The sequence below is a fragment of the Eublepharis macularius genome, chromosome 13 (assembly GCF_028583425.1).
Source record: "Eublepharis macularius isolate TG4126 chromosome 13, MPM_Emac_v1.0, whole genome shotgun sequence".
NCBI lineage: Eukaryota > Metazoa > Chordata > Lepidosauria > Squamata > Eublepharidae > Eublepharis > Eublepharis macularius.
This window is the reverse complement of record NC_072802.1, coordinates 58,558,097-58,699,098: the sequence shown is the minus strand read 5'-3', so window position 1 is coordinate 58,699,098 and position 141,002 is coordinate 58,558,097. Positions and strand designations below refer to the sequence as shown.

At 43.7% G+C, this 141,002-nt stretch overlaps 1 protein-coding gene across 3 annotated transcripts; it reads right to left on the bottom strand.

Annotated features, from left to right (window-relative positions):
- Window positions 1-62,398: 62,398 nt before the first annotated feature.
- On the bottom strand, window positions 62,399-128,633 carry LOC129341251 (septin-2). Of its 3 annotated transcripts, XM_054996358.1 has the most exons (14): window positions 128,556-128,601; window positions 121,483-121,591; window positions 119,420-119,471; window positions 117,960-118,059; window positions 114,419-114,505; window positions 112,655-112,778; window positions 104,177-104,311; window positions 103,580-103,697; window positions 97,282-97,383; window positions 94,093-94,238; window positions 92,086-92,169; window positions 88,832-88,889; window positions 79,915-80,005; window positions 62,399-63,326 (listed from the first exon to the last, which is right to left on the bottom strand). In XM_054996358.1, the coding sequence occupies exons 3-13, from the start codon at window positions 119,444-119,446 to the stop codon at window positions 79,937-79,939; spliced, it is 1,050 nt and encodes a 349-aa protein (XP_054852333.1). In that variant the 5' UTR covers window positions 119,447-119,471; window positions 121,483-121,591; window positions 128,556-128,601; the 3' UTR covers window positions 62,399-63,326; window positions 79,915-79,936. The 3 variants fall into 3 exon arrangements, with proteins under 3 accessions (XP_054852333.1, XP_054852332.1, XP_054852334.1); XM_054996357.1 differs by lacking the exon at window positions 121,483-121,591 and having other exon boundaries at window positions 128,556-128,633; XM_054996359.1 differs by lacking the exon at window positions 121,483-121,591 and having other exon boundaries at window positions 62,399-63,323; window positions 128,556-128,633.
- Window positions 128,634-141,002: the final 12,369 nt, after the last annotated feature.

Sequence of the window (141,002 nt, the reverse complement as noted above, 5' to 3'; positions counted from 1 at the left end):
GGAGTTCAGTTGTAATTTTGGGAGATCTCCAGGCTTCACCGGGATGTTGGCAACCTCGCTGGGCCAGGCGGCTGTATCCCGAAGTGACCCTGGAATACAGAGAAAGCTGCCTTGTGCGGTAGATCACTTTGTACCAAGCTGATTCCATCTCGTCCATCAGATATCCTTGGTAAAGAAGTTCCTTTGTCCAACGAGCCAACAGCTGCATCAAAAGGAACCAAAACAATAGGCATTCTGTGCCCACCATCTTGGCAAAGTGACCTCTCACCCCGAGTCAAACAATCAGATGTTTTTCCACCCAACCTTTGGTGGCAGAAGTTCCACCAGACCCCTAGTTCCCCACCCAAAGTTTCATCTCAGCATCCTTGAGCACTCCCCATAGGCTGGGGTGGCTAAAAAGCAGACTGTAAGTTATTCAAGAGCAACTCATTTCCTCACTCTCAAACCACATGATACAGGTAGAAAAGGAAATGGCAGCGATAATCACAGTCACAGCTGTATCGCAAAGGATTCTGGGGCAGAGAAGGAATGAACAGCCAGGACTGAGACAAGAGAGATGCAACAGTCATGGAAATAGAGGAAGAAAAGCAGCAGCAAGAAGTTTGATATCAGTTCTTTCCACCCATTTAAAAGGTCAGTGCAAGTGAGAAAAAAGAGAGGACAGAGATGGAAGAAGTACATACATACGCTCTGAGTGACTGGGCATATATACTCTGTACAACACTAGGCAGTGTGTAAAAAGTCAACCCTGTAGAGGCTGGGGCAGGGGAATTAGCAGGTGCAACCTGACTCCCATCACCCACGTTCAAATTTTTATTGCACACACTTTCAAATATGGGAGAAGAGAACTATTTAGGCAGCTATGCCTGAAAGTGTTATTATTTCTTATTACTGAGGTTTAGGCCTCCATATTTTAAGCTTCTACAATTTGCTAACTTTGGGAGAGAGAAGGGCTGTCCTACTTGGAAAAAAGGAACTCAGGATTTTTAAATGGATCCGTTTCTGCTGGTGAAAATCGTATGGACGGGTTCAAAAACAAGCTGAGCGTCATGCAAAAGCTTATATGCTTCATAATACACATAGCATGTATATTCGGTGTATGAAATTACATTCTGTACAAAATTACATCATCAATGAAGCAGGAAATTGGGTAAGACAGGGGAAGTGAGATAGTTACACACTTGTGGGTTGCAAATGACTGACTGCAGACTGACAAGTCTTGGTGTCTCCAAAATGGGAGTTTTCATTCTTTGACGCGGCAGCAGGGAGGCCCCAGTTTTGACCATCACAAGCACCACTGACCAAGGAGTTACTTTGCTTGACCTGCAGCGTAGATTAATGGGGTCTGTTTTTGCAGAATGTGGTTCTTCCACTAGAGGGACGCACTAGACTACAGTACAAACAGCTCCTGCCGTCTGTTGGCAGTCAATAGGCTGCTAGATCATTTAGACAATGGCTTTTGCAGCTTGCTTGAAATTAATGCCTTCCCGGAAGAGCAAGAGGAGCAGGACAGGATGCCTGCTACTTTGGAATTGGTTTTATTAGGTGGTGAGCCTGTGGACAGGGAGGAGTGTTGAAAATTTGCATAGTGATACGAGTAGTATAAATATCATGAAGACCACCATGCACCGTAGGCACATACTAGCCCTTCTTCCCACAGATCTCTGGCTCTCTAAGTATACAATTTAGGGTTGCCAGCTCCAGGTTGGGAAATGCCTGGAGATTTGGGGGGTGGAGCCTGAAAAGAGTGGGGTTTGGAGAAGGGAGGGATCTCAGTGGGGCACAATGCTATACAGTCCACCCTTCCAAGTTAGGCTTTCTGGTTGCCCACCAGTGGCAGGCAATCTCCTAGGCGTTTGCCCCCTTGCCCACCCATCGCAGGCAGTCAGTGGGAGGTTGCAAATCCCCCTCTGGTGATTGCCCATCATTGGCAAGCAACCTGGAAAAATGCACACCAGGCACACTCTCCATGGGGCACAATGACATCACTTCCTGAAGCGATATTATTGCACCAGCTGCAGGCATGCTCCAGCGCTTCACTGGGGTCAATTTTGACCCCCAACAGGCTGAATTTGCCCCACACAAAGCACAGGAGTATGCTCATGGCTGGCATGATGATGTCACTTCCTAGAAGTGACATCATTGCACAAGCCTGGGAGCATGCACATGAGAAAAAGTCTCCCGGGAGGACCAAGGTAAGTGCTGGGTCCCTCCCTCTCACCGGGAGGGTATGGGGACCTGGCAACCCTATTCCAAGCAGCCATTTTCTCCAGGGAAACTGATCTCTATGGCCTGGAGACCAGTTGTGATCCCAGGAGATCTCCAGCCACTACCTGGAGGTTGGCTCTAATAACACTCACTGCAGGTACTGATGCAGAGGAGTTAGCCGTGTTAGTCTGTGGTAGCAAAATCAAAAAGAGTCCAGTAGCACCTTTAAGACTAACCAATTTTATTGTAGCATAAGCTTTCGAGAATCAAGTTCTCTTCGTCAGATGCCTGATACAGAGACTGGCCAGTCTCTGTATCAGGCATCTGACGAAGAGAACTTGATTCTCGAAAGCTTATGCTACAATAAAATTGGTTAGTCTTAAAGGTGCTACTGGACTCTTTTTGATTTTGCAGGTACTGATGTCCTTGAATGATAAATACTGCTCATTTTAGTGGTAGACAATAAATATAGGATAAATCTATGGCTGCATTCAGCAAGGATCCTCTTGGTACCATGACTGCCTGCTGATTAAGATATTCGCTAACCTTCTGTTTCCCTTCCCATTGCAGACATGAAAGGATGAGCATGACCTAAAAGGCAGGAGTCAAAGCACTCTGGGCCCTTGGCTCTCAGCTAGGGTTGCCAACTCTGGGTTAGGACATTCCCGGAGATTTGGGGGCATTTGAAAATGGAGCCTGGAGAGGGACTCCAGCAGGGTATAATCTGCATAGAACCCACCATCCAAAGCAGCCATTTTCTTCAGGAGAACTGAACTCTGTAGTAGTAATTTTGGGAGGTCTACAGGCCTCACCTGGAGATTGGTAAGCCTAGAAGCATGCAAGCAAAACAAGCTATATTTGTGCCCAATCATCCACATACCTGTGTCTGATGTGACTATGGCGATCATGACCATAGCCACTGCTGCCACCACTCCGCACATACATTCCTCGCTTGCACTGGCTGCCTCTGCTCTATGTTATATATCTAATTGCCCGTTCCTTGAGGTACTGATGTTCTTGAATAATAAACGTTTATTTTAGTAGCAGATAACACAGGAATAATCTATACCTTTCCACTCGACAAGTCTAGCAAAACCATTAGAGGATCTTGAAGGGTTATCAACTTGATATCCCTTTATTTCTCGCAGGACCCTGTTATATGTACTCACTTCTGATGTTGTTATAGACTATTTGATCTAACTAGGAGAAGTGGTATATTTGCTCTGTATTCTACATCCAGACAACCAATATTTTTATGAACAATTTATAAAGTTAGTGCCCCAAAGGCCTGAAAATGAATTTAAACTTTTGGAAAAGGAAATATATTCTCAGATATGATTGAACCTACATAGGGGCCTCCAGGGAACAGCCCTGTTCAAGGATACTGTAGCCCCCTTTCTTGAATTTTCAACTTTTGTTCCCATAAATTCCCCAGCCCTTTTTTTCCCAGAGATATATGAGGGAAAGTACAGACTGTATTCTCCCTAACTGCTCACACACACACACACAAAAACCCTATTTCCCATCCTCTAGTGTTCTGGCTAATGAGGCCACAGACATTGGAATGTGGAACAAGAACAAATTATTTTTTTCATTATTTCTTATTTCTAAAATTAGATTTAATATGGCTTCATTACAGCCTCAATCTCGTTTAAAGAATACACAATGCAGTCCTGAACAGAGCTACGCCCTTCTAAACCCAACGTAGACAGCCAACTTAGAACAGTGTAATTCTGTTAGAATATCTGTGCGTAATCTCCTTTTTTAGCGGGGGCGGGGCACACTCACAACCAATTTCAGAATGTTACACGAGCATTTGGACAGTTGCTTTGACATCGAACATGTTTTCTAGATCTGAAAACAATGTACAGGCAGGAAAAAAACAGAATTATTAATTTCTATAATGATAAATTTCATAATCATGTTTTATGAGTTGTATCTGTTAGTCAAAGAGGAACTGATAAATATGAATATTCTTTCACTACCTATATTATAAAGTTAGTCCCCTGAGCAAGCACTGAGTCATTACTGACCCATTGGGGGACGTCGCATCACAACGTTTTCTTGGCAGACTTTTTACGGGGTGGTTTGCCAGTGCCTTCTCCAGTCATCTACACTTTACCCCCAGGAAACTGGGTACTCATTTAAGCTGCAGTGCTGCAGCCCAAGCTCTGCTCACAACCTGAGTTTGATCCTGGTGGAAGCCGGGTTCAAGTAGCTGGCTCAAAGTTGACTCAGCCTTCCATCCTTCCGAGGTCGGTAAAATGAGTACCCAGTTTCCTGGGGGTAAAGTGTAGATAACTGGGGAAGGAAATGGCAAACCACCCCATAAAAAGTCTGCCAAGAAAACGTTGTGATGTGACGTCCCCCCATGAGTCAATAATGACTTGGTGCTTGCACAGGGGACTACCTTTACCTTTACCTACCTATATTATAGTTTGAGAGCAATGCCATACCATACAGATTTTTTATGCATCATACTTTGCGCTGTTCTAAAAGCAATAAGGGAAATTGGGGAGCTGGGAGATAATGCCTGTATTGTCTGTACCTCAGCTGCCCTAATTCCCCCATGCCTTCCACATGTACTTTAAACCCCCTTTCTGCAATATTTCTGGTTATGGGGGCTGTCCTCATATTTGATTCACCTTTCCAGTTCTAAAACCTTTCCTGTCCCAAATTCCCCATTAATTTCTGCCTTAAGAGTCAAGTTCAAAGTGAAGCAGTGGGTGGCCTAAGGCCATTCATTCATCCCAGTTTCTGCTGTAGAAAAGCAGAAAGGGAGTTTTTTATGCTTTTGTATACAAGGCTTGGCCAGTCTTCAACTGAAGCTGCCCTTGACCTCAACAGGAACAAAATCTGGTATGAAGTGACAAGTATTATGTTCCCGTGCCAGTGATATCAAAGCAGCGGAGTGGCACAGAAGACACATCCACCAGGAGGGCACACATCACACAATTGTGATCCTCCTCTCCATAGCTGCTTTCATGCCCACCATAGCACAGGAAGAAGAAACCATCTCTTTGTCAGATCTTGGCACATTAAAATCAAAGGAACCCAGCCGGAGGTGCTTTGTCTCCATTTGACATGTTGAGTGTAGACCCGATTAAAGAGGCTGTCGTTTTATGAATGGCCGGATTATTACCCAATGAGCTGTGATCAACTGAACTGTACACGTGAGGATCTTAATACGGGGAAAGGAGGCTTATTCTGAGACCTGGACTGAACCCAAAAATTCTGCCTCTGCATTCATCAATAAAAGTTGGAGAATTCTTTATTTCAAGGAAGAAATGAAAAACACAGATGAATGTTTTAGCAGAAATAGAACCTACAGCAAACAAACGCAACATAGTCAGGCATAACTACGGCCTCAGGGGATTTGAGGATTGGATAGATGTGACAGATCCTGCTGGTGTTGCACTTTGGTGTTACTGAAAAACTAAAGGTTGGCAGAGGTGGGGAAAGTGAGAGAGATCCTGCCGGCAAGCCGGCAGCAAGCTAGCAGCAGACCAGTTTCATTCCTTCTGCTTCCGGTTTTTAGCCCAGGCAGGACCAGAGGCACAAGACAAAGGGCAACAGCCATGTTTTTAGGCAGGTAGCTGTGTTGGTCTGTGGTAAATGAGCAAGATCCGGTTCCAGTAGCACCTTAAAGACCAACTAAAGAAGCGCACCTCATCTGATGACTGGCATTCTGAGCCCAATCAGGCTCCGGTTTATTTTTAAGCTGACATTCTTTGCAGCGGCTGTGTGAGGCCGGGGAGACAGAGGCAGGTGCAAATAACCCAGATCTCATTCTTTGAAAATTATCACATCTTGTTTGTCCCCGTGGCTCAAATGTTTGTGAACAGAACCAAGCCTTTTTGTCGTGGCCCAGTCTGGAATCGATGAGACTGAGGGCTCCTCCAGAGGAGAGGAGCCTTGTGTAACCAGCCAGGACTCCTCAGGAGAAGAGGAACCCCGTGTAGCCAGCCCTAGCCCTGACTCAGCAGAAGCTGGGGATCAACAGCTGCTGGCTGATCAGAGTTTACAGCCAGCAGCTGAGGCAGAGGCACCAGCACCCTCCGGCCCCAATACCACAGGGGAAGCTCAGCCAGGGGCTTCCACACACACACCCCAGATCCACCCACACCCAAAGAGCGCTGCAAACAGAAGCAGAGGCTAGAGATGCAGGAGAGACGGTGCTCGCCTTCTGAGCCAACACCAGCTGCTGGAGAGCAAGGATGAATAGCATCGGGGGTGAGCCCCAGCAGCTGGCTGCAAACTACATCTGGCTGTAAAAGCCCGTCTGGAGGAACTGCCAGGCGTGGAAGCAAAGTGTTACCTACCTGCAACCACGGCGTGGCTCTCGTATCATGCTTGTGCCCACTGCTAGACCGGACGCTATCGGTAACTGACCTTGGACTGGACTTGACCTGGATTTTGGATTCTGGACACACCCCTAGCATTTTACCTTGTGCTCTGACTGCAGATTGGTCTTGGCTTTTGTCTGGCGATCAGGGGGCGGGGCCACCGGCCATGTGACCATTTTCACCAAGGGCGATTTAAACTTTTAAAAAATCCCCCCTTGTTTCAGCTGACCCAAAGTGACATCAATGTGCGGTCCTGAGTTCCACCACCTCTTTTCCCAGAAAAAAAGCCCTGGATAGAAGACTGCTTGGGAATCCAACATATACAGCCTTAAGTATAGAAATAGGATAAAAAAGTAGTAAATAATTAAGAAAAATGATACAGCTGCACCCTGGTATGGATCCACAGAAAACCAGTTCCTATCCTTTATCAGAGCTGTATCAAGCTTGGAACAGGTGTCTATGGTAATGAACCCAGCTTGTGTGTATCAGGATGTGGAATGGTATGGTGTAGCCCGATCTTGTCAGTTCTCGGAAGCTAAGCAGGGTTGGTACTTGGATGGAGGACCACCACGGAAGACTCTGCAGAGGAAGGCACTGGCAAACCTCCTCTGCTTCTCACTTACCTTGAAATCCCCTTGCTGGGGTCACCATAAGTCAATTATGACTTGTCCGCGCATGCATACATAATGTGCGCTGAATAATCCTGATTATGCATCCCTAAACCTCAGGCATTTTTCTCACAGCCAACATCCAAAGTGGTGTTCGGAGGTCTTCCCTATTTCAGTTTCATCTCCGCTTGCGCTGTAAGGGAAGCCTTCCTTTCTTTCTCAAGAGGAGGATTTCATCATGTTGCCCAATTGGAGCGGTTCAGCCGAGTTCACTTTGGTTTCAAGTAAGTACTGTTTTCTCAATAGCTGATGGTTCCTCTTTTACATTTTTCAAATCAAAAGTGATCTAAGAAAGCTCCCCCCCCCAAATCTGCTTCCCTGCTGATGGATAATTACCCAGTAATGTAAGTACTTATTGGTCCTGATCAGGGCTTTTTTTCTGGGAAAAGAGGTGGTGGAACTCAGTGGGTTGCCCTCGGAGAAAATGGTCACATGGCTGGTGGCCCCGCCCCCTGATCTCCAGACAGAGGGGAGTTTAGATTGCCCTCCGTGCCGCTGAGTAGCGCGGAAGGCACTCTAAACTCCCCTCTGTCTGGAAATCAGGGGGCGGGGCCACCAGCCATGTGACCATTTTCAAGAGGTTCCAGAACTCCATTCTCCCACATTCCCCCTGAAAAAAAGCCCTGGTCCTGATTCTGCCGATTCTTGGAACACTAGAAGCTTCATGATCAAATGACCGCTCTTAGCCGAACCTCAGACACCAACTTGTTAAGGTTACAAATCAGGAATGCTGCAAATTTTATCCAACCGTCAAGCCTATTGCGCTCAAACGAGGTGATCGGATAGGAGCTGAGTCGTACCATGAAGCCATGAATGCTTGCCCAAACGGACCGCATCAAGTTTTCCTAAAACTGTACAGGCACAACGATGCAGGTTCAAACTAACCGGTGACTATTAGGATCTTAGACAAACACCAAAGGCTAGGATTTTATTGAAAAGCAACACTTCCTGATGCCTGGTTTTTATTATTTGAGAGTGGCCTAATTGTTTATTTAAACAATTGCCTGCTGAGTGGAGCAGTTACACAGCAAGGAGGATTCAACTGGGTTGTGAGAATGCGCATGCGCAAGCAGCAAATTATGCTCTATTGCATGGTTAGTAATGAACACAGTGAAAGAACCTGCTGAACACCTGTACACAAATTGACAGACTATCAAAGAGAACACATTCTTTGAATACCTCGAAAATAATAGTTCCTTACCTGGTCTTAAACTGTTTCATACATATGCAAATATATAAGTAATCTGTCAATTTAATATGTTAGAATTTACAAGTACTTTCTCCTTATATTTGTTCAGATATATGCTCAGATACAACCCTCTAAACTGCTTCAATATTCATTCAATTGTTACTTATTATGACATGTTATGTGTTTCTTAATTTTGATGTATGTATTTATTAACGGATTTTAGTATTAACTTCTTGTATGACTGCAAATTTATGATTGTATATAGTTTAATAGTTTATTGTTATAAAAAATTAATTAAAAAAAAAGAGAGAGAACACAGAAAACTCAGGTCTCTGTTCACAACAGGCAAACAGGACATGAGCCGAACCAGCAGGTATTCAAGCATCCCTACTACAAAGATGCTGGGTGCTCTTTTGAAGCTGCACACTGGGCCTAATGCAGACAGGATGCTGGTCATGTTTCTTTTTAGAAAGAACATTTGCCATGCAGAGTTGCACCTGATGGCATCATCCATTCACGGCCCAGAAGAATAAAATGACAGCGTAATTATTGCTGTACGGGTAGGAACTAATTTGCATGTGCCACTGAACACATGGGCCAGGTGTTTTTTTTCTTTTCTAAGCTGCCCAGTGCCATGTTCAAACCACTACTGAGCAAGCAACCATTGCATCATTTCCATGTTATTTTTTCCATCCTGTTAACAGGCAACAACCGGGCCTCAGAGAAATTCTTCTCCTCCCAGTTCCCACTAGGGTTGCCAGCTTCAAGCTGGAAAATTCCTGGAGATCTGGGGGGTGAAACCTGGAGAAGCCTGGAAAAAGTGGGGTTTGGGGAGGGAAAGGACCTTGGCATGGCATAATTCCATAGGGTCCACCCCCCAAAGTAGCCATTTTCTCCAGGTGAACTGATCTCTGTGGCCTGGAGACCAATTGTAATTCCGGGAGATCTCCAGCCACTACCTGGAGGCTGGCAACCCTAGTTCCCACAGCAGAAACTACTGGGGACTACGGTGCAGGTGGACACAGGGCTTATGTCTCCCCCACCCCAACCCACTGACTACACCAATTTCAGCAGCTGAAACAGTATCATCTAGTTTGGCCCTTAGGAGCCCCCAGTAGAACCAAACCTTTAGAAGCTGCTTTTTAGAGTCAATGCTGTGCAGCAAGAACGTTTCTGAGAATGTGTACAGCTCAGAGCAAGGTGGGGCAGTTGCCAGGTTTTTGTTATCAGGGTCCCAACGTCCACCCCTGCAGGTGCTGTAGGTCTAGCTCTGACTAGAGTTGCCAGCCTCCAGGTGGTGGCTGGAGATCTCCTGGAATTACAGCTGATCTCCAGGCCACAGAGATCAGTTCCCCTGGAGAAAACGGCTGCTTTGGAGGATGGACTCTATGGGATTATACCCAGCTGAGGTCCCTTCCCTCTCAAACTTGCCCTCCCCAGGTTTCACCACCCAAATCTCCAGGAATTTCCCAACCCAAAGATGGCAACCCTAGCTCTGCCACAGAAGGAGACACTCAGCAGCTAGACCTGGTGGACTGACACCGCAACCAACTCAGAGCCAAGCTACAAGTGACGAATTACACTTGCCTGGCAAGTGAACAGACTCACGTGTATCCCTCCCTGTTCACTTGCCATTCACTTGCTCTCCACTTGATCAAGTAGAGCGCAAGTGAATGGCAAGTGAACAGGGAGAATACACACGAGTCTGTTCACTTGCCAGGCAGGTGTCATTCGTCACTTGTAGCTTGGCTCTCATATAATCCATCCAGGACATCCCAGGCCAGGGTAGCTTGAACTGGAAGACAGACACAGGGTTCCCACCAAAAGGTTAAGGCTCATTCTTTCATTTTGCATCTGGTATTAAGGTCCATATGGTCACTACTTTGAAATAACTATTTATTAAAAACTTGCAGAGGAGGAGAACAGAAAGGATGTTCAGCAATGCAGTGAAATATGGACCCCATTTTGAAATAACGTATTCGCTTTGGACACATGCAAAAGGTGGCTGGGTAGGGATTCAGGAGGACTCCCTGATAACGTGCCTTGTCCCAAGAGAAGGGAAAGCTGCCCTAAGTTCCTTAGAAGGAGGGCAGGATAGAATCGGGAGGGCCCATTTCTATGAATCAACCCACACCTGTGTTAAAAAATATAGGATTCAACCATTCATTCATAGTTAGGCCTTTTCCTGTACAAAAGATAAAAGAAAATCTAAGGATGAAAGTGTGTGGGTAGAATGGGTATGAACTAGAGAAGCTTCAGCTTTCACTTGGGGGGAGAAGGAAGCAGAGAAAGCGATGAGCCCACAAGCCCCTTTGGGAACACTAAATTGTTAATGAGGGAAGAGGTTTGACCAGCTTTAGATCAGACTCCCTGATTCATCCCCAGCCTCTGTTGGAGTAACAATTAGCATGTGAAAGCTCTTACGGAGCTGACTTCCTGTTTGGGATCCATGGAGGTCTAACGCAGCTCCACTTGCGGAGCTGACCGGACTGCCGTTTTAACCGGCCGGCGGGGTGAAAATAGCCCGCGGCCGACTGCTCTCAGGCGGGGAGCAGGCAAAGAACGCTCAAGACCCTAGGGTGAGCTAGATCTCGGACGAGGGGGGGCTCTATACAACGAGTCTCCCCCCGATCCTTGAGGTCCCACCTTGCGACGGGTCGGCTATAATCTCTGCGGCAGTTTTGGGGCCAATTCGGCTGGCATAAGACCTACATACCCAAGCATCGATTGGGGGAAGAAGCTGAGAGGAGAACTTAAAATCGAAACAGCGATTACAACCCGAGAAAAGTGAAGAGAAGGTAAAGATCATTATCTTCTGAGACGGGACAGATTGATAAAAACAGAGAGGAAAAAAAGTAGATTTTTAAACTGCAACAGACTAGTGAAAAGGAGGGGAAGACTCGGCAGGAATTGAATTTAAAAAGAGACTAAGTTTAAAGAAGTTATTAAAGAAATGGGACTATTGTTTTGAATACCTGTGGCTTTGGAGCTGTGAGAAAAAGACACCATCGCGAGATCTGCTGTGGGAAGACGGGAGACAGGAAGTGCGTAATAACAATAGAGTGGCTGGAGAGAAGCGGCCCTTGCTGGAGGGCAGGAAGTAGGGAATCGCCATTTTTGAAAGGGGAAGGGTCGCGGCTTCAGCGGAAGAGGAAGTAGGCCATCTTGGATTACAAAATCATAGAGAAACCATAGAGAAAAGACGCCCGACATTTTGGACTCTTTAAAATTTAATTTCTATAAGAAGACCGGGACATTTAAAATAGAAAAACGTTAAATTTTACGCCACGGAGTTAAGGAAGAGAGCGGATTCGTGGGAGCGAGCTAAAGCAAGCCCCACGATGTCAAAAAAAGAGTGGCAATCGGCAATAGAAAACCTGGATAAAAACCTGGACAAAAAACTTTTAGATATGATTAAAGAACTTAAGGACACGAAATTGGAGCTGATAAAAGAGGTTAAAGAGGTTACACAGACAGTAAAATCGGAGCTGTCAGAAGTGAAAAAAGGTATGGAAACAATACGAAGTGAATTACAAGGAACGCAGCAGAGAGTTAAAACAGTAGAAGACGCGATGGAGAATTTAGCAGACACGCAACAAACAGAGATGAGATTGGTGAAGGGGAGAATGTCAGTTGCAGAAACTAAACATATGGAGAAGCAGCTACGTTTTCGTGGCTTGCCAGAAGTGGAAGGAAAGTCAGCGCAAGAACAGATGACTGAGGTGTTGGCTGAGTACCTGGGGAAGGAGGAGGAGGAAGTTGTGGCTATCCTAGATGTGGCATACCGTGTGAATTCGAGAATAGCAACCCAGAGGAAACTACCAAGAGATGTGATTGTGCAGTTTACAACACGAAATATGAAAGAGAGGATTGTGACAAAACAGTTTCAAGATCCATTGGAGATTGATGGCAAGACGATTATTATAATGAAGGAACTGCCCAGATCAGTGTTACTGGACCGGAAAAAATATAAAGTGCTAATTCAGATTTTGAAGGACATGAAAATCAGGTACAGATGGGAGTTACCGGAAGGAGTGTCCTTTGAGTTTGGAGGGGCCAAAAAACGCATCAGATCTGAGCGAGAGATGGAGCGATTTATTAAGGACAATGAAAAAGACTTACCAACAAGATCATGAGTATGGAGTGTAAAGTATTATCTTGGAATGTAAATGGACTAAACTCACCGAATAAGAGGAAAAATACTTTTCACTGGCTACTAAAACAAAAATGTGACATTGTTTGTTTGCAAGAGACCCATATCAGAAAGCAGGATGTAAAATATTTAAAATCTGGAAAATTGGGCAAAGAATATGTAGCGGCCTCCAACAAGAAAAAAAGAGGAGTGGTGTTGTACATAAAAGAGGAGCTACAGCCAAAATTTGTTATGAGAGATGTGGAAGCTAGATTTGTAGCAGTGGAATGTATTTGGAATTTAAAGAGAGTGTTGGTAGTCGGACTTTATGCACCTAACGGTGCAAAAGAAAGCTTCTTTGAGGATTTAAGGAAGCATTTAGACGATCTTGCATACGACCAGATAATTCTTGCTGGAGACTTCAATGGAGTGACAGACTTGGAACTAGACAAAAAGACTACAACGGCACAAAAGAAAAGAGGACTATTACCAAAGCTTTTTTTTGAGTTGATTCAACAAGAGACTCTTGAAGATGTATGGAGGAGAGAATATCCTAAAAGCAGACAGTTTACTTTTTATTCTGCAAGGCATTCTACATTATCAAGAATTGATATGATCTGGGCCTCAAAAGACTTAGCATTATGGACTAAGGAGGTAGAAATAATGCCTATGGTAGGCTCAGATCACAACCCAATTATGTGGAAATTTGGAAAAAAGAGAAAAAGGAAAGCATGGAGAATAAATGAGGACTTGTTACAGGAAAGAGAGAATATGGAAATACTGAGAAGAGAGACAAAGTTTTTTATACAATACGACGTGAATAAAGAAGTACCAACCAATAAAGTTTGGGATGCTTACAAGGCGGTTGTAAGGGGCATACTAATGGACTTAAATGGTAGAGCAAGAAAGAAGAAAGAGGAGAAAAGACAAGAGATTGAGGAGAAAATAAAAGCCAAAGAAATACAGCTAAAAAAGAGACCAGGGAAAAAGAAGGTATACCAGGAAATTAAAATACTTCAAGAACAGCTAACAGCAATGAGCAATAAAGAATTGGAGTGGAATCTCAAAAGACTGAATCAAAAAGCGTTTGAGGGTGCTAATAAACCTGGGAAGTACCTGGCATGGCAATTGAAGAAGAAAAGGGAAAAGAAGATAATAAATAAAATTTGCGAAGATAACAAAACGTATTTGGAGCAGGCTACCATTAGTAGAGCCTTTTATAAATTTTACGCTAAGCTGTATAATAAAAAAGAAGTAAACAAAGAATCAATAGCGTCATATTTGGAGAAAACCAAACTTCCAGAAATCTCGGAAGCTTGGAGAAATAAGTTGAATAGTGAAGTAACTGACGAGGAAATAAGTAAGGCAATACAATCTGCAAATCTAGGAAAGGCGCCAGGGCCAGATGGACTTACGGCTAAATTCTATAAGACAATGGCTAATGAACTGGCACCATTCCTAAAAGAGGTGATGAATGGGGTTTTAAGGGATCAAAGGATTCCAGAAACTTGGAGTGAAGCGAATATATCATTGATCCCAAAAGAGGGCCAAGACCTGACTAATGTGAAAAATTATAGACCTATATCGCTACTCAACAATGACTATAAAATTTTTGCGAAGATATTGGCGGAGAGATTGAAGGGGTGGCTCTCGGAAGTCATAGAGGAGGAACAAGCAGGCTTTTTGCCAGACAGACAAATAAGAGACAACTTAAGGACAGTGATCAATGCTATTGAATATTATGACAAGCGTTGTGACAAAGAGGTTGGTTTCTTCTTTGTTGACGCTGAAAAAGCGTTTGACAATTTAAACTGGGACTTTATGTTTGCCACTATGGAAAAGCTACAATTGGGAGAAAGATTCATCAGAGCAATTAAGGAAATTTATAGAGACCAGACTGCAGCAATTGTGGTGAATGATGAATTGACCAAGAAATTGACGATAAGTAAAGGAACAAGACAAGGTTGCCCGTTATCTCCATTGTTGTTCATTTTAGTATTGGAGATTCTGATGATACAAATACGTCAAGATGATGAAATTCGTGGAATAAAAATAAAGGACTATTCATATAAGGTCAGAGCATTTGCGGATGACATAATGTTAATTGTAGAGGACCCATTGGAGAACATGCCAAGAGTGATAGATAAGATCAAGGAGTTTGGAGACTTGGCAGGTTTCTTCATTAACAAAAAGAAGTCAAAGATATTATGCAAAAATATGACTAAGCAGAAACAACAATTGTTAATGGAAACAACGGATTGTGAAGTAACAAGTAAAGTGAAATATTTGGGAGTCGAATTAACTGCAAAGAACATAGATCTATTCAAAAACAATTATGAAAAACTATGGACTCAGATAGAGAGAGACTTGATTAAATGGAATAGATTGAATTTGTCATGGTTGGGCAGGATTGCAGCAGTTAAGATGAATGTGTTACCAAGAGTAATGTTTTTGCTACAGACAATACCAATCATCAGAGACTCCAAACAATTTGAAAAATGGCAGAGGAAAATATCAGATTTTGTTTGGGCAGGCAAGAAGCCTCGAGTGAAAGTGAAAGTTTTACAAGATGCAAAGGAAAGAGGCGGAATGCAACTGCCCAATCTGAGACTTTATCATGATGCAATCTGCCTAGTTTGGTTGAAAGAATGGATGACATTAAAGAACAAGAAACTATTAGCCCTAGAGGGATATAAAAAAATATTTGGATGGCATGCATATTTATGGCATGACAAAGTAAAGGTCAACTCGATGTTCCTGCATCACTTTGTTCGGAGAAGTCTATACATAATCTGGAAGAAGTACAGAATTTATCTACAAGAAGGAACCCCTTTGTGGGTGGTTCCATATGAGGTGATAGACCCGAGAGCTGTTGATAATGAACAACAATGTTTAACGTATAAAGAAATAACTAAAACTGAAGCATCCAAACTTAGAATAAAGACACAAGAGGAACTATCACCTAACTACGATTGGTTCCAGTATAGACAGATCAGAGACTTATATAATTCGGACTCTGTAAAGGGAGGTATACGAATAGAGAATTCGGAACTAGAGCAGACCCTTCTTAAAGAAGATAAGAAAAGAATATCCAAGGTATACCAAGTACTGTTGAAGTGGTATACCGAGGATGAGATAGTTAAAACACAAATGGTGAAATGGGCTATAAACTTTAATAAAGAAATAACAATGGAGGCATGGGAATACTTGTGGAAAACTACAATGAAGACAACGACATGTATTAATATCAAAGAGAACATTTATAAAATGATCTATCGTTGGTACATGACACCAAAGAAGATTGCGCTAGGGAATTTGAATACTTCTAATAAATGCTGGAAATGTAAGAAGCATGAGGGCTCCCTCTATCATATGTGGTGGTCGTGTGAGGTAGCCAGGCAGTACTGGGGGGAAATAATAAGAGAAATGAGTGAAATTTTACAATTTCAAATTAATAAGAACCCAGAACTCCTGCTACTGAACTTGGGAATGGAGGGAATTCCAGCCCAACACAGGACGTTGATATTTTATATGACAGCAGCAGCTAGACTTTTGTATGCGCAAAAATGGAAAGTAGAAGAAGTGCCAACTATTGAAGATTGGACTTACAAATTGCTGTATATGGCTGAAATGGATAAGATGACAAGAAAATTGAGAGATCTGGACTCAGGGCAGTTCAACACAGACTGGGAGAAGCTGAAACAATACCTGGAGAAGAAATGGGAGGTGGGAGGAAAACTGTGGCAGTTTGAGAACTACTGAAGTATTGAAGTAGAGGGGGGAGACTTTACCGGGGGGAGAAGAGATAAATGTGAATTAATAAGCAGTCAGATTAATAGATTGACATATATATAGATATATATAGGTTAACAAACAGAACATAGAGAAAATAATTAATTATAAGGACTAAATATAAGGAGCGATTAACTAACAATATTTTCTTTTTTTTCTGACAAGTTTTGTACCAAACTGAATGTCTGAAGATATAGATGGGTCAAATTGATTGACTACGTGAGGAGAGATATATAGAACTATTATAAAAAGATAGAATGAGTAATATATATAGAGAATAAGTCAAATTGTTTGATATAAACGAACGTATGATCTATATGGTTTATGATATATAGAAATACCTGAAATTGAAAAATTGGGATAAATTGTTTATCCAAGATGGAAACAAAGGCTTACAGTTTGGGCATATAATGTTAAAAATAGTTAAGGATGTACTGCTTAGAATAATGGAGAATATATATTTGTTTTAGATAGAGGAAGCTAATAAAAGTAAGGGAAAGGGGACAAAGGGTTGGAAAGCTGTTGGAAGTCAACAAAAAGGGGGGGGAAAGGGAGGGGGTTAGAGATGAAAAAATTGGGGAAAATTGAATGTAAATGTGGAAATAATGGATTCTAACCCAATAAAAATTTTTCAAAAAAAAAAAAAAAAAAGCTCTTACGGAGCTATTTGCAGGGTTTGATTCATGCCCAACTAGGAAGATGGGCTTACTGGAACTTCAAGAGTCTCAGCGTCGTCACTCGTCACATAAATCACAGCTTTTCCCACATCGCGAATCCGCAATAAAATGCACCCAATACAACCATGAAAAAAAAACAAGCTCCCCATTAAAAACACAATGCTAAAAAAAGCACGCACACACAGTTTAAATGCTCATTTTTACACTCTGCCTTTCCTGTGATTGAACATGCATTTATGCCCTATTTGGGGGAAATGGAGAATTTGATGCAACATCCTTTTCCAGTAAATTTTATCTATCAGACAGAGCTTTATCCGTCCCTTCCCCCAGAGCTCATGATTTTCTCCTCTCCCATTTTATCCTCATGATGACACTGCAGGTTAGGCAATGCCGAGAAAGAGAAAAGGAGACTAACCCAAGGATACCCTGTGAGCTTCTTGGGATTTGGACCGCGGCTGCCACAGTCTACCACTCTAATTACTGTACCATACTAAAAAGGTAAAGGTAGTCCCCTGTGCAAGCACCGAGTCATTACTGACCCATTGGGGGACGTCACATCACAACGTTTTCTTGGCAGACTTTTTACAGGGTGGTTTGCCATTGTCTTCCCCAACTGTACCATACTGGCCCTCCATTATATTTGTCTAAATGACAAATGCATGTCTGGGGAAGGTCAGAATTGCTCAGGGGGACAAAAAGCACATTGTGTGATCGCAAAGGCAGCCTTCAGAGGCAACTTACTATTAAGCACCTTGTTAGGCAAAAACTTCAATGGAGGTCCTCAGTTACTAGATATACTGACACACAATTCATCACTTGTTTCTTAAGGATTCGAGGTGATTCACTTAATTATTTACAGCTGCTGCGTAAGGTAGGAAGATATTATCCCTCTGTTACAGATGTAGAGGTTCAGATGTAGCAACTTGCTGCTAAAGGTTGTGATGGAGCTGAATTTTCAAATAGCTCACAGCTCATTTTTCTAACCACTGTACTGCACTAGGTTGGAAGCTGTGGCAGTCTGGGAAATCTGACTCAAAAGATCTGTTCCTTAAGATTTTCAATATTTTTAAATTATGCTTGCAAGACTGAATTCTATCCATTCTCAAGTTATGCAAGGTTAAAAACAAAGGATTCCATATTCTGATAAGACTTTGTGACTGTTCTACTGAACAGATAGAAACTTTGGAGCACTGTTTATTGGAATGTAATATTTTTTGTGGTATATGGGATGTGTGGATTACTCCTATTTTCTGTGACAATGAAAGGTTGGCCACACTAGACAAGGTAAAAATACTTCTGAAAGGTGTGGATTTAAGAGTAACACTGGCTGTAGCCAAATTTTTTGCTTATATTTTTAAATGGAGAGTATTTTAAAGTGTGGTATTATCGGGACATCTTTAAATGGTTTAATTTGTATCTCTTATTTTTGTAGTTTTTAGTGTGGCATTGCTCAAGGCCTGTTGGCCAAACGAGCAGTATCATTAAAGTAATTGTCCAGTGGCATCGTAAAGACGAATGCATTTTCATTCTAAGAACATTATTATTCCTAAGAAACGAAGCTGACCAAATAAAAAACGAATTCTGGTTTTGTCTGCATCCTCCTGCCTTGCAACGATACGAAAAAACGTGTAAGCATTGATCCTTATGCACTTGCCAACCTAATGCACCCTCTCCTTTGGCTGCTGTGTTTGCAACAACAGAAGAAATACTTCATGCAGAAAAAGAAATCCTACAATGTGCCCCCCACACCCTTCCCAGTGAACACACCAATCAAAAGAAGGTTTACAACACAGAGCAAGATAGGCACATTGCAGGTCTCCATTTGATTCAGAACTCCACCAAACCTTAACTTGTCTTCCGTGCTGCGAAGGAACACAAAGTAAGGAGACCTTTGGCCACGTGTAGAAGTCAAAATTCCCTCGCCACTGGGTATTTAACTACATACCACTTGCAAAGTTGCATCCGACGAAGAGAACTGTGATTCTCGAAAGCTTATGCTACAATAAAGTTGGTTAGTCTTAAAGGTGCTACTGGACTCTTTTTGATTTTGGTTCCAGAAAGAGAAGCTTTCACAAGCTCCAGCACCTATGCTTTTAGGAGGCGACATTCTTCAGAAGTTCTAGTAACGATACAAAGAGCACACACAGGGTGCCTTCAATTTTACCACTAACGGTGCAATCCTTTGCTCATTTCACCAGGAGCGAGGCCTTCATTGGGATTCATTGTCAAGCAAGCGTTTAGAGGATTGCAGACAGGATTGAAGAGAGTTTGGTTTTATTTGGCCAAGGAAGTTTATGGCAGGGGGCAGTTTCCAGCTGTCTTTGCAAATGAGTTAGTGATAGGGTTGCCCATTCCAGGTTGGGAAATTCTTGGAGATTTGGAGGGGCCGAGTCTGAGGAAGGCAGAACTTGAGATGGTAAAGGACCCCGAGTGGTTTATAATGCCATGGAATCCACCTTCCAAAACAGCTGCTTTCTTCAAAGAACTGACCGCTTCAGCTCAGGACTTTTTTTCAGCTGGAACGTGATGGGACGGAGTTCCAGAACCTCTTGAAAATGGTCACATGGCCGGTGGCCCCGCCCCCTGATCTCCAGACAGAGGGGAGTTTAGATTGTCCTCCACGCTGCTCAGTGGCGCGGAGGGCAATCTAAACTCCCCTCCGTCTGGAGATCAGGGGGCGGGGCCACCAGCCATGTGACCATTTTCTCCGAGGGCATCCCACTGAGTTCCACCACCTCTTTCCCCAGAAAAGAAAGCCCTGCTTTAGCCTACTGATCAGTTCTAATTGCGGGAGATCTCCAGGCCCCATTAGGTTGGCATCCCTACCAAGGATTTATTCTACTGTATAAGCAGGGGAGGAAAATGGAGGATTTAAACAGACACTACACTAGTTCATTGCGGCTTTGGTAGCCATAAACGTTTCTCCATCTAAGAAAACTCCTGGTTGGTTCATTTTTTCTGCTCTCTCTCTTCCTGATAGGGTTGCCAGGCCCCCTCAACCTCCCGGCATGGGGATTGGCGCCTGGCACTCACCTTCCGGGCAGGGGGCGCACACGCACAAAGCGCAGCATTCCCGCAAGTGTGATGATGTCACTTCCGGGATCTGACGTCATCACACGGTGCCCCCCCCAGAGCACACCCACACTCCGCAGGGGCTTGGATCAGGGCTGCTGCGGAGGGCAGGAGCACTCCTGCCCTCCGCAGCAGCCCCAAATGGACATGATCTGGGCCAAAACAGGTTCATTTCGGGCCCGTTTTGAGCCACTGCGGAGCGCAGGAGCACTCCTGCCCGCTGCAGCGACCCAAAATGGGCCCAATCCGTGCCCAAATGGGCCTGTTTCGGGCCCGTTTCAGCGCGGATTGGGCCCGTTTGGGGCCACTGCGGAGCGCAGGAGCACTCCTGCCCTCCGCAGTGCCAAAAACGGCCCCATTTGGGCATGGATCAGGCCCATTTTGAGCCGCTGCGGAGTGCAGGAGTACTCCTGCGCTCCGCAGTGGCCCCGATCCGGGCCAAACTGGGCCGATCCAGGCGGCTGCTGCACACAGGAGCACGCAGTGCCACAGGGGAGCGCACACAGAAGGTGCACACACACACACCCCGCTGGCCAGGTAAGTGGGGGTGGTGTGTCAAGGGTGGGGGCGGGGATCCCCCGCCTCCACCAGGGGTGGTATCCCTACTTCCTGAAGGAAGAAGAAAGAGCGATAGGCCTGGTCAGTGGGTTCTTATGACTTCATTGACCAAACAGGGACACAGAGGGAGCTATAAAGATTGGTCTCTGCCCAGTGGCCTGATGGACTGGTATGGATGGGCCTGCTTTAAAGGAGAAGTAGAGCCTTGTTTGCAATGCCAAGTTTAACAAAGATAAGACAGAGACTGACTCAGCTGGCAGCCTGCCACCCCCTGAACTGCCTGCTGAGGACGGTAAGGAGGCAAACAGAAGAGAGCTGCAGGCCGCCTGAGCTGGCAGAAAATGGCCCCATTCACCCCGACAGACCAGCCTCCACTGGTTAGATCAAAGTCAGGCACCTTACAAATTGAGGGTTGTTTCTTGCTAACAAACTGGGGTTCTAAACCATGGTTTAACCCTGGACTGCACTCACACATTGTTGAATATTGTGCCACAGCATGCATTCATAACTGGGCATTCCTGTGTGTGGACGGGAAATCTAGTTGTGAATGACTGGCACAGTGTAATAATGCAATGTCCAGTCATGTGTGGGATACAGATTAGGCTTGCCAGTCTCCAGGTAGGAGCTGGAGTATTCCCCGAATTATAAATGTTCTCTGGACTACAGTGATCAATTCCCCTGGAGAAAACTACGGCTTCAGAAAGTGGACTCTATGATATCACATCCCTCTTGAGCTCCCTCCTCAAACTTTGCCCTCCCTAGAATCTGCCTCCAAATCTCCAGGACTTTCTTAAGCTAGAGTTGGCAACCATAATGCAGCCTTGGTTGAGAATGCCAGTTTGTGGGCAGCCCTTCCATACATATTTGTGACTGTGTTTGAACTCAGGTTAATTGCAGCTGGACTGAAGACTTCCTAAACCAGGATGTGTTTGGTGTCAGCTCAGTGCACAACAGAGTGTGCGAGCCTGTGGATTTCAGACTCATTCATGTCACAAATAAGTTGTGATTAGTTTGAGATGTCTGAATGCATCCCCCAAGCCCCCTTGAAATTCAGTCCTGCCGTTTAAAATGCTTTGATAGGAAAGAAATCATGGAAGCACCAAGTTGTCAGGTTCCGAAGGAGCACAAAATGAGGCCGCAGAGTTCATGGAAATGTCATCTTGGAAATGACCGAGATGAAGTTTTGAAAGCCTGTGAAATAAGTGAAACCCAAAGGTTTATTAAAGCAGACAGCAAATGGCAAAGCTAGAAAGGATGTGGCAGTTCAGAAAGACAAATGCAGAGCCTTGTCCGGGGCTGGGGAGAATATCGGTGAAATGCAGCGGAAAAAACTTTTATTTTTCTAGACTGTATTTCACTTGGAAACAATCCTCAGAAAGTGTCTAAAAAATTGCCACATTGCCAAAGGGGAAGTACCACCGGTAGGCTGATACGGACAGTTAATTGGAAAAGATCTCTGTGGACCTCCATCGTAGACAATAAACATCATGTGACAGAACCAGGCTAAGAAGACAGGATTAAAAGGCACCAATTGCAACATGCCGGATCTGAGCACGAATGCGTTCAGGGAACTTCTCCGAGGAACCCAAAAGCCTGTAGGAAAAAATTGCACTAATTGTATCTTGTCCAACACCCAGCTGGCCATACTCCCTCCTCCAACCATCCCTGACAGATGCAGACATGCACAAAGTAACCCAAACCTTTCCCCCGCCCCAAACTCTCAAGATTTCCAACCTCCAAATACGAACAGTGTTAATAAAGCTCCAGGCAGACTCTTCCATCAGAAGCGCGTCAAATTTTGCCTGGCCGAGTAACAGAGAGGCCAATGTGATGGCAGGTGGGTCTTGAATTCAAGCCATCTTGGCAAGAGCTACAAATACCCCTTTTAACTGTGTTCTTTGGCACAGGGCGGGTTGTCCCGCCCCACGCTGTCAATGAATGCATTCAAAGCGGGTCCACACGCTGGCCTTATGGAACTTCTGAAGGGACGTAGGACGGGCTGCCCTTATTAAATGGATCATTCCCTTTCCATCAGCTGAAGGCAATCACCTTCGCAGCCAAGATGCATCTGTCTTCATTCTTTAGCATAATGCAGAATTATCTTCCTGGAATCGGTGTCAGGAATGGAAACAGTTTTTGCATAAAAAATCGGGCATAATTATGATTGGAGGAGAGACATTGGGAGACTTCCCAGGCTTCTACAGGGCACAAAATCTCTAGGGTCCTTCTAAGGAGAGGCCCCTGACCACAATTTTTTTTTGTTGTTATTGTTTTCATTATTTATAAGGTTATTGTTTTACTGTAGGCTTAAATGGCAGCCTTTTGTTTTAAGGAATACACTAGTGGGTGGGGGCTAAAATTTCCTTCCAACCAGGCAACCCTGATTTCTGGAGGGAGGGAATGTTTTCCTCCTTCCAGCATTTTTGCCAACTGCAGTCCAAACAGGAGCCTGCGAGATTCAAAACACTTTGAACAGCTCCAGCCCTTCGTCTCTGTGTGTCTATTCCATGGCCATGCCCGAGCGTGACAAAGATAAAACCCAGAAATGGGGTGTGTGCCTCTCTGTGTGTATACAAATAATACACACATACCAACAAATGAAGCTGGCATTCTGCAAGAGTGGATTATTAAATTCTTATTTACTGAAGCTTGCATTCTGCACGCACGCAGCATTGTTCCGGGCTGCTACAGGAATTCCCACACCCAAACATACCATCCCATGCGCTGCTTGGCTTCCTCCAGCACCACGATCAGAGAGCAAGTGAATCAGATAGTCAATCAAGCGTGAAGATCTTTAGATACATAAAATAAATTACAACATCAAAGGGAAAAAGGAGGGATCAGATCGGTAACAATTTGGGATGTCATATTCTTAGGTTTATTTCCAAAGCCCAGTCATTTAATACCTCATTACATGGTGCCAGCAGGTCTTTTTCCTTGTGTCTCTTATTGTGTCACATGTGAATTACTGAATTACCCTTTGATTTTTTAAAAAAATAGCGTCCTTCCTTCCAGGAGCTTAAGACAGTATACATGTTTCCCCTTTTTACCCTCACTGCAACCTTGTAAGGCAGATTGATTATGCTGATTAGCCCAAAGTCATCCAGTGAATGTCATGGCAGAGTGTGAATTCGAACCCAGATCTCCCCTTTCCTTGTCTAATCATTGCAGCACACTGGATAACTGTCATCCTTAGGTTCCAGTTCTCAAGGACATAAAATATTTCTTGCTACTAGTTTCAGTGTTTGTCAGCTTTTTTTAAAAAAAGGTATTTTTGATGCAATAAAGGCAATTGTGCTTTTAAAAAATAACCAGTTTGGTGTAGTGGTTAAGACCTGTGAGACTCTAATCTGGAGAGCTAGGTTTGATTCCCCGCTCCTCCACTTGAAGCCAGCTGGGTGACCTTGGGTCCATCACAGCTTCTCGGAGCTCTCTCAGCCCCACCCACCTCACAGGGTGTTTGTTGTGGGGATAATAACAACATACTTTGCAAACTGCTCTGAGTGGGTGTTAAGTTGTCCTGAAGGGTGGTATATAAATCGATTGTTGTCATTGTTGTTGCTGTTAAAGCCTTATTAAAAGATTTGGGGGGTTTGCACTAAAAGTGCCAAATTAAGACAAAGGAGGTTTTAAAGGGTTTTTTTTTAATGTTGTACTTGATTAACAGTCCCTCTGCCCCCTTGCCAGCATCAATCCTCTGGGGCATTTGGGGATTTGGCTGCAGCTCTCACAAAAATTCTCACTGTGGCATTTCCTGCATTCCTTGAATTAATAGGGAAAATATCAGGAAACTGCACCAGTCAAGCAATTACAGCTCTGGAGAACAAACAGCAGCTGTCATAGGATGGAGGGGTCTGGTTTGCCATTTCTCACGCAATAAGCCTAGACGGTATTTATTAATAGCCATCTTTTATTTACCCCTTTAATGTGCAAGGGTTTTACGTTCTCAGTTCGATTTCCCCCACCCCAGAACAGCTCTATTATTGTGATAGTACACATCATCCTTGTATACAGGCTTGATTTAAACAGACACTCACGCACCAGTCAGTGGCCCTTTGCCCACACATAGTAGCCCTTTTCAGATATTATAGCCATGCATCCTGGAGCCCATCGGCTGGGCGCATGCGGACCGCGATGCTCCCAATACATGCAGTTGCCGCTGCATGTGAGTAAGGCAACACACAGCTTTTCCAAGCGCATAAAATGCAGTCCATGGACTCCCCGTATGCATGGTTATGGTGTCTAGGAAAGGCAAATTTCTCATTGAAACTGGGATGCTACCCACACTCTGCATGCACTTGCACAAAAAGCGGGGGAAATAAAAACATTTTCTCCTGGCCCCTAAAAGGATGCCGATTTGGTGCGAGGCGAGCTTGTGTGGGGAAGGATTCCACAGTCTAAGCACTGCTAGAGAAAAGGCCTTGACTTTGGTGCTCACACAACTTGCTTCTGGCAGCAGGGGCACCATCAAGGATTAGCCTGGACGCCGCCGCTCTTCCCAAGCCTTGAGGGCAGAGACGCACAGACACCCACGGCTTTCCTTTTAAGACAAAACTTAACAAACTTGCCAATGAGAGACTGTTCTCACATTAGCCTGGTGTGCTGCCACCACTGACTATCCCCAGGAACTGAAGCAAACAGAGGAAAACTCCAAGCCTGTAGGGGAACTTAAACAGAAAGTCTACCTTGCAAGGTTGACTTACAAGCAGAGTTTCCAAAACAGAAATTTATCTTGGTAGGTGGTCCAGGGCCAGAACATGGGGTTGTTAGGTCTTTTGAGAATTTTCTTCACAGGCACATACAGCAAGGTGTCTGAAAAGGACTGTAACCAGGAGGCAAGTTTCTAGGAGAGAAGGTAATCCTCCACATGCCCTCTTTCCCAGGGCTTTATCAGTAAAAGAGCCCCGTGGTGCAGAGTGGTAAGCTGCAGTACTGCAGCCCAAGCTCTGCTCATGGCCTGAGTTCAATCCTGGTGGAAGCCGGGTTCAGGTAGCCGGCTCAAGGTTGACTCAGCCTTCCATCCTTCCAAGGTCAGTAAAATGAGCATCTAGTTTCCTGGGGGTAAAGTGTAGATGACTGGGGAAGGCAATGGCAAACCACCCCGTAGCAAAGTCTGCCAAGAAAACGTTGTGACGTCCCCCCCCCACGGGTCAGTAATGACTCTGTACTTGCACCTTTACCTTTACCTATCAGTGATAACCAGGATTCCATGGAATGGGGCCATAAATCAGTAACAGAGCATCGGCTTGGCATGCAGAAGGTCCCAGGTTCAATCCCCCGAACCTCCACTTAAAAGGATCGGATGACAGGTGATGTGAAAGACCTCTGCCTGAGACCCCATAGAGCTGCTGCTAGTCTAAGTAGACAATACTGACGTTGATGGACCAACAGTCTGAGGGCCAAGCTAATGACTGAGTGGAGCGCAAGTGGGGCACAAGTGAACAGGGAGGAATACATGCGAGTCTGTTCACTTGCCATTCAAGTGTAATTCGTCACTTCTAGTTTGGCCCTCTGCCAGTATAAGGCAGCTTCATGTGTGCATAAGAATCTTCAAAAAAGATAAAAAGTGGTCCCCATAATGTGTGTCTATGACTATCCTTGCTGCTATCTTCAGAACCAAGAAAAAGTTCCAAAAGCACGCTTGCAATTCATTTCCAAAGACTGGCAGTGTTGGGGGGGGGGGTAACTGAGCAGAACTGGGGTGCTGGCATTGGCTTGGGGGGAGATTTCAGCTCTCCCTATATTGGGGATGGGTACATTAGCAGCCATAGTCTGTTGCCGACACAAACACTTTTATCCTCCCCACATAAACAGCAACAGCCTCAATCTGTGCCTACCACCACTTGTTTACCAAGAAAACAATTCCACAATTGATTGACATCTTCCCTCCACGGGCAACCTCAGGAGAAGCCGGCATAACAGAACGATGCTAGAGAGCCCATCAGCAATTCCAAGCAGGCATCGCAATAAAAATCCTGGTACTGGCTGGAGCTTGCAGGCAGCTGCCCAAAGGGAGACGGTCCACAGCATCAAACAGGAAAGCTTTTCAGAAGGCGCCAACAAGGAATGGCATAAAATAATACCATCACACACCACCCCATGGTATGGAGCAATTTATTCACACATCCACCAAGCCAAGCAAACACACACACACACACACACACACACACACACACACACACAGAGTCAAAAGGGACAGCCAGGAAAATGGGACTCTGAGATGCTTTCCTACTGGGCTTTGTTTATTTAAATGGTTTTTATATGTGGAGTCAAAGCTTGGGAGCTTTCCCAGGGTTGGGAGTGCATGGTGGAAGGGTGGAGGTTTAACCAAAGCTGCACACAGAGACGCTTTTCCAAAGATGACAAGAAGATATCTGATCTCCTCTTGCTGAACAAGAGTTTTGCATAAATATACACACACACAAAGGATTCAGAAATCTAGGAACAACAGTGCACACATTTGATTGAATTGGAAATGAATTGCTGGCTCACGTCGCCGTGCCTTCCAACGCTTCACAACTAGAAACAGGGATGTGTTTGTAACCCTTCGATTTTCGTAACAAGAATCCCTGCCCTTCCTAAAAATGCTGAAGATCTTACTCTGACACATTCTGTCCCTCTTCAATAACCTGATTTAAAAGCCAAGATGGTGTTTGTTCTTTTTTTGGTGAAAGATAGCCTAGAAAAACATCACCGTCCTACGATGGTTCAAAATGCTTGCTTGCTTTGATACACCTCAATTAAGGTGGTGAATATAAGGTTCCTCAATGGTCCCCCATTCAGATACTGACTCGATTTGGATCTATTTAGCTTCAGCAAAATGGCTACATCACGTAGCTTGAAATCTACGTTCCACAGCAGCTGCAGTGAATTCATATGGCCAGCTGTGTACTGCATGGTGCCTTCTTGGGACACACATCTGTATCTGTAGGCAATAGAGATCTACCACCAAGCCAGAGATTTAATTTCTAGAGAGCCTGGGAAAGGAGTTGAATTATAAAGAATGACCACTGCAATGTTTCACACTACGAAAAAACAATGTTAAGGCCCCAAAGGAAACATCAGGATAAAACATCAGGAACCGATCTCTCTGGCCTGGAGAACACTGTAATTCTGGGAGATCTCCAGCTGCAACCTGGTAGTTGGCAAGTCCAGTTCAGAGACAGGGAACAGGACATAGGGGCTATCCCCGGCGAACAGGAAAAGCTGGACTACATACGTCTGTAACCAAAGCTGTCTACATTCTGAACTCAGAACAGAAAACAGGGCAGATTACACACAAAGAGAAAGCTGCTGCAGCAGGAAAAATTCAAAACCTCTGTTTGGAAGAAGCTGAGCAGAAATCAATAAAGGACACGCCAATACAGACATTGGGGTTGTCAGCACAGAAACAATTTCCTTGAGTTTCCCCATTGCTAATGTAGCAGTGCACAGACAATGGGACTTCCACAGGGTGACTTTCCGTGCATTTTTCTGCCCCAGCACCCACTGACTGCTGTTTGCCCCTCACATCAGATGCTTTTCCCCCATGTAAATTGAGCATTGCTTATGAGTTACAGTTATGTTGAATAAAAAAAACTGGAGGGATGTTAACATTTTTAAGGAGATCATCTTACATTCAGGGTCATCTTCTTTCTGAGTAAATATGGTTTTTATTTCAGTTAATTTATCAAGTTATATTTTTTTAATATATCTGGGGAGTCTTCCAAGCACGCCAAGATTCTCCCTCACTTGTAGGTGGCCTGGTTTTGTGGCTTCGTCATCTACTCAGAGGCCAGCCATTTACTCTTAGATACCATAACAACAACAATATTTGATTTATATAGCGCCCTTCAGGACAACTTCACACCCACTCAGAGCAGTCTACAAAGTATGTTATTATTATCCCCACAACAAAACACCCTGTGGGGTGGGTGGGGCTGAGAGAGCTCTAGAAGAGCTGTGACTGACCCAGCTGGCTTCAAGCGGAGGAGTGGGGAATCAAACCCGGCTCTCCAGATTAGAGTCCTGCTGCTCTTAACCACTACACCAGACTGGCTCTCATGACGTCTAATGGATAATGTCTAATTCTGTCATTTCGAAATATTTTTTATATACATGTCAGGTTTCTCTGTTTTGTTGTCCCAAAGGTACAATCAAGATAACAAAACACATGTAATGTATTATTATTGGCCTGAAGCACTTGTGAGGGGGTGGGGAGAAATCGGGGTTATGTTTTTCAAATTTCTCAACAGAAAAACAGGGATATAATTACCACCTAGCTGCTGTAGGTGAGGCTGAAGGAGAACAAATACACTGCATTTTAAGTGTGGTTAATGAAGTATTAAATGAGAATCGCCTTGAGGATAGGGTTGCCAACTCCCGGTTTGGAAATTCCTTGAGATTTGGAGCTGGAGGGGAGGGACCTCAGTGGAGTATAATGCCACAGAGTTAGAGTTGCTGGTGCCCTGGTGAAGGCAGGAGATCCCCCGCTTCTAGCCTCTTCCGCCCACCACCACTCACCTGGCCAGTGGGGAAAAGATTTGGGAACAGGCCTCCCAGGGCAAGCCCCTGGCACGGCACAACAGCGTCACTCCTGTCACAGGCCCTGGGAATGCTCCCGGGCTTTGTGCCAGGCTGATTTGGCCTGTTTGGAGGCCCAAATCAGCCTGGCATGAAGCCCGGGAGCATTCCCAGGGCCTGTGTCATGATGTCACTCTCAAAATTGCTGTCATTGCGTGCAAGAAGGCGTCCTAGAGGTAAGTGCCAGCCCGCCAGGAAGGTAAGGGGACTTGGCAACCCTACAAAGAGTCCACCCTCCAAACCAGCCATTTTCTCCAGGAGAACTAAGATCAGTTCTAAACACAACGGAGGGTTAGTGGTCCCGTCTGCCAGGAGCTTGCCTCCTCAATTCAAGTGAGTTTGTGGCGGAGATAACAGCTGAACCAACAACTCACTAGACCACAATTCATTCTTTTGATCATGTTTTACCAGCTTTGTGATAAAAATGATCACGTTAAACATATTAAAATTAAAGTGTACTTGATTAAAAACCTTAAACAACTTTAGACTTACCACATTTTGCATTGATTTATGATAAGCCTCATTATATCACAACCACAGCATTTCTAGTGACAGGCCCTCTCGAGGGATTCCTATCTAGTGCCCTTTTCAGCACCCAGCCCAAGCATCGGGGCACAAAGTCAGACAGGAAATAATGACCAGCCTGCAAACATGAACTAATCACGAGACCTTCCGAAATCAGGATTTTGCTGGCAAGGCTTTTCTTGTCCTTCACTTTACATTCTCCTGAGGATTACCATCAAGCCGTTCCAGTTATACCAGAACCAGAAACTCAGAACAATCCTTTTCCCTCCTTACTTGTCACACCCTTTGTTACTCCAACAAGGTTTCAATTCACCTCCACACCCCACGGTCCATCCCAAAACTCAAATTTTCTCCACCCTTCTGCCAGCCTTGAAGAGCCATTCAGGAGTTCTCAGCACCAAAACGAAGGTAAGAATCCTTTGCTTATGTGTCTGAAACGCTTACTGGCCTCCTCTCCTCAAAGAACACCCTAGGCAGCTCACGGCTTTAATTAAACAACTGTTAAAAAAAGATAAACATGACCATAGACGTAAAATAATATGAAACCAGAAAAAGAGAAATAAAGCATCCTCCATAAAGCTAGAGGAGTTACCCGTGTTAGTCTGTAGTTGCAAAATAGTAGAGAGTCCAGCAGCACCTTTAAGACTAACGAACTTATTGCAGCATATGCTTTCAAGAACCACAGCTCTGACAAAGAGAGCTGCGGTTCTCAAAAGCTTATGTTACAATAAGTGGGTCAGTCTTAAAGGTGCTACTGGACTGTTTACTACTTCATAAAGCTTATCACAGAAGAAGGGCGCCCAAATTCAGCTTGGGAAATTCCTGGAGTTTTGGGGCGGTGCCTGGGGTGGGCGGAGTTTGCGGAGCGGAGGGATGTGATGCCATAAAGTCCACCCTTCAAAGTTGCCATTTCCTCTAGGGAAAACCAATCTCTGGAGTCTGGAGACTGGCAATAATTCAAGAACTCCAAGCCACTTAGAGGCTGGCAATCCAAAATAGACGAGTGAGCCACGAGAGGAGCAAGAAGAAACAGCTACCGGCAGTCAACTCACCCTCTCTGTCTGGCGCAGTAGTATGGATTAGGTCCAGATGGAGATGGCATAATGTGTAGATAGCAGTGACACTATGGGCCCACAGAGCACATCTTGTTCGAAGCACTGCCTACCATAAAGGTGAGGAGGGGTAGTATGAAAAAACCCCACTATAATAGCCACAATTTGAAATTTGGCTGAGTTCAGCTCCCCTGCCATTCATTTGTGTTTCTTGCTGAATTGCACATGCCCCTCCCCACACTTGCACTTTCCCAGATGCTGAATCTGCACTCTGTGTGTCCTTCACACTGCCTGAAACTGACAACTCACCATAGAGAAGAACACACACTCACACACTCACACCCCTTAAATCAAACTTCTCTCGTCATCTGCCTTCATTTGCAGACTGGTTCCCACCAGCCACCGTATTCTAGACAAGACTTCCAGTTAACCAACAAGGTGCTATCATGTTTTCTGGGCATCTTCCAGGGACTAACTGCAGCAAAAATAAACAAGAATCTAGTGGAACCTTAAAGGCTAACAAAATTTTATTTCAGCATAAGCATTTGTGGAATAGAGCTGAAGAGAGCTCTAGTCCATGAAAGTATAAATTCTATTAGTCATTATGGTGCCACAATATTCCTGATTCTTCACATCTAGAATCTGACTCCAAAACAGCTATCTGCATTTTGCCTATGCAGCAGAAAAACAACAAATCTCGTAGCACTTGAAAGACCCTGAGACCAATCTGGTCTGCTCAGAATCCTACTCAAGTCTATTCAATGGGGCTTACTCCTAGCAAAGTGTTCGTAGGATTGGTACTTGTAACACGTTTATGACGGCAGAAGCTTTTGTGAGAATGGATGCATCTTTTCTCTTATGGAGCAAATGGAAATTCGGTGGGACATTTCCAATGGGAAAAAGGTGTAGGGGGAAGGAATAACTGTCTATCATGGCCCTGATCCAAAATTCAGTGGGTCTCTGCTGCTATTAACAGTTTTACTAGACGGTATCAGATAGGGTTGCCAGTTCCAGATTGAGAAATTCCTGGAGATTTGGGAGGTGAAGCTTCAGGAAGGCGGGATTTGAGGAAGGAAGGGACCTCAGTGTAGTATAATACCATAGAGTCCATCCTCCAAAGCAGCCTTTTTCTCAAGGGTCACTGATCTCTGTGGCCTGAAGATCAGTTGTAATTCCAGGAGATCGCCAGCCACCACTTGGAGCCCCATCTATGCCAATTCTAATGATCTTTTTGTTCTGAACCAATGTATCCTGCTGTAACTTGATATCATTTTACCAACGCCATAACTATTTCTTTCACAGGCTTTCACAGGTGTTTATCTAACAAATTGCAACAGCTTCCAAGTGTTTCTGACCTTGTATGCTACTTCCTCTCAGGCTTTGCTATGTATTGTTTTCTAGTGACTCAACTTGATATTACAAATACGTGAAACGTTCTCACACAAGAAAAGCACCAAAATCTTGTTTATGATTGGGAGTGGGGGAAAGAGCAGACTTGAATGTTAAAAGAGAAGTCTCTCTCACATGATGTCATTCCTGTCAACTTTTACTCTTGCTGCTTAGATGTTTACCTTGCTTCTGAGTAGTCCTATGGACATATATATGGAAATGATCTGATTTCTGAATAAAAACCATTTAACCAAGAACCTGTGTCTTGTTGCAATGGTCCAGGGATCTGTCTACCATAGCCTGACAGCTGGCAATCCCAGCATCAGATGTGAAAGCATATGCTTATGTATTATACAAGCTATATTTTACCAATATAATTACATCACATGGCCAAAAGTAAAACAAAACAAAGTATGTTCCAGTTCTAATACACATCACCAAAGATTTCACAATGCAATCAGTATAATACAGCTTTGAAATACCCGTAAATGCATTTGAAGGGAGTGGGCTCCAGCCCACAAAAGCAGATTGTTCAATAAATCTGTTCAGTCTTTCTGACAGCACAGGGCTCCTCGTTTTGGTTAACTCCTTAGCAGCTTTGGGCCCTTGGAAGGTTGGATCCTGCTTTCAGTCCCTAAGCTGTGTGAATTGCATCAAGGCATCCTCAGCTGTCAAGGGACGTTTCAGAATTTCTCAAGGAGGAATGCATAACAGTAAACAGACAGCATTTTTCTCTGGGCTTCAAGGCTAAACATAGTGTGGATGTTTGCCTGGAAGAGGGGGGGGGGAGCTCAAACCACAAAAATCAACAACAGTGACCACATGGGAAATATGCTGCATACGAAGGAACTCCATCACTGTCAACACACATTAATACGGAGTTCAGTGGATTTTTGTCATACATTGCTCACTTTGCAAAAGCCTCATCCTGCACATAAATTGAAGCATGACCTGAATCGTATTCTGATATCTGATATATATAACATTCCAAACCATAACCTCAAATAAAATTCAAGTTCTGCAGCCATAATGGAGTATAATGGAGAGCCAGTTTGGTGTAGTGGTTAAGAGCATGGGACTCTAATCTGGAGAGCTGGGTTTAACTCCCCACTCCTCCACTTGAAGCCAGCTGGGTGACCTTGGGCTAGTCACAGCTCTCTGGAGCTCTCTCACCCCCACCCACCTCACAGGGTGTTTTGTTGTGGGGATAATAATGACATACTTTGTAAACTGCTCTGAGTGGGCATTAAGTTGTCCTGAAGGGCGGCATATAAATCAAATGTTATTATAAGCAGGTGCAGATGTCAACCTGCTTCCAAGATCCCAGTTTTCAATGGATTCCAAAACTAGAGAGTGTTACAGCTGAACAGTGATTCTGAATACACATCTGCTTCAGTTCTAGTCCAACAAACTATTTATTTATTTACTCACTTCATCTATACCCTGCCTTGCTTTCCAGTGGGGGCCCAAAGCAGCGTATATTATTCTCATCTCCTCTGTTTTATCCTCACAACCACCTTGGGAGGTAGATTAGGCTGAGAGAGTATGACTGGCCCAAGGTCACCCAGCAAGCTTTCATAGCAGAACAGGGATTCAAACCTGGGGCTCCCAGATGTTAGTTGACACTCTAACCACTATACCACCAACAGCTTTCTAAAAAAGTTCCCCTCAGTATACAAGCCAGAAGCAGTGTTGTGTAGTGGTTACAGTGTCGTATTAGGATCTTTGAGATTTGCCTTCAAATTACCATTCTGCTAGGAAAGCTGCTGGGGGAATTGGGCCATCACACTCTCTCAGCCTAACCTCCCTTGCAAGGCTGTTGTAAAGATAAAACAAAGGAGGAAAGATCCATGTATGTTACCTCAAGCCCAAGTCTCCCAAATCCTGGCCTGTGACTGTAACTGCTACACAACACCAGCCTGATGAACCAAAGGATTAAGTGGAGTGTGAGGCAGTTTACACAAGACTGGGAAAGGCAACACCATTGAGCACAAGAAAGGAAAAAGCAATTTGTACTTTATATTCCAGTAAAGGAACATTTCTCTTTAAGAAACAAAGCACATGCTCCGAAGGCCCCATTCTTCTCCCAGCAGGCCATTTTATCCATTTGTAGTGTGAATAATTCAAGAGGCAGGAGACCAGCCGGGGCTCCACAGTGCCATACCAGAGGCTTTGAGAAGCCGACTTGCAGCCGCCGGGGTGTGTACTTACTGACCTCATTTTTTTTGTCCCCGCCTCGGAGCAAGGAGGAGGCAGATATTGGGGTGGGGGACATTTGGCACAGGGAAGCCCTTCCTTTCCACAAACAGGCCATCTGTCCAGCGCAAAGGCTCCTGGGACCATTTCTACAGATGCGTAGTAGAAGGAAAACCAGAGGAGGCCTGAACCCTGTTGACCTCTGCCTGGTCCAGTCTGACTAAACAGTCACCTGTTGTCTGCTTTGGAATAATACAGACCCCAACCGGCTACATTTTATTCAGGCCCGATACCAATAGAGAGCAGCAAGGGACAACTTTCACAACAAGGTGGCAGCCGGTACCTCCAACCTAGACAAATCACCCACACTAAGGTGTTGTTTGAACAGCCTTGTTTAGCTAAAGATTCCTCAGATTTCTGAGAGAAATGCGGCTCTCTCCCTTTTTGTGTGTGTTAGCAGAAACAGGCCAAGGGCTGCATTTAGATGTCGCAAGAGAAGCTATCTTCGCTCTTTCTTCAGTTTAACAAACCTTTCATGAACTTCAAACTGAGGCCAGCGCTCATATTTCGGGGGCGTCACGGTGGCTGCTGCCCTCTGGATGGATCCCACACCAGAGATGTAACATCTGTCAACACCAGATGTTGATGGATTCATCAAACTCGCTGATTCAGTGGTTGTCTCGTTCACATAAAGCCCCCGCAGCGGGCGGTGAGGCTTCCTGCCGAAAACCTCCTGGCCCTTTTCTCAGTTGCTTCCCTCACTTCAAGGTGTTTGTTACTCCTGACATAACAAGTCCCAGTAACACGTAAATCAGTCCTCAGGGTCCCCCAAGAGGTACTGAAACAGGGCGGGAAGAAAGGAGTTCACTCCTTTATGCACCTATCACACACACCCTTCTAATGTTATTCTGGCAGCGCAGAAGTTCCTGCAACACAACTCCTTCCTGTGCTGCAGGGGAACACACAAGTCCCTCCACATGCTGGCAGTAAGAACACAAGAAGAGCATTGCTGGATCAGACCCGTGGTCTACCTAGTCCAGCATTCTGCTTCACACAGTACACAACCCAAATGAGGCTCCCTCGGGAATAAGTCCACCAGAAAAGAGAGTATCATTCTTCCGGAGAATGTGATCAATAACCATCAATTCCTCATAATCACAAGTGACAAAAGTGCGACAGTGCACAGTAAATAGTAATAAATAGGAGTAAATAAATGATCCAGTAGATAATACAATAAATACTCACTCATTTTCCTGACAGTACCTGAGGGACCGCCTCTAACCATACGTACCCCGGAGAGCACTTAGATCAGCAGGAAAACATCGACTGGTGGTCCCAGGCCCCGGGGAGGCTCGACTGGCCTCGACCAGGCCAGGGCGTTTTCGGTCCTGGCCCCAACCTGGTGGAACTCTCTGTCGGGGAATACTCGGGCCCACCAAGACCTTGTGTCCTTTTGGCGGGCCTGCAAGACAGAAATGTTCCTCCAGGCATATGGTTGATGCCAGCACTTAGATCTACTGAATTAGCCTCCCTGCAGGTCTCCTATCAGTGGGGGGGGGGGCATACAACCAATAGCCCCCCATGTAGGAGTAGTGATTTGGAACATCAATTTCATGTCTCCATCCCTTCTCCTCCTCCTATGGGTTGTAGGGAAGGATGAATGGAATCCAGTCTTGGGACATTAGAAGTTAGATTCGTAGAGCTTGTTTCATGCCACTGAACTTAGATTGCGAACTTTGTGATTTTATTGCTTTTCTGTTGTAACTTATCTGTATTTATTTTTATGTTGTAATCTGCCCTCAGCCCGCTCGCGGGGAGGGTGGACTATCAATGTAATAAATAATAATAATAAAGACTCTCTACAAAACTCTGCCAATTCAAGTCTTATTTATGCCTTCTCTTTTGCTGGTCCAGAAGAATTAATCCACCGCAGGGTCCCAACGGGTACATGTTCCACTGTACTCATTATGTCAATGTAACAATGTCTCTCTTTCGTTGCAGATTAGCCAACACAGTAGCCAACCAGTTGCCTGGCAGGTCCAATGAACTGGCACGGGGCTTTGAATATGCCTCTGAAAACAGATTTGCCAGGTCTCTTTGGGGGGGGGGGGTTGAAAGCAGGGGATGGGGGGCATGGGGGGAGTCACATGGAAGGGCACTTACCTCGTGTGAGTGTGCAGCGCTTGCTCCTGAGTACCCCACTTCTGGGGATATCCCCCCACCAGGGGACTGGCAAGCTTAAAATATAAATGTAAAAACTGATGTTTTTATACTGTTATGCTACTCTATTGATTTTATTCTTGGGATCCACAGTGAGCCCGCTTGCGGGGCGAGCTGAATATAAAACAAATTAAATAAATACATAAATAAAATGCAGAGGTTCCCTCTACTAACCATGGCTAGTAAAAGCATTGATGGACCTTTCTGTCTAATTCTCTTTTAATGCCATCTATGCTTGTGGCCGTCACTACAGCCGCTGGCAGGAAATCCCACTATTTGCTTGTTGAGTCAAGTAGTGTTTCCTCTTGTCCGTTTGTCTATTTTCCTTCATTGGGTGCCCCCGAGATCTAATATAATGGAAGAGGGTGATACTTGGCAAATGTGGGGTGTTGTGATTAGAGAATCACAGTAGGAACTGAGAGACCCAGGTTCAAATCCCCTCTTCCAGGGAAACTTTCCGAGTGACCTTGGGCTAGTCACACACTCTCAGCCTAACCTACCTTACAGGGTTGCTGTGAGGATAAAATACAGGAGAGAATGATGTAAGCTGCTTTGAGTCCCCATTGGGGAGAAAAGCAGGATATAAAGAGTATAAAACTGCTGTTTTAATAGAAAAGAGCAAGAGTCAAGTAGCACCTATAAGACTTAACAAAATTTGTGGTCGGATATGAGCTTTCGTGAGCCACAGCTCACTTCTTCAGATCTGAAGAAGTGAGCTGTGGTTCACGAAAGTTCATATCCGACCACAAATTTTGTTAGTCTTACAGGTGCTACTGGACTCTTGCTCTTTTCTGCTGCTACAGACAGAATAAGACGGCTATCCATCTTGCTATTTTAATGTTTTTAATGCCTTGATACCTTTAATGCCTTTGCTACCTTAGGCACTTTACTTGAGTAGAAAGGCAGCATATAAGTGTTTTAAATAAATAAAATAAATGGAGTCAATAAATGAATAAATATTTGCAAAAACCAACTGAAAGTGGCTTCGTTAGGGAAGTTGAGCAAGGCAGGTGCCCTGGAGAGACCTCAGAAGGGGGCACAGGTGCTGCTCTCCTGGTGGCACCACAACACAGGCAGCCTGTCTGAATTTAAACACACACAAGTTGTAAGCAACACTGGAGCAGTGTCAAAATGGGAGTGGCCCAACCACAGGGGTGTGTGGTTCCTGAAACTTGCCAAGGGTTACTGCTCACTGTATACCAGCCTCTGGTTAGCCTCCTACTCACAGGATAATTTCATCAACTGCTTCTTTCCACTGCAACGCAATGCATTCTGGCCTTGTTGGTACTTGGGGGTACAACATCACAGGCCAAGTGTGAACTGGTACATAGAATCATAGAGTTGGAAGGTACCTCCAGGGTCATCTAGTCCAACCCCCTGAACAATGCAGGAAATTCACAACTCCCCATCCCACCCCATATACATGTGCAATAATGCTTTAGGATATGGGCTAGGACAGGTCATTTTGGCATTCCTTCATCCTGTACATATCATTCACAAGGATCTTGAATCTTAAGAGACAGGGTATCACATAGAGAGGACAGGAGGTACCAAACCCCATTCACCCTCTACTTCAGACCACATGCAATTATTCCTCCTGTCTTTTCCTATATTTCTACCCAATGCACCACAGATTGAGTGACTATGGTTATAAGCAATTCAACAAAACTTTGACTATTTTACCAATTAAATATTTGATTATATATTCATACCTTTCTCCCCTTGTTAGGCTATAAGCTCTTATAAGCTATAGGCAGTAAGTCAGTATGTGATCTTATTCTACTTTATAAAACTGCAACATCTTATTGTTTGTAGATTTGTAAATCTATAGTTGGTAGATCTATAGTTTGTAGATTTGGAAACACTGATAAAGTTAGGGACAAGTAGAGAGGATTGCTATATTAATCAGTTATATAAAGAGTTAAGATGAAATAGTGCAGCAATAATGGAATGAGGATTATATATTGATATATTGTTAAATATTGAATATAAAGCTATGATAAGATGGAAATGGGAAAATATTAATGACGAGGTAGATTGCATGATGTATTTAGTTTGGGAAGGTACATGTGAAAATATACAGTAGCTGGAATAGTATATGTATTCTTTATTTTAATATTGATTAACTCCGAATAAGATACGTTTTGAGTACTCTGTATTTTAATAACTCTTGTAGTGCAAAATCCTACCCCTCCTTTGACCATGTATCTCCCCCTCTTCTTTCTGTACCCCTTTTATTTTGAAAATATTTTTTTAAAAAATTTTAAAAATTAAAACTTTGACTAGATATACATGTCGAAAGGCTCTTTGCAGGGAGGAGCTCCACATGGTAGCTACAATATGCAAAAAGGCCCTAAGGCAACGTCTTCTGCATCCCCTCCCAAGTATCTTCATTGTATGTGTGATATTCTCTGCTTTCATTGCACACTTCCCTATTTCTGCATTTGCCTACAAAAAATTTATTAGCAGCTGCTGCAAGCCTTTGTGGGGTCTGACAGCAAGAAAAATGATTCAGCTCTTTCCTGGGTGTGTATGATTATTAGGAAGCGTTCCTAGTCTCAGAATACAGGCCAGGATCTAGAAAGTCATACAAACATTTGCATACTCCGTGAGGTTTTCAACTAGAGATGTATGAAATGAGTCCCTTATTTCCACTTCTTTGTGTTTTTCCACCCACAGAGTATCCTGAATAATTTTCTGCACGTTCAATCTTGAAAGAACAGCAGCATAAATGGATGCACATTATATGCAGAGGGCTAACACATGCACACTGGGGCTTTACATGCATAAATGCATGCCAAATATCAGTCGGTTCTCCTGCTGCTATTTAATTTACAGTGCTACTTATGCATTCTCTTTAGGAAAACAATAATGAAACTGACAAGCTTTTCCCCACCACTTAACCAGTGGGGAGACACTCTTGCACGATAGAAAGGAAATCCACAATAGCCCTGAAACCCAATGGATGAAGAGGAGGGAAACCTTGTCAGTTTCACTGCTGCTTTTTTAACCTTTGAGCTTGCGCAAGATGCTAAGGAGATGCCCACATCTATTTCTTTCCTCTCTGGCTTGCACGTTCAGCCAGAGCTTGCACATTCGGTCATCAATAAATACCTCCTTTAATGGACATTAAACCAGATGGAATCAAACTTGGGAGGGCCCTGGATATTGGTCCTTGCCAGGGGAATGTCTATATCCATACTAGAGACAGAAGCCAGAAGGTGCATACATGAAGCTGCCTGTTACTGAGTCAGACCATTGATCTATCAAGGTTAGTATTGACTGCTCTGACTGGCAGCAGCTTTCCCCGGTCTCAGGCAGAGGTCTTCCAGGTCACCTACTATTTGATTCTTTTAACTAGAGAGACAGAGGATTGAACCCGGAATTTTCCACATGCAAACCAGATACTCTACCCCTGAGCCCTCACAGCAAATAATTTCTTACAAGGCACACCTAAAATATCCCTCTGGACATATCCACATTCTCAGGAATGCCTCAAGTATCTCTGGGCCACAGAATAATTATCCCTAAGCCCTGTAAAATCCCAGGGAATTCTCTTCTAATACCTAAGATCTGCAAGTTCTTCCAAAGGCACCTCTTCTAACAGAGATCCACAACTAGATCTCCTAGTTGTGGATCTCTGAGGATGAAAGCATGTCTAAAACAGGGGTCTGCATTGTTTTAGATCACAGATCTACCAGCCATGGGATCCACAGAACTGCAAAGGGGAATAGGAAGTCATGTGACATCGGAATCACATGACAGGAAGAGGCAGGGCCAGAGTTATGACTTCATCAGCATCAAGGCTAGAATCCTGGGCAAGAAAACCCAAGAGGGACATGGGCCATTTCCACACACGTCGAATAATGCACTTTCAATGCACTTTCGCAATCCTTTTGAAGGGGATTTTTTGTTCCACACATAGAAAATCAGTTTCAAATGTTCACTAAAGAGTATTGAAAGTGGATTATCCAACGTGTGTGGAAGCAGCCATGGACAGGAAGCACAAGCCAAACGGCAGGTAGCATACTGTCGTGAAGACCAAGCCAAGGGTCAGAGCCAGGGAAGAATTGCCTCCACCACTGAATGGCTCTGTCTTGCCCTATTTCTGTTCCTCTCAAAGTGCCTGCAAAGCAAGCATCGAGTCCTTGCTCTCTGCAACGCACACTAGCAGCAAGTCCAAAGGGGAACAAAAAAAGGGCAGTTCTCTAGGGTTTAAGAAACCAGTTCACATCTTTACTTAACTCTGAAGCTCATTGGACCAGTCACTTTCCCTAAGCCTTGCCTACCTCTCAGGGTTATTGTGAGGATAAAGGAAAAGGGAGAGCACTGTGTATTCCACTCTGAGCCTCTCAGAGGACAAACAGAATAAAAACAGATTTAATGGTTAGTTGCTTTGGATGAGTATTGCATGTGGAAAAGCAGGATGTAAATATTTGGAAGGTACCTACCTGCTCAGGCTAAGGTTATGAAAACCTATTTGCACTAAAATTGCTACAACCCAGACAAGTCTATGACTGAGACTTCTTTAGCCCATAATGCCATTTTTTGGAAATAAGCCATGGAACAGACAGTTTCACAGATGGTTTGTTCAAGGCAGGTCTTGGATTCTTTGGTTCACTGTTGCAGAGAGTGGGTGGATCTTGAATAAAACACACACAAGCATTCCAAATATAGGGGCAGCCCCTTGCCTGATCACAAGGCATGGAGGGGAAGACAGGCCACACACCAGCCAGCAGTTTCAAAACAATTAGGAAAACCGGATTTCCAACATGGGCCACATGCTCCTGATACCCAAACAATCACATGAGGCTCATGCAACAGAGTTTGCAGAAGAAGGCAATGCCTCTTGATCTGTTCAATTGTGTCATGAATTCAACAGATAAGCCCCGCAGGGTGAGGCAAGCTGCCTGTACACACCAAGTTCATGCCCCTTGTGTGAACTGAGAGGCAGGGTCTAAAAGTACTCTGATTTAAGGATGTGTGATAAACTGCCTAAAAGCTGGTGTAGGAGAGAGTCTTTGTTCTAAATCTGAGTTTGGGCTGTACCACTTTAGACTGCAGGTGGAGGCTTGTTATGAGCAAATACTCATCTGTGCAAAAACAACAACCCTGCACTAAGAAAACTAGCATATCTGTAGGGAAAGCTAGAGGGAAATCTTCTTAGACTAAGGGCGAAGCTACAAGTGACGAATAACACTTGAACGGCAAGTGTATTTCTCCCTGTTCACTTGCGCTCCACTCAATCCACTTGCCGTTCAAGTGTCATTCGTCACTTGTAGCTTGGCCCTGAGTGGAAGCACACATAAATAAATGGTCCCCTATGGGGATGGAGGGAACCTGCACAGAGAAAGCTAGCAAGTCAGGGGAGACTAGATTACATCCTTTCTCCCGTCCTGACATGCTAGTTTTTAATGGGCAAGGATTTTGGGGTTCAAAGGAACATTTAAACCTCCACCAGTAGTTTGAAGTGATGCATTTCAGACACAGGTTTACCATCTCAGTAAGAACTAGGTTAAAGTATTGGTCTGGGATCAGGAACACTCAAGTTCAAATCCCCGCTCATCCATGAATGTGACAGAGCAATCTTAAGCCAGTTATTCTCTTGCAACCTGGCCTATATTACCAGACTATTTGTGGGGAGAGGGAGGGGAAAGTACCATCAAGTCATAGCTGACTTACGGCAACCCCTGCTGGGGTTTTCAAGGCAAGAGACATTCAGAGGTAGTTTACTACTGCCTCCCTCTGCATAACAAACTTGGTCTTTGTTGGAGGTTCCCCATCCAATTACTAACCAAGGCCAACCCTGCCTAGTTTCTGAGATCTGATGAGATCCAGGCCGGAGGCGGAGGAGATAGAATAATCGTGTTCTCCTTGGAGGAAAGGCAAGACACAAAGATGATGAATAAAAATCAGCTACGTTTGCCCAAATAACTTGGTTGGCTGTTAAACGGGGGGCTTTCATTAAATCGTTCTCTTTCCACACAGCATTTTTAAATACACAGAAATAAAACTATAATACAGAATAGAACAGTGGCAGGCATGTTCTTCCAATGGATCACCCATATTGCCCATTTCCCCAGCAAATTTGCCTCTCTGGGTTCTAGGGTGTTTTCTTGGAAAACTGGCCAGCTTTGACCTCCAAACCACAGTACAGATTCTCTACAGGAATACTGTCTTTCTTTCTCCAACGAGAAGCTGGACATGACTTAGCAACTGTAAATTCATCAGCAGCGCTGGATCGATGCAATTAATAGTGCTGTTCATTTAATGCCATAAAAAGTATTTTAGGGACATATGGTACCGCACATCCAGTCATGTCATTTATCAAAGTTATTTCTTTCCAAAATATTTGAACAGAAGAACGTGGCCAAAATATGCACATTAAATCTGCACGCCCAAATTGGCATCTCTGTCTTGCAGCATTCGAGCAGCCATTTCAGTGGCAAATGCATTTTGCATTAGTATTTATTTTATGTTAGATACCTGTGTCCTGCTTTTCTCCCCAGAGGGAGCCTAAAGCAGTTGACAACATCATTATCCTCCCCTTCTTCTATTTTATCCTAACAAACACCACCACCCTGTGAGGTCAGTTAGGTTGAGAGAGTGTGACTGGCCCAGGGTTACCCAGAGAGCTTCCTTGGTAGAAAGGGAATTCAAACCTGGGTCTCCAGATTGTAGTCTGACACTCTAACCATTGTGCGATGCTGTCTGGTCACAGGAACTGACCTTCTGTTCATAAAATCAGAAGTGCTGGGCCTCTCTGATCCCTTACATTTCTTCACTTCTGCACAACTGAAATTTAATAATTGTGTGTACATAAGATAATGCTCCAGGGTGCTCAGAGCACATTATATTTTTGTAGTCCTACAAGAATCCTGTTAAAAAGGTTCGTATCATCACCCCATACAGCAGATGGGGGACTGGGTCTGATAGAGATGGCACAGTGTAATGGTTAGAGTGTAAAGGCTAGGATGTGGGAAACTCGGGTTCAAATCCCCCCTCTGCTGTGAAGCAAAGTGGGCAACCTCAGGCCAGTCACACACACTCAGCATAGCCTACCTTGCAGGGTTGCTGTGAGGATGAAATGGGGGAAGACAGAAGCTTGCATAGCACCCTGAGTCTTTTCGGAGGAAAGATGGGATAAAAATATACTGGGAGGGGTAGAGAGACATTCCCTCCTAAAGCTACCGAGTGATCCCATGACAGAAGCGAGGTGCAAACCAGGGACTCTCAGCCACCAACGTAGGATCAAAATCCATGTTACATTAGGGAAAGACCTCCTGACATATTGATTTAAACTTTAAAAGCCAACACAAGAGGGGGGGAGGCAGAGGATCCTGATTTGAATAAGGACTACAGTGCTGGTGAGGTGTATGCCCTTTCCCCCACTACACACACCATTTTCCCAGTAGAAATGGCCCTAAACTATTATTAATTCTGGCAGGAAAAAAGTCAGGGCCTCATACTAGGTCCCTTCCTCCTGTCCCATTCCCCAAGACCAGGGAGACAGGGAGGAAGCCCCAGAAAACAGCATCAGGAAAAGGGTTCCATACACACACTGCCTCTCCCAAATTCTGCTCTCCTTTGCTGCTTCTTAAGGTTAAAAAATAGGACAGGAGATTTAATCAGGATTTCCCATATATCATGTCACTGCTCTTTTTACATCGCAAGCTGCTCAAGGCAGGAACCTCTCCTCTCCTTTTTTGTGTGCCCTTTCATTCCTCTTTAGAGTGCTCCAAATCTATTGATATTCATCTTCAAATAATAGAAAAACCAAATCCTAAAGGTCTCTAAGAGCAGCTGGGCCACTGGGGGTGGCATCATGGGCCCCCAAAGATGCCATCTAGGGCTGGCTCTCCTTCGCACCATGAAGACCCAATTAAAACACTCCAACCCTTGTGGCCAGCATCGCCTTCCTGGGGTTTCATAGGCCTCCAAACTTTTGACCTTCTAGTCTTCCCCAGCAGCCCTGATCCTGTACGTGTTTCCAATGCAAAGCTCACTGAAGGCAGTAGAATTTACTCAGAAATAAATATGCAAAGGAAAGGTCTGCAGACTTGTTGGCACAATGGCACATCTGTAGAGGTTTACCCTCATTTCAGCAACTCAGATTGCAGGATTTTTTTCAGCTGGAACGCAGTGGAATGGAGTTCCGGCACCTCTAGAAAATGGTCGCATGGCCGGTGGCCCCGCCCCCTGATCTCCAGACAGAGGGGAGTTTAGATTGCCCTCCATGCCAATGGCGCGCAGGGCAATCTAAACTCCCCTCTGTCTGGAGATCAGGGGGCGGGGCCACCGGCCATGCGACCATTTTCACCGAGGGCAATTTAAACTTTAAAAAACTCCCCCCTTGTTCCAGCTGACCCAAAGTGATGTCATTGTGCAGTCCTGAGTTCCACCACTTCTTTTCCCAGAAAAAAAGCCCTGTCAGATTGTATTTATAGTCTGCCCTCCCTCTGCCAGCAAAGTGGCTGCCAGGAAGTCCCCCACTTGGTCAGGTTGTTCCATGCAATTCCATGCTCTGAGTGTCACATAAATGTGCATGGCTACATGGTATATTCTTACTACCAGCTAAGATTTCTTTCTCGAAGAACTGGTTGAAAGGCTCGGTGTTGCCTAGCTACAATCCTGGATGCAGAAGCAGCGGTTCCATTTCCAGCAAAATCACTAAGCCTGTTCTTAGATAAATGCTTTCATGTTCCTTTGTACTACCCCAGTGTAGGTCTAAGCTACCCAGGACCGGCTCTCACATTACCATTGGGTAAGCAGAACTGAGCAGTGGCATTTCTCCCAAAGAGCAAGGCTGGTCAAAACAGCACATCTTCTAGCTCAGTGTTCTGGCTAGTAGTGGCAGATGGAGTCTGAGCTCAACAAACCACAGGTCCAACCCAACATGGCAGTCTGCATGCACTCGGGCTAACCAGAGGCTGGTGTAATAACAACAGCAACAACTACTACTACTGCACCTGCATACTAGATAAGCAACTGCTGTTTCTGCTCCGTGAGCTGCACAAAGATACTTTTGCTCAAATCAGGGTGGGAACCTCTGGATCATTAACCAACAGAATCCCTATTAGTAGAGGCGTGAAACAGGGTCGTGTGCTGGCCCCTCTACTATTTAACCTGTGCATCAATGATATCAATGAGTCTCTGTCAGGTCCCCAATTTATGCCACCTTCTCTGGGACAACAAAAGATTTCAGTTCTCCTTTACGCAGATTACATGGTCCCAACCTCCCTGACCAAGATCGGCTTGAGGAGACTCTTAGACCGGTTAGGCCATTATTGTAATGAAGAAGCTCTCAATGTCAAATACACAAAGACTTACATACTGTTCTTCTAGATAGATTACTGCCTCATCCAGAGCAGTGAACAAGTTAGTGTTATTATTATCCCCACAAGGCAGCTGGGGCTGAGAGGAGTGGCTTACTCAAGGCCACCTACTGAGCTCATGGCAATAGTGGGATTCGAACCAGTAAAGTGCTGATTCACAGTCGAACCACTTAACCACTGTGCTACAACAGTGTGAGGTGTGGCTGGGAGGTCTGATCTCACCTCTGCAAACCAGGAGAGAGTGAGAGCAGAACCACAAGTGACAAAAGGCACAGATTGGACACTTGTCAGCTTCCCTCAAGTTTTGATGGGAAATGTAGGCATCCTGGTCTTGCAGCTTGGCTCTCTGACTGCTGTCCAATGGACTTTTCAACTGTCACTTGTCCAACATGCCGCCAAGCTGCCTACATTTCCCATCAAAACTTGAGGGAAGCTGACTAGTGTCCAATCTGTGCCTTTTGTCACTTGTGGTTCTGCTCTGAGTGGGGTGGTTAGTGCAGGGCTCTCCAACACGGCACCCGCAGGCACCATGGTGCCCGTCAGTACTTTCCATGGCACCTGCCCAGCTTTTCACAAAGTGCAATTGTAAAGCACAGCTTGTTATTGACTGCCCTTTACTCAACGAGAAGGGAAAGGATTAATCAACCTAGCCCTCTCCAACCATTTCTCCACTTTAAATTCCCCTGTCCCCCTCAAACGCTTCTCATTTTAAAAGAAAAAGGAGTTGAGGCTTAGCTGTACACGTTTGCCATACCTAGTGGATAGTTCTCCTCTGTCATGTTAGTGTCACAAAGAAGTTCATAAGCAGGGCATAATAGATGTTGCTATTCCGGTACCAGGGGAATATCATCTCGGCATATAGAAAGCTGCTTTGAAGACCTGTTAGGTCAGTTAAAAGACATGGGAGGTAACTGTTTTAATAAATAGGTGTACTTCTTGCTTATATGGTAACCATAATCCATCTATGCATTAGTAACCATAATCCATCTATGCATTTCTCAAATCCTTTATTTTTCATTCAACATTGCAAGTTACATCCAATATTTACATCTCACCACACTTTATGCAAAGCCCTCCATTTGACAAGTTAATGTCTACCAGCATTGCAAGTTAATTCTGCCATGCAAGTCACTGTGCCATTTCTCTTATTCTCATGGGGTTTTTTTTACATTATTGTCTTTTAGTATTCATATGGTACAGCTATTGATCTATGTCTATGCATTTATATGTCTAATAAAGTTCTCTCCAAAAAGCTTCTTACTACATTGCCACCCCAGCTGCCATTTACATTCATTGCCAGCACAACATCCTTGTTGCAATTCGTTTCACAAGCTCAACGCATGCTAGGGCCACATATTGACAATGAGGCCTGTGTTCACCTAGAAATGAGATGGTTGAGAAAGGTCAGCCACACACCTAGCCCAATATCAACAGGCACAAAGGAAGAGAGAGTTCTGTAGAAAGGCATTTTAAAACTGAATAGATTCAAGAATCCAGATCCCATGACCCAATTGCTTGTCCTTAGTTGCCTTCTCAGTTTAAAAACAACACAATGACTATCAGAGTACCCAGGGCTTTTTTTCTGGGAAAAGAGGTAGTGGAACTCAGTGGGTTGCCAGCACAGGGGGCAACTCTTGGCAGGAGGTGGCACCCCGGGACCACATGCTCGTGCACAAAGTGCGCACACGCTCCCAGGACTGCACAATGACGTCACTTTGGGTCAGCTGGAACAAGGGGGGGAGTTTTTTAAAGTTTTAATTGCCCTTGGCGAAAATGGTCACATGGCTGGAGGCCCCACCCCCTGATCTCCAGACAGAGGGGAGTTTAGATTGCCCTCCCCTCTGTCTGGAGACCATTTTCAAGAGATGCCGGAACTCCGTTCCACTGCGTTCCAGCTGAAAAAAAGCCCTGAGAGTACCTAATTCTGTTTTAACAAATAAGATGAGAAACAAAAACAGGTTTCTGTTATCCTGATTTTCCAGATATTTTTCTAATCCCCCAAAATCAGTTGTGTTCAAATTGTTTAATAATTGTTGTTTACTAACTATATCAAATGCTCCTTATAGTTAAGAAACAAAACTTGTTAAAGAAGTATACATTGTTAACTTCATGTACTTTAAGGGCATATCTGACCCTGATCTCAGTAGTCAAGCCAGGCAAGCCCGATCTTGTAAAATCTCAGAAGCTAAGTAGGGTTGGCCTTGGTTTGTAATTGGATGGGAGACCTCCAACAAGACCAGGAATTGCAGAGGCAGGCAATGGCAAACTACCTCTATTAGCCATGAAAACCCCAGAAGGAGTCGCCGTAAGTCAGCTATGATTCGAAGGTACTTTCCACCACCAAAAAGTATGTCAGACTTTTTTTCCCAGTAGCCAAGTAACAGAAATAAAATATTTCATGGGGAGGGGACAAAAGGCCATAATTAATGTCGTTTAAATATTGTGTGTGTATCAAAATGATAGATAGTTCATAGAGATAGCTTCCTAAAAAGAAAGCTAATTACAACTTACTGGCCAGCTTTACTGATGCAGTATTGATCTGCTTTGGAATTAATGGCATGAATGAAATAACACTGTTACAGACATGGAAAATGTTCTGCAGAAAGATAAAGCATTAGAAAAATTGCCATTACAGAATTTTTTCCACCCTATATCACTACTCTGAAACGACAGTTGAAGAAACAATTATTTCCTTACAGGATCAAGATTGTGTTTAGAACCCTTATTCTTGCTTATACAAAAACCACCCTATAAAATACAGAGATGGGCTGCAAAATCTTGGAGAACTGACATTATTCCAAGTTTGAAAATATGGAGACAAAAGCTGTTTGGATACTCAGACATAAATTTACTACCACTTGAGTCTGACTACAAGAAAACAGAAAACAACTTTAACCAATAGGGCTGGACCCAAACAAGTGCAACAAGTGCAACGAGAAGGCAGAAGTTCATACCACCCTATAATAAAATATGTCCATAGTGGTTCAGACATTTCTGCTTGCACTGTTGGAAGAACATCTTTGGATTTAATTTGATTTTTCTCACTCAAGAGACAAAACACCCCTGTGCAAGGAAAAGGCATTCCACTTACAGCATTGCTCAATCCAGCCCTCCATTTCTGCCACTTTAACCCCTTCCATAAAGGTGACCTTCATGTAGGCAGATGGTTCCATAGAAACTGGGAAGTCCCAGACATGGATCCCAAGGCTTGCCTCCACTTGCACAGGGCCTTTCCCCCAGCTGCTGAGTTCCACTGCTGAGTGGATTCTTCTATCAGGTACTTCCACTCATGTAAGGTCAGCACCCTTCAATGATCTGAAAAGTGCTTAGTGCCTAGAAGAACATCACCCATGTTGAAGGGCTGTGTCCGCACAGAAGAAAGCAGTGCAAATGGGTGGGGGGGGGGGGGGAAGCTTCAGCACCAAGCTTAAATAAACTCTCGGGTCTAACTTCCTTTTGAGTTTACTCAAAATATATGACTTAATTCTATGCAACAAGTATAGAAGGTACAGCAAGTTAATGTATATATTCAAAATGATCTAAAATGCTTGTAATTGTACATTCTCATCCGTTGAGGATATTGGATAGCTGTTCCAGTAACACTGCACACTTAAACCACCACCTCACAAATATCAAGAGATCACAAGGGAGATTATGATTCCCATTTTACATATGGGGAACTGCTGCAATGAGTGATCATTACTCATCTGAAACTTGAACTCATACCTCCACAGCCCAGATTGTAACATATTTGTTATATATGGGGGTTCCTAGCCACTCTCCCAGCCAGGTACTGGCCAGACGTAGGTTTGTGTAGATTCAGAGGTATGGCAATATCAGGCATCCTCAGACTACTGGAATACAATCGGACCACGGTGTGAATGCTGAACTGACCAATTAACACCGTGCTATAAGCTGGCTATAAGCTTATAACGCCGTGCTATAAGCTAAGTAAGAGCCCCATGGCGCAGAGTGGTAAACTGCCGTAGTGCAGCTCAAGCTCTGCTCACGATCAGCGTTCGATCCTGGCGGAAGCTGGGTTCATGTAGCCGGCTCAAGGTTGACTCAGTCTTTGATCCTTCCAAGGTCGGTAAAATGAGTATCCAGTTTTCTGGGGGTAAAGTGTAGATGACTGGGGAAGGCAATGGCAAACCACCCTGTAAAAAGTCTGCCAAGAAAACATCGTGATGTGATGTCCCCCCATGGGTCAGTAATGACTCAGAGCTTGCACCTTGCATTAGCTGGCAATTAACATACAGAGTTTACTTTTAGCAATACTTAACAAATAAAACAAGGCATGTACAGGCAGAAAAACAATCAAACAAGAGTCATTCTCAATATACAGGAATTGTTCTTTCCACTGTTTCAGTCTTTCATCTTCTACAGTCCTGTTAATGATCACTCCTCAGTCCTCAGATCACTGTCAAGCCTGATGCTTTCCAAAAATTTTATAATCCAAGAGAATTGTTATTTTGAATTGACCCAACCAGATTTAAGAGGAGCCTGAGAGTCCCTGTTCTGGTGCATTCTTCTGCATGAATCACACAGAGATGCAACATGGCAGCCTCTTCTGAGAGCAATTTATTCTGCTGTACCTCTATGCTGGCTGGGACTTGAAGCCATGGTACAGCAAGTGGAGATTAGTGTGTGTGGGGGGGGGGATCAGGAAGCCAGAGCAGGCAGCTGTCCAGAGATCCACCTATGCTTCTCAATGCAAAGCAACACACCTCGTCCTGGGGGAAATGGGGCCTCCACTCTCCCTTTGTAATAGCTCCCCCACCCCCAGATGCTTGTAGGTCTGGGCATTAATCTCTCTGCCAATGGAGCGTCATGGTCAAGCATCAGACAGAGTTCTCACTCGTGAAAGGCTATGCCACAATATATGGGTCACCAAAATGCGACAAGCTTCTTTCCTTATTTATCCATGTAGAGATGCGGCTGACAGCCTCCTTTATGGATGGGACCTTTGGGACGACCGGGTTATTTCTCATAGCAGTCTTCCCACAGCATCCGCTCCAGGAACTGCTGCTCTAGGCCCTCTTAATATGTTCTGATCTGATCTTCAGCAGATCATAAGATAGGAAGGATCTGTCTCATGAAGAAAGATGCATGTCTATCGGTTGCAAGTCAACCGCAGTTTATTCGTTAATATGCACACATAAAGCTGCCATAGACCAAGACAGACCCTCTGTCCATCCAGCTTAGTATTGCCTCCTCTGACTGCCAGCCATGCTTTGGGGCCTTCAGGAAGTAAAAGGTCTTTCCCAGAATCTAATACCAACTGAAGATGCCAGGGAGCAAGCTTGGGACCACAGATGCAGAGACTGCCAATGACTGCCTCCCTCCCCACTTCTCAAGCCACCAAAAGCATCCAACTCAGCCAATTAATAGTACTTGTAAAGCTGTCTCCTAATGAGTTAAACCTACATCTAGCCCAGCATCGTTTACCCTTCCTGACAGTTATTCTCTAGGACTTGCATCACCAACCACTCCCTTAACCAGGGACAACAGGAATCAAACCTGGAAGATTCAGTATGAAAATATGTGCTGTGCCGCTGGACGATGTTCCCTTACATTTGCATTCCAGTTTTCCTCCAAAACATTTGAAGAAGCTTGCCCACATTTCCCAGAAGCTCTATGTCATGGGTCTCCAAGCCAAGCCATCACTTTTCTCATCAGGATCTAGAAAGCTATGAAATATACCATGACCCCAGAACAGGGAGATGTTCTTTTCTTGCCCCATCTTTGTGCTCACAATAAGATTCCTTTCCTGAGCAGCATGAAGGTGGATGTCAAAAATATTGGGAAGGGAAAGCTTAGAATGAATCGGGTATTTGGTCATTAGAGAAACGGTTCAGGAAAATATAATGTATATAAGCTCGAGGGGAATGGGAAAGAGAGGTAGAGAGAGCCAATATGTATATTCAAAACGATCTTACATTTGTTGTAATTGTACAGGCTCATATTGGTTGGCGGTTCCAGTAACACAGCAAATCTAAACCACCTATCCACAAAGATATAATCGCCACAGCTCTTTGAGGCCGATTATTACAATTCCCATCTTACAGACGGGAGAACTGAGGCAAGCAGTGTGCAATGTGCTGCACCTATTCATTGTTTAGCCCAAAAGGGAGAAAAAAACTGCGGAATAGTCAGTGATAACAGAGTATGTTGTCAGCAACCTCCCTGCTTCATCTCTGTGGCTGTATCTTCCATCAGGCATGATTCATGACACCGGGAATTTAAACAGTCCCGTTTACTCCCTCCAGAGATGCTAAGAGCTCTTTGCAAAAGGAAAATTCTTATCATCACAAATACACACACAAACAGAGCAGTCCGTCCTGTATCTCTAGCGAAAGATGCCAAGTTTAATTCCTTTTCATTGCTTTACTGTATCCTCTGACCAGCCGACAGCAAGCTCATCACTTCAGCCCCAGCTGTATCTCCCATCAGGGATGATTCACAACAACCAGGCGTCCAAACACAGCCCTCGTCCACTCCCTACACAGATGCTGACGGTTCTTGCAAGAGAAGGTGGGGGGAAAACACTACCCAATATTAAAACAGATGCCCCTGACAATCAGAGAATACCAAATCACTCCACCCATCTGCTCTTGCTTCCAATACTCTGTAAGCCGAATTCTCTTATCAAATGGACGCAACACACACACACAGTCCTGGGCAGAAAATCCCTTCTGGTGCCGTCTAATTACATCACCCCTTTCCAACCTCGTACAAACAGACCTATCTCCAGAGAGCAAGCTGGCTATGCCCACGCACACACAACCGAGACAGATGTCTCTACGTGCACGAGAGGGATGCTCGAGAGAGGCAGATCATAAACGAGGAAGCGAAGGAGGCGAGCCCAGGACGTGCCTGTAATACTGAAAGAGCTGCTACCAAGCTGGCTTGGCCGAGGCCTCTGAGCATCCTCAGGGCGGCAGGGGAGCCTGCCCATCATCGCGGCCCCACGGATCATCAAGGAAGCAAGCCTCTCCTCTGAAATTGAGGAGGATGCCCCCAGATCCATCCCGAGGTTTGGGCTCTAGCAATTCCGCAGCCAGGAAAGAGGTTTTGCCCTGCCCAGATTTCACACGGAAGCTACCCAGTACCAATTGGTGGTGCGAGTGCCACCCTCCTATACATCCAGAATCCTTCAAGGCTGGGTACCAAGGAAGGGCCGGCTGGGGAAGCAAGAGCGCTCTTGGTTTAAGCCAGCTTTGTCCCCATCAGTTTTAAGTTGGGGTGAAAAAATGGGTGGAGGGAAGCAAGATTCGGGTCCAGCAGCACCTTACAGACCAACTAGATTTGTAGGGCAAGATTCTGGTCCAGTATTAACTAGATTTCCAGAGGATGAGCTTTCGAGAATCGAAGCCCCCTTCCTTCTGACTCGCGAAAGCTCATCCCCAGGAAATCTAGCTGGTCCTTAAGGTGCTTCTGGATCCGAATCTTGCTCTTCTATTGCAGACCACCAGGGCTACCCACCAGGGGGAAAAAAAAGAGCTCAGCCTTACCTGTTTTTCTTCTGCACGGGAAGGGATCCATTCGGGAGCCGAAAGAGATGCCCAGGAGGCGATCCAGGAGAGGGGAGGAAAGAGGAGGGGGAAAAATCAGCAGAGAGACGCCATAGCCGCCGAGCCCCACTGCGGGGCCAGCCCCAGAAGCACCCGCCCCCCTTACCTGGGTTGACCAGCTTGCTCTTGTAGCGCATGGCCGTGCTCATGGCGAGGTCTGCTCCGAGGAGGGCTCCCCGGTCTTGCACCCGAAGCGGCGTCCGCCTCGCCTCCCCTCCAGCCCGGCTCGGGCTGCCCCCTGGGTCGCCTACAAAAGGGCTCCCCGCTGCAGGCGCGTCTCGGCCGGAGCTGCTGCTGCTGCATTAGCGAGCCCGGCCAGGCGAAGGGGGGGAGGAACTCGAGGTGGGGGCGGGGCGAAACTGGGCCACGCCCCCCGCTCGCAGCCAGTCAGAGCCCCGCCCTGGCCAGCCATTCTGCGGCCGGCCGGTCCGTTCCAGCGTGCTGCTGCTGGGACCCGCGGCGCTGCCGGGCGCAACATCTCGCTGGTCCCGGGCGGCCGCGGTTCGCTTTCCAGCCGTCAGATTTAAGGAGGTTTCTGTGCTGTTTGATGGGTCAGGCTTAGAATCGCCCACGCTCGGTTCCAGCGTTTCTTCAGCTCCGCCTTGGGTTTCTGCTGGGTTGAAATCTTTGCACATTTGCATTGATATTATGTGGTGTATTCGGATGTCTTTGAAAATGACTGTGCTGACGCACACACTGAGTAGTCTGCCTTGAGTCTCGGTGAGAAAGGCCGGTTAAAAATATGTTAATAATCAATAAGAATGCATAAGAATACCTGCGCCCTGACTGCGTCAGATCTCAGAGGCTGAGCAGGGTTGGCCTTGGTTAGCAATTGGGTGCGAGACCTCCAACGAAGACCAGGGTTGCAGAGGCAGGCAATGGCAAGCAACCACCTCTGTTAGTCTCTTGCCACGAAATCCCCACCAGGGGTCGCCATAAGTCAGCTATGACTTGAGGGCGCTCTCCGTCGCCACCGATAATACCTGCACCCTGATAACCCAGGCAAACCCAATCTCGGAAGCTAAGCAGGGTCAATCTTGGTTAGTCATCTGATGGGAGACCTCCAATGAATAGCAGAGACGGGCAATGAGACTTTATTCGGCTCTTGCCTTGAAAACCCCAACAAGGGGGTCGCCATATGTCAGCTATGACTTGATGGCACTTTCCACCACCCACAATACCCGCAGGTCTCCAGCCAAACCACAGACCGCTCCAAGCTGGGAAGATTTTGTTTCTCTGCAGATCATCTTGGGTGATATTGCAAGTTCCTATTGACTTCAGCATGGCTTGCCAAAGAAAGAAGAATATTGACCAAAGCAAGCTGCCTTGGAAAGAGGAATTGCAAACAAGGTCACTCAGAGGCAATGTTGGAGAGTTAGTATGTCACTCCACCTCAGCCCTTAGGCCAACATCCACTTTCCCGCGAGGGCCATACACATGCATCTGGAAAACCCACAACCGGGCCAGAAGGCAACAACGCTTCCCCCACTGTCACCCTCCACTGACTGGTATTCAGAGAGACACTGCTCCTGAACATGGAAGTTCCATTTAGCTACCAGTAGGCCTCCCATGATTTTAACTAGTCCTTTCTTAAAGCCCTCTAAGGTAGAATTCAAACATCCCCGTCCCTATGCATGCGTAACTTCTAGGTGTCGACATCTCTTTTAATGCTCCCAGCTTAATCACTTCTAGAAGAGGTTGTCTAAAACCAAGCCTGGAAATGATTGCTTCCCAACTGCTAACCGTTCATGAAGAGCCAGACAAGTTCTGTGCAAAATGCAGGTGCTGCATAGAATTTACCTAGAGGATTTATTACTTATGGGGGGGGGGCATTTCAGCCAGGCAGCTACAATTTGTACAACTGGGAAAGAGCTGCTGGGGCTAAAAGCCCAATCTAGTACATCAGTGAGAGCAGGGACTTAGCTACAGCAATGCCAAAAAGTTCAGCCACTAATCATATGACTAATTACACCCCAGATCATGTGCAAAATGCATTTCCTTCACTCCTGATAAACTAAAGCATGTTCCTGCTGTTTGGGGAATTGGTGGCTTCTAAACCACAGCTGGCCTCAGCTGGCTTCTTCCATACTGGCAAGAGGGCTGTTCAAGAAGCATGCTCCAATCTACCACTAAGCTCACAGGGTGACTACATCCAATCTTTCCCACCCTAGCCTGCCTCATAGGTTGCTGGCAGCATAACCACTGTGTAGTAGTGATTAGAATGTCAGACTAGAATCTGGTGATAGATCAAGATGGGTAGCCGTGTTAGTCTGTCTATCAGTAGAAAAGAGCAAGAGTCCAGCAGCGCCTATAAGACTCACAACATTTGTGGTAGGGTATGAGCTTTCATGAACCACAGCTCACTTCTTCAGACCAGACTAGAATCTGTGAAACTCAGGTTGGAATCATCCGCTTTGCTGTAGAAGAGAGGAAAATTATGTAAGCTGCTTTGCGTACCCGGTTGAGAAATTTAAGTTTTAAAGGGAATACGTTTATTTGTATTTATATGTTGCTTATAGTTTGCCTTTCTCACTGAGACTCAAAGCACAGTGTAAGTCAATATAATCAACAGCTGGGACATTCAAAAAATACAACAGAGTGCAGATTGCAGAAACTTGAAAACAAACATACAGAGACGAATACAAAAGTAATTTGACATGGCATACTAAATGACATGGAAACTAACTAGTTGGAGCATATCTAAATCAACAGACAGTACCCAGTTGTATAGTCTACAATCCCTGTCTCTTTCCCAAAGCATCCCGCTGAGCCATTTCTTACCGTGCAGCCCAATTAACCAGCCCTATTACCTGAGTTAAAAAAGCTCTCCTGTGTAAGTGTTTTGCATAGTTTGCAGAAATCAGGAGCGTGGGAGCCTTCCTGGCCTCAACAGGCAGGCCATTCCATACGGTGGGGGCCACAAGGGAGAATGCATGCATATGGGCAGTTGCTGATTTTACCCGTTTGCAGGTTGACACCTGGAGGAGGCTCTGCTCAGATGAGCAGAGGAGCACAGGGGGAGAGGTGATCATGCAGAATCTAAGGCCATTTGTATGTGACAGCAAAACTTTGAATTGAGTCCTGTAACTGATGGGAAGACAATGGAGTGACTACAGAATGGGAGTAATATGCATGCTCTTTTAGCTCCTGATAACAATCGAGCTATGGTGTTCTGCACCAACTGTAGTCTCTGCATTGACTTTGAGACCTCAAAGTAAAGTATGTAAATGAAATAGACTAGGAAGAGTCCTGTACACCTCCTTGAGAACACTAGAGGACATAAATGTGAAGCAGTCAGTAGGGTTGGGCACTTCATAGAATCATAAGAGTTGGAAGGGGCCTTACAGACCAGCTAGTCCAACCCCCTGCCCAATGCGGGTTGAACCGCCTCTCCCTGTATGTTCCCCAGAGACCGCTTCGATCAGCGGATAAATGTTTACTGGTGGTCCCCGGCCCTAAGGAAGCCCGCCTCGCTTCAACCAGGGCCAGGGCCTTTTCAGTCCTGGCCCCAGCCTGGTGGAACGCTCTGTCAATGGAGACCCGGGCCCAGCGGGACATATTGTTCCGCCAGGCCTGTAAGACAGAGCTGTTCCGCCAGCCGTTCGGTGGTTGAAGGGGGCGGTGCCATGTTGGCCTCCCAACTTTGGGGTGGGGGGGTTCTCCCCACCATTGTACCTTAATGTATTTGGTTAATTTATTTTATTATTGTTTATTGTATGTGGATTTTCGAATTGTTTTCTTGTTTTTATTGAGTTTAACTGTTGTTCACCGCCCAGAGCCCCTGAGGATGGGCAGTTTATAAATCGAAATAATAAAATAAATAAATAAATAAATTCAGGAACAGCCTAAAGCATCCCAACAACACAGCCTTACTGCAACACAACCTCATGACTTTCTTCATCTTCCATCTTCTGTATCACATGACAGAATCGAATGCATGTTTTTAAACGGGGACACGAAATAAAAAAAAAACATAGAGAAACTCCCCACCTCCATTTGTGTATTTGTGTATGTCTATACTCTACAATCCAAAATGGAAATTCAGGATCAGAAGTTATCGATCTGTCAGGCACAAATTCCAGCAGAAGCCCCCAAAGCACTGCAGTGTTGTTTAGACTACCTTATAGAGCTCAGGTGGACTAATAACGATCCACATTGTATGTAGTGAAGAGCTGCTCTTAAAGATGTGATGATGTTTACTTTATTTGCTTCACTTATAACTCACCTTTTTCCTCATTGGAAACCCAGTTCTCTTCTCCTTTTCCATTTTATCTTCACAACCATCCTGCGAGGTAGGTTAGGCTGAGTGTGTGTGACTGGCCCAAGGTTGTCCAGCAAGCTTGGGGAGAGGAGTGGGGGGATTTGAACTTGGATCTCCTGTTTTCTACTTTGTTTTTTTACTTTTTTCCCATTTTACAACTGGAAAAACCAGGGATAGTCTTAGGGGAGCAGCAACACCACTAACCAAATGGCACATTTTGTCATTATTGAACTAAAACAATGGCATTTTAAAAAGCCATTAATATTTCAGACAGTCTGCAAATAGTGTACATCAGGGGTTTTTTTTTCTGGGAAAAGAGGTGGCGGAACTCTCAAGAGGGAAATGAGGAAGAAACAGGATTCTTTGAAACAATATTATTTTCACACACTATTGCCAAGTATTTTCAAGAGGTGACGGAACTCTGTTCCACCACATTCCCGCTGAAAAAAAGCCCTGGTGTACATGTTTTTCACACTTATAAAATAATCAAAGTTCACTTTTGTAAACTCTCACATTTGGGGGATTGCCTTTAAAAACAATACCATCCCCCCCCCCCGCCATGGCTTCAAAGTTTCTAAATAACTGATCCCCTGCAAATCTGCTTGTCTTCTATAAGGCTAAATATTGCATTTCCTACACTGCTCGAGGAAATTATGTGATGATTTCTAGAGTTTTCTATTTTTGCTTTCTAGAAAGGAAGTTGCACATCTATCTATAGCCGACCTGAGGAAGGGAAGAAGCAGCTCTAATCTAGTAGCATCTATATGAATTAGCGGTTCAGGAGTCAGGGAGCCGTATCCACACTAAATTGGCAATTTCCACCAATTATCCTATCACGCTGCAGACCTCCTTCGTGTCATTCCTTGGGTCCCCTATCCCCCAGGAGAAGCATTTCATGGACATCAATGGGTTGCAGTGGGAGGGGGAGGCAGGAAAATGTCATTCTGCCCTTAGGAAATTGAGTCTGGTTCAACTCTCAGGGTGTATAACACACACACACACACACACACACACACACAACCAGATTCAAGGCCACATCAGGTCAAATAACTGGGGGTTTTTGAGTGAAGAATATAAGGCCCTTAACAGAGGGATTTCTCATGGTCTCAACAGCAACTTTATGGAAGAATATACAGTGTGTTGTTAACTGTTAAAACATATTTTGCCTATGAATTAATTTATAATCGGCTCATTTCAAGGGGGAACGCACAGGAACACAGTTCTGGCAGTTCCCCAAAGAGGTCACGTCAGGTGGCCTTGCCCACCTGACTCTTGGCCATTTTGGGCCCGTTTCGTCCTGGATTGGGCCTCTGATGGGTGGTGGATCACTCTCCTGTTTAGCAGCGGCCCGATCCTGACCATTTGGGGCCCCTTTTCGGCCCTGAATGGCCAGGATTGGGTCCAAAACAGCCAGGATAGGTGATGTCAGGGGGTGTGGCATATGCAAATCAGTTACACCAACAACTCATTTCCAGTGATGGCAAGGGGCATGGCATATGCTAATGAGTTGTGCTAATGAGTTCCTCCAGCTCTTTTTCTACGAAATGACCCCTGCTTATAATACTTACATAAGTGCAGAATGGGGTTATCTAAAATCCTCATTCCTGTACTCCAAACGCTGGTTATTTGAACGGTTGCTACATACAGCCGTTGCTTCATTCTCTCTGTCACCTCGGCTGCCTGAAACATTTTCTCCAAAATACCACAAGAAAGAAAAGCCTATAAAGTCAGTCGCTGGCCCATCACAGCTCACGTGTGTGACCAAATCTGCTTTAAATAGTTTCAGAGTCTCCAGCTGACTCAATCAGTAGTGGGGGCGGGGGGGGAGAAAAGAAAACACAAATCAGTAATGCATACCATATTTGCACAATTTTGAAAGGCTAGACAACCGCAAAACCATTAAGAGACTCTGCCACCCAATAAAAGGTACTGGCAGTCTAATAATCGGTTTCATAAATTGTTTGACAGTCTGCCACCAAAAATATAAATCTACTACAGTCTAAATGTGTAACACCAGTGCTTGTTCAGAAGACATTAAAGCAGCAGTTCGTAACATCAGACGATCCTCACATTTGATCGCAAGATGGCATCGAGGTGCGAGCTCTTTACAGTTACATCTGCTGCATCAGGTAAACCAAAAGCCCCATGCTTACTAGCCCCATCGTTGCAGGCATTTATGGGGCAGGCAACGTTTTTTATTTCATTTGGTTCACTCCTGCTTTAATGGTTGTTTCTGTTTAGTTATTCTTTTGGTTCTTTTATTGAGGCATGCAGCATGGCCTTAACATGGATAGCCCAGGTGAGCCTGCTCTCATCAGATCTCAGAAGCTAAGCAGGGTTGGTCTTGGTTAGTAATTGGATGGGAGACTTCAGTCCAATGAAGACCATGGTTGCAGAAGCAGGCAACAGCAAGCCACCTCTGTTAGTCTCTTGCCTTGAAAACCGCACCAGGGGTCATCATAAGTCAGCTATGACTTGAGAGCACTCTGCCACCAGGCAGCATGGACATTTTTAAAAGCAACTTTAAAACGATCTTAAGCGAGGTTACTGGTTCATTACCTGTTCTGAACAATTTTGGTACAACAGCTAGAGCATCGGACTAGGACCTGTGAGTCCCAAGTTCAAATCCCTCACTCTGCAGTGAATTTCATGAGATGTGCTTGGGCCGGTCACTCTGTGTCAGCATAACCTACAACACAAGACTCTTGTAAGGATAAAATCAAGGAGGGGAAAATGATATTGTAAGCCAGAAATCATCTTAAGAAAAATAAAGGTGAGTTTATCAGTACTCATGGGGGACGTTCAGATACCAGTTATTTCATTTGCTCATTCTTTTTTAGAGGGGCTCATACCTCGTTTACATATACAGCAGCATGAATTGGAGAACAGATAGCAGCGCTTCGCACATGAGGAATCAGATTTTTTCAAAAGTTCCCCTCCATTAAATCATAAATCATCCCCTATAAGTGGAAGCCTAGCACAGCAACTGAAGGGCTAAGCTCAAACTTTTCTCTCCGATGTGCTAACCCTTATTTGTGAAGCGTAATTTAGAATGGGGAAGTATTGTACTCTTCCATCCTGTCCCAAGGGATACAGTCTATTATACCATCTCAGAATTTTACCACCTCATTCTGCAGCACTGTGTCAACCAGGCCTCCGTGCAGATGCAGCAAGGCTTCGACCACAATCCCCTATCCAGGCGATGACTTCAGTTTAAAAATGAAGCAATGCCATGTGCCTTTAAAACATATTTTGGTGCTGCCTGGCTGACAAGCATTTCAGAACACAGTAAAAGGGTCATCTTGCAGGCTTCCCATATACTCCACAGAGGGTGCTGAGATCAACCAGTAAGCACCTACTGGTGGTCCCTGGCCCCAGGGAGGCTCGATTGGCCTCAACCAGGGCCAGGGCTTTTTCGGTCCTGGCCCCGACCTAGTGGAACTCTCTGTCTGAGGACACCTGGGCCCACTAAGATCTTGTCTCCTTCAGGCGGGCCTGTAAGACAAGAGATGTTCCGCCAGGCGTATGGTTGAAGCCATCAGGGTTTCCACCAAATGAGCCTCCCTCCTGGTCTCCTCTGTCTGAAGGGGGTATTGACCATCTACACCCCATACATGAGCGACCACGCATGGTTAAGATGCACCTCCACCTCCATCAGATGTTATATGGTTTTTATACGGTGAGCAGGTGTTTTATTAGAAAGCTGTGTTTATTGTGATTTTATCTTATATATTTTATCTTCTGTTGTGACCCGCCCTGAGCCCACTTACGGGGAGGATGGGATATTAATAATAATTAATATTAATAATATTAATGATGATGATAATAATTTTGTCCAAGTAAGCCTCTGTTAATGAAGTGTGATCTGAGGAAGGGAGGAAGGGAGGGAGTAGGTAGAAGGGTTTCATTACCTTTCCAGATTTGTGAACGGGAAAGCCAGCCGAGAGAAAACATCAGAGTTCTGCAGATCACAAAAGCTGAGATTTCGGGGACACTCCCTATCCCGGCTTTATGAAGGTAGAGAGTTAGGTTAAAATTTGCTGGCATTTGGGAATTGACAACATGGATTTGAGCTGTGGGGAATGAAGGCCTCTTGGTTTTCATGCTCTGCTTTGCCAGAGAGACTCTTTCCAGGCCTGCTGACTGCATGTTCAAATTGAACTCATCTTCTGTCTCTAAACTTCATGGAGTCTTTGCTCGATCTTCAGACCCACTCATGTTTTATTCCAGCTCCAGACCATGCTTTGGATTGTGCAAATCAGACTTTTTCTACTTACCCCATTCAGGCTGAAGATTCTTCTCATCCTAGTTCCTGTCTCTCAACAGCAATCCCACTACTATTAATATCGTGTTCTGGGAAGACAGCCCAGTTGTACCGAGACCCAGGAACTGTCATAATTTGACCTTTAACTTCATACACAAAAATTACAATACGTGCACCAGAACAAAAGTTGTGGTTAGTTTCCTGGAGCTGTTTCTCACAGGCCCATGTGAACAACTCCCCAGAGGCCGCGAGGGACACCAGTTTCCTCTAGTGTGCCACAAACACGCGCTTTCCTTATTTCCAGAAGAAGAATCCTCCTTTCTTTCTGCTTACTCATTTCATCAGCAATCCAAAAACGAAAGGATAAACCCACATAGGTCATTTTCTCATGTTTATTCCATTTATTACAAAACGCTAAAGGAAATTAGTGTCATGGTACATATAAAACGTTTTGAGTACAGACTGTTGTTCTCTCAAGTGAGGGAACCAAAATGGCTTCAACCAGAACGGTTAACTAGTACCTGCAAACCCAGGATGGGTCTTTTAGGAGGCCCCCCCCCCTCCATGAATAATTTTGGCATGCCAGGCATTTTCATTGATTTAAGGCATCATGGATAAGGGATGTTCAATCCTGTACCGCCATCATTCCTGTAGCTTTAGTGTTCTGTACCTCCCCACGCCCACCCCATCCCTCTTTTTATGAAAGCACCTGATAGAATTCTACCCTAGCAATCTAAGACAAGTACAGCTTACATAGACAGACTTTTTGAAACATACAACACTGATAAAAGAATCCTATGAACTAGCAACAAGGCATACCGTCATTCTTCTAACTAAGCAAAATGTAACTTGGTCAAGAAGCAAAGCACGTGCATACATTTATAGGAAACAGCTTGCTGGTCCTTTTAAGAAAGAAAGTTACAACAGCACCCAGAATTATCCTAAATAAGAAAGCCATGGTTCATCAACCTACTCTCAAAGCTTACATACATATACTGTGAGCCTATTCGCTTTTTTGAATGAAAACAGAAATGGAGGCAGAAAAAATTAAAGGAAAATACATCTGACATAATAAGCAGGAGAACATCATTATCGAGATGAAAATAATATATATAAGCCAACGTGATTAAGGATGGATATGTATATCATGAGAGGGAGAGGCGGCTTTCCGACTGGATCTTCCAAGATTTTCAACTGCATCTCGCAATACCCAGCACTGCATCCCAGCATTATTCCATTGGTATTTGCTAGTGTCATTCGGTCTGAAGTAAAGAATGGACCCATTTTCAAGAGAATCACAGAACTGCTGTGGAAGAGAGAAATGCAAGAGTTTAGAAAGCAGACAGAGCCTTCTCTGCAGTGGCACCAAGACCACAGAACTCCCTCCCCTAGGAAGATTTATTTATTTACTTCATTTATGCCCCAGGCACTTTTATTTCTCAGAAACGCTAAGGTTCCTTGACGTTTAGTTTTATGGGCTAGCTGGTTAATTTATCTATTTTTTTTAGTTATTTGGTTTAATCTGTGTTGTAATATCTTTGATCTTTATCAGTAGCCTTGGAGAATTGCAAAACTGAAAGACAGGATAAGAAGACTTTAATAAATACAAATAAAAGCACACACGAAACCAAGACATCTGAAGGCCTGTCTTTTCCCAAACCTGCCCGTCCATTCATCAAAATGCATCTGCCATTTGAGATAAGACAGAGGCCACTGGGGACAGGGCCTTCTCTGTAGTGGCACCCAGTCTGCAGGACACCCTTCTCAGAACTAGACACTGGGCAGGAACTCTTATTTTAAAACATGGTAAAGATTGAGGGATGAGGGGGGGAGGATTGAGCTTTTTATGGCTAGTTTTTGTTTGCTCAGTCAAGGGGTTTATCTTGCATTGTTACATACACTGTAAGCCCCCTTGAGCACATTTGATGGGAAGGCAGAATAAAGAGGTTACCAACAAAACATTATTTGGGCACATTTGCCCACTGCATGATCCATGGAACGGATAGACGTTTTCATTTTATACACAGAAGTAGTTCACACTTACAAGAGCTGAAGCTTGCTCTCTCTCTCTCTCCTATTTTTGCATGGGGACTACAGTACCAAACACGGTACTGTACGGTACAGAACGGTACAAGGGAAAGGGTGGGAGTGGGGGAAGGGTACCTGCCTTTCCCAGGAACGCTCTGCAAAATTCAGGCTCAGCACTAGATTGCCCATTCAAGAGCAGACACACTATACAGACCGCAGGACTAACAGCGTCTGGCCTCTAGAGTCTACAGAGTCCTGCCTTTTCACTGAAGTCAGCAGGCCCTGTGCCAGATGGCTTCAAGGCTGAATTTAGCTCCCTTATGTTTGAAGCTTTACAACATTTAACGAGAGCATAGGAAGGGGACTCCAGCCTATTTTTAATTCTGCTTTTTCCTCTCCCTACCGCATCCCGGAAAGACTCACATGCCTGCCTGCCCTCTCTCCTGAAAACGAGAACTGGAAGATTGCTCCTTTAACACAAGAGAAGTCCTGGACATATGGAACTCATTGCTGCAGGATGGGAATGCAAATTAGAGAGCTTTAGAAAAGGACTCAGGCAAAGTCATGGATGACAGATCAGCTGCTGTTCTGCAGAATGCCTAAATGGAACCTCCACGTTTAGGGGAATGTACCTCTGAATACCAACTGGAGAAAGGGAGCCAAGGGCAGCAAGGGAAAGCTATCACCTTCTTGTCCTGTTTGTGGGCTTTCTGAAGGCTTCTGCTTTGGGAAGGATGATGTGGGAGCAGACAAAACATTGGTCAGATTCAGACGGGCTCTTCTCATTTTCTTTTAGTTACATGCAGAGCCAGTTTAAAAGGTACGCCAAGCCCGGGGGCCCTAACCACAGAGCTGTATGCATTCCATAGTTCCATGCCAAGCACATAATTCTGCCGTGGATGCAGATGCCCATCAATCCAAGATCTACATTCCTTTTTAAACCAGTTATTTTTTTTCAGCTGAGTCCACACTGCCCTGCCTAGAATGCCTCGAACCAGCAGCCTTCTGGACCGCCTGCCAACCATTCGCATACAAGGCAAGTGAATCATGTGAATCACTGCAGGACTAACTGCAGGTTGCTAGCAAATGCATGCAATTGAACACCAATGCCTTTTTTAATTTAAAAAGCAACGCACGTGGGGAAGGGGGAGGAGAGAGGGATTTGTTCTAGGATAGACCCTCCTCTTCCCATCATAATGTCCAAAACTTGTATCTGAGTGGCAAAAAAGCAGCTCAAGGGGTGGAGTGAAGAGGCACGCAAGGAAAAGGTTAAATACCTCTTCTGGTGCCTTTGCCACTCTAAATTCCAAGTCCCAAATCTGTTTTTCATGAAAAAAGACACACACAAAACATAACCACACAGTCCCTCACTCCACTTCCTATTTCCTGCCTCTTGCCATAATAAGAACATTCAGCTCTTCCATTTGCTTAAATTCATTTAGGTTATTTAATTTGTTCTGGGGCAGATTGTGTTTTAGCAGACACACACACTCAGTCCAGCGACAGCGTGCTGCTGTGTCAGTCTGAGAAATGTGCCAGTCATGCTCGCTTAGACACTGCCTCCTCGCTGAAAGACAGAAGACAAGAGCGATAGCAAAGGGGAAGGAACAGGATTTCTGAGATGCTGGCAGGGAAACCAGCCTCCTAGTCTAGTCAGAGAGAAAAGGAGTGGAGAGGCTGCATTCAGACACAAGAGAATAAGGCTTGGAAGATCGGGGGTTCATGCTTACTCTCTATCCTTCCTTCTCAGACACATGGCTTGGATACTGAAGATTTCCTGGTTTTGCAGCAAGTCATAACCTTACAGCCAACCATCACACAGTTTTTCCCCACATTCCTCTCCAATCCTGCAGCCCCTTCCAATTTCATTTATTTATTGATTGATTTAACTTTTAGTCTGCTCACCCCGCAAGCAGGCTATGAGTGGATTACAACCGTATAAAAATTAAAACATGGTAGCACAATGATAACATCTCAATAAATATCATTAAAACGGCAGTGCACAATTATTGCAACAACCCTCCAAGATTGACAGAGCTTGTGAGGCAGGGGTACCAGTCGCCATAACAGCAGAAGCCAGAAGACTTGCATCCCCTATGGCAGGAGGCTGGTTTGACAGCTCGCCCGCCTCAACCACCACATGCCTGGCAGAACATCTCTGTCTTACAGGCTCGGCGGAATGGTAGCAGATCCTGCTGGGCTCAGGTCCCCACAGACAGAGAGTTCCACCATATCGGTGCCAGGGCCAAAAAAGCAATGCCCCAGAAATACCAGTGCTCAAGTAGCGGGACCGCACAGAGGAACAGACACACGGGTTGAGGGGACTGGAGTGAGAAGGGGCAAGTGGCGTCGTGGTTTTCAGGAGGAGGTATTTCACCTCTTTGTACCTCCTTACTCCAGCCCCCCAACTCATACCACGGTTCCTCCACACAGGTCCCATGACCCTGGGAACGACCTTCCAGGGGTCAGAAGGGTCTGCAGAAACTGAGAACAGAATGAGAAAAATCGAGATGGGTAGCCATGTAAGTCTGTCTGTAGTTGTAGAAAAGAGCAAGAGTCCAGTAGCACCTATAAGACTAACAACATTTGTGGTAGGGAATGAGTTTTCGTGAGCCACAGCTCACTTCTTCAGAATGAGAAAAGTTTGTGTTCTGTGCACAGATACAGGTTTGTTATTGCATGTGATACATGCAATAACAAATACAGGTTTGTTATTGCATGTGAATCACAAACTATAGTTTGTTTCTTGCCTTCTAGACAAAATTCCAAAATAGGATAAACAGGAAATCTTCCATATCTAAGCATGTGGGGAGTGTGTACACATGAGCCCTTGGGACTTCCCAAGCTTGTTCGTATAGTGAAAATACTGGTTAGTAGTTACATCTGAATGCAGCCAAAGTGTTTCACTCTGGCTTTCTGCAGAATCCGTTCGCTGTGCCTTAAACCTCTGGCCTTTATTAAGGACAAATGTTATGCTGTGAAAGGGAGTGAAAATCCTGCATTCTACATGCAGGAAACGAAAATGTTATAAAAATGATACCAGCAAGTTGCAGCATGTACATTTATGCCAAGCTCAAGTAAGCTGTAGTATACATTACACTGAGATTCAACAATATTTAAGCTCTTGAACTATAAACGCTTAGAGAATGATTGAGTCTCTAGGGTTCTGGTACTGAAGGAAATCACTGCATTCAGATAAAACAAGCCACTAGTGCATTAGGGTGAAGTGCACAACACACCAATTTCTTTTTCTTGGAATGATGCGATTTGGTGCCACATGCATAGAACTGAAAGCATAATTGTTCTGCAATATGCACACTTTATTTTACAAACAACTTTTTGAACTTTCATAGAACCTCTGCAACAAGACACTCCTGGGACCCAGTGAATGCAACTAGCTCTTGATATTTTATTTATTCAGCTATATGGACCCCACCTTCCCACAATAGACTTTGAGACAGCTTAAAACCACAATAGATTAAAAATGAAAGCACTAAAATACAAACGATCAGCAAGCAGACAGAAACAAATGCCAGGGCAACAGAAAGCCAAATTCAGCAAAAACAAGATCTCAAAAGCTAAATGTTCTCTGGAGCAAAGCTGCCTTCACCTGTCATCCAAAAACCAGCAATGAAAGGATCAAATTTCCTCCAAAGGGAGTTTCAGTGCCGCTGCTGAGAAGGCCCCATCTAGTAACTATCTAAAGTGCATTCATATGAGAGGAGGTCTTCAATGTACTTGGCTGATACCCAGGCTACTACTTACAAATTTTGCAGTCGGTCTTCCCTCAGAAGTTGCTATTATGTTATCAATTAAAAACTGAGCTTGTATATTGTCACATTGAACTATTCTGAAATAAGCCCACATTTTTTATTCCCAAGTGCACCTAAAAAATCTGCAAAAAATTGCTGAAATAAAATTCATCTTTTGGTTCCGGGTCTTCTGAAATTGATTTAACAGGCCTGGCTGGAGCTCACCCCACCCACCCCACAAGAAACTAGAGTTTTGTGAGGGTACTGAGATTTTCCAACCTATTTTCAGGCGCCTCACAACAACTTTCAAGATTCCTTTGGGAAGAGAGGGGAAGACATTAAAACCAGTTCAACTGTAGCCACAAATCATTGTTATGTTTCTGACTATAGACTGGTGGAGTGATAGCCCTAAATTTTCCTGAGAGCTTTTCACTTTTCAGTTGTAGTTTGAGGAGACTGTCTTCTCTAAGTGTCTTTGATAGTCCCTTTTATAGTAAGTTAATTTATTTCTTATCTGGTCTCTTCATTGAAACCATGTAAAAAGTTGCAGGGCAGCCAAGATCTTCAACTCTCAATATGGGCCTACCACCATGTTTCTTTAAGACAATCCAAGGTCTGCTAAGGATTTACCACCATCCAGGTTTTTTTACTGGATTGCTTAGGTTAACCCAATCTCATCAGATCTCAGAAGCTAAGCCAGGTCAGACCTAATTAGTACTTGGATAGGAGACCACCAAGAAAATTCAGGGTTACTACAGAGGAAGGCAATGGCAAAACACCTCTCTTCATCTCTTAGCTTGAAAACCCTCTGGGTGTGACTTGACAGCACTTAATATACATACACTTTTTTAAAAAATTCAGATCCTCAAATCATTTTATAATATAGCTGCTTCGGTTGGAATTCCAGCAACAAGGAGCTTTATACCTCTTGTTGATGCAGCTGTGCTAGAATTAGAGATCAGTGCTCCAGGTAACAGCACAGGAAGATGATAAAAATATTTGGGATGTTCAGTTCTGCAAAAATAATACTGAAGACCGAAGTTCATGCTGCAAAGTAAACAGAAGACGGGAGTGGCCATTCTTAAGATCCCAAGAGGAGCCTAGGCAAAACTTTTGTCTATTTCAAACAGCTTCTACCGCAGGCCAACACAGCTACCCACTTTGAAAGTACCAACATCTCAGAGATTCTCTATATGGAAGTAACCCTTAACTGAAAGAATTTTTTCATCAATGTCAAAAGACACTCATAGGCACAGTACTGCCTTTCCTCATTTTTACAAAGACAAATTATATTCCTTGGTGAAATGCATGAACAAATAAGGAAACAACCGTTAACTCTGAGCAGAAGCGAATGAAAATCATTCAAAAATAAATCACCAACAAGGATGGTGGAAGAACATTCTGAGAAAGGGTAGCTGGCTGGATCTACGTACCAGAGTCTCAAAGGTTTAAGAGCATTTAGGATGGTAGAGCGGGGACAAACCAAAGCCTGGATCACAAGTTCAGCTCAGAAAAAAACACGTGAGCTGAGTTTTGCTCACTCTTACTTCGAAGATTTAAGAGGCTTAATGTAAAGTAAACCCCAAATCCTGTTTTAGTAGAATATTAAATATTTATTGTACTTTCAAATTATGCAGCACTTTTTTTTTTACCAGCAATACAAGATTTTAAGAACATTAATAGCTGGGCTACTTGCATTCCATGTATACGTATTACAAAAACCCTGGAGAATTATGTAGCTTCCTGAGAATAGAGTTATTCTTCCCCCTTCTTCGCCCCTGCCCCTACAAAAAGGGAGGAGGGCTTTTAAAGAACTTGCTGTTCAATTATTAAAGGGCAATTTATGCAGAGATTCCAGGAGTTCTGTGTTGGGTTTTTGATTCCACAGATGGGTCTTCACCCTTCCCTGCGTGGATATTAGTGGCTAGTATGGACAAATACTCACTCCTAGACTTGATTTGGAATTGAGAGCAGAATACTGCGCTCCTCCTCCCCCCCCCCATGAGGTCTTCTCCCTCCCAAGTAGAGTTGCCAGCTCCAAGTTGGGAAATTCCTGGAGATCTGGGGGGTGAAACCTGGAGAAAGTGGTGTTTGGGGAGGGAAAGGACCTTGGCATGGCATAATTCCATACAGTCCATCCCCTAAAGTAGCTATTTTCTCCAGGTGAACTGATCTCTGTGGCCTGGAGACCAGTTGTAATTCCAGGGGATCTCCAGCCACTACCTGGAGGCTGGCAACCCTACTCCCAAGCCCCACCTTGAAATGCTGGCTCCCTCATGCTCTTGATGACACAAATGGGAGGAGGATGGGCCTTGATGACCCTCTCAACCTCCACCACCACCCCAGATCTGAGACTCCCACCACCAGCTCCTTCCTTACATGCCTCACAGCATCTTAGGCCTCAAAACACACAGTTTCTAAGATACCAGAAATATCCATGCTAAGAACTCAGGTGACTCAATATTGTAACGGCACGCAAGGAGCCAAAGAAGTGCACTAGCTCAGGTTACAATCCCAGATGATGTCAATGGTGTTAAAATTGTTATATGGTTGAGCACAATGTGAGAGGTCATTACAGAATTCTGCAATATCTGGAACCACGAACGTGTTCTCCTATCTCCTGTTCAGTAGCATCTCTACCGACAAGCCTTCTCCCTTCCCCCAGCTTTTCCAGTTCTATTTTCTTGCTTCACATTTTTTTCAGGCTAGGTTTGAGGGAACTGAAGAAAAGAGTAAAAAGAAGTTGTCTTCCTCGCCACTGACATGTTTTCAGGGTAATTCTCCTTTCCTTACATGTCATTTTCCTGCCAACAGCAGTCAGGGAACCACCCTCTTGTGTTCCATTAGAACCTCCATTACTAACATGCGGTTGGATCCTGCTCAAGAAGGTTTCATTGCTATTTTATTGATTTAATTTAGGGAATTTATATGCCACCTCTCCAAAGCAGCTCACAAATAAAAACAATACTGTGTCCATAAAAATCAACATAAATTATCAATATTAGAAACAAGCCATGGATATAAAAACAACACAAAACCACCACAGTGCAAACTATAAAATACCCATAAAACAGTCCTCAGGCTAGAAGCAAACCACAACATTTTTGAAAAGATTTTGGCCTAGTATCGACAATAAGGAAGTCACTAGGTGAGTCTCAAAAGGGAATGTATTCCAAAGGTGAGGTGCCATCACCAAAAAGGCTCTGTCAGTAGTTACCGCCTGTCTTACCTCTGCACTTACCCCAAGAGAAACTGTGCAGTAACTACACTGTTTGGTTTGCATATGGAAAACCCATTCAGCCACAAAGGTCAGTGAGGTCAAATAACTATGTCAGCCAAGCCTAACTGACAGAATTGTTAGGATAAAAATGAGAGCCCCATGTACAGAACTGTGAGTTCTATGGAAGAAAGGTGCCAAAGCAACTAAATGTATTTTTTAAATTACCAATTGCTGGTTTTACAGTGACTATTTTCTGATTGCTCCTTTTTGTACAATGATTGCTGTTTGTGATGTTTCATTCATTTTTACAGGAATTGCATTTGTATTGCTGGAGAGCTGTAAGCTGCTTTGAGAGTATACATGACAAAAAAACACCTTTAAATAAATATCTAAATAAGGCTTCTAGAAAACAAGGACACTTCCCATTCTGCAGCTTGGGAAACTACAACCTCCTTAAGAAAGATCTTTGCCATACGAAAGGCATTCATGGACCCCATGAGCTTTTAATGGGGGGGAGGGTCTTTCTCCTTTAACAAAACCACAGATCTTTAGATCAACAGGAATCAGCGACATGAAGGATCAGCATTTTTGTTTCTGTCTCGCCCATCAAAGAGCAAGGCGCCCGTTTCAAGCAGCCAAGTGAACCTTAACAAGGCAAATCACAACACATCCCTACAGATGTGCTGAAATGACTCAGGGAAGACAATGCAACTGAACAGCTGATCCAGCCTTAAGCTAGAACAACACCCCATGGGCGACACCAGGTAGAAACTCCCAAGACCCAGAGTTCTGCCTAAGCTCTACATTCCAGCCGCCAGAAGCTGCAGGCACAAATGCATTCTTCCCCAAATGACTTTTCTCATCACATCAGTTTGGCAATGGACCATGATTAAGTCTGGTCTCTATGGCAACGCAGCACATATTTTTCTTTTAAAATCCCATGTAACCATTATTGTAAGGAGCCAGGTTTGTTTTTGAATCCTTTGTAATATTCCTGTCAGAAGCATGACTAACAGTTTTAAAAACAAGATAAACCACAAGATGGAGTGGGGGGGAGAAGAGGCTCAAGACATCTTTTTTTTAAAAAAAATAATGATTTAAAATGTTTTAATATTGCCTCAGCCCATGAGGCAGGGAATAAAAGAAAGCTGAAACGAATAACTAATAGTTTAAACTATAAATCAAGCAAAAATCAGCATTCCCAAAATCCAACCAACTCAGACAAGAAAAAAACAGCAGTTAAACATAATATAAAAGCCGAAACATTTCTTGACCAGACTTATTTGCTTGCTTGGAGAATTTTTCCCCCATCTTTCTGCCACAGAGGCACTCAAAGAAGTTATACACACATAATAAAGCCACTAAGGAGTTTGTTTTTAAATGCTGGGAGCATAAAAAAAAAAGATCTTCTATCTGCAGGCCAGCTATATAGTCCCGGGAGGACTACAGCAAAAGGCTTCACCAAATGTGTGACTCAGCCATTAATTTCTGGGCTTTGAGCATGATGCTGCAGTTCTCTGAAGTTACGAAATTTAGTCTTTATTGGCAGTTTAATTCCATCTCTCATGTTCATCTTTTTTAGTGCATGTAGAGCCATACATCTCTTCGATTAAAGGGCTCTGCAGTGCTGGAAAATGTGGTTCAGCTTCCATTTTAAAAATCCCAACTCATTGATTTTCCATTGCAAATGTGCCCTGGCACCAATGGACTGGAGAGCATCTTGCCCTTAGCATATGTAGCTTTGGGCTGTAGTCGGCTCTGTTTTACTTTCTGCACCTAAACTGCTGTGCTGTGCTATTGTACTAGCAACACAATGGAGAATCGCAAGAACAGTAACCGTAACAAAAATCGCGAGCTACTAACGAAATAAATTAATAAAGCATTTACAAAAATGATTGTTTACATTATTTCATAAATAATGTGCAGAGTATCCACACTCCTAAAGGAGGCACACAATCTAGGCAGCAGACCTATACATAAAGTGCTAAGTGCATACAGTGTACTTGATGGAAATGCCTATGAACTATATTCGTACGTTTTTCAATAAGCCATTTTATACAGTAACAAAGTTCACAGGAGCAAAAGTATAGGTCCGAAACCATCTAACGGGCAGACCAGTACATTTGGAAGGTCCTGTTTCCATGCTTTGTCAAAGATGTTTAGACCGACGTCAATTGCATCATTCCATCAACATCATATTCAATCCTCAATCACCCAGGTGTCAAAAAAGCTCCTAGGAAGGCTGGGTAATTGAGGATTGAATATGAGGTTGTTGGAATGATGCAACTGACGTCAGTCTAAACATCTTTGACAAAGCACGGAAACGGGATCGTCCAAATGCATCGGTCTGCCCGTTAGATGGTTTCTCCACTCTGCTCCATCGGACCTATACTATTGCTCCTATGAACTTTGTTGTTGTATAAAATGGCTTATTGAAAAACGTACGAATATAGTTCATAGGCATTTCCATCAAGTACACTGTATGCACTTAGCACTTTATGTATAGGTCTGCTGCCTAGATTGTGTGCCTCCTTTAGGAGTGTGGATACTCTGCACATTATTTATGAAATAATATAAAAAATCATTTTTGTAAATGCTTTATTAATCTATTTCGTTAGCATCTCGCGATTTTTGTTACGGGTGCTATTGTACGAGGCAGGCCAGGCTGCTGCCACTGTGGTGAGACTTTGCTCCTCAAATATCAGTGCAGAGATCAAACACCCTTTAGCTCGCTGGAGCCTGGAGCCTAGCATCCAATCAGATGCTGCCTCCATGTAGCACAGCACAGGATGAAACTGTCGAGTGATTAATTTTCTCTTTCTCAAGTCTGCAGGCTCAATTTTGCGGGGACGGTGGACACTAATAAAACCCTATGTGGGTATTCTGAACTGCAAAATTAGGCCAGCCATTTTGTACTATTAGCCCATCGTATCTACAGAGATTTTCCCCCTTAAGAAATCTGCAAAGGATATTCTCCACTGCAAAACCAAACAAAAATCCTTCTGTTCATTCATTCTCTCTTTATCAAGCCTTTGCTTGCTTGGATTGCCTTCATCTTCAGTTAAGTTTGGTCAGGGTAAAGCATTATCATAGGATTGCAATGCAATTGCAAAGGGGGAACGACCTGCTTTCTAACCTCACATGAATCAATGCCACAGATATCTTGGGATACCATATTCCTGTCAGCCTGACTTACCTCACAAGGTTGTTGTTGTGATGATAAAACAGAAAGTAGAGCTATGTTGTAAGCCACTTTGGCTCCCCATTGAAGAAAAAAAATTGTATAAATATGTAAATAAATGACTATCTACCAATGCATTTAGCGTCAGAGGTGCAGGGCCTGGTTACGCAGTTACTAGGAAGTTGCACGCATGATGGAAAGAAGGCTAAAAACAAAATGGAAACAGATCTGAATTAGAGACGAAGACAGTCTCAGCGAAGATGCAGCACAGAGGCAAAGTGATGAGAACTGAAAAATCAGGAAGCCTCAAGTCTGAATATCACCTTCTCCCATGAACTTATGACAGTCTATGTGGTATAGTAGACTAGGATGACCCAAGTTCAAATCTGCACTTAGCCATGAATTTTATTGGGTGCTACTAGACTCAAACCTTGCTCTGTTGGGTGATCTTGGGTCAGCCACTCTCTTTCAGCCTAATCTATCTCGCAGGGTTGTTGTGATGATAAAACACAGAAAGGGGGAACCATGTTGAGTACCCCTGGTAGGTTAAAAATGTGACATAGATGCCACACTTAGTCCCACAGCTACCGATACCAATGCCAGTGTGCCTTACAGAATTACAAGATGGTATAAGGGAAGTGTTTCTAATACTCAGAAAATTACACTCATAATTAAGACCCTTATAAATCAAGGCGAGCAAGCATTAAATGTGAGTGTCACGGCTTTGATAACGATCAATCCCCCCCAGACCATTTCTACTATCATAAAACAACAGTCAGGGGAGAATCAGCTCTTGCCAGTCTCCTCTCTACCGCAGAGAAAAGCATACGAGAATAATATGAAAGGATCATAAACAAGGCAGAGAAAGATACGGCAATCCTATTCTCTCACTTGGTTGCCTGAAGTCTCATGTGTTTTCTATTGCTCCTAACTTTTTAACTACCACCACTTTGTAAATTTCATTTCTCCTCAGTGATAGCTTAAGCTTATGGGCACCTACTTGGTCCACTTCAGACACGTGAGGAAATACCTCTTTGAACATATGGAGCTCTTTTACAGACTAAAAACCCTTTGCACACCGAGCCCAGCAGCACCTACAACAAACAACAGATTTCCAAGGGCTACTATTGAAGGTCTGGTTCACCACAAAATGTCAGGAGTTGCATCTTGCGCATGAAAACTTTATGTGATCTGCCATAGAGAGAGAGGGCTATCTTCCTACTGGTCAACACGGCTGGAATTTGTTACATGCTTCATAAAAATTGTCCCCGGTCAACCCTGCAGAGGCATTCTCATGGCATGCAAAACAGGGCAACAGTTATGCAACTCCGTTATCAAACATTCCACAAGCCATCCGAACAATATACACCATCTCCAACCAGACATCCTCCCTAACCTCTGCCTATCCAGCAAACGAATGTTCCACATATCTGAGTGCTGCTGCCGTGCCACACTCCCATCTTTTCATGTGCCAGTTTTTAATCTTTGAAATACTCAGGCCATGAGCCTCCTTGCGGTATCTGAGCACCTCTGAATGTTCACTATCTCTTGTTTATAGAGCTGAAGGTAGAATATATGAAAATTATGAAAAGAATGTTACGAAGTTCGAGCAACTCAGAAAAATACAGTCTATTTTGGCATCCCCAACACAAATTGTATCTGGTCTAATCAACTATTTCAGCAGAGGCTGTTCAATAGTTTTCATGCTGGAAAAAGCCGAGAGCGAGAGCGAGAGATTCTCACAGTTAATACCATCTCAACCATCTCCAAAAAGGTTTAGGACTCTCCCAGAACTAAATCAAATCACCCTTAAAATTTCCATTACATAAAGTGCTCAGAGGCCACAATTATCTTCAATCACAAACACGCCACACTTGGCATGCAATTAGCAAGGCTTAAATAATTTGGTTTTGGAAGCCTGAAACACGATTCCAGCAAAGCATCTCTGGACAAGTACAACTGGAAGGCAAACAGCAACAGAGGTAGTAGGACTGAACCCAGGTTCAGGGTTGGCATGGTTGGACATCTACTAAGGCCCAGAAGGGGCCCTCCACTGACCAGGGATGCTTGGTTTATCTGCTCCCATCAGGAATGGGAGGTTGCTGCAGAGGCCCATGCAGTCTTCCAGAGAACAATCGCCCTCTTCGTACTGGGAGAATTGCTTGGAAAGAAGGGAGTGCAAGTCTTCTCTGCTCCTTTTAGCCCTGCCAGTGCCAACAGGGCTTAAAGGGAGCAGGAAGGGGCCACCCTCTGCTCCTTCATCCAGGAGGGCTGGCGTGCATGCACACAGACAGCATGCCTAGTTGGGGGCGCACTGGAGCACTACCTAATCTGAAGCTCTTCCCTACTGATCCCACATCCAACCATTAATGTCTTCTGGATTTTAACATGTTCTGAACAGAGTAAGGCTGGGCAGACATGTGCCTCAGCTTCCTCTGGGGTTAACTAAGAGGCTTCATGTATCTGTTCTTCAATAATGTTTCTATGTGCTTTGAATAAAGACGAAAACCAGGGACTCGTAGCTGAGCCTTCCAAGGAACGAATGTGCCACTGGAAGGCAGCATCAGGAGTTTCAGCTAGCAATTTGGCCTGTGTGGTAGGGGGAGGCAAAGGAAGATTTAGGCGATTTGAAATACTGCATTGAAAGCAATGTAAAAGCAATCATTTGGAAAAACATTAACTAAGAGAGAAGTGGAAATCTCCCTCCCCCCACCTCCCCCCCCCACCCCCCGCTTCAAATATTGGAGGTTGAGGAGGATGACAATAGACATAGACCTACGACAAAAAATCAGAACAATTACTTAGAGCATTACTTTTACTTAGAGATGACATGCAGCCAACTTATACTGAATCAGCCCTTTGGTCTATCAAATAATGTTCACTCTGACTGGCAGCCCTCCAGCGTCTTTCATATTATCTGCTACTTGGTCCTTTTAATTGGAGATGCCAAGTTCTGTACTGAGCCACATTTGCCTCTACAGTCATAGACTGCGACCTCCGACAACAAACCGCGGTTACTGCTAACTATGGTTCAATGTTATTCCTGCAGTACACGTTTATGGAATATTTCCTTTCAATATCTATTGACAACATTTTTAAAAACCATAGTATATTGTATGGCATATACCTACAGATCTACCAAACACATTCTTTCTTCACAATGGCCTTTGGCAATTTCCTTTCAATCATCATTGTGCTGTAGCCCTTTGATGCCATTTCCTACAAACACAATCCAAAGCTATTCATTTTTTATATTTATATCCTGTCTTTCAGCAGGGGAAAAAACCCTCAAGGTTGATCGGCCTTGCAAGAGCGTCTATTTTAAATAATTCAGCAGCCTCTGGATTGTATTTCAGTACAGCAACACAAGCCCCCGCCCTGCCCCCAAGAAAAGGCCATTGTTTGTTCAAGGGTCCATGGCTGCAATGTGGCCTTGGATAAACCACACCATGACTTTCACAATGTACTGAGACTGACAACTTGGGACTAGGATGCCTAGTTTTTCAATATGATTTGCTTTGTATTTTGTTAATTGTAATTTTGTGGGGTTTGATCCCTGTTTTTAGATTTTATGAATTTTTATCCTTATGATCAAGTTTCGGGGAAGGTGGACTTGAACTATTTTAAAATAAACAAGGTAAAGTATTGTGCCCAGAAATATATGAAACATTTCATGCTTTTAGTTGCTTTGTTTCTCACAAGGGCCACCTCTGTATCCTGAACTTACGGGAACTCTTGAAGGCCAAAATTCTGAACGCACATTTTAGCACAGATGCTTGTTTTAGTCAGTGCCATATTCAAATGTCTGGTTGTTTTTGCTACAGGTGCCAGAGAGCTGAAGGCTTCCCTCTAGTGAAAGCACTTACATGAACTTGTGAATTCCCTGTGATTCAAACATTAACAATGCCACAGACGTCTCAAGTCCTATCAATGTCCTTAAGAAATGTTTGTCTTTAACCTTTGCGTATTGGGATTGTGCACGCAGGAACCTGAAAGTTAGAAATAGCTTCAAAAATAGATAACATTTTGCTAGAAAAACATGCTACGTTAAGCAGGTTAGCAAGGCCCGGATCTGACTGCCTTAATGGCTTTCTCAAAAAGCCACTGCCTGTGGAGCTTAGACTTATGAGATCATCAATGCCGTCTTCAATGGGATTCCAGGTGAACGTTAACTATTTCATGGCTGCAACTGCACTGCAAAGTGGAGGAGCCTGGCTTTCAGGTGGAGGAGCAGGCTTTCCACTTTTTAAAGTAAGATACATTTCTTCCATTTAATCCTCACAATAAAGCTGTGAGGTATCTTATACCTGGCTTATATTTGTGTGTGACTGCCTCAGGTGGCACATTAAGGATCTGAACCTGGGTATCCCAGATCCTAGTCTGGCACTCTAACCACTACATAACACTGTCCCTCCTCCTGTTCTGCTCCCAGTTTCTCATGCATGACAGATAAAACTGCCCTATACTGAATAAGACCATCAGTCCATCAAGGCCACTATTGTCTGCTCAGACTGGCAGGGGCTCTCCAGGTCTCAGACTGAGGTCTTTCACATCGCCTACCACCTGGACCTTTCAAGTGGAGTTGCCAGGGATTGAACCTAGGACCTTCTGCATACCAAGCAGGTACTCCACCACTGAGCCACGGGCCATCTCCTAGTCCAGGGGGCAATGCAGTGGGTGAGCTGTCGGCCTCACTGTGCTGAGCGGCCTTGAGGTGCTGGCTTCTAGCACGGCAGGGGCAGCTCAGCTGGACTTGCTCCAGGGCCATTTTTACTTCCTCATCCATGCAACTCTGAAAGAACAGAGTAGATGCCACTCGGGGTTAAATTACTCCCTCTCCTGTTAATGATGTTTAACTGTGCTTGCGTCAGATAATGTGAACTACAATAAATTGGCAGAATTGTCTTCCAGAATGATGAAAAGTGGGGACTTGGTTTGAAGCAAGCCAAATCTCTCAGACTAGAGAGAAGATTTGTCATGTCTTTTTTTTTTTTTTAAGGAACAGAAAAGGGGAAAGGTCAGCCAGAGTCAACAAAATCTCCTTATTTTAGGGCTGGAATGTCGGCGGCGGCGGTCACACAGTCGCAAGGTAGAACATAAACCATTTGATTCAGGCTTTACATTCCAGCAGGCCAGCAAACCACAGCTGATGCATTCAACTTAAGCACCCGGCAGCAAATGGCACGCCACACACTTCTGAGTTTTTGCAGTTCCCATAATATAGGAAAAACTCAAGCACTCTATTTTTCTGAAAACAATAACAGCAAGTAGATGTTTCCTTATTTACCAAATGTAACAAGCACGAGGGCTCCAGGGATCCCAACACCATGTACAAATTGATCACGTTAGAAAGCTGGAATGAAATCCAATGTTACCATTCAGCTTTTCTAGTCAACAAACACTGCCAGCTGATGATCTCTTCGGCCTGGCACAGCTCCTGATTGTCCACAGAAATCAGTTAAAGGCTGCAGCCCAATTTTCAGCAATTTTTTGGAGCCTGGCAACTGGCAGGAGGGTTGGAGGCAGGGACATGGTGGTGGGAATGGTATTGCAAGTATGGCGATGTTACTTCTGGGAGAAATCTGGAAAGGATGGCAGTAGCTCTAGGAAATGCTGGAAACTCTATCGTAACCAGCGGCTTGGCAAGACTAGCAGAGAGAGAAGAGCAGACAGTTTTTACATTAAGGCCTCCCAAACATGAAGCCACACTTACCATCAGCAGCCTGGCCTGCTCCTCATTCATCCCCAGGTTTCATCCTCATCTGGGCTTGCATTTGTGCAATCATCTCCTGCATGCGGCGCAGCTGCACAGAAGAAATTTTTAAAAAATAATGTTTTATATGGCCAGTGAAATGCAAGAAAGCCCAGGTAACTATGTAAAATTCTGTGTTTTTTACTGCCTCCTCTTTATCTATGGAAGAGTAGAGAAACGATGCTACAACAGGGGTGCCAGGTAGGTCCTGGAGATCTCCCAACTGGTCTCCAGACTACATAGATCAGTTCCCCTGAGAAAATGGCATTATACTACACTGAGGCCCCTCTCTAATGCACACTCTATGGCATTATACCACACTGAGGCCCCTCTCTAATGCACACTCTATGGCATTAAACCACACTGAGGCCCCTCCTGTCCCCAAATCCTGTCCTCCCCAGGCTGTTCCCCAAACTCTCCAGGAATTCCCCAAACTGGAACTGGCAACCATATGTCCCAACCTGTCTTTCCTCTTCAACACCTGAATGCACTTTTCAATCCACTGGCTGAGATGGCTTTAAAAAGGGGCTAGAAAAATCAGCAAGCACAGGAATATCAATGGTTATCAGCCATGACAACTAAATGAAGCCTCCAGGTTTGGAGGCAGTAACTGGAGTTTGGGGAGGGGACCCAATAAGGGCTGTTGGTTTCATGCTCTGCTTATAGGCTCCCTACAGGCAAGAGGTTGGCTACTGTGGGAGCAGGACGTTGGACTAAAGAGACTCAACCCCAGAGTCTGTCATAGGAAAAGAATATAAAGAAAACATCCTCTACATCCATAACATACAAGCGATTCTGACAGATATAGATATATTTTTTCAATCATTCATTTCAGCTAACATCAGCCAGGTTGCACTTAACACACCCTTATAAATAAGATTCCCCATGGCTAAGGGGGTTTGGAGGACAAATGTGTTTGTGGCACTGCATGGAAACTAACAAGATTTTTAAAAACCCATTAGCTTAACAGTGACACTAAGAGGCGTTTCAGGGCAAGTGCTTTGCCCTACATTACACGCAAAGCATTGAAACACTCCATCATGTGACATTCATCTTCGCAAGGGGAGAAGGAACAGCCTCTTAAATATTCACAGACAGAAATTAACACACATGTACACACACACTCCAGTAAAGCCGAAAGCTCATCCATCCACAACCAACCAGTCAGGCACAGAGACCGGAGGGCATGCTGCTGCTAGTTGAAGACGATGCTATAGAGAGAGCAAAGAAGAGTCCAGGATTTAGAGTCTACACCTCCTGCTCAAATCCAAGACAGGAAGAACCTCCAGGAGCTGCAGGAGGAAAGCGCCCATCAAAAGCAAACCGTACAAGCCCAATGACGGGAATCCCGGACCTCTTCGTTTTTCATCTTTAAAGCCGTCACTGGGGGGGGGGGGGGCCCTCCGATTTTGATCAGAAGGTTGTACTGTGGGGAGGTTGTTTTAACCCCTTTTCGCTGGACCATTTCTACAATCACAGCACTGGAGCAGCTACATGTTCATTACTGAATATATATATATATGTATGTTTATTATGTATTACTATCAATCCCCTGTATCTAGCACAATTTGACCTCCGGCTCATCAAAAGACCCTTGTGTTGATCAAGGAGCAGCAATGATATTCTAACGAACATACAATGATCCAAGGGGAAGAGGAGATAGTCAAACACTGAAGCTGAGGAAGACAAGAACTCTGTTCGAAATAATCCCTCTCAAAGACATAGTCTGTGTTATACTTTATTCAGACTATTGAAAGAAAATGAAACAGGAGCCTTAAAGCCTAATGCTTTTTTATTCTAGCAGACCAGAACTGTCTTTATCAGATGTAGTAGATGTTAACTTGGTAAACTATAAAAACATTATATGTTGTAAAAATAAGGTCCGAAGGCCACGAAGTGCAAGTATTATAGGGTATGATATTACTTAAAATTAAAATGTATTTGCACTGCAGCCATTCACCAATAGCAGTAATTGGTGATTATGCAATCTCCCTAGTTTAACTAAACTAGCGCACGCCTTTGGTGGCTGAAGAACCCTCTAGTGTTTTTACAGGCTCAGGAATGTAGTCCTATTTCTTGATTAATTTTAATTCACGTCCCTTAATGCATTTCTTCATGGCATGTGGACACTCAGAAGTCTGACAGTGCAACCCTATGTAGAGCTACTCTAGTCCGAGCTCCCTGAAATCAGTGGACGTAGACTGGAGTAACTTTGCACAAATTCAGTGTCAGAATTGCAAATTTCACATTTCTATGCCTAAAGGTCATGGCGTTATTGCAGATCCACCTGATGTCTCCACACACCCTAACAAATTCTGACTGTTGACTTGAGTGACATCCAAGACCTCGTACCGAGATTATTTCATGAAGCAACTCTAATTTTAAGGTAAATGTTTCAGGATAAGGACTCTAGAATGGGTGCAGTTCACATCCCACCATGCAGAAAAAAGGCATACAAATTACATTTGCTATATGTAAAGAGAACATGCATACTAGCTGAGTCTCTGCAGCTCATGACAGAGTTCCAGCCTGGCCTGCGGTCCTGTAACCCAAGCGTTTTATTCCAGCCTGGTCACTGCGTCACAGTGCCATGGGGCTGCATTATAACCTGGGGAAAGCTCAAATACCCTGCCAAACAATGAACCTAAATTGCAGCAGTAAAGCAGAATCACACCATATAAGGAAACTGATAACCGTTCCTCACCAACTTCTTCTTCTCCCTCTACTATGAGGTCTAAATTTAAATTACATTGCCGTGTACAATGCCAGCGCTGTAGGAATGAATACGTGTTCTGCTAAATGGCACACATTTCCATGACTGTGATCTTCCTACTGCATTGATACCCAACCCTTCCTCCACAGGGCATATGGCAGCATGTATGATTCTTTCTAATCCCCCTAACAACCCTATGAAGTAGGTTAGCTTGAGAGAAAGCAACTGGCCCAAGGTCCACCCAGTGAGCTTCATGCCTAGAGTGGAGATTTGAAGGTCCTCCCTCCATCTCACCCCACCCCAGACCTAATATGACACTCTAAGCACGGCAACTTACTGGCGCTTTCCAGTAACGCGCTCAGAAAGAGGTACAGCAAGCTATTTCCAATGTTTTAACTCCATCTCTTAACATGATTCTTCCACCGAGTACACCCAGGCCATGTTTTAGACAGAGGCAGCGAAGGAACAGAACACGCTGTGACCACTTTGCAGCCAGTTGGCCAGTTAGCCAACTAAAACGGAAAGACAAAAATAGCCACCGGTCTGCTAATAAAAATCCAGTGGGCTGCTGCAGAATGGAGGAGTAAAAAAATTCCAGGCCGTGGCTGGCCAGTAATGGAAATACATTCACACCAGGTTAAACACACTCTTTGTTGTTGGAAGGATTTTTAAGACAGCCACTAACCTTGCCGAACACAGGCCAAAATAAAATCAAACAGGGGTGGCAGGGACAATATAGAAAACTGGTTGCAATTTTTTAAAAAAAAATTCCAACTAGAAACTCTGTTCTTCCCAAGACTTTGCGGGCATAAAATGAGACGTGCTGATGCTGTCGATGCATAGCAATTTTTTAAAAACTGAAATAAATCTGAGGAGAAGGAAGAGGGAAGCAGCCCCCCTCAAAGAGATCAAAATAACTGTTGCTACAGGAACACCCTACAAGAAACAATGTGAAGAGTGTAAACACTGTCCTGCTTTAAAACAAAACAAAAAAGCACAAGAGATACCCAACATGCAAGTGTGTGAGGGAGACAGCACCTTCTGTGATATATTATCTGATTTGATATACACATGAAGTAGAAGGGGGGATTAAGTGGTAGAGAGTGGGCAGCATCACTTTAGGCTGCAAGGGTATGTTCACATTTGGGGGTCTGCTGGGTACCCTGAAAACTTGGGGGGGCAACACATACACTAGCACATGAAGAGCTCAACAAAAACCTCTCTTCCTGATCTGCTAGCTTTCTACTTGCAAGGAGTTTTGTTTTTGTTTTTTTAAAGAGGAAGCATTCAAAAATAGGATTCACCCATCAACAGCCCGAATTGGTAAACTCCACTCTAGCACACACGTCCCCACTCAATTCTGTCTCCTCATTCTGCTGTACAAGGGCTGCTGGAGATGGAGGCTAATCTATACCAGCAGCAGAATGAGGCTGGCGGAGTTCTGAGAGGGTAGAGTGGATTGTACCATTTCAGACTGAGTGGGGGGGGGGGAATGCCATGTGAAAACTAACCTGTAAGGAGTCGTGCTCATGTTCTGTTTGCAGGGAACGTTTTACACAACTCTAAATTTAATTTAATTTAATTTATTTCATTTTTATTCCGCCCTCCCCGCTTTCGCAGGCTCAGGGCGGATAGCAAAATTACAAGTATCAAATACCATTAAAACTTTAAAACACTACATCTAATCGATTAAATTATAGCTATACAAGCATATAAATGTCATATATTTACATATAGATAATTAAAATAATTTAAAAAGCAGCACATAGTTTAGATTTGATGTTCCGCACAGCGGTTCTTCCAGAGCAATACATGCAGTATTAAGTGTGGACCACAGCATCCGCATTCGCAAATGGGTGAAATGGTTTAAACCCCCCCTCCATGGGGGGGGCACCACCCAGCATCAGCCATATGCCTGGCGGAATAGCTCCGTCTTACAGGCCCAGCGAAATGCAAGCAAATCTTGCCAGGCCCTAGTCTCGTACGACAGAGCATTCCACCAAGCCGGGGCCAGGACTGAAAAGGCCCTGGCCCTGGTCGACGCCAGGCGGGCCTCCCTAGGCAAACCATTCTACCACTCAGGAGTTAGCCTTGTTTTATTGTGTATGTATCCAAGGCCACAGCCTACTAGGATGCCCGGGAAGGGGGGGGGGGGAGGTGTTGGTAGTTCCTGATTCCAAAACTCTAATTTGCAGAGGATTGCATAATCTTCTCACAAAATAACATGGTGCTTTAACACAGCGTCCACGGAACTACAGATCCCATCTGCAAATGTTAATTGCTCCAAACACAGACGATAATTTCAACTCATATAAAAGTGTACTATGAGTTCCCTCAGCTCAGTGTGTTATTAGACGTTAAATATGAACTGCTGTCTTTTCCAAACGCCCCAAACACTTACTCATTTATCCAGCCTTCCGGGAATTTAGCAGAGATCAAGACTATGCCACAGATCGCCCTCTGGTGGCTTATGGCATTCTTCATGGGGGGGGCAGATTTGGGCACATGTTAATTACAGACTATGTTTATTTCTATGGACAACTCCTTTATATAATTGATCCCTTAGTATATCAGAGGAAGAGAGTTATTTTCCAAACCTGTGATAGCCTCAAAGATAATAAAAATTTAGTACAGAGAGAGCAGGTCATAAATGGTGAAGGAAGATAACTCCACAATCCTGCAGCCTCCTGTAATACAGCATATTCACCAGCACAGGATTCTGATACTTCCTGTTTCTTTATTTTATTTTATTTATTTAATTCAATTTATATTCCGCCCTCCCCGCATCAGCAGGCTCAGTACTAGGTATACTACTAGTAGCACCAGCAATGATACTAGCAAAATAAGCATGTATATATTCTAAATCCTCTTCATATCCTCTTGCAATCTTGATAACAACCCTGTAAGGTAGGCCATGAACATCTTGTGCGGGGAGTGCTAAGGCCAAGCATGGCTTGCTAAAACCACTTTCTGAATTGTTGAAAGCAAAGGCAAGTTCAGTCTCAGCTATCTTGCTATATCGGCCATCTAATGAGATGGGAATTTGGCGGCGGGCGGGATAAACCATGTGACTGCTTGTTTGTAATAGACATAGACAACAGATACTACTAATTTTTCTCTCCTGCTTGAGGAGGAAACAAGGCCATTTAACATCCGGAGAAACACTGTAAACAGCTCAGAAAAAGGGGAAAAAACCCTGAATCCAGTTGCCTGCAGGAAGGCTGCCACGAACACACACACGACAGAAAAATGTTCCTGTAATGGGGCTGGAGAAAACAGGCAAGAGATTAATAGTCCCAAATGCCCAAGGCCAGCCTCCTTGGATAAAATACAGAATGGCTATTTAGCAGAAGAGATGCCTTTGATAATAGGGAACCTGGCACCTCCCCCAGCAAGGCTCCTCATTCCCTCAAAGGTTATGTAAACCTCACAGATCAGTAAACAGAATTTCCAGCGGGCCAGTGCCGCTCAGAATGCAAAAACAGAAAGGGAAATGGAAGTTTGTACTGTCAACACAGGGCCAAGGAATGCAAGACCGTTTCCTCTACATGCCCCCCATCCCAGATTCAGAGATTTCATGCCACCTTATCAGCGAAAGACTAAGCAAAGCCTCTTTCTTATCTCTAGAGAGGCAACAGACAGAAAGTTCAGCACCATTTGTTTTCCTCTGGTGTCAGTCTAACCCTTTGCAGCTCTTTAGCTAGCCGATCCCACAAACAGGTCAACTGTTGTTCTCACTGAGAGAAACAGAAGCGAGATGGACCCTTGATACAACCCGGGAAGCTTTTCTTAACATTTTGCATTCATAAAAGTAAACAGCAATTTAAGAATTCAAACTTTCCAACATTCTGCTTTTCTGTTTGTACAGAAAGAGGTCTAGAATTCCAAAGTACAAGAAGAAAAGGAGATTCGAATTTCTTGGGTTTGCTCTGAGTTACTGAATACCCTGGCACAGAGTGTTGTGTTGTTGTTTTTTGTAGGAAAGAGATTCAGCATAATATTATCACAGCATTTTGCATGGTAGGCTAAGCGAACATCACTACACTCAGCCAAGATGAAGCTGCTAAGCCAAACCTTGGAGGAAGGTATTGGAGCAGCCAAGTCAATCCAGAAAAGCAGTTCGCCCATACACATTTAATACTACGTATGGATGTGAACGTTGGACAATGAAGAAATCTCACAGGAAAAAATGGATTCATTTGAAATGTGGTGCTGGAGGAGAGTTTTATGCATACCATGGATGGCCAAAAAGACAAATAAGTGAGTTCTAAATTAAGACTGAATTCTCCCTAGAAGCTAAAATGAAAAAAACTGAGGGGTTTTCAAGGCAAGAGACAAACTGAGGTGGTTTACCACCTGCCTGCCTCTGCATAACAACCCTGGACTTCCCTGGTGGTAATGGTTACCCATCCAAGTACTAACCAGGGCCAACCTTGCTTAGCTTCCGAGCTTTGATGAGATTGGGGTATCCTGGGCCACTCGCATCAAAATTCCATAATAAATTGCTTTATTAAAAAATCCAACATGTTGAATATATCTGTAGCGTAATAGAATGGAGGACAGTTTCATATAGGGAATAGAATCCTCATCTATTCCAATATTTATCATATGCATTATCTTGATCTTGCTGCTGCATTGCTTCCTAGCCTGGAAGATGGCTCCCTGCCTTGACACAGCCTATCTGGCCACTCAGAATCACACCATGGTGACATCGAGATTAGACTACCGTAATGCACTCTACATAGGTCTCCCCTCAAAGTCAGCTTGGAAACTCCACTTGGTGCAGGACGCCGCGCTGCATTTATCATCAGGAGGGAGGCAAAGCATGCATATTTCTCCAATTCTGCAGTCATTCCATTGGCTACCCACCAGCTACTGGGCTCAATTCAAGGCTTTGGCTATTAAATACTAAGCCCTTCATGCCCTTGACCCCTCATATCTTTGGAACTGCCCCTCTCCAATGCTCTTACCATGGCAGTTTCACTCATCTAAACAGGGCCTTCTGAAGATGCCATGCTGTAAACGGGCAAAATCAACAGCTGCCCGTACACCTGCATTCTCTGTGGTGCCCCCCACCCTTATGGAAGGGCCTGCCTGAAGAAGTCAGGAAAACTCCTACTCTCCTGGACTTCCACAATCTATGCAAAACTGAATTATTCAGGAGGGCTTTTTTTACACAGGTGCTGAAGGGAATGGTTCTGAAAATGCTCTAGTAAAAAGACAGGGACTGTAGACTGTACTACCTAGTACTACCTGTTGCTGTAAATATGCTCACACTGGATAGTTTCTATATCGTTCCAAATATCATGTTGAATTGCTTCTATTCTGTTTCAACATTGTTTCAGTTGTGTATCAGATTTCTGCTTGTTTTCAAATTTCTGCAATCCATAATCTACTGTATTGAGTCTCAGTGAGGAAGGCGGACTATAAATAACAAATAAAATATTTTTGTAATTCCATTTTTAGCACCGTTTGTCATGTCATGTCTGATTTTTTTGGCATTCTTTCTGTGATCCCCATCCTTTTGCATTGTTTGTTAGATGACTCTTGCTATTTGACTGCATTGTCTTCACCGCCTTGTGTCTCAGCAAGAAAGCTAGGTCATACATACATACATACATACATACATGCATACATACATGCATGCATGCATGCATGCATGCATGCATGCATTCTAAAACAATCAGAAGCCTGTACACTGCTCTATGTCATTTTGGTTGGTCTTACTTAATAAAGGGCTTTTGTTGGGAGGGGGGTTTGCTTTGGACAAATCCAGTGCAATTCATCTGCAATTTCTGTCTTTCAAGGAAGGATTGGAGAATACAGCCCAAAAGCTGAGATGACTGGAAGTGACCAGCAGAGGGAACTACAGACTGGACTAACAAAACTCAAGTTGGATGAGATGAGAGGTTATATACTGTCAAAAGGACAACAGGAGTGACTGCTAAGTTAGAGCTTTAGGGTGCCACAAGACACTAGTCTGTTTGTTGCTGCAACAGATTGACACGGTTATCCCACTGGAATGGAATTTCTGCGCTCAAGAGAGCTTCTTTTCATTCTGGCTTTTGTTCCAGATACTCAGGATCTGCCTTAGGCATCTTACAGGTCATACATATTTTAATCAATCAATCCAACCAACCGTGTTGGATCAAACTGCCGCCTTACCTCCGCCTCCTTCTGCTGAAGGATCCTATCTTTGTCCACAACTTCTTCTTCAACAGGCCTGCCAGATACAAAAAAGCAGAAATTTTTTTAAGCACACAAAGCAGGCCCCAGCAAGTTTCTATAGTGTCTTTTAGAGGACAGGTTAAAACTGAGATTGAGAAATAAGACTGCCCTATATAATTTATTAGGCAGGATTTTTTTTTCATTTGTTGAAGCAACGCACTGGTTAACTTGGCAGCAAAAGCACAAATCTACAGGCAACAGGCGCATTCCTTTTTCTCCCTTTTCCATAGACATAAGTGTCTTTTTTAAATATAAGCCTGCTTGAGAGCTATAGTTATCTTTGGAGGCCCTGCTAAATACATCTCAGAGTTGAAATAAATGGTGACAGCATAGCGGTTAAGTGATTGGGTTGTGAATCAGCACTCTGCCAGTTTGAATCTCGCTACTGCCATAAGCTCAGCAGGTGGCCTTGGGCAAGCCGTCTCTCAGCTCCAGCTGCTCAGCTGTATTGTGAGGCTAACAGCAACACTGACTTTGTTCACTGCTCTGAGCGGGACACTAAAGAGCGGTATGTAAGTGTAGTTATTACTAAGTAAGAGCAGGACGCCCTCTGCTGAGCACCTGAGTTATGCAATGCCATCCCTATGATCGTTTGCCTAGTGCCATGCTTGATCACCTCCAAGGGCCAGGTTGAGATCTGTCTGCCCAGCAAACTCTGGAAAATTCATCATATAGTTTGTTAAATGGAGTACTTCCCTTCTGGCCTTTGATACTGATCCCCGCTGTTGCAGTCTAGTGTGTTTTCCACATTGCTGCTACTCTTATAACTTGCTATTTTACTAACCTTTTATGCAGCTGATAAATTTGTTACTGCTGCTATTTTGTTTGATTTTATCGCATTTTATTGGTGAATTTCTTTTTAAGAACACAGTATACGTATTTAAGAGACAAACAACACTGTGACGAGACTAAGCATTGTCTAAAAACAAAGAAAGGATGCTTTCTGAGAGATCTCGGTCTTTTGGTGCTACACCTCTGAAGATGCCAGCCACAGCTGCTGGCGAAACGTCAGGAACTACAATGCCAAGACCACGGCAATACAGCCCGGAAAACCCACAACAACCGAAGGATGCTTTTTTCTCTTCAGAGTTAAAGTTAATTTTTAAGTGGTTGTTGTGGGTTTTCTGGGCTGTATCGCCATGGTCTTGGCATTGTAGTTCCTGACGTTTCGCCAGCAGCTGTGACTGGCATCTTCAGAGGTGTAGCACCGAAAGACATTACTTGCTAACATCTTCTCCACAGTTTGACACTGAGAGATCTCTGTCTTTCGGTGCTACACCTCTGAAGACACCAGTCACAGCTGCTAGCGAAACGTCAGGAACTACAATGCCAAGACCACCGCGATACAGCCGGAAAATCCACAACAACCATAGTTCTCCGGCCGTGAAAGCCTTCGACAATTTTTAATTGACCGACAGCCTTATTCAGAACATTCTCATGGAGAAAGGATATGGGGAAAGAAAACCCCTTCCCTTCTGTGACGCTCGGTGTTGCTTTCTCAAGCCAAGGCAGCCTGGCTGCGGCCGTTTTCTTGTTATTTCACTCATATAAGCAACCTCCTATATTTCCACATACGTATTCTGCCCAGCGCTCCAGTGGAGCCATTTCCGCCACTTGCCCCTGTCCCACACCCTATGGCACCACTGCCGTTATAAAACAAAGGAGCAGCCCAGACACAGAAAGAGTCATTTCCTTAAGTAGAAGCATTCGGGTATTTACTGAAGAATTTCAAAGCAAAAAGTGAGAGGGACAAGCTTGCATAAGGAAGGGTGAAGCATGAATAAAGTGAGTGGATGGCCAAGAACAGGGTACAAACGAACACAAGTGAATGTGCAAAATGCCACTGACACAGGAACGTTGGGAGCAGATAGGACATTTGTTTAGCTGAGAGTATCAGCCTGGTTATGCAAAATTCAAGACAAAAATGAAGAAGACACACACAGACATTAAGAATATAGGACTATTTATCTAAAAGTTCAGGGTTGGGGAGGTCCTGAAAGCACGTACACTTCTTGATTACTCATAGCTACACATTTGGTCCAAATGCACTGCAAAGCCGCTATGTATGTTTTGTCCGTGGTGTCCGATCTGAAATGGTCCGCTCATCCACATGCACGTCACTGCTTAATATAATCAAACGTTGAATTGCATGTGCAAAAATACCGAGTTGGATCTCATAGATCCATTCCACTACTGGTTGAGAGCCTGCCTCTTCAGGCCACAGGCAACAATGGACGGCTGGGTAGGAGGAAGAACACCGCCGTTAGCAGAACAGATCTACGGGATCCAATCCCAATGCACTGTGCAAAATGCTGTGCAATGACTAGGAACGTAGTCAACGATGGTCATTTGTTAAAAACGGCACCCAATGCAGAGTAGCATCTGGCATCTCCTTGCTTGACTCTTAAAAGGCCTCCTGGGGGGCCTGAGTTAGAGAGGAAGCACCAACCAGGCAACCTACAGAATTACACTGGAAGCAGAGCGGCAGCCGGCTTCCTTGTGTTTCTGACATGTCCATTTGGGGAATGGGGAGGCACAGTGCTTCGGTGGGGGGCGGGGAGAAATAATGCTTTGGGGCTAAGAGGATAATGGAGTGACTTTTCTTTTCCCGGTTACAATATCAGAGACAGAGCAGACATCAGAGACAGAGCAGAACCATATTCCATTGTGATACAGTGTATGCAGGAGTGAGATGAGGTTAAAATTGCATTTAAAAATGTTAAAAGGAGTGAGATGAGGTTAAAATGTTGCAAGCTGATAGGAGAACTTGCTCGTCAAGAAGTGGGATACAAATATAATAAATGAATAGATGAAGTGCATGGGGCATGTACAAGAGACATTGGAAACAGACCTAGACATTGTAAGAAAAATATTAAACCATCTAAGTAAGTGAACGAATGAATAAACCAGGGGAACAAAGGAGATTCCACAAAGCCCTTAGTTGGTAGCACACACACGCCATCCTCCTGGGATCCACAGTTTCCTTCTTAGAATTAAGGAAGCCATTATAAAAGACCTCGTTCTCCTTCGTGGCCCATGGTTTCCCTGTGTGTTTTCCGGCTTGAAAAAAGGAAGGAAGGGGTTCCATGAATGAGATTAACAGATATGCGAGTTAGAGAGATGCTCCGTCTGCAGCTATGGCAAGAAAAACAGAAGTGTCACAAGGGAGAATGGACAGAGCATGGACGTACTTGCCAGTGCGCTTTAGCCTCTCGGACCGGAAGTTTTCGTAGTGCAGGTCTTGGGTTACTTCTTGTAGATCCTGCATATGCGTTCTGAAACAGATTAAAAGATATGCCGCATTTAGCATCCCCAGCCAGGAAATACTCAGATGAGCATAGTGGGGTTTTATTAATTTTATTTATTTATTGAAAATTTCTCTCTCGCCTTTCCATATATTTCAATGCAGCTTACAAAATGATTTTAAAAATTCCCAAATTAAAAATCAAGATCAAATCTCTCCCTCCCCTTTTAAAAGATGATTGCCCTTTACACCCCTCAAAGCCCTGACAAATAAGCACACCTTACAGTGCCTCCAGAGTATCTCCAAGGAGGCGGCTCTTTTCACCTCCTCAGGGAGCCCATTCCACAAAGCAGGGGCCACGATGGAAAAGGCCTTGCCTCTTGCTGATGCCAAACAGGCCCCCCCTAAGTTGTAGGACAGCCAAGAAATGACATCCTAAATATCATAGTTGGCGCACTGGGACATAAGCAATCCAACCACATTTTTTGCTGGTGAAAATGGAAGGAGGAGGTCCCATTTCTCCACCAAAACGGCTATGCTGGAGATCATGGCAGGACTCACTGTGGGAGATGGAGGGGACAAGGCATGGTGGCCGCCATGCTTGCGGGCTTGCCCAAACTTCCTCAGTCGAGCCTGCAGCCAATTGATTCAAACTTCCCGGCTGTCCAATCAGGCAGGGCAGGGCCTGGCGTTGGACCAGAGGGGTGCAGTCTTCCCTCTGGCCCATCAGCCAAGGATTTAAGCCACCTCAGCTCCACCTTGCCTCAGTTGCTCCTTGCTCCCACCCGCCCCTCCCTACATTTGGGGCTGGGACTGGCTCTGCATGAGGGGGTTTGGGCTGCATTTTGGCTGTATTTTCCTTGTCCCAACTTTGTCTGGCGGTTTAGCATTGGGATTGGATTCCTTTAGGGGGAGGCGGGGCCTGCATGCCCAGTCTCCCCATTAAGGGGATTCCCATAAGGAATCTTGGGAGTGAGTTACAGTGGTGCAGGCCCAGTCTGGGGGCTGCCAGGGCATACTCACCCCCAGGTGGCAGGGGAATCACACAAAGGTGCACACCCACGTGGACTGAGAAGGTGGAGGGGTCATCGACTGGCAGGCGGGTCAGCCAATGCTTGGGATCCGACCCTTATGCTTCGCCAATGCTCCTATTAGCTGTCTCCTATTAGCTGTCGTGGCCATTTTTCACTCGTTATCTGCATGTGTGTGGTTTTGTCGCTGTGGCCCCTCCTCTACCATCATCACTGGGCTGCAACATTCTCCTCTCCCTCATTTTTCCCCTCATAAAAATCCTGTGAGGGAAGTTAGGCTGAGAGAGTAAATGACTGGTACAAGGTCACTTGGTGAGTTCCCACAGCAGAGCGGGGGGTTGAATCTGGGTCTCTTGGATCTAATCACAATACTACATGGGCTCTCAACATATGTCTGGTTCTTTCTGGTTCTGGGAATAAACAGTTAAGCTCTGAAGACCCGCTGTTGGAAAGAAATACGCAAGCAACCCTAGAGTAAAGTCCAAAGTTTTGCTTCATCAATATAGGACAGCTAAGAAGTCCAGGTGATCTCTGAGAAAGATTCATAATGTTTTAATGTTTTTATAATGTCTTTACTGTTTTAAACTGTTGTTAAACGGCCCTGAGCCCATCTGACAGGGAGGGCGGTCTAGAAATGTAATTAAATAAATAAATAAAATATAGCATATTCAAATTCATTTGGGAATTTCACCTTCTACATAAAGTACATTCTAATTACAAAGCAGTTCCTCCCTGCCATCTCTTGCTAGCTTGTTTCAATTAGAAACAAAAAGCAAACAAAAAATATTTTCAAGCTTATTTTCATACATTAACCTTATGGAAGGGGGGTTTATGGGTGACACATGCAGGAAAGCTTCTCACAGCATGAACAGTTCATTAAACATTTTTCTAAGACAGTGACTAATCCAAGGAATGCTACTTACACAAGCATCGTGCGCAATTTCAGGAAGTCGTTGTGTTCTGGATTCTCAACTTCCACCACTCCCCAGGGATACAGGCGACCTCTGATTTTTTTCCCTTTCACTTCAATAAGCTGGTTGGAACCAATGACAGCAAACGGAATGCTCGCCTGGATGAGTCAAAGAAAGCAGAAATTCCATTTTATGGGATCACTCATGAACAAAGCCAAAAGGGAGGAGCAACTGAACACTTGCTGCACAAAATGTTCACAGGTTTTGGCACATCGGGGTGGGAGGGCACTGGATTCCTGGAGATCATCAGCTTTCATTTAAGTAAAAAAAATGCAGAAATGATTGGTGTTTGCTAACTGCTCAAATGCTAGAGTTCTGAGATTGGGGATGATAGAATGAGTCCAAGTATAAAAAGGAAAGCATTTCCTGCCTTTACTTATGAATTAATTTCCTTGACATTCTACCCTTAGTAATTGTCATTTCCTCCTTCTCAATGTTTATACCAATGTGTCTATCCCATTTCAAAGCAAAAAAAAAGGTTCCCCTGTGGCCAAAATCTCATTTTGCAAACAAAAAAATATGTAATTTTAACTGATGCAACCAAATAATCTGTACTCTTCAGTGACCAGCAGGAACACTTGAGGGTTTAACTACCCAGTAACACCTAAGCCATACTACACCAAGCATTTGAGCTGGTTCCTGCAGCAGAGGAGAATCATGGGCTCCAGACCGATTTTATTGCTATTTTGTCACACATTTACCTTGCCCCTTCTCCACAAAGTTCAAGATCGCAAATATGAGGATTACTCCCTACTTCAACCTCGGAACAACCCTGCAAAGGTAGGAATTAGGTACGGGTGGGGAAAAGTGCCATTGGCTCTTAGTTGCCCAATGAGCTTCATGGTGATCGATCGGGGATCCAAACTCAGATCTTCCCAACACTAACTGGCTATACCACACTAGTTCTGGCTGGAACAGTAAAGGAGGAGGCTTGGCGGAAGCCAGGGCTTCTTAGAGATGGAATCAGATCAGGGTGGAGTACCCCCCTATTCTCTTTGCCCCTTCCCTCCCTCCTCCCTCCCCCCACAAATTCTCTCCATACTGCCTGCTTGACTGCAGACCTTGGTTAAAATGAATAAAATGGGGTGCTCTTAATCTTTCAGAACCCACCCCAGTATTCATTTTAATCAGAATTAACCAATATTATGAATTCCAATAGAAGTGGATAGAATGAATTCAGATGGCAGAGGGAGAAGTATATAACCCCTTGATCAGTCCCATTATATTACACGTGCATCAAGTCCAAGTAAAGTACTCTAGAGTAAAACAGTATGTAAACAGTCCCTCCCTTTTAAAAAGTACCAAATAAAATTACAAATAAAGCCAGCCAAAAGACTTCCAAAATGTAAAAAGAGTTCTCAAGCCCACCCAAGCTACACACAAGTTAAAGTGCTAGGGTTTCTGCAGGTTGACTACTGTGTGTGTAAAGTTGATGAGTCATGGCAAAGACATGCAAAATAAACACAATATACTTAACAGAGAGAAACCCATTAGAAAACACAAAATAAAGCATCCCTTGCCCTCTTTTGAAAGGCATGGGATCATAAATGCAGCCATGGCCAATACATGACTCCGTCAAGGTGACTAGACTGCTATGAAGGCAGATACCACACGCCCAAAGCAGCTGTCTTGTATTTTCAGTTTGGCATAACCCACCCTTTGCTGTTCTCCTTTCCCCTCCACTACTTGAGCTCTCCTTACTTTATTTTGTCAAAGTAAAAAAAAAGGGGTACAAAAAGAAAAAAGGTGGGGGGAGGGAAAAGTTAATAAGGTCAAGAAGATTTTGCGACTTTTCGCTACAAGAATTCTTGGAATACAGAGTGCACAAAAACTTGATCTTTTTCAATATTTATCCATATAGCAATGAAGATTGCAACTGTTAAGTCCCATTACTATATATTATTCCTCTATACTACACATACTTAATGCCTCCCACCTCCTTCTCCACACTTAGTAATAAAAATTAATAATCAAAAAGGAGAAACTCATCATTCCATTATTACTACAATATTTCATCTTATCTCTTTATATAACTGATTAATATAGCAATCCTCTCTACTTATCCCTAGCTTTATCAACGTTTCCATATCTATTGCAGCATAAGCTTTTGAGAACCAAAGCTCTCTTCGTCAGATGCATTAGTCAGATGCATCTGACGAAGAGAGCTGTGGTTCTCGCAAGCTGACGATGCATCTGACGAAGAGAGCTGTGGCTCTCGAAAGCTTATGCTACAATAAAGTTGGTTAGTATTAAAGGTGCTACGGGTTAGTTGGGGAAGCAACAGCATTCCTGGAAGGTGAAGAAGCCGCCAAGACACAGGACTTCTGTTGAAGCCCACTGATGCCCTCCCCCCAGATGCCTGCTCATCTCCCCTGCTGCCCACCTGCTATTCACACTTCTGGCCACACACACTTCCCAACACTGCCAGGGAACCACAGACAACAAAGAGATTGATAGGCAGGAAAGCAGGCAGTGGAAGGATGCGTGGGTGGGCATGAGGGTAGGAAGAAGAGGAGGGGGGCAGGCTCAACAAAACTTGGCCCTGGCCCTGCCGTTAGTGGAATGGATCTCTGGGACCCAACCAATATTCATAATTGAGAAGTGAAACTCCAGGACCCACAAAAAAGGAAATGTTTCTGTACTGATATCCTGCCTCCCAACACCATGCAGACAACTTACAAAGATGCAACAATCTACTGAGAAACCAGTCCCCACAATTGTTAATGTTAGAATTTCAGCCAAGATCAAACCACAACAACTAAAACCAGAGCAGAAAAAAATGGAAATATGGAACCAACTATTATTACTTACCCCATCCATCCACCTCTACCAAAGGCCTGGAAAAATAGAAGCATCTTTGCTCAGTGCTTAAAAGCCAAAAAAGGCAGGGAGAAATACAGAAAGGGAATTCCACAAACAAGATATTTGATAACGCAGGCAAGGCTAGACTCTAGTCAATCATTATTGTTTCAAAGGAAGGAACGTTGTGACATTAAACACACCCCTGTGATGAACGTGCTCAGAATACACCCATAACGGAGTCTGGAGCCAGCACTACAAAACTAACTGATTTATTGTGAACTTTAGACAAAGTTTGCCAAAAGTTAGACAAAGTTATGGCTTCGCTAGGGTGAAACTCACCTTCAGTACCCGGGTCTGTTCCTTAAATTCTTCATCCTCATCAGAGTCTGCATCAGGTAACTGGTAAATCCTGATTCCATGTTCGGATATCTCATCTAAAACCTGCAGATGTCAGAAAGTAAACAACAAAAATTATAGGGTTTGGGGGAGGGGGCGGGTTAGCCACACAGGGTGTATGTAAGAATATGAAACAGGCTTCTGCTACATCAGAACATCAGTCCATTTAGCTCAGCATTGCCTCCTCTGATGAGCAGCTCTCCAAGAGCTCAGGTAGAGAAAGGTCCTTCCCAGCACCTTCTATCAGGCATCCTTTTACCTGGACTGAACCTGGGACCTTCTGCTTGCAAACCCTGTTTTCTTCCACTAACGCTTTTCCTAGCAGTGCTTGAGGTTCACAGATCCTATTGACATCGCTGCCCTCCCCTCAAATTACCCTTTGTATTTTGCTCATTTAGGAAGCAGATCGTTGAGCAAAAAGGGGGCCACAGGAAGAAAAAGAACTTGGTTGTTGGGGGTTTTCCGGGCTGTATTGCCGTGGTCTTGGCATTGTAGTTCCTGACGTTTCGCCAGCAGCTGTGGCTGGCATCTTCAGAGGTGTAGCACCAAAAGACAGAGATCTCTCAGTGTCACTGAGAGAGATCTCTCAGGACACTGAGAGATCTCTGTCTTTTGGTGCTACACCTCTGAAGATGCCAGCCACAGCTGCTGGCGAAACGTCAGGAACTACAATGCCAAGACCACGGCAATACAGCCCGGAAAACCCCCAACAACCATCGTTCTCCGGCCGTGAAAGCCTTCGACAATACATCAAAAAGAACTTGCTTCTTTAGTTTTGCATACATTCCTACCTGAGCATTAAATTAAATAAATTGCTTGCACTGGAAACCAGCACTAACTTGTATTCCGAAGATACTGTTTAAATACTAAAATAAATAAATAATTGACTCTTCAGCAGAGTTTTAGAAAAATAAAGGAGTGTTAAAATCAAAAGTCTGGCTTGCATATAGTTATTTTGCAATATTAAGAACCTGATGAAAAATCCATGTTTGATTTTGGATAGTTTTTATCACGATACAGTTTTGGAATATAACAACCTTTTCTGTTGCTTTTGAGGCATTTCTCCACCCTCCCCCACCCAGAGAAACAAGAGGCTGGAATATTTTTTTAATGTAATCATCAGGGAGCCATCTGGAGGTAAGATTTTATGAAACTGGAAGTTTATAGAGTTAAACAAAACATCAAGAGTTTCCTGGCTTTTGAAATGAACACACATACATACACACACAAAATCAAAGTGGACCATCCAAGTGACTCCCACACAAACCTTGCCATACTTTATATTTATTTAACTTCATTTATACGCCATCTTTCTCCCAAATGGGAACCCCGGGTGGCTTACACAATTCTCCTCGCCTTCATTTTATCCTCACAACAACCCTGTGAGGTAGTTTAGGCTGAGAGGACATGACTGGCCCAAGTTCACCAGCAGGCTTGCATGGCAGAGCGGGGATTCAAACCTGGTTCTCCCAGATCCTAGTCCAACACTCTCACCACCACTACACCACACTGGCTCTCTACTTTATGCCACGTGAACTGCACAAAAACGCCCTTCACCAAGGGCCGCTGCTTCTATAGCCAGGCAGGAAAGCAGCAACTGAAGCCTTCAGCAGGTTCTCCAGCACAGAAATTTTCTAAACAAATAAATAATAACAAAAGGGCCTTTCCTGCACTTAGTTGAGGAACACCCTCACTGGAAATATTAGCCTAGCACCACCTCCCTGGAATTCCAAAGGCCAGGCAAGAGCTGTGTTATTAGTCTTATTGATTTTTCCAGTTTGCTATTTCTTTAATACAGCTTATTTTTGTATCGGTGTTTTATTGATCTGTGCATAGACAAGTCGTAATTGTGGGCATCTGTCTACAGGAAAATGTCTTAGAAACGTTTAAGAACACCCAAGATACGCATTTCAAATATAATCCGAGGTCTCCAATGATAAGGGGAGAGGGGGGAAGATAAGAAGTTGCCCAATCCTGAATCTCTGTTTGCACTGCATCGACTAGACAATCGCACACCAGCATCCCCAACCAGATCCATCAACGCACAAAATACAGGACTGGAAGCACTGGGGAAAAAATTTTCTCCCAAAGTAATATGTGCACTTCCTACGGAAGGCATATGTCACACTTTCAAGTAAAAGGGCATGACATCTTTAAGAATATACTACAGGACATGTAGAACTCTCCCAAAGGCAGCAAGTTGCGCTTGGGTATGGGGTGGTAGGTATTGCAGCCTTTGTCGCCTTTGACCCGATATACAGAACAAGAAAGCCTGCTTTCTCTGGGCAAAGATCCTAATGATAAAATTACAACAGAAACAATGGCGGGAAAACCAACAAGGGTGCTGGAATAATATATCACAGCTGTTCAACCACAGGCTTTCCTGAAAGGAAAAAAGAATCGCAATGAAAACTAACTGCGCATAATACTTCCAACAATGAAGCGGCATTTTTTGCCTCTCCAAGCATCGGTTTTATTGGCCCCAGGAGTTTGTGTGTTCCTGAAGATTAGCCTTCCCAAGGGAAATTTGTAAAAAGTCAAAATCTTAATTCTCCTCTCATGCAATCATTCCTTTGAGCAAACTTCCTCCTGTGGCTCCGCATGGCATAGCTTGTGAAAGGGCCTTCCAGTTCTTCCCACTCCAGAGTTTTGTTGATTTTTTTAAAAATCAAGTTTGAATTCCATCGAGTCAAAACAGGAATTACTCCAAGCTGGGTTTCCTTGACAGAATCCCCACAACTAAGCTTTCTGCTTATTCAAAAACCTCCTGAAACAAAAAAAGTCCTTCCTCACCTTAGATTGACTGCCAAATGGCAGAAACATCTAAAAAAGAGGAAGACTTCAAAGCCGTGCCAGAACAGCCAGATTCGGATCCTTGGCCTTGATTAGAGATTTGTATTAGAGATGTTTTGAGTTAGAAAAATATACAGTAGCTAAAAAGCTTTCAAAGCTCTGGACCAACATTAAACGTTCTGTCCTGTTAAGCCGCCCATACCAACAGCTGACCCAAGCAGATCAAAAAATGGTCCCTGCCAAGACGTTTATTTGTTCTTCAGCTGCTCCTTATTAGGCAACAGTTTCATTACTGGTTGTGTGCACGCATTTGAACTGGAATAAGCAGTGAAAACGAGCGAATTTACCATGTAGCACTGACAAACTTAGGTAACAAGACAATCTGTTGTCTGCATTGGGGAAAAAAAGGGACAACCAGAACTTAAAGCATTCTAACCTCTGACAGCTATTCGCTTAGGTTAACTGATACAGCATAAAACAAAAGCAAGATGATGACATCTTAACCGAACTTTTTTTTTTTGACGGATATAGATTTATAGAAAACTCAGTGCTTTACAATGCTCCTCTCCCATCAACCGCCTGCAATGTTTAGATTCTCCTTGGCGCACTGATTCTTTCTTTAGCTTTGGGGAAAAGAAATCAAGAAATACAAATATTAAAATGTTATGAGATAGGCATACTTGTGCTAAAGTCTAGCTTATGCGATCCCCATTTCATCACACCAACTCCATGAGATAAGGGGAAAAACTGGCGAAGATCATGCTAGCTAGTAGCAGCTGAACAACATCTCGGTGAATCTGCTCTGCTCTCTACATGCTGGTATTTACGCCAAACACCTCTTGTCCTTCAGCTCTTAGCCTTAAACTGAATCCTGATAAGGAACAGGAAAAAAAGCCTCAGAAACAGTAATTTCTTTAGAGTGCACCGTGCCTAATTATTACCACTGTTTAATATCGCTATTTAATGTCAGTAACTTCACAATCCTGGAGTCTAAAGTCCACAGTGCAAAAAATGAATTCATACACTCACAAATCACAATTACAGTATGTTCACATCCAAGGGTCTAAGCAATTAATTACAATGTATTCACATCCGAGAATCCACATATTAAAGACACATCAGAGAATCTTTAAAGCTCAATTACACATTTTCTCTTTCTCAATTATTCAATAGAGACCTGGAGAACAACAAAATCCTTGTAACAGTGTCCTCATGTGATTTCTTTTCTAGATGGACTCCTGCAATCAGAAGCAAGTCTCCTGGGCGGGAGAACCCTAGGGTAGCCCCTCTTAAGGAGGTCCTGACTTAATCTATCCCTTGCCTCCTGATAATCTGATTGCAGAGTGGCATTCCTCCTTAACCTGAAGAATTGGCCGAAAGGTAAATTACATTTGAGATGCGGGAGATGACACGATGCAAATTGTAAATAAGAGTTCCCATCCGTTTTTTTACAGAACGGACGAACGCTGATGGTACCTCTTGCGTTCCTTTGAGTACTATTTCAAAGCAGTGTGCTATGAATTATGAATTCTATACTTTATTGCATAGTATTATTGCACATTGTTGTTTGTTATAGGGAGATAACTGCTAGTGGAACACTCTTGAAAAAACAAGTACGAAACAGGAGAAGTGCTGGCTTCCTGTCGAGTGGTTCTGAACAGCTGTTTAATCTCCTTTTATCTCCTTATATCAAGACTTTTGAGTCCCTAGGGTTCTCCCGCCTGGGAGATGGCAACTGCCTTGCTTGCAGGAGTCCATCTAGAAAAGAAATCACGAGGACACTGTTACAAGAATTTTGCTGTTCTTCAAGTCTCTATCGAATAATTGAGAAAGAGAAAATTGTGTAATTGAGCTTCAAAGATTCTCTGATGTGTCTTTAATATTATGTAGATTCTCGGATGCGAAAACATTGTAATTAATTGCCTAGACTCTCGGATGTGAACATACTGTAATTATGATTTGTGATTGTATGAATTCATTTTTTGCACTGTGCACTTTAGACTCTAGGATTGTGAAGTTACTGACATTAAATAGTGATATTAAACAGTGGTAATAATTAGGTACAGTGCACGGTAAAGAAATTACTGTTTCCGCGGCTTTTTTTCCTGTTCCTTATCAGCATCCCCGCGGGGTCCTTTTGTTTAGTTTAAACTGAATCCTGACAAGACAGAGGTCCTCTGGGTTAGCCAAAAGGCAGACCAGGAACTTGGATGGGGATATACTTCCCGGAAAAGTCAGATTCACAGCTTAGGAGTGCCGCTCAACAGAGCAGTCTACTTGGAAAACCAGGTGGCTGTGATGGTTCAGAGCTTTCTTGCCCAGCTTCAGCTGGTGCGTTGGCTGCACCTATTCCTGGATCAGTCAGATCTAGCCACAGTGATCCATATGCTTTAACGATATCTAGACTGGACATCTAGACTGGACAACTGCAATGTGCTCTCTTTGGGGCTAACCTTGAAGGGTGTTTGGAAGCTGCAACTTGCACAGAATGCTGAGGCTAGGCTGCTAGTTGGGGGCCAGCTATCAGGATCATGTGACATCCAATAGTAGAGCAATTACTCTGGATACCAATCCGCTCCTGAGCAGAATTCAAGGGGTTGGTTTTGGCCTTTTAAGCCCTACATGGCTTGGGACCACTGCATCTGAAGGACCATCTTCTCCCTTGTGTCTGATGGGTGCATGAGAGAGGGTGCATGAGAGAGGGCCTTTCCAATGGTAATCCCACGATCATGCAGCAGCATCCCCACGGAAGAGCAACTGTTCCTTTCGCTATCAATCTTGAGGAGACAGCTGAATATGTTTTTTATTTAGGATTGCTTTTAATTAACTTTGTTTTTATGTTACTGACAGTCCTAAACTGTTGCTTTTAAACTTTGTTTTTATCTGCTGCCTTGAGTTCCAGAAGGTCAGCGTGAAGAGAGAGAAGAGCCACCAAGCAATCGGAAACCCTTCCTCCCTTTCTTGTTTGCATGGATCTCATTTTAGGGTTGGTTCACTCACACGCACACACGGCATTCATGAAGTAAAACACTCAACTTGCAACAGATCCAACTTCACTGAAAAATACTGTGCAACAGGCAATTATAAAGTTCTGCCAGCAGGTTTCGGTCTCTCATTCATTTACACACCCGAGTTGCTTGTGGCTGAGGCCATCAAAAGACCAACGTCCATGCCTGAACAAGCACAGAACACAACACACCTTGATAATGTACATCTATCATGTTGGCTCACAGGGAATCACTGCCAATAAAGCATGTCACCCTCTGGCTGTATGAAGGACAGATCATTTGCTGGCAGCACATCACCAATAGCAATAAAGCTACAGGATACAGTAGCCCATGGACAGAGCCAAGCTCGGTAACTCTTGATGAAGTGTGATCAGCAGCATCAACTTGAGTTTCATTGAACCAAGTAATGAGTTTTATCATTTTTAAAGACTTTTCCATACCCTTCTCTTCAGCCTCTCTCTCTCCTTTAGTGTCAAAGTGTCTGCCTTGGCAATCACAGGAACTATGTTGACTTTTCCATGAAGCGCTTTCATGAATTCCACATCCAAAGGTTTCAACCTGCAAATTAAGTTATCAAAACTTAATTGACACCTTAACTGAATATAGGCTGGATGCAAATGGCACTTTTTATGAGCCAAAAGGTCCCTTCAAATCCAATCTTGTATCTCTAGCATCGTAAGGAATGCCCTCCCCTTTTGCTAATCACAAACGTAACTGCATCTGGTTATAAATCTGTTCCATAAAGTTCAAATTATTTGCTGCGGGGTGGGGGTGGGGGGGGCTTGAATGATAATTCAGCTTTCCACAGCCACACAAAGACTTAGGTAATCATCAATTTAATACATGCCCCTGAAAATATTTTTTCTGAAAGGAAGACAATTTTTTTTAAAAAGCAATACTTAATTCCAAAGGTGATTTTAATTGCTAACCAAAAACATGGAAAAGACCTCCATTTTAATCCCTGGCACGAAGTCATCAAATGACTTCTCATGGGGTGAAAAGGTCCATCCTAAAAACAAAAAACTTCCTTTTCGTACCCGTGTCCAAAGGGGGATATGAAGTAAAAACAGCAGTGGACTCTGTTGTCTACAATATGGCGCCGGTTGAGGCCGCTCTCGTCATGAAGGTATCTTTCAAACTGATTGTCGATGTACTGGATGATCGTCTTGAAACTGTAGTACCAAAAGAAAGGGAGAAAAGGGAACTGGTCACGAGAGTCAGGTATTCATTTAGGCATTTCTGAGAAATGCAGTTTCCCCTTATTGTCCTGACCAAGGAAGGAAGCGCTTTTCAGTAACTAAAGAAATGCTGCCCTCCTCTTCCTTTAAAATCCCTCCTCCAAACCCACCTTGAAAAGACTTAACCCTAGTTTTAGGGTGAAACGAAGGCTATGGCTGTGTCATCTTGGAGCGGGCTTGTGGCTCAGTGGTAAAGCAACTACTTTGCTTGAAAGAAAATCCCAGGTTCAATCCCGGGAATCTCCCCTTAAAAGCATCAGGTTGTAAGTGACGTGAAAGACCTCCACCTGAGACCCTGATGATGCTGGTCCAAGTCACTAATCTGGACAGACCAATGGTGTGACTCAGTATAAGGCAGCGTCATGTGCTCAACCGTATTCACATCTCTCATTAAGCTTTAGTTTGCTCATGTCTCCTGTTCCTACATTCAGATATTTATTTATTAAAAGACTTATATTCTGCCTTTCCATGTGGTTCTTGACTCAGGGACCGGACTTTTTCCTTGTGTTACTCTGGAAAAGGCCACATAAGTTGATAGTCATATACAGAACAAATACCAAGTTATAGGAAGACCTACCCATTCCTATTCAAAACAACGGTTGGTTTACAGTTCTGCCATTTTAGAGGTAGACCAAACTTCAATTCAGAGAGATGCTCAACAGAGGACAACAGGAATTTTAATTTGCTCAACAGTTTTTTAAAAGGAAGAAGATCTGGCATAAGGCATGCTCTGGATGTTGTCTATGTTCTACTGCCATCAGACACAAGTATTGATGGCTGCTTAGAGAATCTGGCTACATTACTTAATTAAATGCATACAAAATTTTATCTGGCTCAATAAGCAGTAATTAGCCTTAAAAAATTAGCTTGCAGATCTTTTAACTAAAGCATGTGTTCTATTTTTGAGTTTTGAAACACACCAGATAGTAAGTCAGGAAAGACGCATTCACTGGCAAACCACAACATACAGTCATGCTTCAGATGTGGTTGTTCAAGTCACAGTTGAGGCTCCTCCGGCTTACACAAAACGACAGGCTCAGCATGTTACATAATGCTCAATGCAGACTGCCTTGTCGGAATCAAAATGGAATATATTAATTGACAATCTGTTCTCAAACAAATGAGTGTTTTAGTGTTTTGTCAAGTCACAGCAACAGGGAAGTTTTATCAACAGGGAAGTTGTGTCATTTTATGACACAATCCAGGAAATTTTCTAACATTCAAGTTGCCATTTTTAGAACTTGGAAGAAAAAAAGAAAACATGATGGCAGGGAAGTGTGATATTATAACCTTACTTTCAATTGTTTATTATTTAATTGCATTTTCATGGTTTGTACGTGCTGAGCTGCCTACAGCATTGGGCAGGGAAAAGACAGGCTGCATGGGTCCACTGATGGATCCTCAGTCAACTTTTTAATTGATGGGGTTCCTACCACAAATGGAAGACTAAGTGGTCCCAGATGAGATCCAGGAAGGCACTTTGAACACTAGGACAAATGCAGAATCTCTCAACACAGATCACTTATCCTTTGATTGTTGAGATCCTGAGCACATACTTTTGCTCTGCAAATTAAAAAACACATTAGCAGATCACAGGCGCTCCAATTTAAGCAAGACAGTAGGCCACGCAGAACTGAAGCCAGGCCTAGAAGGCCTGTCACGAGCCATTGAGATGACCTGTCAATTAAACCAATGGTTCATTTCTAAGGTCATGCAGATGAGCGTTTGGAAACTTAAATGGGTTCCAAATGCAGCTGCAAGGTCATGACTCTTAAAAGATTATGAGCAAAACATCTCACTGGTATTGAAGAGGCTTCACTGGCCGCCAATAAGTTTCTGGGCACAACTTTTTGAAGATAAGACATTTGAAATCTTAAAGGGCCAGGGACTGAGGTACTTCAAGAACTGCCTGCCAGGCACAGACTCCTCAGCCGCCTTCCCTCAAGCCTTTTAAAGTCCCTAGCCAAGCAAGGAGCATGCCCAGTGACCATGGGACGCCGAGGAGGAGGAAGGTCTGGCATTGTCCCCATTGGCTGACAGTGTGCTTCCATCTGAAGAATACAAAAACCCTGCAGATCAAACCAGCCCTGTGTCAGACAGTGACCAACCTACTGACCTGGAGAGAACAGAGGCCAAGGCTTTCCCCAGATGCCATGCTCTGGAACTGGGATTCAACAACAACAACATTCAATTTATATACCGCCCTTCAGGACAACTTAATGTCCACTCAGAGCGGTTTACAAAGTATGTCATTATTATCCCCACAACAGAACACCCTGTGAGGTGGGTGGGGCTGAGAGAGCTCTTAGAAGCTGCGACTGACCCAAGGTCACCCAGCTGGCTTCAAGCGGAGGAGTGGGGAATCAAACTCGGCTCTCCAGATTAGAGTCCCACGCTCTTAACCACTACACCAAACTAGCATATTCAGAGGTTTACTCCCTCTGAATATGGATGTACCCTTGTCATCATAGCTAGTAGTCACTTAATAACATGTAATTCAATTTATTGTGAGACTTCATTGTGTTTTTTTATCATCGGATTGCAAGCTGCCACCATCCCCAATGCTTTTTTTTGTTATGAAGCTGTGTTTCCATACAGACAAAATATAACCATTCAGTGCAAGTGCAGAGGAAGCCTCCCACACCAACGACAAGACTTTCAAATCGCTGACTAATCCCGAGTCATCTCCTTTCTAACGCTTGTGAGCAATGAAACAGGCATCTCGAGAAGGGTCTTCTTAGGATGATTCGCTTCACCACGTTCTGCGCTTAGGCTGGTTGGCTTTCCTCAGCCATCTATCAGAGATCAGATATTTGGACAATCTTTTCACCTAAAACTTTTAGGACAATGGTCAGTCGCAACTCACAAAAGACTGAACCGCGGCCAGAAGGGGAGCTTCTTCTCTCATCTCCTATTTCAGCAAGGATTACAAAATGATTTGGTAACTAAAGGGGGAGGAGGAGGTGTTCAAGCATGAGCAGAAGGTCTGACCACAGCATAATATGCATTCTGTTTAGCAGCATTCATATAGCACCGTTCAAAGCACCGCAGCATTGTAATCCCTACAAAGCTCCTGCACAGAAATCCAGTATTATCTCTTTATCGTATGCAGATGTAAGGCTGGAAGAGCTCATGACTATTTAGTGAGTTGATGGCTGAAGTGAGACTCGAACCTGGGGACTTCACAAGCTGTAGCTCAGCCTCATACCCATTATTTTGTTGTAGATGTACTCTCTCTTGTCAATTGGATCAATGCCAATGGATTTGGTTTCCAATCAAAGTAAGAGTAGCAAAAAAAACCACATTCAAATGGAACTTTTACACAGCAGCAATGGGAGGAAAAAGGCATCAGGCTTGAAGCTTCTCTAATACTGTAATTCGCTTACGTGCAATTTTCAAGCATTCATTACTGTTAAATTTCCCTAGCAAAGTGTAAATGTAACGATGTATTGTACCTTGTTGAAGATTCCGGGAAACACCTGCTTTCCGCTGCAACGCTATCGTTACTTAAATGACATCATATCCTGTTCTGTGCATTACTACAGCAAACAAAGCCATCAGCATTTTGCTTTGTTTTAAAGCATCAGAAACCAGAAGTGTCCAAAATGCAGAGACACCATCTAAAAAGGCTGTGGTTGGCAGCCCAGAAAGCCAAAATATGACACACCGGGACAAGAAAATTAAAAAGAAAGGGGAAAGATATGCCTACATCACACAGGTTGGAAAGCCTGGTTTAATACTGTCAGACAGCTTCAAGACTTTAAAATAGCTCAACTGAGTAATAAGCCTAACTTCTGATAAACAGTTTATATAATGCTTACTTTTAGTGCTCAACATGCGTCAACAAATAACATTATCGTTATTACTTTATTTATAACACTTTTTATGCCACCTTTCCACCCAAATAACGTCCCCAAGGCAGCGAATATAAAAACATTTGAACATTAAAATCTTGCGGTCAAGCCACATGGAACAGAAGCAGCAACATGCGTTTCTTCACATGTTCGCTCACATACATGGGGGTGCCCTTGGAAAGGGTCCAGAAACTTCCACTGATGCAAAATGCTGCAGCCAGGAAGTTGCCTGGAGTGGATCCTAAGGAACGTAACACGCCAGTCTCAGCTCATCCACATTGCCTCCTAATCAGTTTCTGGGCACAGTTCAAGATGCAGGTGTTGACCTTTAAAACCCTAAATGGTTCGGGACCAGCATAGGTCCACCTACTTCCTTACGAACCTACCACTGCAGTCATCTTCAGAGGTCCTGCTTCAGGTGGGTGGCAACCCAGGAGGGCCTTCTTTGTCATGGCATCAAAACCCTGGAACCCTCTTCCCCGGGGACTCACCTGTCCCATTCCGTTGCCATCTTCCACCAGCGAGTGAAGACTTTTTTGTATCGTTTGGGGCTCCCTTGAATAATCCCTCATTCCTGCCTAATGTTGTTGTTTTTATATGTGTATTTTTTAGCTCTGGTTTGAATTGTTTTAATGATGTGGGAGGGTTATTTGTCTTAATGGTTTTCAAGATGAGTTTTCGTTACGTATGTTTTTAATTTGTTAGCCATCTGGGTGTCCCTTATAAGGACAGAAAGGTGGAGCCTGAAATGTGTAAAATAAATAAATAAATAAATATCCTCCTGCTCAGAGGCAAACCTGAGCAGGTGAGGAGGCCTATTATTAACTGGAAACTCAGCACATGTAGGAGAGAAGCAAAAGCCTTCCTTCTTCCCCTCTACACATTTTCCTTACAGCTCTGCCCACTTCCAGTAGAGCTGCCAAGAGTGGCTCCCGGTTATGCTACACAGCCTCTCATCTGCTACATCTGAAAGGGAACAGCAGCAAGTAGAGTGTCGGACTAGAATATGGGAGATCCAGGTTCGAATCCTCACTCTGCCATGGAAGCTCGCTGAGTGACCTTGGGCCAGCAGACAAACCAACCTCATCGTAGGATTGAAAGGCCAATAAAGGCTAACTTGACTTGACTTGAAAGGGAAGATGGGAGAACAACAGTGTAAACCACTTTGGGTCCTCACTGTGGACCAAAAACAGGGCATAAATACATAAATAACTAAGTGGGCATTTAAGTGAGATGAAGCCACAAAAAGTGGCACAACAGATCTTCAGTTGGTGGTTCAGAATCTACAACTGTGTCAAACTGCAATCGAAGGTAGACCACATCAGTGGCACCATGAAGATACAAAGTGTCCTACACCAAGCCAGACCTTCAGCCTACCGAGGTCATTACTCTTCCGGACAGCGGCTCTTCAGGGCCTCAAGTAGAGGCCTTTAACAGCACTCATCTTGTTAACTGGAGGTTCTGAGGACTGAACTTAGGATCTTCTGCACGTAAAAGCAGATCCTCCACTTTAAAACACAAAGCAAATAAAAAACCTTAACAATATGAAGCTGCCTTATACTCTCAGTCCATCTAGCTCAGTTGTACCAATAGTACCTTTTCAGAATTTCAGGCAGAGAAAAGGTCTTTTGCCAACATCCGCTATCAGAGAACCTTCAACTGAAGATGCTGGGGAGCGAACCTGGGACCTTCTGTATTCAAAGCACGCTGTCTACACACTGAGCCACCGCCCATCCAAGGCAATGAAAAGCAAATCCCACAATGCAAAGTTATAATTACGTGCAAGTCCTCAGTCTAAACAAGACAGAGTCGATTGGCATAGTACATTTTTACAAGACCCGTAGCTACTGGAGAAGAGAAGTGTTAAAACAGCTCTGCCTGCACACAACATATTTTGAGAGAATTAGGGGAAAGTTCAGTTTCTATATAACCCTTCATATTCTTAGACACTGCAACAACTGCAATGCAAAGGAACACCACCGAATCCTCCTTGCTTTTTCTCCCCCACCCAAAAGAATGGGTGGGGATTCAAACACAGAAGACTTCAAGAAACATTTCCAAAAAATAAACACAGTGGAATACAATCAACAGGAAGTCCTTCATGCAACACAATAGTCGAGCTTAAGGACTCTGAGATCCAACACAAGGAAGTTCAAGTTTACAGAATACGAAGAAAGAGCTACAGCATAGAACAATTGGAAAAGTACCTGCAGGGAGTCTACATTACTGTAAGTCAGGACAACCCTGGGGAGGCCAAAATAGCATGACATGTAAATCCTGGCTGAAACTAACCTTTCAGTCCAACGTCAATAAAAACATAGTTGCTCCTTGTTGATGGTGTCTATCGTGATTGCACACAGGAAAACAGATCTCTCGCTATTCAATTACTGAAATCATTTACAGGCAGTTGGGGAGCCTGCAAGGAACTGCAGCTAGGAAAAACAAACAGCTGAAGAGCTTCCCTCCCCAGTCCAGTTTTTCTCCTTCAAAAATACAATAGAGCACTAAAGCAGAAGATTGGCTGGAAAAAATGATGGACTGTGCCAAGATGGTCAAACTGACGTCTTTAATGAGAGAAAAGACATTAGAGAATTATTTGAGCGTCTGGAAATCCCTTATTGGCTTTTTGCAAGAAACAGAACTAATGATTTCTGCTTTTGAAGATTAGGGAGAGGGAAGGGATGGATGGAAAGGAAAAGTGGTTACCTATGGTAACTTGGAAGTTGGTATATAGTATGTAATATTGTTAGTCCTTCCTTTTCAAGTAGAAAACTGGTATGTGTTCCTATCTATATATGTATATGCTTTTTTCTTTTTTTCCCTCTTTTTTGTCTATATGTTTTTTATCTAACTTAAAAACTTTAATAAAATTCTTTTTTAAAAAATACAATAGAGCACTTAGGGGCTTGAGGAGGCCAAGTCCCCCCATCCTCCTCTGTTTTCCTCTTTCTTTTCTTAAACTGATGTTCAATTTCAATCGACATTTTGCACCTTCTAGAGGGCAACAGGAGCATGCTCAATCCTCATCCAGCTTGCGGGTGGGGAGGGGCTGGCTTAGTTTTATTTCTATATAGACAGGGAATCTCAAATTACACAGAAACGCTAACCTTATCACCAGAAACCCTAATGCGGGATGCCCACTTTTGCTGCTCATTTGGCACTCAACCATAAAGTTTGTTATTAGAAGATATCACAATCCTCAAAAACTTGGGTGCTTTTGAAACATAATAATAATAATAATAACATTCGATTTATATACCGCCCTTCAGGACAACTTAATGCCCACTCAGAGCGGTTTACAAAGTGTTATTATTACCCCACAACAATCACCCTGTGAGGTGGGTGGGGCTAAGAGAGTTCCAGAGAACTGTGACTCACCCAAGGTCACCCAGCTGGCTTCAAGTGGAGGAGTGGGGAATCAAACTCGGCTCTCCAGATTAGAGTCCCGTGCTCTTAACCACTACACTAAACTGGCTCTCCAAACACCACTACACCAAACATGCTGCTTAAGTTAAGATACAAAATATTTGGAATCCAAATAGCTATTTTAGGTCTTGCATATCCAAGGTCTTGCACACACCCAAACTGGTGGAAGGGGATTCTCTGAACAGGGAATTTTGCCAGTTGTCATTCTACTGTCCCTGCAGCATCATGACTTGGCAACTAAGGAGTTAAAGAAGTTAAGAAGTCTTTCAATGCAATCCTAAAAAGATCAAAAAGAGTCTAGTAGCACCTTTAAGACTAACCAACTTTATTGTAGCATATGCTTTCAAGAATCACAGTTCTCTTTGTCAGATGCATGAAGAGAACTGTGATTCTCGAAAGCTTATGCTACAATAAAGTTGGTTAGTCTTAAAGGTGCTACTGGACTCTTTTTGATTTTGCTACTACAGACTAACATGGCTAACTCCTCTGGATCCTAAAAAGAGTAACTCCAGTTTAAACCAACTGAAATCAATGGGCTTAGATTGGAGTAACTCTTAGGATTGTACTAATGAATGTTTTTGGGGCCAGTAGAGCTCATTGTAACAGTAAGGATCCATGCTGCTAATAGCAGCACTTTCCTCCAGTGCAAGAGGCTCTTCCGTGGGAACCTCTTGTATCAGTAGAAGGCTTCTTGCCCTGGAGGAAAAGCACTGCCATTAGAGCAAAAGTTCTGATCTATCAGTGTTTGCTAACCACTCAATTTTTGCTGCTAGTAATTGCACCACTAACAAAACCAAGAACTGACTGTCTTCTTCTCTGCAAGTCCAAAAATATTTAGAAGTGCACCACATCCTAGCTGAGAGTATGCCACACCTACACAGCTATTAAAACCTGCTTACTGTAATTATTCCTAAATACATTCTGCCCTTCCCACCAGCAAAATACTAGTAAATGGAGATAAGTGGTAAAGATTCAGCACTACAAATAAAGGGCATACCAGTCTTGGCTATTAATAGCATCTCCGTATCCTGGTGTATCTACTACTGTCAGACGGAGCTTTACCCCTCGTTCTTCAATCTCTACAGTGGAAGCTTCGATTTGAACTGTTCTCTCTATCTTTTCTGTAAGGAAAAAAGAGGTTGAAAACATTAACAAATAGTCCATTTTTATTCAAGCAACCAGCAACCAGGGCTTTTTTTCAGCTGGAAAGCAGTGGAACAGAGTTCCAGCGCCTCTTGAAAATGGTCACGTGGCCAGTGGCCCCGCCCCGATCTCCAGACAGAAGGGAGTTTAGGGGGGCGGGGCCACCGGTCATGTGACCATTTTCGCCTAGGGTGATTTAAACTTTAAAAAACTGTTCCAGCTGACCCAAAGTGACATCATTGTGCAGTCCTGAATTCCACCACCTCTTTTCCCAGAAAAAAGCCCTGTTTAAAACAAAATATACACAGAGAGAATCTGCTAAAGTTGCAATTTAAAAAAGAAATTCGAGAGGAAAACTATGTAACAGCCCCACATGAAGAAATGCTTATTGTGGGAGGCCAAGATCTAAAGTACACCCTATTTTTTTTAAATGAGTTCCTCAGCAGTTGCCTCAGACACCCCCTCCCACCCAAACCAGCAAGTTTTTTTTTTTAAAAAAAGCAGTCTTAGGAAATGTGTGGAAGATATATCATTCACATGCTAGCTGCCATTTTCCTTTGGCTCAGGCCAATCGCCAAACTGCTTTTTAAAAATTCAGGTAAGTTTAAGCTACACTTGGAGGCTTTTGTGGGGACAGATGCTGAATGGAACACTCTCCAGAAAGAGTTCCAGCACATGCACGGAGGCAACATGAATGCCTTTCTAGATTGCAGCCATCAGAAGCCAACCCATGCCTCCTCTTGGATCCTCCCACCAAGCCGCCATCAAGGGGAGTCCTTCTCAGAAACTGAGCTTTTGGGGTTTCAATCATTTCAATCATTATAGAACAACCTCCCTGATACTGTTTGTCAGGGGCCTCCTGGGAAAACCTGATTATTTCAAAGAGCTTATGGCAGGAAAGGATTATTGGATGGATTAAACTTCATAATCTACATATTTCTGTTGGTTGATGGTTGGATCTACGAGGGTGAATTTTTGTCGAGATGTTTACAGATGGTTAAGTCTTGAGTTTAGAATTTGCATTTTATGAATTACTTTCATAATGTGTCATAATGTTTCTGCTCCTGCTATTAGCCACCCGGATCCTATCAGATGGGCATTCTGGGCACTGCAGCTCCAGAAATCCAAGCCCACAGCAGTCTTCGGCATGCAGACCTAGGTGGATGGTTCTTTGCATCCCAGTCATGGTCAAATTTATTGCTTGCTCCAATATGCTCTTTCCAAATCAAGTCCTCTACTTAGAGGATATATAAATAATGGGTAATTCTCAGGGCGGCTACTATTGTAGAATAACAAATGAAAGAAGAGGCAGAACACACAGGAACTTCTGTGAAGCTGTAAGGTGATGTTTAACCAATTAAATCAATCAAAGGAAAGCGTTAGAAATACTGATGTCACCAAGTGAAGCAAAAGGTAGAAGATAGCCAAGAAGCTATTGATGGAGACAAGCAACAATTTGAAACAAGCCCCTTATGTAGCAAAATACAAAAGGCACAAGCTAGAATAATTTACTGAAAAGGTCCATCATTGCCAAAATGTAGGAACAGCGCTTTAAGAGAACAGAAGCAGTAAGGCAAGTGAAGTCAGAAACCAAGCGGTCTAGAACAGCACAATTTACCTGCAGCTCCAGGAATGTAACGTTCAGGATAGAGGTCGGTCAGGAATAAACTGTTTATTAAAGTGGATTTTCCCAAACCAGATTCACCTGTGTACAAAATTATTGAATTAAACACAAAATGTGCATCTTCAGTTCATCACAGAGTAGTTTTTTTTCTATCAACATCCACCCTATTTTATAAGATAACAACATCAAAGGCTTTGCTAGACTGAAAAAGAAAACAGGAAAAACAAGCCTGTGCACTGTGTACCATACAAATCCTAAATTTAAACTACCTATTTTCAGAAAGCAATGCAAAAGGACAAAATTAAGTATGATTTTCTTCAAGTAAACCTTAACACTCTGTCAAGCCTTACATTAACGTGACTTAATTGGACAAGCACATTTCATGCATCAAGCTATGCATTTGGGAAAATAATCATAGAAAATGACATCAGCTGAAAAAAAAATTACTTCTTTTAAGTCAATGCACACGTATCCTACAAAAGTCACATAACATTGGTCCTTTTTGTTTTTAAGGCGATAGCCATAATAAGAAAGTGTTGCCATTCTAGGCTGCAGAACTTTCTTTCAACCTTTATGATGAATCAGAACATTGGTCCAGTAAGATCCAAGGTCTTCAACCTTTCTAGAACCTTTCTACTGAGCATGGGCAGGACTCATTTCGAGGGGGGGGGGACACACAGGAACGCAGTTCCAGCAGTTCCCCAAAGAGGTCACATGTCAGGTGGCCCTGCCCACTTGACTCTTGGCCATTTGGGGCCTGTTTTGTCCTGGACTGGGCTGAAACGGCCCGGATCGGGCCTCTGATGGGTGGTGGATCACTCTCCCGCTCAGCAGCGGCCCGATCCTGACCATTTTGGGCCCCTTTTCGGCCATTTTCAGCCCCTTTTTGCCATTTTGGGCCCAATTTCGGCCCTGAATGGCCAGGATTGGGTCCAAAACAGCCAGGATAGGTGATGTCAGGGGGTGTGTCATAGGCAAATAAGTTATACTAATGACACACTTCCAGTGATGGCAAGGGGCGTGGCATATGCTAATGAGTAGTGCTAATGAGTTATGCTAATAAGTTCCTCCAGCTCTTTTTCTATGAAATGACCCCTGAGCATGGGACATGCTGAGCTTCAAGCATGTGACAGGAAGTCATGTGACATCAGAATCATGAGAAGGGGTCAGAGTTATGACCTCACTGATGTCAAGGTCAAGACCATGGGAAGTAGATTGATGGGATAAGGGACAGCAAACGCTTTTTCTTCACAGTGAAGAAAAAGCCAAGCATCAAAACCACAGAAAAATTCCTTTGGGGGAATTACCTTTGGGGAATGTGAACCTGACAAGGGGCCTAAAGGAAAAGGACAAATTGTGTGAGCTTTGGGGATCTGTTTAAGAAAAACAAGCAGAAAGAGGGTCTGCAGGGAATGAATAGCAGCAACCATCACTGCAGTCAAAAGCTGGCGGGCCAGAGCAACACGTGTTTCACACAACACTTCGTGCATGCAACACAACTCAATGAGGATATGACTGCTACTGCCATGCCAGCATGATGTTCACCTGGCTGGAAAATGTCACAACCGGCCTCTTGGCTCAGAAGGATCCAGTTTCTTCATGTATGTTGCAAGGTCTTTTCCTACATGACAAAACTTTTTCAGAAGTTTTTCCAGGGCTGATGAAACCTCTCATAGCTGACTAGAGGGAAGTGAGCCAGAAAAGGTTTTAGTGACGTAGACTGAATGCACTGAATCCGGAGTTCACGTGGTCTTCCAATATATCGAACCTAGACTGTGTCACAATGTCTAACTATGAGAACATGTTCTCCCATTAGCAATTTCCAAAAGTCAGCAATCCCCAACAAAGTGCTGCCCCAAATATGTTGCCTGGTGTCCAATTAAGGATAGAACTCAAAAGGCTTTGATTAGAATGTGGAGAAGGGGGACTGGAAAGCTTTAGATTGCTCCTTACCAGATGACTAGCAAAGCATGGAGTCATCTAAGGCAGGCACATCACATCACAGCCACACATCCGTGGGACTCGCCACAGTCATACACTGTCATGTATCTCTTGAGTGAACTGTGAATGTGGAGGGAGCAAACTCTTCCCTTTCTTCAGAAACTGAAACCAAACAGCATCTCCTCTCCAAGCAAAAAACCGATCCTGCTCTCCCATGACAACCATTTTGTGGATGGCTCCTACTACCCTTCCTTAACATTCAAAAAGTACCTGCATGTTGCATGAATTTGGAGACCCCTAGTCTAGATGAAATCCTAAAATTTAAATGTCGTAGAGAACAAGTATCTTCACTAGCTCTCTCTGCTCTGGTTTAGATGTATCCCTTCTGAGCAAAATGTTAAATTTTAGATTTACCAGGTACCTCCCGATAGATACACGTTCAATTCTGCTCTCTTCCCTTTTTGAAACTAAGTGTGCAGTATCATTATATCTGCACAGAAGGATGGCACTAGATCAGAATTTTCAACCAGTTAGAAGTAAGTTGGCAAAACTCTGGTCTGGGCTGACCAAGGCTAGCGTTAAATATAAAACTGTTCTATGGTAGTTAGCCCCAGGGCTTTTTTTCTGGGAAAAGAGCTAGTGGAACTCAGTGGGTTGCCCTCAGAGAAAATGGTCACATGGCAGGTGATCCTGCCCCCTGATCTCCAGACCTTCAGCGGCACGGAGGGCAATCTAACCTCCCCTCTGTCTGGAGATCAGGGGGCGGGGCCACCAGCCATGTGACCATTTTCAAGAGGTTCCGGAACTCCATTCCACCGCGTTCCTGCTGAAAAAAAGCCCTGGTTAGCCCTAAAAAGGAAGGGGGGTGGAAAAGGTGCCACTGAGGTGCTATCTAACTCTTAGCTAAGTTAAAAAGATCTAAGTGTACTAGGTGTTTGTTAAATTTCAGTTCTATTTATTTCTAGACACAGACCTCTTCCCCACTCTCTCTATACATATGTAATTCTTCTTTATACGCTAGCAGGAACAAGGACTTGTTGTGGCACCACTATAATGTGAATTTGTGCAACTGATACAAAATAAAAGAAATAAAAAGACAGACAAAGAAAGAGAGGTGAGTGACAGGAAAGAGACCTGACAGTGTCAAGAGTTGCACAAAGCCACAAAAAAACCACCACAACCTCCCCCAAGATAACAAAGCATGTAAGGGGAAATATCTATGCACATATAAAATCAGCTTGAAATTTAAAATCAAGCAAGGACGTAGAGGCAGATAATCTCTACTAAAAGACATGCAGGATGATAGCTAAGGGTGAAGATGCTGTTAAATACTGGTTCAGCCTAAACTGCAGGAAAGTCAGGCCTGTTCAGTGCAATAACAACTCTGTAATCCACTTTTGTTCAAGGATAAACAGATGTAGGGATGACTAAGTCAAGGGGGAGCTGTGGACTGAACCAGCTCCTTACATCATTTTTGGTGGCATTTTTCAATAAAATGTGCTGATATGTACACACTACTGACAGATGCATTCTTAATTCCAGTAATAAATAACAATCCAAGTATTTATAAGAAGGAGGGAAAAAAGACACCTACCAACCACCATCAGGGTGAACTCAAAGCCTTTCTTTACAGACTTCCTGTGGACTTGGTTGGGAAGGTTAGCAAAGCCTACGTAGCCTGCAGAATCAGAAAACTGGGGAAGAAAGTAACAGGGGAAACTGTAACACCAAAAACCAAGGTCGTTGAGCAAAAGCATGTAGGTGCTTAAAGCACATAAAACTAGATCAACATCATCAATATAGAACTCAAAATAAAGGGCTGCTTTGGATGTTCAAAAGCAGCAACAGCAAGAGAACATCAGTGACTCACACTCGTTCTTCTTCCACCTCTGGATCTCATACAAAGGCGAGATGAGCATGCTTTGTATCAAGCAAGTGTCCACCTCTCTGTGGGAGACATGTGCATCTTCCCTGCCCCCCCCATTATTCATACTTCTTTTCCTGCAGCCTCTAAGGAAGGTAAATTGTTTACTTAGTTCTGGGCAGCAGAAGTTGACTGATGAAACCCAAGTTTCTTCTCAAACTGCAGCTGCTAAAGGATTAGATCCTACAATATGAAGAGTAAGAGCTGCACATTCTCTAAGATACGTTTAAGATATCTCACAACACTCTGTATTATATAGTTTTATATATAATTATTATGTATTATGCTAGTTTTAAAGCTTTGCAAATTTGCATTTATATACCCAATTACACTGTTCATTGAAATGTCTTTGAACTTGACTGTACGGACTCACACTATGTAATCCGCCTCGAGTCTCAGTGAGAAGGCAGACTATAAATAATGTAAATAAATAAAAATAAACACTCGCATCAAAATCAAGAGAAAGAAAGGTCAGACTTTCAGCTGTGCGATTCCTATGAAAATACCAAAGTAGAAGAAAACACTTAGGCATTTTAAATGGAGAAGCAGAATAAAAATATTTCCAATATAACAAGTTAGTTCATTAATTAATTGACTAATCAACATTCTTAGCAGGCACTCCCAATACGCTATGCTCAGTGCCGACACTGAAAGGAGAGAAAGCTGGTGGGATTAACAAGTACTGAGCTTTGTTTTCTTGCTTATGGCATATGCAATAGAAGAATGCTTGCTGTGCAGGGAGGAATACAATTCTGGGTACTACTTCTCAATTTTTAACGGTTAAACGGTTAAGGCAAGGTTAAGTGGCCAGTTCCCTCAGCCAACGGGGGTCACTATTAAGCACGGCCGGGTGGAGTACAAAATGGAAAGGACCGTGGGTAAGCAACAGAGTTCAAGTTTTGTATGTCAAAAGGGCTTGGGTTCAATCTGTGACATTTCTCTGCCTGAAAACCACTTCCCGTCAGAGTAGACAATACTGAGCTAAACAGTCTGACTTGCTGTATGACAGCTTGGTACATCCTATTATTTGCAACATTTATATCCCACCTTTCTGCCCAGTCAAAGACACCAATTTATATAATTTTGATGTGAAGAACAGATTTTCCTTTCAAAACTTTCTTTCCACTTACCTTAACTTTTTCACCAGACTGAGACATGATCCTATACTGCAAATTTCAGAACCTAGGGGGAAAAATAAATGCACAAAGTTGCTTTTTATCTGAACTTGAAGGAGTTATATAAGGTTACTCAGAAACCCAGGAACTCATCTCACAGTTTTGCTGCTACCGCTCAAGGAGGACAAAAAGTGCGCCCCCCCACCCCCAAGTAAACACACAAAGGCTTGGATGACAAACCATAAGAAACCAGTGGTTATGTCTATTTATCGTTTCATGGAATGATAACATGAAGGAGGACATCAATCCATTTATTCTCTTTAAGGCATTGTGGAGCTCTTTCATTATCTATCTATACAGGACTTTTTTCTGGGAAAAAAGGTGGTGGAACTCAGTGGGTTGTCCTTGGAGAAAATGGTCACATGGCCGGTGGCCCCGCCCCCTGATCTCCAGACAGAGGGGAGTTGAGATTGCCCTCTGCACCGCTTGGCAGCATGGAGGGCGATCTAAACTCCACTCTGTCTGGAGATCAGGGGGCGGGGCCACCAGCCATGTGACCATTTTCAAGAGGTGCTGGAACTCCGTTCCACCACGTTCCAGCTGAAAAAAATCCCTGTATCTATATCTATATAGGATGGGTAGCCATGGCTCAGTGGTAGAGTATATGCTTGGCATGCAAAAAGTCCCAGGTTCAATCCCCAGCCTCTCCAATTCAAAGGACCAGGCAGTAGGTGACATGAAAGCCCTCTTCCTGAGACTGTGAAGAGCAGACAATACTGACCTTGATGGGCTAATGGACTGATTCAGTATAAGGCAGCTTCACATGTTTATTTTGTATCTATATCTGGTATGATAAGTTGTTAAATTTATGTGGGTAAGTTTTGTTCTTCTTGTTTGTTTACCCATTTATTACAAAAATTTAAAATGTGATTACGGCTACTGTGATTGTCCAGATGTGGGCCACTCTGTAAGCCAAGTCTGCATTATTATAGTCCTGAACTGCAGTTTGAGCGAGGGGCGTCAGGCTAAGAGAATAATGCCTAGCTTAAGGCCATCTGGTAAATTCAAGGCAGAGGAGACTTTCTAATCGGGGATTTCTTGGCTCTTAGGTCATAGTCACTACACAAAATCAGAATTGAAAATAAGCCATTTCTTGACTAAGCTGTGCATCTGTTGGATGTCAGTAAGGAAATTTAAGAAAAATGGCAGATTCCCCCCTTTTCTTTTATAAGCCATCTTTGATAGGTTCCATCAATGCTAGTATTGATCTTTCTACATTTATCTGACTTTGCATTTTGACATAACTTTTGCCATTTCCTGCCAGTGTTGGTGACACTCGGAAAGCAAAGGGAAGCACCTGCATCCAGAAGCCACAGGTGTCTGTCCCTAGGTCACTTCCCCCCTTTCAGGCTAAGAAATGTGTTGCCAAGAAGCCCAGCAGTGACATTTTTTGCCCCTTTCCTTCTACATTCATGCAGCTGTTCTAAATAAAGCAGCAATTTGATCCCTATTCAGAACAACAAAACCATGTGGCCGGTGGATGGGATCACTAGAGCAGGCTGTTCCCTGTGTTAAGAAAAAGTCGTGCACTAATCCAATTTATCTGCTTGTGCAAATTAACTTCATTTGCATATTACTGCACTTCCATGTGTCTGTCCTAAGAGTGCCACTTGACCACGTTAAATTGGCAGCAGCCTGCCTCAAGTAATTTGACCAAGATTCATATTTCAGCTGGGAAAGCCTGCATGATATTGCTTGGAGATCTTAAAGTGCAAAGACAACCCTGATGGGTACATGTTCCAATCACTAACGTTAGAAAAATATGTGGACTGTGCTCCATGTACTTAAATAACAAAGCAAATAGTATTTATTCCAAAAAGTAATTTCAAAAGGTACAGCTGTTTCTAGAACAATAACAAGTACAAATGTTTTTGAATTACACTTCCGAGAGCCGACGAGCATAATTTTGCCATTATATAACATGGTAAACCAATGCTCATCTGAGACAGATTTCTGAACTAAATGTACTGTACCAACACATTTCCGATCTCACGGGAGAATAGACTTTTGAAAGTTACCCTCCAAGTGCGCACAGGGATCAAGCTCGGCTGGGCTCCTCTTATTCCAATGCAAGACCCCCCCAGGCACGTCATCATATCAAAATCCCATTATGAAAAGAGGGGCCCTCTGGAAGAAACAGGAAGGAACACAGGTCATTTCCTTTTGCTGCTTCAGGATGCAAAAAAGTAAACTCTCCAGTGGGCCGCTGAGAACTACCCTCTTCCATAACAGCAAAATGAAAACCGTTATCTGATGTTTTCAAGCCTGAGGAGTACAGAATACAAGTCAGCAGACTGTTTTTGCGCGTAATGTTAAGAACAATGCGTTCGATCCTAAGAACATGAAATGAACAAAAACAGCCACTAGTGCTGTACTGAGGCTGCTTGTATAACCAATGCTATTATGAGTCGTTTCCATAACTGTACTCTTGCACAAGGTAAAGAGCATGCTTAGATTTAGTTCCCTTTTTCTTGTGCAACACTGTCACATTGCAAAGGGCAGAACTGCCCTTCCGCATATGGATGCACACACTGAATCCAACTCAATGGCTTCATTCGGCCCTTGTTAACAGATGGGTTGTTTGTAATGGGTAAAGCTCAGAAGTCTTCGGACTCATGCTGTCCTTCCTTTGTGCAGAGGCTGAGCAAACTGCAACTTGTCATGATGTCGAAGACAAGTAAAATGACAAATTATGGTTTGTTCTGGCACCTCCAACCCAGGATTCAAAAGCTTAATATTGGTTCTGAATCCTGGTTTATAGACAACAAGCCAGACAAGGTTATTTTGAGCAGATTAAACATCATGACAAATTGTGGTTTGTTCCGTTTTTGCTTATATAAGAGGAGGAGGGAATGGACTGCGTCTGCCTGAGGACTTCCTGCCTTATTCCCATCATGAACGAACCAGCTTTGGCTTTGCAGAGCCTGTGTGTTTGTGTGATTGTTTATACGCAGAGCAAGAACAGACATGAAGGCAAAGGCCAAACCAATGGGCCACCTAGCTCTGCATTCCCAAACTCTGAGAACAACAGGTTGCATCAGGAAAATACAATTCTTGTTATCTAGCAGAAAACGTAAGGGAAGCCTTTTTATTTTTTCTACACCAGGAAAGGAGAATTTATGAATCATCAATTCTATTAATATAAACCAATAAAAATCAGTTAAAAAAACCCTTGTCTCACCTCAGTGATTGTTCTCCATAATCTATCTCCAGCTTGATATTTACCAAATGAGCAGAAGCGCAAGATGCAGGACTTTTTTTCGGCTGGAACGCGTTGGAACAGAGTTCCGGAACCTCTTGAAAATGGTCACATGGCTGGTGGCCCCGCCCCCTGATCTCCAGACAGAGGGGAGTTGAGATTGCCCTCAGCACCACTGGAGGTCTGGAGATCAGGGGGCGAGGCCACCAGCCATGTGACTATTTTCGCCAAGGGCTATTTAAACTTTTAAAAACTCCCCCCTTGTTCCAGCTGACCCAAAGTGACATCAGTGTGTGGTTCTGGGAGTGTGTGCGCACTATGCGCATGTGCATGTGGTACCAGGGGCACCACCTCCCACCAAAAGTTGCCCCCTGTGCTGGCAACCCACTGAGTTCCACCACCTCTTTTCCCAGAAAAAAAACCCTGGCAAGATGTGAAAGCCCAGAAATATGACTCCACTATTTGCATAGATAAATTGCATAGATAAACTACATTCCATAAACCCACTGTCTGCATTATCCCATAAGCACAAAAGAAGTCCCACCCAGCACTGTCCACTTTCTAAAAGTACTTGGGGGCACCAGGAAAGATGCTGGCAGGCATCATGACACTCTGAGCACCATGATGGGGACCCGTGATAGAGGCTGTTCCTGTCCATATAATGTATTTCCTTTTGTTTACAACAAAGTTCATCTTTTCGAGTGTCGACTTTTATTTTTCTTACTTTTCTAATAGCAGAAACTAAGACATAAATGCTAAGATAGCACAGGGAGCAGAACTGTGCATTTTTGCTCATAGAAAACTGACAATTATATATGCAAACTATGTCAGAAATGCATTTTGTGTTGTTTTAAGCAGTCAAAATAGTTTTAAGAGAGTAGATATGGTATACATCGTAACTTTCTCCAACATGTCCAGATTTTTTTCCTGTGAAAAAAATGGTATTTTTCTATAGCTTCAACATTTCCAAAAATTTTACTTCTCTAGCAGAAACAGAAAAAGAAGCAGTCATTAAATTGGATAATGAAAGGAGACACAAAAACAAGACCAGGAATAACCCTTTATAAAAGGAAGGGGAAAATCACTTGAAATGTAGATAGGGCCCTCTCAGCAGTTCATTCTTGACTTACATTTATTACCCACAAGAGTCATTTGCTTTAATTAGTGGAAGGGAGTTCTTAACTCATCAGTAAATCTTATGTTTTGTTTTTCAAGCAGCTATATAGTTATTGTTTCTCTTAGTAGAGAGCCAGTACGGTGTACTGATTAGTGTCAGGTTAGGACCAAGAAGACCCAGGCTGCTTCCACATAGCAATGATTCTCCATGTAGTTTTCCTTACCACTGCAAACACAGAGGCTTTCACAATGGAGCACCCACAAAATAGTTTCCCCCATACTTTTGTCTTTCCTTGCTCCAGAGTCCCACCCCACCAGTGCCACTGGAGCGCTCTCTTTTTCCTATCCTGGCATTTGATATGTTTTTGCAGCATTATAACAATCTATCTACTCAGTCCTCTGAATTCCCAGCTTTCATTTAAAAAAAAAGTCTGCAGCCTCTTTCACTGCAGAGCTACAAGGGGAAAGGCATATCTCTGCTAAGTAAATGACTAGACTTAATTTTTTAAAATGAAAGCTGGGAAAGCTAGCAGACAGATCATTACATGCTATCGTGATAGGTAAATAAGTCTTCCTTCTGGTATACAAAACAGTCCATCTCAGGTTTTGGTGAAAGGTAGGATATAAATGTATATTAAATAAACAAATTCCACAGAACAGGTATGAATTATTATATATGCAAAGAGGGGGGAAGGGGACTCTCGATAGAGGAAACAGTCCACCTGACATAGAATTGTGGACGTAGGCTATGGGTGTTTCAAACAGGCTCTTGGAGTTGCCTTCAGCCACTAAAACAAGTTTTTTTGGTTTGTGTGGGAGATACGCTGAGATATGCTGGAATTTGGAATGGGGTAGGAAATACGCCCAAATACAACTGTGTATATATTTTTTAAAAAGAGTATTCACATGAAAGTGTCTGCTTACTTAGTGATTTATATTTTAAAAAATTTTCATGAGCTCCACTTGAAAAACACATGCCACTGTGAGACTAGCTATAACCACCAGACCGACAGTCCATTTTGCAGCATCTGTAATTCTGAAGTCATTTAAAACCAGCTCAGACATCCAAGCTACATTCTTCCAAATCCTGCTTGTCTGGGATTTGGAACACTGATTATGGCCGCAGCCGGTTTTAACTAAGCAGACAGCCCAATATGTTTTAAATGCCAAAAACAGAAGCATTTTGCAAGTTTGAAAAAGAAATGCATCTGAACACAAGCCACAAAGAGAACTTCATCAATTCTTTATTTAAAACTATTTTAAGACCAACGTAAGCATATACAAGAACTGGAGAATGCCCCAGAATCCTCTGACAGGATGTTAAAGACCCTTCAGTTTTGCTGAGAGGCTCTCTGACATATTGCTTAAGTGAGAAACTCTGGATGTGGATGGAAGCAGGAAGCCTCAAATCCAAGCAACATTCCTAAAATGCTTCCAGGATTGCAAAACCAAGCACAATCTGAAATTAACGAGCCAAAGAAAAGAGAAAGGGGTCCCATGGAGAAATCCAGAGCCAGGCAGCTAAATCACAAGCATAACATGCAATTAATGATTTGGTGCATACAGCGTTTCTACTGAGCTCCCACAGAGGCAAAGAACCATTTCCTAGGCTTGGGCAGGGGCCAGCGACTGTGTGTCATCTTTACAACTCCTTGGCAGTTCTGTGGCAGTCTTACGAAGAAGCCATTAGCTCACACCACTGTGCCCTGATCTGGATAGCCCAGGTAAGACCAATCTGCTCAGATCTTGGAAGCTAGGAAGGGTTAGCATTGGTCAGTAACTGGATGGGAGACCTCCAAAGACTAAGATCGCTATACAGAGGCAGACAATAGCAAGTCACCTCCGTGAGTATCTTGCCTTGAAAACCCCAGCAGGGGTCACCATAAGTCAACTATGACTTGATGGCACTTTCCACCACATCACAAACTCCTCAACGGCCCCAGCATAACAATGGCAGTACATAAGAGCCACCAGTGCGTGTGGCTTTAACAAAAGAATTTGATAAAATACATACTGAAGGACAAGTCTGTAGATGAGTTCTCAAATAGGGCATACATAATCAGAAGTCCCTTGTTGATAAAGCAAGAAATGAACCAATTGCCCACCCATATGGATACTTGAGGTCGGAATCAGAACTTAAATATTCCAGCATCGGAACATAAATTCAGTTTTTCCATCTTTCTCCAGTCAAAAATTAAATGCAATTTAATTGCTTTTAATGCCAGATGTAGAATACAACTCAGATCCAACCCTATAACAGGGAGCTTCTTTTATGTATTTGCAGTTTACATTACAACCCTGTATAATTTCCTTTCTGCGAACTCCTTTTCATTACAGCCTCCTGCTGCAAAAAACAGGGCACCCGACTCCCATCAAGATGCTACTGTAAAGCAACTATCTCATCCTCACATCTGCAAGAAGCTGTGCCCGAGTTAGCCAAGACAACTCAGAAATCCCTGTTTCTTCCCACATAATCAGATGAAAAAAGAACAGGAAACACAAGTTTCCTCAGAACTTGAGTCATTAGGTTTTCTGGTAAACCAAGAGAACTTCTGGTGCCTAACGTAGACAGGCTCTCATTCCATCTTTACCAAGGAGAACCATCTCAGAAGCTTCAGTTCAAGCCATGGTCCCACCTTCCAGTTTTGCTGCTTATGGGAATGCAGTCTAGCAACAGACAGAACTTCCTCTTCCCATGTGACCTGGCAGAAGTTAGCTCCTAGTACCCTGACTCTTTGCTTTTTCCCATGCAGAATTATTTCCCAATCACTCACAAAGCCCAACAAACCTTAATGGTTTCAGGTAACAAATCAAGGTGCCAATTCTTCCAGCTTATGCACAAGCTGCATTTCTATAAGAGACCGCCTGCTTCCATATAAACCTATCCAACATACTGTCATCTTCAGGGGTTCAGCACTCCCCGCATCATCTCAGACTAGACAGGTAGCAACCTGAGAAATGCACACCTTGGTCATGGCACCAAAACTGTGGAATTCCCTCCCTGGGGAGATTTATCTATCCCTTTTCACCAGCAAGCGAAGACTTGTTTAGTTTGGAGATCCCTTATTCGACTTCCTTCATATTTGTTTTACATATATGTATGGTTCTTAAGTTGATTTTAATGTCTTTTTAACTGATCACCCACCTTGAGGGCCCTAGTAGATGGAAAGGCAGGATAGAAATGTTATACAAGCTATATGTGGCATTCAATACAACAGCTTTTGAATTTGTCTAAGCAGTGCAACAGCAACAAAATTCACCTGGCAAAGTTTTCTGAAATCACTACCAAACCCTGCATGTTTGTGGCAGGGGCTTTCCTATACTACCTACCAAGCTAATATTTTACTTATTTCAGAAAGCTTATGTCACATTACCATCAAGGGTAGATAACAGTATGAAGCAATTAAACAGGCTCATACAAAACAATCCAAATCTTCCTTGTTCCAATTCTGGGATGTTAGGAGTATAGAAGAGCCATAGAATAACATTAAATGAATTAACTCTCAAATAAATCAAAACAGGAATATCACCTGTTGAATTTTTGCCTGATGGAAAAGAAATATGGCATTTCTGGTTTCAAGGCTGGATTTCAAAAACTGCACAACCTGCAAAAATTCAACAGGTAACATTTTCTAGCACCCTATCCTTACACATGCATATCTGAGCCACAGTGTAAGGTGGTTCCTTTCAACTTTCACTCATGTGGTTCTTATCACCCTGACATCGGTAGGCAACGGTAGAGACAGAGGCCTAGAAAACTTCACCTGTTGCATTTTGCCTGGGACCTAGGGGTGCAACATTTCCTTTCCTGAAAGAACATCAGATTAAAATTCTGTTAAACATTTAACCACTTAAATGTTCTAACGAATGGGCACTTCCTTCACATTTTGAGAAGCAGAAATGGAGATTTCTAATCTAATTTAACAATTGCAAGAATGAAATTAAAGATGCCAAGCCTTTCATTTTAATTAACACGAGCTCTGCAGGCAATGGAAAAGGTAATGCTGGATCCAGGAAACAATTCCTGAAGGCTGCAGCATTTTTTTTTATTCCCGTGTACATTTTTCTTACCCTATGCATAGCTGTAAAAAGCCACCCCACGGGAATTAGAACAAACAGGAGTTTTCTGGGCATCTGAAAGCTGATTTAGTGATAGCATCTGCCAAAGTGAGCTCTACTCCACAAAAGCCAGCACTGAAATAAAATGCTGTACATCTTTCAGATGCCACAAAACTCTAGCTCCCAAAAGTGATTCCCAAAGCTGTGAATTCTCCAGGGGAAGCTTTCCCTCCCTAACATTGCATCATTGAGCCAGGGGGTAGAAAACCTGTTGGATTTCCATCAGGATTAAGCAATATCAAGTTAAAGAAAAAATGGTATGAGGGGAGTACATCTTTAAGGCGCCACAAGATGCTAGCTCCCAAAGGGGATTCCCAAAGCTGTGCAACAGACAATCTGCCAGGGGAAGCTTTCCATCCCTATCACTGCATCTCTAAAACAGGAGGTACAAAACCTGTTGGATTTCCACCTGGGTGGAGCATTATTAAGCAAAAATGGGAAAGATATAAGGGGTGGGGGGCTCCTGGCAGTTTCTTCTCCCAATCCCACTGGACTGGCCACTCATTCGCAACAAGTCTGGAAAGGGGGGGGCACGTCAACAGGCACAAATTCCACAGGTCAAGCACAGGACGAAAACGGTTCCCTGAAAGCTGTCAGGGCGAGCGAGTGACACCCCTGCGAGGGGCCTTTCAGACCCTCCTCCCCTTTTCTTTTTACCTGGCCTCCAGCCCCTCCGTTCCGTTCCGTTCCCTTCCAGCGCCGAGAAATCCGGAAACGTTTCCCTCAAGCGCTCCGCCCGTATCCCACAAAGCCACAGCGGCCGCTCTAGCTCCCAGGTCTCTATGCGTCCCCTTCAAAACGCCGCTGCTAGATAAAAGGGAGTGCTACCGAGAGCGAGAGCTAGAGCGGCGCTCCCTGGCCTTGCCCCCAGATTCCACTGCGGGGAAGCTTTGCCTTTCCTCAGGGGAAGGGTGGGGCATTCCTGACAGCTGAGGCGCCCTGTGGAAGCTGCTGCTTGTCACCCGCTCCCTTGGGGAATTTAGAGCTCGGCTCCTTAAAAGAGCAAAAATCATGAAATGTTTGTGAAATGAAAGTCCAGTGGTTCCTTAGAGACCAGTAAGATTTTCAGGGTGTAAGCTTTTGAGAGTCAAAAGTCTTTTCTTCAGATACCTGGTGATTCTGATTCAGACTTCCAGTAATGTATTCAAATAATTCCAATCGAAAAGAGCAAAGGCCAGTAGCACCTATAAGACACCAAATTTGTGGTAGGGTATGAGCTTTCGTGAATCACAGCTCACTTACTCAGTATGGAAGACTAACTCACAAAAGCTCCCACCCTACCACAAATTTTGTTGGTCTTACAGGTGCTACTGGACTCTTGCTCTTTTCTACTGCTACAGACCGACGAATGCAGCTACCTATCTTGATACTTCCAAGTATCTGAAGAAGGGAGCTCTGTCTCTCAAAAGCTTATGCCCTGAAAATCTTATTGGGTCTCTAAGGTACCACGGGATTCACACCCTGCTGTTCTACTGCAGACCAACACTGCAGTAGAACCTGAAACTTTTTTAAAAAAGAGGAGGGTGATGTGCTCCCTTTATTTGCCTTCAGCAACAATTTCCCCACAAAGCATGTTCATTGTTAATTGCAGTGTCCTCCTTGCCTCCGGGAGCAACATTCTTTTTAAAAAATTAATCATGATAAGTGTTAATAGCAGTTGGATTTATGTATTTATGTATTTATTTAAAACACAAGCTATTATTTATTACAAGTCTGCATATCAAAGGGTGGGGCTGCAGCACTACTGTGACAGTAAATAGATGCAGAAGAGTTAGCTGTGTTAGTCTGTAGTAGCAAAATCAAAAAGAGTCCAGTAGCACCTTTAAGACTAACCAACTTTATTGTAGCATAAGCTTTCGAGAATCACAGTTCTCTTCGTCAGATGTGTGGAGGGCAAGAAGAAACTGGTCAGATATATAGGTGGAGAGGGGAGGGTGGAGTAGATGCAAACAGTAGCTTCTGATATGGAGATCAGTTTGCTTCTGAGTAGATGACAGTAAAGAAACCGTTTGGCATGCAGAACTAGGGTTGCCAGCTCCAGGTTGGGAAATTCCTGGAGATTTGGGGGGGTGGAGCCTGGAGAGGGCAGGGTTTATGAAGTGGAGGATCTCAATGGGGTATAAAATGATAAAGCCTAACCTCCAAAATCGCCATGTTCTCCAGGGGAACTGATCTCTGTAGCCTGAAAGATTGGTTGTAATTCCAGGAGATCTCCAGCCACCACCTTGAGGTTGGCAAACATATAAAGGTAGCCTCATGTGTTCAAGGGGAATGGCCTGCATGCAAAGAATCTCAACCGTTTGAAAGGCCTGCTCTCTCAAACCTCTTCCTCCAGGATTCCCTAAACTCTTAGGGGTTTGAGCTGACTAATCCCCCCACCCTTAATACTGCTCTCAGCCATCTATTTTCTATCTGTCCTTATCCAATCAATTTAGGTTTTTAATCTTTGGATTAAGTTATGACAGTCATAATGCTTTACGTATCTGGAGAGTCTCCTAAGTAGGCAGAGACTCTTTACCTTGTTAGTGGGTGGTTACTTGGTATAGCTTTCAATGTCCATACCAGCCTAGGCCAGATATAATCCCTCTTTCGCGTTACGTTTCTGGGTCATAGGCTTCAGTCCACCACTTGATGTGCTCAGTTCAATTCATCAATATAGACCTTTTCAGGCATTATGTGCCTGTCGTTCCTATCTCATATACTGGGAGAATGAGCTATGTATAGTCCTGTCAGTATGCACAATTGTCTTTAGGTGTGGAAAGGGTCATGCTTATATTTTGCAACTTCAGTGCACAAAAACACTTACCCTCAAAAGTCCAAGTCTCAGGTAGTGCGTACTACAACTAGAAAATACACATGTTGTTGCAACATGGCAACGAGGATTGTGTGTAGCATGTTCCATAATTGCTTAAGGTCACCTGTTGAGTTTTATGGACAGTGGGGATTTCAGCCAAGGTCTCCCCAGTCAATATCTAACCACTCTATTTGATTGGCTGTCTCTTCTGCAGACCCCCACTAAATGAATGAGAGCTACGGAAAAGCAAAGTCATTCCTTTCATTAGGAATTCACATCTTTTAGCTATTGGACTCATTTATATACCCCCCATGCCCCAACCAAAGCTGTGTGAAAGGGAGTTAAGCACAGAGCTCTTTCAGAACACAAGGTCGCATCTCTGGGGAACTGCTCCACAGGTGTTTTCAATCAGCCCTGCAAACACATTCCAGGGTAGGGTTGCCAGCTCCACGTTGGGAAATTCCTGGAGATCTGAGGGGTGAAACCTGGAGAAAGTGGGGTTTGGGGAGGGAAAAGATCTTGGCATGGCATAATTTCATAGAGTCCACCCCCCAAAGTAGCCATTTTCTCCAGGTGAACTGATCCCTGTGGCCTGGAGACCAGTTGTAATTCCAGGAGATCTCCAGCCACTACCTGGAGGCTGGCAACCCTATTTCAGGGTTAGGCCACAAACGTTATAATAGTTACAACCTCAACCTAAGTTCACCCATTTTCTCTCAAAGACCTAGTCTACGGTTAGCAACTTCCATACACCTCTCTCTTGGGAAAGATTGAAGGAACAAAGATTTTTGCCCCTTATGGCTGTGCCGATAACTGCTAACCTTTAGAAGTGGCTGCGCTGACCATTGTCCTCTGGTCTCTGCCACCAGACTCTTCAAACAATAGTGTTTAGTTAAGTGTGAAGGTCACATAATGTTTATTTAGGTTTTCTACTCATACTAATTTTAATGGTTTCCCTGCCAACTTCTTTGCAGAAGGAAACAGAGTTGGTTTGAAAGCTGAATCTTTTGGGGAGGTGGCTGATATTCTGATTTTAAAAATTAATTTAATGCAAATATCTTGTATCTTATTTAACATATCTAAGGACTGTTTTCTAGAGGGAATGCAATTCTGCATAAAACAATACACACACATCCCAACTTTGCATATTCTCCATGTACAGAGCACTTTCCCTGTGTTCTCAGTCATTGGGAAATCACCACCACTATTTTTGCCAAGAAGGAGGAATCTGGTTAAAATTGTTTGAGTTGCTAGCATTACCATTTTTCAGGGTTCTGCTCCCATCCCAAGCACTTATGAAACCAAATTTCTGAGTATGTGTATAGGTACACCTTATCCTAGTGTACATGTGCACAAAAACTCACATGCCTGTCGGTGCACAGATTGACATTTCATATCCACAGCAGTACAAAGTGTTATATATACCTCCTGCATATCTGCCATGAATGTATGTTGTCTCTAACTCTGGTCTCTGAGAGTATGGGAAGTTCTTTATTGCTGCAATGCCAGTAGGTTATCTTACAAATGTTTACTTTCTCTTTCTCACTCCACTGAGCCAGTGTCCTTGACTGCCAGCTGAAACTGGCTCGAGATGCATCCTTCTTGAGAACTAAAGATAAGTTCACCCTTCTCACTATCTAGTCTAAAACAATGTCTCACCCCAACCCCCCCCCTTTTGCTAACGGTCCTTTTTCCCAAAGGCAGGAATACTCTCTATAACTAACACTGCTGGCCCATATACATCACTTCTGCCAATTCTACTGTTTGAGCACCTTGTACTGAATGGATCTCTAACAAAGTTACTTCAACTGGAACACCTGTGTGAAAACTTGGGGATCTAACTGCCAGGGACTGACACAAAGTATTTTAATTTACTTATGAATATATTTATACCCACCTTTCACATAGTTCAAGACAACAATTAAAATGTACAGAAAACAATAGAACCCCACATATCTCCCCTCAAGAAAAATGAACTGTTTGCTTAAAACATCCATCAGATCCTTATATCAGTGGAGGAGAGGGCATTGCAAAATAGACATTCTATTTTTATTTATTCATACTATTTATAGTCCATATTTCTCACTGAGACTCACAGGCAGCGGATTACACAAATGCAACATACAATGGGTGGCAGAGTGCCTTCAATGCTATGAAATCCTTGATAAAAAGAATGAGGGGACAGAGTCGCAAGCATATTTTTATTTTCATCTGTGAAATGTTGGCAGTTTTGTTTACACACATGCACAGGGCTTTTTTTCAGCTGGAACATGGTGGAACAGAGTTCCGGAACCTCTTGAAAATGGTCACATGGCTGGTGGCCCCGCCCCCTGATCTCCAGACAGAGGGGAGTTGAGATTGACCTCCGCGCCGCTGAGCGGTGTGGAGGGCAATCTAAACTCCCCTCTGTCTGGAGATCAGGGGGCGGGGCCACCAGCCATGTGACCATTTTCTCAGAGGGCAAACCACTGAGTTCCACCACCTCTTTTCCCAGAAAAAAAAGCCCTGCACATACACATTGGGAAGCTATGCTTTTGCCCCTAACAATAACACTTTGGGTTAAATACATGGGAAGATGTATTATTGGGTATACCAACATTTTTCAAAAGCTGATAGCTGCTGCATGCAGCAAGCTGCAATATGGGGGGAGAAGGAGTTTAATCCATCTGTCCCATGCAGTTTTGCTAATGGAATCCAACTTCCCTCCACATTCTTGTATTGTATGAGCCCTGGAAATTTAAAAAGACAGGCACACTTTCTTTGTCTTTTTGCTTTTCCTCAGTTAATGACAGCAGGAGAGGGGGGGTTTCAATTTCAATACAGTCAGAGGGCTAAACCTCCCTGCCCCCATACAGCCCTAATCCAAATTGGGGCCCCACACAGCAGCCATTTTAAAATGCTGGGTAACATTTTGCCACATGTTTGCTCCCTTGGATCATATTTAATTATTTACTTTATTTATAGGTCACCTTTCTTAGGCTCAAAGTAGGTCACATGATACAAAAAGTGTAATCTAACAGTATAAGACGCCCAATAAACAATGCAATAGAACTAGGATTACAAAGTTAGAAAAACTATGTGAAGGAAAACAGTATGATATAATGCAGAAAATGGAATTTAAAAAGTAGAAGTCAGTGATGTGGAAGTGCAATAAAGCACACAATAAACACTGGGGTAAACTACTGTTCTGTTAGCTTTATAAAGAGGCTTCCTCCTGAATCATTCCATTATACTATAGCCCTACTCCCAGGGCTTTTTCTCGGGAAAAAGAGGTGGTGGAACTCAGTGGGTTGCTCTTGGAGAAAATGGTCACATGGCTGGTGCCCCCCCCTGATCTCCAGACAGAGGGGAGTTTAACTTCCCTCTGTCTGGAGATCAGGGGGCGGGGCCACCAGCCATGTGACCATTTTCAAGAGGTTCCGGAACTCCATTCCACTGTGTTCCATCTGAAAAAAAGCCCTGCCTACTCCTTTTAGAAAAATGTCCTTCTGAACATATTTTACACAATATGTGGAATTGTAGACATCTGTAAGTACAATTTGTCAATTCAGACACTGAGCCAAATCACAGCTGCCATGAACAATTCTTTGCAAGTCCACTTCAAATCATGCTTTTTACATTCTAATTTGCAGGCTGTAATGGATTCACTTTTTAAAAGCTTTATAGTGCTGTATAAACAGCTGAAGGACTGTAAAGGGTTAATACTTCACAGAAACAGAAAGCCTTGAGAAACAGGCCACTCCAAGGAATCTGATTGGGTAACATGAGCTGGAAAGAGAGAGATTTTTGAATTGGATGAGGAGAGATGAGAGTCTGATTTCAGCCTTAGCTGAGAAGAGTCCCTAACTGAGAGCAGTTTAACACAGTCAAGAGAACTGGGAGAACGTTGGCAAGGAAGTTTGGGGAAGTAGGTGAAGACTCCCGTTCAGGAAGAAAGTAGATAGATAGATCTTCTAGTGGGTGGAGAATTTCCCTTCCCAGTCAAACAGGGAGCTAGCTCTGGAGAGTCGGGAGATCCCTGGTTGGGTGTGGTTGGAAACTGCGTTTGGAGACCTTGAGTCAGTTAAAAACTCTGACACCAAAAATGGCAATATCCAGAAACCATTAAGAGAACACTCCAGTCTACCAGGACATTCCATCAAGTACTTAACGGTCACCATAGTTCAACAGAAACATTTAAAAAACAAAAACCAATGGGGAAGCTGCTGAATTGGAATTCATATGTAAATTTGACTCAGTCGAACTTGGATTGAATAGAGACTCTGAATGGTTATCTCATTACTGGAAGTAACTGCCTTCAGGCATTCTATTCAGATTCAGCAATGGAGGGAAGGGGTCACAACCAGCCTGGATTGCTCACTCCACCTCTTTCATGACTTTTGCAACTGATTTACATCTACATGGTCCTTACTCCCTGAACCGTCTTCCCCCTCCCACCACCTATATATCTCCGGCCAGTTTCTTCATACCCTCCATGCATCTGACTAAGAGAGCTGTGGTTCTTGAAAGCTTATGCTACAATAAAGTTGGTTAGTCTTAAAGGTGCTACTGGACTCTTTACTATTTTGCAAGTACAGACTAACATGGCTAACTTCTCTGGATCAAGAGAAGGAGTTTGGATTCTGGAAACCAAAAGAGTAGAATACTCAAAGAAAGTGCACTAAGAAGTTTGGAGAAACACTGGAACAACAGCCTCTCAACATAAAAAATTAAGTAAACATGAAGAGCTTAAGAAACTCTCATTAATCTGAAATATTAGACGTTAAGTCTGTGCATGTACTGATTTTACCTCAGAATTATCTATATTGATTTACCTCAGACGTTTTCAACTTTGATTTCACCTGACATTTCCCATCTAAGTTAAAGAAAATATTTTGTTATTTTTGAATTTAAAAATGCTGCTAGTGCCGTTTAAGTTGGTTTAAGTCAAAAAAGAGGAAAGGAAGGGGATGTCATACTGGCTGATCATAAACAACGGTTTTATATATTTGGACATTGTGCCAAAACAGTTCATCTTCCTCCACCATAGATGTATGGTGTGATAATCAAATCAAGCCACTATATAGCTGGTGGACCTGACAGTGGGCACAATCCGGCCAAAGTTAAGTGCAGGCTAGTCCCAGATGAATTAGATAGATGATAGTAATGCATGTGGTTGATTTTCCCAGTGTGGTGCTGTGGGTAGAGTTGGAGAAGGCCTAGGGAAACCATGGTCTACAATCCCTTCTCACCCATAGGAATGCCAGCTGCCTGAGGAAGAAAAAATAGCCTATCCCATTAACAGAAACTGAACAGGCTGTTATTTACCAGGTGGGGCTGTTTATCTCTGTTCCATAAAAAAGCTTCAGTTGCCCATATTTTTCTGAGCCCCTGCTCTCCCATGAACCAAACTAAGTGACCTTGTGCCAGTCACCTCACAGAGTTGTCGTGTGACTAATATAGTACCATGTATGCAGTTCTGAGCTATTCTGAGGAAACTTAGGTGAACGATGTGCTAAATTAAAATGAAATGAGCTTAATTTTGTCTGCATTGCACCCATGCTGGCTTGCAATTGAGCCATGATATAAAGAATAGAAACCACCTTCTGTCTAATCACATTTATTTCTTTCACTATCTTTCACTTATGACTGTTTAAAAAGTTACAAAATTGCAGAAGTCAGTTGCCTCTTACTCACAGGGTAAAAGAGAGCAACTCTTCCTTTTGTCACATTTATTTTTGTCACAATATTTTTATCCATTCTTGTGACCTTGGAAGAAGAAGTGGAAGAGGAAATCAGAGAAGATGCAATCATAAAGCACGCAGCCAAATGACTACCCAAAACAAATCCAGGGTAAATTTCCAAGGTCAGAAACTCTGGCCACTAGTTGAAGATGTCCAACTCATTCTGCTATGTTAACCATATTAAAGATCGGCTTGGACTAAAGATGCATCCAGGTACATAGAAGATTTACAAAAAGCAGTCCTTCACACCAACGGATACATTTCCAGTGAAATCCTAAGCAAAGTTACTCCAGTCTAAGCCCATTGATTTCAACGGGCTTAGACTGGAGTAACTCTGCTTAGGACTGCATTGTTCATGTAGTTAAGAGACTGACAGTGCAATCCTAAAGGGAGTTACACCCTACTAAACCCATTGAAGTCAATGTGCTCAGCCAGGTGTAACTCTGCTTTGCAGAGCTACAAGTTAGGAGATTGCCTCTGCCCAAGACTGATTTTGGCAAATGTGAAGTGCGTGGAATTCTTTCATCCATCTGTTCATTTATATTAAAGCTTTATTTTAAAAATGTTTCCCTCAATAGGGATTCAAGGAGGCTCACAACAAAAGTTAAAACTAGACCACAGTACACCAAACGGCAAGAAAAATAACCTATACACAAAGAAGCCATCCACAAGCAGCAAAAAGTACGGCACACACAGTACACAGCAAAAGATGAAGCATCTATAAAATGCTCCTATTTCTTGTTTGTTCAGCCCCCCCCCCCCTAATGTAAAACTAAGAATGCAGGAAAGGAGACAGTTCAAGTTACTGGAACACACAATGAACATTAGTCCTGCTCTCTACAGACATGCCAGTCCCTCCTTGTTCCACAATGCCATTGCCCCTTCTGCAGTGTGGGTGGCTAGCCTGGAGATAGGCCAGAGGCCAATGTGGTAGCTGAAAGAAATCCCAGGTGAAGGAGATGCCACTTATTCTGCCCAAAGGATCCTCTTTCCAACCAGACTACTGTTGTTACCAGTGCTGCTGCAGTAGTGTATCTGTTTCCTGCAACATAGTAAAGAGTCCAGTAGCACCTTTAAGACTAACCAACTTTATTGTAGCATAAGCTTTCGAAAACCACAGCTCTCTTCGTTAGATGACGAAGCATAAGCTTTCGAGAACTATAAAGTTGGTTAGTCTTAAAAGTGCTACTGGACTCTTTACTATTTTGCGACTACAGACTAACGCGGCTAACTCCTCTGGATCTGTTTCCTGCAGAGGACCTCGATTTACATACAGCAGCAGTTCAGAAGTCCTGGCAAAGGGCAGAGCCTAAGTGCTTTTCCACTTTGGAGAACACACAAAGCAGCCCTGTACTGAATCAGACCTGTGGTTTTTCAGGGTAAGTATTGTCAGCTTTGATGGCTGCAGTTCTTGGGAAGAGGTCTTGCAAACCACCTCCGCATGGAGGGGTGCCTGCATCTCCTTTAGCTTTTGGTTATTGATTGTTGTTTCTACTGCAGACTTACTTAACGGTGCCAGCCAGAAATATTCCCTGGAACCCTCATCCGGTTTCTGCTCATTTCCATTAAGTATCCAGTTCCTTTTTCTAGTTTCTGTTTCCTTGCCTTCTGTTGTATTTCATTGTTATTCCGCCATCCTGGGCCAGGTTCCTGTGTCTCAGGATTTACCTTTTCTTGATGTTTACTTATGCTTCGACAAAACATTTGACAGCTTTTATGGAAGAGTGTATAGTGTAGAACCTGTGTTCAAATCCCTGCTTAGCCATGCAGTTCAGAGAGGCATAGGGTTGCCAGCTCCACCTTGTGAAATTCCTGGAGATTTGGGGGGTGGAGCCTGGGACGGGCAGGATTTGTGGAGGGAAGCGACTTCAGCAGGGTATAATGCTATGAAGTCCACCCTCTAAAGCAACCATTTTCTCCAAGGGAACTGATCTCTATGACCTGGGGATCAGTTGTAATTCCAGGAGATCTCCAGCCACCACCTGGAGGCTGGCAACCCTTGGAAGTGGCCATAGGCCAGTCAATCTCTTCAACAAGCCATGTTGTACAGCAGATCCCAGCATTTTCCAAACAATTATCAGGCATTCAAAGGGCCTGAGCCAGACTGAGTCCACAGCACATGGGAAGAGGGGATTTAAGCCTTCCCCTGTGCCATTTTCCCAGTCTGAAACAGCACTGGGAAAGTCACCATTTGTACCATTGGGAAACATAAGATCTCATTACACAACACAGGAAATGCTAGTGGGTTGAGGATTCCCTCAACCTGACTTCCATGTCATGTCTAGGGTTGCCAGGTCCAGGTTGGGAAATTCCTGGAGATTTGGGGGGTGGAGCCTGGAGAAGGCAGGAATTGGGGAAGGGAGGGGCCTCAGTGGGGTATAATGCCATAGTGTTCATCATTCATAGTAGCCATTTTCTCCAGGGGAACTGATCTCTGTTGCCTGGAGATCAGTTGTAATTCCAGGAGATCTCCAGCTACCACCTGGAGGCTGGCAACCCTAGTCATGACTGATCCAGAAATCACTTACAAACTCGGGGGGGGGGATTTATTCTGGAGCATGGCACAGCAGCAGCAACGGCTTCAGGCTTCCCTCCCTCTCACCCAACACTGCTTTCAACAGTAAAATGACTGGCATGGGAGGGTCATTTGTTCCATTGCTTGTTCCATAAGTCTGCCCACATGTCCTGACTCCTGGGCACAGGGGAAAACAGCAACTAATTGTGGCTGCTTCAAGTTGGGCAAATGCTCCAGTGGGGCAAAGGGTTATACCCCCTCTCCCTGTGTGCCGTGATCCTAATCTGATTCATGCTCTCCATATACCTAATAATCAGAGCTTTTTTTCAGCTGGAACGCAGTGGAACGGTGTTCTGGCACCTCTTGAAAATGGTCACATGGCCGGTGGCCCTGCCCCCTGATCTCCAGACAGAGGGGAGTTTAGATTGCCCTCCATGGCAATCTAAACTCCCCTCGGTCTGGAGATCAGGGGACGGGGCCACCAGCCATGTGACCATTTTCACCAAGGGCAATTTGAACTTTGAAAAACTCCCCCCTTGTTCCAGCTGACCCAAAGTGACATCATTGTGCGGTCCTGGGAGCTGAGTTCCACCACCTCTTTTCCCAGAAAAAAGCCCTGCTAATAATTAAGATAGAAAAACACACTGACCTGCAGAAACTGACATGCCTGGTTAAGCAGACCTTCTAGGGTTGTTAGGAGGATAAAAAGAGGAAAATATGACCATGTAAGCCAAGCAGAGTTCCTTGAAGGAAGACTGGAGAGACAATGTGATTGACAGATCAATAGGCAATCTTTAATCCTTTGTGAAATTGTTTTTAGCTTGCACTTTTCACTCTTCCCCGCAGTAATATTCCTTGGAGCTGAGTACAGATGAGAGGCCGCTGATCATCCTGTTATTAGTCAATGGGTTATTTTAATCCTAAGGAAGTGAGATGCAGGAACCAAATAAGGAATGCAGGGGGTGTCTGTGTGTGTGTATGGGCTCATGGAAGTAATGACTTCTGAACTGAACTCTATGACATAACCTGAAGCAACAAACTGAAACCACAGACTTCTGTTTCCTTCCTTCCACAAGTGTTCCCATTTACCGATTGTGACGTATTTTGATTTTTCTTTTTTGTCTGAGTGGGGTGTGTATATCCTGAGCAGGCATAGAAACAATCCAGAACATAGAATTAGGCACTGGAGTCAGTTTCCCTTGAAAGCCAGGCTTTTTTGTTTTAAAATAAAACATGTGTCTAGTCCTCATCAAGGCTAAGAAAACCAGCTTGCACATTGTGAGCAATACCAGGTAAAATCTCTGTAAAATACTATTTCTTTTATTAATCATTTATTTATAGTCCACCTTTCTAGCTGAGATCCAAGGCAGATTACACTGTACAAATGAAAATACACTATAATCAATCACTAGGACATTTACTGAGCAAAGTACAATAACAAACAACAGTTAGGACATTCAGGGAAACAGACACAATAGGCAGTGCAATCCTAAACAGAGTTACTCCAGTTTAAGCCCTCTGAAATCAGATTGAAAACAATTGAAAACAAGCATAAAGCCAAAGCACAGAGATGAAATCTTTCAAAACCAAGCATAACTTGCATAGCAATGTGGGAACTCCCTAGTAGGCACATATCTACATCAGCAGACAGTACCCAACAGAGCAGCATATGGTCCCTGTCCCCACCAAGGCCTCTCTCTTCTTATGACACAGACCTATAATCTGGGTAGAAAGCCCTTCTGAATAATTCAGTCTTGCATAGTTTGCGGAAAGCCGCAAGAGTGGGAGTTTTCTTGACTACCTCAGGCAAAAATTTGCTTCCTCTACATAATTTGCACTAAGTGAACAATCTCACTTTTCTTGGTAATTCTAGAGGGAAAGCTTGGTTTGTATGGTGCAGAAGATAACCAAGAGTAGAATTTATGAGCAAAGACTTCAGCGTGGCTGACCAATGCTATCATTGGCCCCTATTGCTGGCTTTAGTGGCTCCTTGGCCCTAGTGCTGGACTAGGGACAGAAAGAAGCAAGCAAAATAATCAAAGATTAGAGTACTTTCCCTACTGTGAAACATT

Excerpts from the sequence above, each read along its gene's own strand:
- LOC129341251 (XM_054996357.1), bottom strand. The coding sequence starts at position 119,446 with ATGTCTCAGTCTGGTGAAAAAGTTAAG. Across the intron at positions 104,312-112,654 it reads GCTATTAATAGCCAAGACTG|TTTCAAGACGATCATCCAGT; the intron begins GTATGCCCTTTA and ends TTGGTACTACAG. Across the intron at positions 80,006-88,831 it reads TTCAGCAGAAGGAGGCGGAG|CTGCGCCGCATGCAGGAGAT; the intron begins GTAAGGCGGCAG and ends TCTTCTGTGCAG.